We start from the raw sequence: 141895 nt of genomic DNA on the forward strand, positions 1-141895 counted from the left end.
AAGCTTAGGAGCAACAGCCTGGAAGGATTTCTTTCCTCTGGTCCTGAACCGTGTGTGTGGAACCATCAGTAGATTCTGATCCACAGACCACAGAGCCTGAGCTGGGGTGTAAGGCTGGATCAGATCAGTGATGTAAGGATGAGCCTGACCATGAATAGCTCTGAAAGTAAGAACCAGAATTTTAAAGTTGATCCTGAAAGAAACTGGAAGCCAGTGAAGAGTTTTAAGGATCGGAGAAATGTGAGTTCTTCTACTTGAGCGGGTCAGAATTCTCGCTGCAGAGTTCTGAATCAACTGCAGGCGAGACAGCTCCTTCTTGTTAAGACATGCAAATAAACTGTTGCTATAGTCCAGGCGAGAAGACACAAAACGCATGGATTCCATTGCTTGTTATAGCATGTTTCTCCACTATACATTTGGGTATCCAAAGGGATTATGGTGTTCTCTGCACACTTAAATAACTAAAATATGTCTTGACGTGTGACCTTCTATTGTTCTGCACCTTTAAAGACCTTGAGGAGGCTATCACAGTTTTCATTCCAGATTTCGTTTCAAGTTTCATTGCTGTGTTCTTCTGTGCAATGACAATAAAAGAAAGTCTAAAGTCTAAATCTCTTCAAACTCCAATTAGAGTTGTGTCCGAGTACATACACAGTCACACAGATTCATCCACAGTGGGGGTCTGACCTCTTCTTCTGATGAAGAAATGAAAAATATAGTCTACGCTATGTTTTGGCCATCGCTTGTTTCATTATGAGTCAAACGTACTTTACATTCTTCTTATAATAACATCCTTGTTAATATAGCAGGAAAAAACTTGTTGGTAGATGTTTGCAAAATGTTATCAAAATATCATAAAAAAAACAATGACTGCGAGAAGTTCAAAAAAGTGTAGTTGTATGCTGGTGTGCCTTTATTTGTATGCCACTGCAGAATAAAAGATGACGTACAGTATTTCTAAAGCCCAGAGCCAATACTGTGAGATACAAAGTTATTTACTCTTTTGTGGTTAATAGTCAGTATTTCCATATCCAACAGTAGCAGTTGTAGGCACTATTTGTTTCAGTTTTCAGTTTGTGTTCGAATTAGTCAGTATTTTTTTTAAAATACAGTCAGTATTTAAAAAATGTTTGGCAAACAGACATATTCAAAGTGACAAAACCAGTTCTAAGACAGCTACAAAAAGTGTAGAATGTAGGCTAGAGGTGAAGGAAGAAGGGGTGAAAACACTCGAATGCATCCCTTCAACCTCACAGAGAAAAGTCCAAAACAGGTCCAATAATAACAATGGAGATAATTATCCAAAGATGCAGCAGGTCTCAGAGCAAGAAAGAGCTTCTCAGAGCTATATCGTACATTTATTCTACTTATGTATTCATTTTTTAACTTTGTTAAGACGTCCTCCAGTAAGAAATCAAGCAAGGTTAAGGCTATATGATATACCAGTTGTGCCCACAAGATTCAGCTTTGAAACCTTTTAAAATGTTATTATCCTCCTTAAAGGTGTGACACCATTTAAAAGGGGAATAAACAAGTTTTACAACAATATAAATATGTAATTGCACTTCCAGTCATTATGTTTTCCAGTGATTTCAGTAAGAAGAGCAGTACTGGATTAAGTTCTTGAACTGTCAACTACAATAAAAGTATAGCCTATTTCTAGATTATTTTGCTCATGCTAATTCTTCTTTTACTTTAACTTGCATTTTGCATTTTTTTAGGGGTAGGGTTTCACTGTAAGGAATCTTTCTTTCATGTGTACAGTACACGTTTGTTCAGATACCCATTTACTGAAACCCACAAAGACCACATTCATTGTGATTTTTGCACTTGTTTCTAATCTTCAAACACAAAGTTCAAACGGCCCAAATAGAAACAGTCTCTCTATTTAGCGGTTGATTTTTTTATGTCTTGCAAAGCGTTCCAACTGTTGATCTGACATCATTCGTACAACCAGACATCCCCAGTTGGCACAAAGAATTGTATTCATTCATAAAATTACAGTAATTTGTAGATCTAGCTGCAAATATGTTTGACATTATGTCGGACCTCAATGACCCTCGGGTCAACAAATTGAAGCCTTTCAATGTCTGTATCAAGTCAAGGGGAAGAAATAATGACTATAAACTTCTTTTCCTGGTGCGCACAATAAAAACCACCCTTAGAGATTCAGTCCAGTCCCTCCCTTGGATGAGATTACATGAGAAGAGACAACGACCATTCATTAAACAGACCACAAAAAACCCCTCGAGGGAAGTTTCTCAGAAAGGCTTTCAGGTCATCAGATAAAAAGATGAACTTTTATTGTTCATGGGTTTGCTCCACCCTGTCATCTGTTGCTGCTGGTCAAAACTACTTCCTTTTGTTTTTAACTAGATTCAAACATATCAGGTACCTGCGGAAACACTGATTTACATGTTGCTAGTTCAATTTATGTTCTTTAGTGATTTAACTAACAGATTGAATGTTGGTTGTGCTACAGATTGGCATTTGGATCCAGAAAAACTTTTGAAATACTTTTCTCACTATTGAGAGAACTGCGTCGTCGTTCAGGAGAGGACAGAAATAATGACTTAATAAAACACTGTATTCTACCAATTTAATAAAACAACCTTTGTCTGGATGTGTAGTTCTTCAACGGTGTTTAGTGATGCTTTTGTTTTGAAAAAAACCAAACAGCTTATTATATTATATGGTATATTATATCTTCATGTTTATTGGATATTTTATACAACCACAGGTTCTCGTTAAAGTTAATGATAAGAGCTGAGAGTCATGTCTACTCTTACTCAAACATGTCTATTGAATTCCATGCCAACACAATTAATAAGCTAAACTACACAAATTTAAGAAATACTTAATTGCTTGTCCCTACACTGATTTGTTAACGATGTTCATTAAATATAATGTTTTAAACATTTAATTTAAACATTAATCTGCAGTGTTAAACATGCTCTTGGTTTGTAATAATTTAGCGCCATCTATCAATATTTGCTTTAGGAAATCAGAACAGTCTCAAAGAACAGACTTTCTCTGCCATCACTCTAACTTTGTTACCGCCAAAGACAAAAGGTCAGGGGTCAACTCCTACTAGCAATGGTCAGCAGGCATGTTCACAGGAACTGATGGATCCTGAACATGATTGTGCTGCATTTGTGGAATAAATCCCCCAACATAATTATTTATAATTATTCAACAGGCATTCTTTTGGGGTACCATGCAAAAGCCATATATTAGATTAGTTTAGAAATATGATATATGTAAATATGTATATGAAAAAATATGGTTTGATCTGAAGGGCTTCATTATTAGGTGACTACAGTGAGTCTTTACAGAGTTGAGTTGAGTCAATTCTGTAATATGTGCTCTTAGCAGTACTACATTAAACATTCAGTCCGACCTCTGGATTAGGTTAGGTTAGGTAGAACTTTATTGATCCCTCAGGAGGTCGCCTTCGGGAAATTGTTTAATTTGATCACTGACAAATGTCAAAATGAGGTCATAGAAACTAGAATTAGATAATAGAAATAGTTTTCAGTGTTTTCTTTATGTTTTGTATACTATTTAAATTACGTTTTGTTTTATTGTTTAAATGCTGTAAAATGACAACGAAGACTCTTGAATCTTTACATTGACTCATTGAAGTGACGAGAAGATTAAAAATAAACATAAAGTGTCGTGAAAACCTAGCATCAAAACTACTGTGCTTCTTGACCCTTCCTCAATTACTTGTACATGTCTAATGTAAATATTAAGGTTAGTTTATTGAAATGTCTCAATAATCTACTGTTGAGTTCTATAGGTCTGTTTTAGAGCTTTGCAGAACCTCAGCTTTCTTTCAAAGACACTGAGGACCATTGAGTTAATCGGGGATGAGCTCAGCACACTGGACTTCTCGAGCAATCAAGGTAAAGCCTCACGTCTCACCGGATGACTTAATGTTGTGTTTATTCTAGGAGAACTCTGGGAAATACACAGTGTTTAACGACAATGTAAATGTGGCCGATGAGAAGGTTCTGAAACCCGGTGTGTTTACTTCCTACTGTTGATTTAAGTGATGGGAACCGGCTGCTCGGCCTTCACGTCTGCTTTGAACTTCTGCTCACCATTCAGGCGTCTTGGCAGCATGGAGCTGGTCCTGGAGATTGACTGTCATTAACGGCGTCCCTGTGCGGCTCTCTGCATACCAGCAGTGAAACAAGCAACTGCAGCCTCTCCACTGAAGGAGGCTTCAGACCCATGCAGGTCCACTCATCCAACCAGAGTGTAAGAGCAACTAAGAGGACTCTTAAGGTCCTTTTTAGGAGTGAAGAGCTCCGATATGTTCAGTGCTGTAAGCCTCCATCACCACACATAAAATGAAAACAGGTTCTATTTTGGGCGAGACGGGTCATAGATCAGCTTAATAAAGAGATGAGAGTACTTCTACTTCAACCCTGTAGTACTAATGAGCAGTCATTCACACAGACCCGTGGAGAGTTACAAGATGCCAATGTCCGACTGCCCCATGTTACAGGCTTGTTCTTACTGGCACACCAACCAGTTACTAAAATCTTATTGTGACAATGTTATTGGTAAAGCGTAATTCATCTAAATGTTTAACTAACCCTAAATAAATGATTATGATGATGCTTATTAAGTGTGTGACAATCAATTCTATATTTAATTCAAAGACCGTTTTTTCTGGACACTGCAGGAATTGAGGTATTTTGCTTTAAAGCATTGGAAGATTTCTCTTCATCAGACGTATGCATTATAATCATTTTGATCATTTTTCCTGAAGTCGTGGCTGATCTCAGTCCTCTTCCCTGGATTGGATCGGGAGTAAATGAAGCCCAAATTCTGCCTCACAAACATGGTGATTTTTCAAAGTTCAGTATTGGCTTTCCCTGAATACAAAGCGGTTTGCTGGTTACTCCGAACACAACAGAACCACCTGATGAAGCCGGCGGCTAGAGGAACTTCACTTTAAAGCAAAAGAAAGCTGCTTTTTGTGAGACGGAGGGAGGAGTGCCCAGAAAGGACTTTGAGAAAAGTTGTAACTCTGAGTTCCCTAGCAACTTGATCTGTGAAGAGAATCCCGATTTATTCAGTTTCTTCTCCCTGCAACAAAGATAGCCTCCATCAGGATTCTTCCTCATTTTGCAGTTTGGGTTTGTAATCCTCGAAATCTCTTTCACAAACATTTAAAGCCAGATATTTTGTCTTGAATGAATGTTTCAATAACAGCATGAGTGGGTTTTCCCCTTCACTGTAATCTCCCACTCTGTTCCAGACCTCAAACATTGTAGCGCCCCCTCTAAAAAAAGACAAAAGTTTGAATGCATAATTTATATTGAGAAGCTTGGTTTTTAATTGTTCAAGGTCTTCGAAGTCGCCCATTTGCATTGTCTCCCAGGTTGGGGTGGCTGTCTCAATTGGTGAAGTCTATTTAGTGCCCAAGTGCTGCAGAAGCACCAGCAGACAACAGATCCAAGCCTCGCCTCTTTTCTAAGGATGATCACACAATGGACTTCCTTAGTCTGCACACAAAAGAAACCCGTCTATGAAAAAACACCCAGATTCAACCGCATTCCACAGTACAATGTGAATATATTCTACTCCATTGTATGTCTTCATATGTGATACAAAATGCTTTAAATCACACAAAAAACATGTAAAAGTGGGTTGTTTCAGTCACTGCAATGTCCCAATACATAAAGTAATCAAATTGTGTAACAACCTCATGCATAATGAAGAACCAAACCGATCAGAGCGTGTGAGATGTTTAAAGTTGCCCCAACATTTCTAAAGGGGGGCATCAAAAGTTCTCAATGCACCTGTAGACTGTATTTTGATATTACCTCGTCCCTTCCATAACATCTGCAAGGATTGAATCTATGTTTCCAGGATCGAGAGACAATCAACACGTGTTTGTTTTACTGGCTCATAGTTTCAACAGATAACCTACAGGAAAAAGGTTAATAAATTCATCGAGCAACATGATAAAACTGATTCAAGAAAACAACAATTTACTGCATTAATATAGTGTTGAACATCCATGGATTTTGTATGACACTATTAGAAGTGTTACTTTTATCCAGCCCTAGACAGTCAGATTCAAAAACATCTTCCAAACACCCTTGAATGCCAGCCTTGGCAGCCAATTGAGTCCAAGTTAGTGTTCATCCCGTACTAAGCCTTTTCACTCCCTGGAATCAACCTTTCCCTCTTTGAAACTGCAGCTGACTTGACTAGAGGAAATGGTGAGAATGATAGAGGGGCCTGGTCTCAGTGTAATACGATGTACTAACACAACTTTGTGTTATTAGGAGAGGGGTTGTGGAGGTATAAATGATCTTTTGAAAGTAGCCATGTCTCTTGTTCCATGTGGAATAACATGCAGACAGATGGTGACGGTAGAAATATAAAACTAAACATCAATCAACGTCAATCACCCTGCCACTGATGGACTGAAAGCCCACTGGGGAGGAATGGCTTCTTGATGGCACCTCTATCAGGCTGCATGATGGTCGACTATGGCAACATCTGTGTGGTTTCATTTACATGACATGGCTGCTGGTTCTCTGCCTCACGCTGCTTTGGAGACTGTTGCAGTCAAGTACCTCCTCTATTGCAGAGAGTTCAGGTGAGATCTGGTTATTATTTCTTGTGATCGGAATAAAGATCTCTCACCGGGTTTACTTTTTCCTAATGCCTTCCCTCTAGTTAAAAATAAACTATAACTAAGCCTGTTGGAGAGTGAAGCATGTATGAAATAAAAAGTAGTTTGATTCTATGAGTACATGAAAAGCCCTTGTATTGTTTCCTCAGCTGGGTCTTCTCAACGTTGCTCAGCTTCAAAAGACAGATGATTGAGCAGTTGGCTTATAAAGGACGTGTTAAGTTACATCCAGGTAACTAATCCAGGTTATTCTCTGTAGCCGGACTTGATTAAAAACGAAACAAATATAAAAACAAACATGTCATTAGAGATTTGTCAGCATTTACTGTACCTAAACAATCATGGATTTGCATATAAAAATACATTTCAACTTTTAATGGTTTTTCTTCTTAATTTTCACCAAAGAATAAATGGAAAACTATGAATCAAGGTGACATTATTGAAGGAAGACATTATTGAACGTGAAGAGGCAACTTATTCTCTTTCTGGTACCTCCACAGTTATTATTGCAGTACAATATGTCAAGAAGCGCTGCTTCTGCTTTAGTACATTTTAAAGATGCTTTTCAGTTATAAAAGTCACCATCATTTGGTGTATGGTGGGGAACTCTTGTGGTCACTATGAAGAACTGCAGAAGGGAAAGACTAGAATACCAAAAAGGAATAGTAGACAAGTAGAGTTGTTGGATATAGTCATGTAACAATACAATTCTCATTACTTACTTATATCATTTATAATAGTTGTCACTTGATGTGCTAAATACAACTTGATTGATTAAGTTGTTATTTTTCCGCGTTATTCACTATAACATAATCTTAATTAATATTAATGGGAAATACAATAAAAATGTGTATTTTTGTTGCCGTTGGCTTGAATGTAAAAAAAAGGTAAAAAAAAAAAAAAAAGGTAAAAAAAATTAATGTTGTAGTTTTGAAGAGGAAAAAAAAAATTAACGTCTGAGTTTTGAAGAGGTAAAAAATATTTATATTTTAATGTTGTAGTTTTGAAGAGATACAAAATATTTATATTTTAATGTTGTAGTTTTGAAGAGGTTAAACATATTTCTATTTTAATGTTGTAGTTTTGAAGAGGTAAACAATATTTATATTTTATGTTGTAGTTTTGAAGAGGTAAAAAAAAAAAAGAAAATTATTTCAATGTTGTAGTTTTGAAGAGGTAAAATAAAAAAAAATGTGACATCTGAGATTTGAAGAGGTAAAAAACACTTGCTTAACGCTGTGCTAAATACAACTTGATTGATTACGATCGTTATTTTCCCGCGATATTCGCTATAACCTAATCTTAATTAAGATTAATGGGAAATAAAATAAAAAGGTGTATTTTGATTACCGTAGGCTTGAATGTAAGAAAAGAGTAACAACACTGGAAGCATGTTACAGTTCCTTCTCTGTTATACTAATAAAATAAATAATAGCGAAAAAATGTTTTAGGAAAATTGGAGCTACGTCGGCTTTAATTGTGATGACGTCACATTTGAGCGACACAGTCGTGCGCACTGACAGAGTCCTTGGCTGCACGGCCTGTTGGAGGTGAACTGAGCAGCGAAGGGACGAGACAAAGATGCAGAGCTGGACACCATTATATCGTTCTCTGGCCTCGGTGAGAACATGGTTCACTTACTCACATTTACAGGAGGGTTTGTGTCGTGGTGTGACGTTCATGGTGGCGGCTGTCTCAGAGTGTTTAGACTTTAGCTGCAGGCCTAGCTAGTTCTGCTACGTATCCGCTGACATGGAACATAACACAAACAATACAAGACACCGTTTGTAAAATGAACGACTATAGAAGACATAAAAAGGAATTAACTTATTTTATTAGGTGTTGTTATGTCTGGTATTCAACTATTTAAGGCAGCAATAAAGCCGTCACCCTGTTCTGTCCTCTAGCATGTTTGGTAAACCTCACCCCCAAGATGTTTACTGTCAGATCATTTAGAACCAGTTTGTTGCTTTAAATCCACTTTATAATCATGACATGTCTCTCGTCCAGCAGCTACATAAAGGGAAACACGACAGTCAAACCACACCTCACACTAGGCTAATGCTACTTTGCATTGTTTCATAATCGTCAACAATAAAGTTGTTTCTAGATATAAATGTAGATCCAGAACTCAAAACAGTTTCATGACATCACTGCAAATAATATGTTGCAGAGTGTGTCGCAGATAAAAATAGAGAAGATATAGGTCACGTTTTAAATTAAAACTTAAACGTTAAGTCGTGTGTAGTGACATTAAAAAGTCGCTGGATGAAAGTTTATGTACTTTCCAAGCTCTTGCTGATGAATTGACGTTAGCATGCTAGCTGTTAGCATGTGTTATGTAACGTGTTTTATTGTTGCCGACGTAGATTGGTTACCGTTCTATGAAACTAGTCATAGACTTTTTAATTTGACAATAATCCTAATAATAATAATAAGTATTTTATCAAAGAACATAGCGCTCAGAAGTTGGGTGTTTCGTAATATCAGGAATATCGGATTTAAAAACAAACGAACTGTGAATCTGTTATATATATATATATATATATATATATATATATATATATTAAAATAAGAACATAAAGGGAAAGAACAAGATGACACAATCTAAGTCTAAAGATACAGACAAAGAACATAGATCAAACATATATGTATATACCCTGTATATGATATTACAGGCTGAAAACTTTTTCTCTTCAAATTTGAAACCGTTTGACTATAAAATGCTTGTGTATATATTAAAAAACATTTTAATATTAATTTCTCTGCACTGTCGTCATCTGTATAAACCACAATATATTTGACTCTGTTTTTCTTTTTCAGCGGAGCCACCAGCTCCCTTGCAAACTCCATGGACCTGCTTCTGTGTCTGTGCGCAGCTACGCCGATAAAGCAGCAAGTAAGATGAGAAATAAGATTTTTGGTGAAATGTTATCAGTTTTCTTCATTGTTAACCTTCTTTTGAACTTCAACCAGCTCTCTGATAAGATTAATTTGTTGTATAAGGAGCATCATAAAACATACTTAGATTAGCTTTATTTATTATCATGTTCATTTTCAACGCACTATTAATGTTTGTTTCCAAGGGCCTTGATAAGTAACTTGAACACCATTTGTTAAATACAATGCTGTGCTCTATTAAAGCCTACAGCTTATCGTTTTACAAGATCCTATTAAATCATCTTATATCAATATGTGGTATAACGAGCAATATTTTTGGTGTGCTTTTTTTGCAGTCGAAGCAGATGTTACAGTGGTGGGCTCTGGGCCAGGGGGCTATGTGGCAGCCATCAAGGCAGCACAGCTTGGATTCAAGGTAAATTGTGTCAGTTATTAATGTAGCTAAATCTATGAATCTATAAAAAAAAAAGCATAAACATCCTAGATGGATTGATATATCAATTTGATTAATCTCTCCGGAGATCTCGTTCGGGAAATTGGTTCTATAGATACTATAAACATTCAATAATGCCGATCAAATAAACACAGATGTGTATAAAACCTTATCTTAAGGATATAGTGTAGGTAAATGACAGGGTCTCCCGTACCTGAAGCTGCTGATGATATGATGCATGTGATGTTTATGACCTTTTATGATGGAATGGTTTTCAGACACGCACCTTTAAGGCATTTTGTCAAAATCCTTGGTCGTTCCTTCAAATCTGAATCAATTGTTGATTTACAGGATATGCTGAGCAAATTCATGCCGTAGTGAGTGTACTTTTCTGTCAGCTGATACATGAGCTTTAATCTAAACAAGCGGTTAACTTCTGTTTTAGTAAAGAAATATTGAAGGTATAATGCCTCATTCCTAAAAGATCCCAATTTTTTTTAATGTGTAGGAAGGTAAGAGAACCAGGGACAAACAACATATAAAGCTATTGTTTTTCTTCATATGGAAGCATAGGTTGAGACAAAATACTTTGTAATCCTGTGTGTATATCATTTCTGTTATTTTACAGACGGTGTGTGTTGAGAAGAACGTAACACTAGGCGGAACCTGTCTGAATGTCGGCTGTATCCCGTCAAAGGTTAATGTTTATTTTTGATTTAAGTAATAATAACCAAGCCCAATCAATGATTGAATCTGAAATTCATTTTTTCTTCAGGCTCTGCTAAACAACTCATACTTTTATCACTTGGCTCACGGCAAAGACTTTGAAAGCAGGGGCATTGAAAGTAAGAAAGAAAACTGAGAATGCTCATTCATTACCAGTTGATAACAAGTGCTTCTTCTCTTCCACACTGATGAAAACAAACATTTTTTCACACTTTTCATTTACTTGGTAAAAAGGTTGTGTCCCTCTGTATAGTCTTATGGTTCTACTTAATGTGGCTGCTTAACTGGTAAAATTGTTAATTTAATAAAAATTCACAGTTCTGCTCAAAAGAAACTATTTTTTGAATATCGACAGAGTGACTGAAGCATGTGGATGCATTTGAAAACCATGATTTAATTTAACTTCAGTAGACATTTTGAGGGACCAATGTGTGTCTACACCAGGCTTCGCAAACGTGTGTTTTTAAATACAATTGGACTAAAATGGGCTAAATTGCACAAAAGAGCATAAAACATTTAACAACAAAGTATGAAATATTTTTAGTTTCAGACCAATGGTCAACACGTATCAAAACACAGCTCATCACTAACCTGAAAAACTAGTGTCATGATGCAAATTGGTTTTAATAGTTAACATTGAAGTTAAGGAGAATAGGTGCATTGTCCTTAACAAGTTTGTACTACTTGGACTTATTAATCCTTCTAGTAATAAGAGTGTTCTTGTTGATGTATTATCAATGTTTGATTACTTTTCAGTAGTGGATGACTAAATATTCAAATTGCACAACATGCAGATGTGGTATGATTCTAGAATTCTGTAATTAAAAAATAAACTAATTACTTAATAATCATATTTTACAACAATGTCTGTAATAAATCCACGCTAACTGAAGTTTCCCTTAGTTTCAGGCCTCTCATTGAACTTGGAAAAGATGATGGCGCAGAAGAGCGGAGCAGTAAAAGCACTAACAGGAGGAATTGCACATCTATTCAAACAGAACAAAGTCAGACTCTTGTTTTGCTGTTTTCCACTGCAAATGTTGATTGTTAACACTGATTATCATTTCTAAGGTAACGCACGTCAACGGGTTTGGAAGAGTAAGTGGAAAGAACCAGGTTACTGCTACAGCAGCAGATGGCAGCGAGCAAGTCATCAACACAAAGAACATTTTGATTGCTACAGGCTCTGAGGTCACACCATTCCCGGGTATTCAGGTAAATGTTTGAGGTCAAATGATTGTATTGATTTAAATGTGTGCATTTCCTGGTACACTTTCATTGCCATTGCTGGCGCTTAAGTAGAAAAAGAAATTATTGACTGTGGACCTTCAAAATGAATCTCTCTTGATTCATGGCGTACAAAACAATGAACCAGACTCTCTTTGTGGAGGGATGTGTTGGTGCACATGTGTCCATTATGAAGTCATTTTCGAGTCCTCTGAGTACTCATGTTGGTGTGAGTCTGGGATAAGGGAAAGACGGCTGGCCATGGCCAAGTACTACACTTCCTTCCACTGACAGTTTCCCCACAACATGGTCAGGAAATGTATGCTATTTCTGAATCTTTCAAAATGGCCAGAATGATGTCTAGTGTTAATGTTAAATGTACAAATCAAACCCTCACAACTGTGAGCCTGCTTTAATGGCTGTCTAAATGTTTTTTTTTTATAGATTGATGAAGAAAGCGTGGTATCGTCTACTGGAGCTCTGTCCTTGAAGAAGGTTCCTGAAGAGCTGATAGTGATTGGTGCAGGCGTCATCGGAGTTGAGCTGGTAAGTGCTTTTTGAAAGATGTGAGTTAAAATTGTATTGAGATGAAAATGAAGAAACATGCTCGGTATAATTCACAGGGGTCAGTGTGGCAGAGACTGGGATCTAAGGTCACAGCAGTCGAGTTTCTGGGCCATGTCGGTGGGATGGGCATTGATATGGAAATCTCCAAGAATTTCCAGCGTATTCTGCAGAAACAAGGGCTGAAGTTTAAACTTGGCACTAAAGTCCTAGGAGCCACCAAAAGGCCTGATGGGAAGATTGATGTGGCGTGAGTGAAGCTTCCATCACATTTATATCTTATTTAGAGATTTGATGCATTTGACGCTTTACTGTTTGTGTTCCAGGGTGGAGGCAGCAGCTGGAGGAAAAAATGACACCCTGACATGTGACGTGCTGCTCGTCTGTATCGGCAGACGACCTTTCACACAGAACCTGGGCCTGGACTCTGTTGGTATTGAGCTTGACAACAGAGGTCGCATCCCTGTTAACAATCGTTTCCAGACCAAAGTTCCCAGGTATTTAGTATGTCATTTACCACAACTCATGACTGAGGAGGATACATTTGATGATGTAGAGTTTAACAGAGACGACACGATGGATAAAACGATAATATTTGTTTTTGGGTCACCTTGACCCTAAGATAACGCAAGGGTTAAGAACTTTGTTGTTGGTTGAAGAAGCTGTGATAGCCTCTGATGAGGAAAGCTAAAAGATTATAAGATTCATGCACAAGAGTTGACTATAAATTGATTTTAGTGAGAATTAGTGAATATTTAGGCATCTTTGTTTATTAGATCTACATTGGTTTTGTTATGGAGGAAATGTTTCCTGTGTATTTTCAGCATCCATGCCATTGGTGACGTGGTGGCCGGTCCAATGTTGGCCCACAAGGCAGAGGATGAGGGCATCATTTGTGTGGAAGGCATGGCTGGTGGTGCCGTGCACATCGACTACAACTGTGTTCCCTCCGTCATCTACACACACCCTGAAGTAGCCTGGGTGGGTAAAACAGAGGAGCAGCTGAAAGAGGAGGTGAGAGGAGCAAATTTAATAGAAGCCGGGCTGCAATATCGAGGGATTTCCTTGAATCATGTTACGTTTCCTGGTTTCATCAGGGTGTCTCCTACAAAGTTGGCAAGTTCCCCTTTGCGGCTAACAGCCGGGCTAAAACCAACGCAGACACTGATGGTTTGGTGAAGATTCTGAGCCACAAGGAGACCGACAGAATGATGGGAGCGCACATCTTGGGAACCGTAAGTCCTTCCGTTCTCATGAGTCTTTTCCCTTTTATTTTTTAGTTGAACTGCCTTGTGTCATGAATAAGAGGATCGACTGAGATTTTGTGTATGACCTTGTGTAACTGCAGGGGTGAGCAAGTTAAAATGAGCACTTTGTTAAATTCTTTGGCCTTAAATCTCAATCAGTCCTCAGTAGCTGCATTTTTATGCCATGTGACATTTTGTCTGGACAAATGTTTGTAATTGTCCACCAGACAACTAAATTGATCTACAGCAGTGGATGAAGTTATAGAATTGTATAACAAGAAACTGACCAAAAAAGACTCTCTTGCCTAGTAAACAAATGATCATGCCTACTCTTCAACTTCGCAGAGGTTCCATGATATGGCATTTACTGTAGCTAACTCTGGGGAAGCTAGAAACCAATATATTCAATCTTGCATTGTAACATCATATTATAACGACTTATTTCACTAACAGGGGGCAGGAGAGATGATCAACGAAGCTGCCTTGGCAATGGAGTACGGTGCCTCCTGTGAGGACATTGCCAGAGTGTGCCACGCTCACCCTGTAAGTGCTGGGATGATGCTTGTCAACCCTGATGACGCTCGACTTGAATTCAGCCACTAACCTTTTTGTGGATCTTTCTTCAGACGGTGTCCGAGGCCTTCAGAGAAGCCAACCTGGCAGCCTCTTTCGGAAAAGCCATCAACTTCTAGAAATAGTTGCAACTCCATTGTACACGATGAAGAAAAAAACAGGAAGTTTGTCATCGTGGAAACCTTCAACCAATCATCCAAATCCAGATTTAGTTCATGTTATTTAAATGTCTCAATAAAGAATAAAAGTGGGTTTATGACTAAAGGATAACCAGTTATGTGGACTTGTGGCTTGATTCTTAGTCGACAAAAAAGTTGACCTGTATTATTTTACATAAGATGTTGATGATAACTGGATCTGGGAACCCCTTCCAACATATTGTAGAAAAGAAAATAAACATTTTGTATAACTCATTTGATTTCTGATTCATGAGTGACCTTCAACCTGTAAACAGTTGATGGAAATAACTTTAAAGGGGGACTGTTGTGTTTATTTAAGTCTCTTAAATTGATCTTAGACCTCTATTGTACTCATCAGTATGTGTCCGTTTGTAAAAAAAACTCTTTCATTGAAATATTAACATTAAAAAATGAGCTTAAGCCCCGCCCACTGAAAAGGCTTTATTTCTGGAGATAACATTTTTACTGTTTAGTATAACCATACCCACTCTGCAGTTATTGGTCAAACATCAAGGTTTGACTAAAGTTGGATAAAGGAGTGAATCACATTATAAAGTAATTATAGTCTTCGCTCTCGTAACCTCTTGTTCGCTGAGATTTCAGCTATGGGAGAACTTTATTAAGTAATAACTTCACAACATTGGCATGATATGACACTTACTGCATCTTAGAGAAGAAAACTTCAACATTTAAAATAAATAATAATACTTTTTTTTTTTTTACATCAGTTACCCTTCCACCACTGCGTGTTGAATGCGCACAAACAGACTTGGGTAACGGCCTCCAGCAGAACTGGAATGTTATTTAAGTGTAATCCAATATTGGAAAGTCCAAGGCTCCACCTCTGTTGGAATGTGTGTTCAGCAGGTGTGGCGCACCAGTGGAAAACGAGGAACTCGTCCTGCTACCAAAGACCTAACTTTTGACTTGTGTAGAAAACATGTAGTGAACATGTGATAACCAAGGCTTCTGGTGAAGAACGCTACACTAAGGTAATTCATTTCTGGCCTGCTTTTCTAAGTGTTTCCCTGATTTCACTGGAAAAAGCAAAACTGATAACATTTACATTAATAACAACCGTTTGCTTATTATTCTACTTCCTGTTTACCATGTGTTCTTTATTTGAGAATGTATTTACTTCAACACATAGTATTCTTAAAGGTTGCATGTTTTCAGTAAGGCAACAAAATTTCAATATAACAAGTTGGTCTAAAACTTTACTGTTTGCTAAAAATGTTCTGGAAAACCAACCTTTTTAATATCTTCATTTCAAGTTTTGTTCAAGCTAGAATTTATTATTACTGGAACCCAAACCTGTTTTTTATACTTCAAATATATGTAAAGCAAATAAGAACTTACTTGGGATGGGTTCTCTCGGCAAAGGATCTCACGTACTCGGATTTAGACAGATTTGAGAACAATAATAGAGATAAATGGGTCTTTTGTGGATGTAGAAAATACTTCTAGTCATAAAAATAGTAGCAAAAAAAAAGTGTTGTATTTATGGTTGGAAGGTGGAGCAGCTCTTCCCAACATGATTGATGAACTCACTTTTGTTGTTAAAATCACCTGATATACTGTAAACTGATGGTTTGTTCAGTATCTATTGTTTTTCTTCTTTTTAAAAATGATCTCATCAATTATTTATTTCAATTTACACTGAACTTCTGAACCTCATGCCTGAACATTTTGTGGCCCACTTCGTGTCCACAGCCTTTTGTTTGGAGTACAATCTTTTATACACACAGTGAATATACATTCAGAAATCATGTTAAAATCTAAAAACATCGTCAGAACTATGTTGGAGATATAGCAGGTGTTTTATGCTGCATTGCACTTCTTAATATCATTATTTCATTAACATTTATTTGAACATGAATTCTTTAAATACGCTGTAATTATTGTATATATATATCTACTGCTGAGATAAAAAAAAATAAGATCAACTTTATTTTCCTAGGTACGTCTATAATAAACATCTAAATGTACTTCAAAAATGTGCTTGTGGCGGACACATTGGCAAAACAAATGCCGATAGTACTAATAAGAAGCACCAAAGTGGAAGTGAATTGTGACTTCCTGGAGTTAGTGAAGACGTAATGTTCTTGTTCTAATCACACATTGATGTCTTTGATAGTTTTCATCATGTATAGATTTTTCAGCTGAGAAAAAAAACACATTTCTCTGTGGTCTGCCTGGCTTTACTATACGTCTTGGGCCAAACATGTTAGGATTAGCCTTCGTTAAGTGTATTAAAGGTCATCTGTCTCGTTCGTCTAGTGTGTAGTTTTGTGGGCAGATCTGTTTGTGTTACAATATAAACTTTGTTTGACCTAATGCTCCTGAATTGCAGCTGATGGGATTATGTAGTCTTTGTAGATGTAGTTTGTGGTGATGTAGAAGAAGGGAGGGTTGGTTTCCTCCCCATAATGAGCTTGTTGTAGGTAAAAGTCGTGCACTGCCACAGTTTCCTTCCTCATCAAAAGATTTCCTGTAAGAAGTTATGTCTGGGATTGAAGCAGAAGCTTGGACGGAGGACTTTTTGTAGCCGTTTGTTAGTGAGTATACGTTGTCTTTATTTTCTTTGGGTTGGCTTAAATACATAGAATTAAACCTTTCTTAAAGTGTTTTTGTTTTATAATACTTGATGCTGTTATCATTTATAAAAATAACAATTTGTATCTATGAATTCATCATTTAAACTATTCATATAAACTATTCACATTATTTGTCTATGGCTGGTTCTGAAGTTGTAAATTCTTTGTTATTTTAATTTTATCCGGTGTACATTATTTAATCAATGTAAGTCATGAACAGTCATTTATAAATACACATTTGAAATGCTTTCAAGACTATGTTTTAGTTTTGAACCCATAGTAGATTTATGTTAAAGTGTGAACTACTGTCGTTTATTTTCTAGATCTCGTAGAGTAACGCTTCTTACATTCTGGTGTTCAGTACACTGTGCTGACTGTTACAGTTTTCACTCTGTCGAGTCATCAGTTTTTGTTATAATAAATTTGATTACATGTAAGATCCTTATTCACAAATATGGTCATCCGCCCTCACAAGCGTCTAGGTCCTGTTAAAAGTAAAAATTGTCATGTTTGACAAACTGATGACCTACATCCACCTAAAAGGGCAGAAATGGGTTCTATTTTGTGTTTGTCTTGTGTCAGAATCAGAAAATCTTCATTTCCAGAAGTGCAAAAGAAAATCTAAAATAAAATTAATCAGATATTTTGTACTTGAAACAAAAGTTAGTAGTTTGCAGTCTAGTACAATTAGAGCGACCAAGATAAAACTGTACTCCTTTCTTCATCCTTTTTTCTGGTGTAACTTCAAATTGATTCTTGATTAATTTTGTCATTGACCAGCATTATTTTGTCTTCACAACTCCTTTAAAGTAACTTTGATGGACACTAAAATGAAGTCACTTATAAGGAACCTATTCATAGTGTTACTACACTCATTGGTCAAATTCCTCTATTTTACATTTTAAATGAATATTTTCATGCAATACCTAACAAATAGTTAAATACATTCATAGATAATCCCGAATTACAACTCCAATGGAAAGCGAATGTATGTAGAACTACTATAGTACTGTAGTAGTGAGTGTTAATTAGAGTGTTATTACTAGAACTTCTAGGGCGAAAGGGAGCGTTTCAGGCTGCCATGGTAAAAAGTAATCTGATTTAGTTACCTAAAATGTAGTAACCAGTAAAGTATTTTTCTCCCATGCATTTTTCATACATTAATGTTAACACCAATCTCTTTGAATAAAACAATAGTCTGCTTTCAACTGCGACGTTGATACGATTGGGATTCTGTCACTCAAGCCTTGTGTTATCTCTGGGTCAAGGTGACCCCCCTGGACCGAAAACAAATGTGTTTGAGTCCGCCTTTTCCCTCTTCGATTTATCGTGAACTCTAACTCCACACGCGCAATAAATACATAAGGAATACATGTTAAGTTTCTTCATCAGAAGCCGGAATGAAAATGTTCTATGTACATACATCAGAAGCGGTAAACTAAGAAGGTCGAGGGCGGAGGAATTTTTGGCATTGTTTGCTTTTTTAATCATGAGCTCTTTTAGCTGGGAGGACAGCAATCAAACATGCTTTGTTTTTTTAAATGTTGTCCATACACACTTTCGGTACACAGTGTCTTTATAGTAAAACTAATGCATCTCAGTCACGTACAATCTTATTATTAAAATAGTGGTTTAACTTAATTCTCAGGTTGGTTTTCTTTACTAAAGTTGTATTTTTTACCCCTGGTTTTGTAGATTATTTGAACTGTGACCTGCTTTAAGTGTCCAGTTTTCATTGAATGGTTTGCATTAGCAGCAGTGGTGGTAAAGAGTAAGTAAGTAAGTAAGTAAGTAAGCAAGTCATTATTTGTAGATAGCCTTTCTCAGACCAGGGTCACAAAGCGCTTAAACAATTGAAACAATACACAGTTAAAATACATACTTTAAAAGGTCAAGAAAACATAGATACAAACACAGCAGCCCCAAGAATTTAAGAGAAAGCCTGTACAAATAAAAAGATGTATCTTGAAGGAGTCAGTAGACTCCACCAAACGAAGTTGGAGAAGAAGATCGTTTCAAAGCTTAGGAGCAACAGCCTGGAAGGAAAAGCTCTGAAAGTAAAAGCAGATTTTTAAAATGGATCCTGAAAGAAACTGGCAGCCAATGAAGAGTTTTTAAGGAATTCGGAGTTCTTTTACTAGAGTGGCTCAGAATTATTCTACCGTCACCAGTATGAGTATTGTCCGAGTATTGTATTAACTGCAGGCGGGAATGCCTAAACCATATCTGAGATGCTTTTCTATTTGATCTGCCAACTTGTTTCCCAGTGTAAATCTAGGTCATGTAACTTATCAACACGTTCAAAACAATGTTTGTGCAAATACTAATATTCTTTTAACAGACATACAATGATACTTGTCACGTGCTTAACAGGTTAGTCCAGTAAATGCATGTAAACATGTTGTGTAGAATGAAAAGAAAACGGCCTAGTGTAATATATATAATATATATAATATATAGAAATATTTTGGTTTTTACATTGACATGCCTTCAATATCATCCCATAAATGTATCACAGCGTGTTAATCGTCTTATCTTATCTTTACACTTCAAACCGTCAATCCTACTGTAGCTGCAATTTTTTTCAATATCATGTCAGTGGTATCTTTTTTTTTTAAGGAAATATTTGAGGAGTAAAAACCTTACCTGATTGTATTTGCTCATACAATTAAATGAAACTATAAGTGTGTGTGTGTGCAGTTGTCTGTCTTTGTGTTGTGAGATAGACCTCTAGCAAGCAACGCATGTCTATTCCATTTTGATTTTCACACAGTCTTATTGTGCTTTATTTGATCTGTATGGACATCTGACATTAAATGGTAGTCCATATGCTCCAGACAAGATCTTGGGGAGTCATTTATTGTAACTAGGGATACTTTTTGATTTAAAGCATCATTAAGATGTCTTCTTTGAGAATGACAAATTATCTGAAACATATTTACAAGGTGAACATTTTAATTTGTTTCAAAGCAAAAATGAATGTCTACAAACAGCAGAGAGTATAATCGTGATTTTTGAATGGTTACAAGACAGACGGAGCATTGTTCTAATGCAATGCTTTTCATTTGAAATTCTGCGAGAACACTCCAGATTGTGCGGCTCATGACAGAAAAAACAGAGTGACGGATAGCTTGACCAGAGTACCATGTCAGCGCTTTTCCAAACAATAGCTATAGACAAAATCAAATGTTTGGACATCAAAAAAACAAAAACATTAAGTTAAAATAATAATGAGTTATAACATTAAAATCAAACGTTAAAAAACATGAGAAAATATAAAGTATGTGAGATTTGGTTCAGCACATAAAGGGTCAGGGTTATGGTGAACTCTAACCTGACAAGTAAGTGAAGACTTTCTTGTTCAGGTCGAGAGATAAAGTTGTTCTTGGCGGAGAGCAGCGCACACAGATCCCTCAGGCATGTCAGCAGAGTGTTGTTGCTCCCTGTGGTGCGTCATTATACACTATAGTCATCCTGACTCAGGAAGGATTGACTGAATATAATTTCTATCAAAAATGGTGTAGTTATTACACTGGTACTGTCTGGTACTGGTACTAGTGAGTTTTGTCATCCTGACATCACTCTCTAGACTGGGACACAAAAGCAAATGGTCCCCATTAATAAGGGATGGCTTTTGTTAACTGTCACAGATCATATTATCGTCAGTAATCTTCTCTATTGTGCTTCCAGATTTCTTTTTTCAGTTAATCCCCAAACTTCATCCAACTCATCTCATCCTACCATGAAACCACGAGCGGCCATGAAGGCTACCACCAAGAAGCCCCTAGCCATGAGGCGCACAACGGTTGCTACCTCCACCTCATCTTCCAACACAACCGGCAACCATTTTGCAGGGGCTGCTGTGGGCATTATTAATAATTTAATAGACGATCTCCCCTGTAAGTCATGTATCCATATTTCCTGCTAACAATACACAACCCAGGCCCTGTAATGACCTTTAAAACCATTTGGTAAAAAATCCCCCTGAATCTAACTGTTCAAATCTGGACATGTCTGAACCCTCAGTGCCACGCTGGGCTATCTACACCATCGCTGCAGTCGGTGGACTGCTGGTACTCATTGTCTGCATCTGTGTCTGCCGCAAATGCTGCTGCAAGAATGAGAGGAAGAGGAAGAAAACGGACTCAAATCTTGACCTCAAAGGATTGAACGCAAAGACCACCACAGCACTGGTGAGTGACAGTTCTTACAGCATGACTGACCACTGAGCTGAGAAATCACGAACCCACGCTCTTCTTGTCACTATACATTGATATCTGATACGATTAAGAATCAATTCATCATAAATGACAACAATTTCCCGAAGGAGACCTCCTGAGGGATCAATAAAGTTTTACCTTACCTTTCACCTTACCTTAAATGTCAAATTAATTTTGACATTGTTTTTATGGTATTGTAATTACCACTTGAGTCAAGGTAATTGAATTCATTATTTGGCTCATAAATCCTATTAAAATAATCTTCAAATAGTTCTAAAGAAGTTTACTTTGTCGCATCTCACTGAATCGGCGTAACAGAGTCAAATTTGTTAGCCGACTTGCCCCAACTAACCACATGTTCTTTTCTTTTGTATTCAAATGTAACAATGATCTTGATGTTTATTTCATCAGCCAACCGGATACTCTTCCGCCTTAGCCATGTTGAAACTGCACTTTCCAATAGTGGTTATGTGCATGTGCTGTCAAAAATATTCACAATATTAGTAATTCTACATGTTTAGATTAGATTGACTTTATTAATCCCTCTAGTCAAGGGCGGACTGGGACGGTGAAGTGGCCCGGGAGTCATTGACAGACCGGCCCACTTTATGGGTTGTGCGGGAGGCTATCAAGCCTGTACATTGATGAAAAGAATTTGACGTTGTTTTGTACCTAAATCATATAGTAAACATTAAACTGAACCATAAAGTAGCATGCACCTTAGGAAGTATGCCTCGGCAGAATTTCGGTGAATATCAATTTGCTCATCGACTCTAAGGTAAATGTGTGTTAAGTTGGTCATGCCAGTGATGAAGGAGCTGCTATCCCTAGGATTAGTATAAGCCATGCAAAAAAAACAAAAGAGTGCTCCTGTGTCCTTATCGTATGATAGCCATATCCTGTTTAAACGATCTTTGCGGAAAAATGCCCTTTGCACGTTTATGAAGCTTCTCTTCACTTGCTGAAGTAGCTATAAATGCACTAAAGCTGAATTGCTGAATTAAGATTTCCATTTCATTTGTACAAGTGTATGTGCCATTTCCCAGATAAGACCCCTGACGATTGCATTTTTGCATAGGCAGGTTGATAAAACAGGAAACATCCAGTCGGTAAGTGTTTAGATAAAACGTTATCCAAAGCTTAACTATGTTTGCTAATTTTCACCAAGTATCACCAAGTTCCAAAAACCCACCGGCCCACCGGGGAAATCCCTGATAGCCCCGTACGCCAGTCCGCCCCTGCCTCTAGTGCCTAAGTGCTTAAGTTCATTATATTTAACAGATATAGCCATCCTGATCATCTGAACATTGATTTCTTGTAAATGAATCCTACAATTTAAGAAAAACCAAAAAATTCCAACACAATCTCTGCCCGTCAACTTTCCCAAGGTGATATAAATTCTAAAAATATAAAAAATATAAAATATAAAAAATAAGTTTTTTGACTGATGGTTGTAGTTGCTTGTAATAATTTACCTGATTTGCAGTACTTAAATGTTGGGAGTTTTTGCAAATGAACATTTAATACAATTTACCTTAATTTAAGTTACCTTATTCATTCCTTTTTGGAATTTATCAACTATCCACAGAATATGTATTTTTTAAAATCCAAAATATTTTAAATTGGGATATTAAATTTATCACTTTTCACCTTCATGTTGAAACTCATAATTTGGTTGTAGCAAGTTTGTTAAAAAGTATTTTGTGGATTTATAAATAGTTTCAAAGGCATAACTTTACGCTCCCACATTAATTTATGAATAACACCATGTTCTTCCTTACAAGGTTCAACCAAATGTGTCAGATGTGGATTATGGTGCGACGAAGAAACACAGAGGAAAACTTCTCTACTCTCTGGATTATAATGCACCACAATCAGAGGTGAAGCAGTCTTTATCCAGGTGACAGAGTGGTAGACATGCAATCGTATTCTGACCTGCATTAAAAGCCACAAATGCGTTTATTTACTGACGGTGAACTATTCCTCCACGTTCCAGCTCATCGTAGGCATCAAACAGGCCGAGAGCCTGTTGGCCATGGACATGGGAGGAAGTTCTGACCCATACGTCAAAGTTTACATCATTCCTGATAAATGTAAAACCTACGAGACCAAGGTTCTCAGAAACACTCTGACGCCTGTCTTTAATGAAAAATTCAACTTTCAGGTAAAGATTTGATTCTGTTGCTGTTTGGGTAGTTTACTAATGGTTTGTCCCGATTTAGGTCCCGAAAGCGTCTCTGGCAAACTCATCCGTTGTGATGCAGGTTTATGACTTCAATAGGTTTTCCAAACATGAAATGATCGGAGAAATAAGGCTGCCGTTGGCCGAGAAAGACATGAACCATGTAAGCGAGGAGTGGCAGGATCTGTCTGAACCCGACAAGTTTGAGGTCAGTACCACCGTCTCTGTGACATCATCGCCAGTGAATAAAACCAACGACCTTCAGGAGTTTAGATATCGAAGGAAAGAGAAAGAGGAGATTTATTGGCAAAAAAGAGACCCGGAAAGAGTCTGATCATCACTAGCTAGTTCATCTGGCGGAGGAGGAATTGCCAGACGTCAAAAGGCCTGAAATACCTGAAGATTGTCACAGACAACAACTCAAGTGTCACACAAAAGCCCAATTTGAGCATAATTAAATGTAAACTCAGATATAACATATTTTTCATCTGCAAACATACGGTAATTCATACAGGTTCCCAAGTAAATATTATGTAGAAATGTGAGAGGGTGAAACGTATTGAAAAAGCTGGATTATCATGTTCATGTCTTGACTGCAATTTTAGATTTAGCCGTTTTTTTATTTTATTATAGTAAACATAGTTACAATGCAGCACTGGTGCAGGTGATGAACATTGTTGAAAGTGTTAATTTTTTCGTAACAGGAGGAGAACCTCGGTGAGATCTGCTTCTCTCTACGCTACGTTCCAGTCAACAGCAAACTGACGGTGGTGATCCTGGAGGCCAAGAACCTGAAGAGCATGGATATCGGAGGAACCTCAGGTGAGTGAAAGGAAAAACAAAGATGAGATTTTTTCCTAAAACACAACTACACAAAACACGGGAAACCAGTGAATGGTGAGAAAGTCATCTTCGAAAACATTAGTTTAGATGGTCAAATTGTGTTTAGCCTTTACATTGTTTTTGTGTGTGTTGTGCAATTTTCATGCCATGTTAGTTAAACCTACTGTATACAATATATCTTCACCAGTTTGTAAGGGTTTTATCTATCCATCAGCTAGTATATGTTCATTTGGTTTGATTTGTAAATCCTGACCACATTAATGTACATAGTTTAATTGAGCATGTCAAATCTTTGATATAGAATAAAGAAACTCGCAATGACGAGGAAATTATTAATGATGTACTGTACAACAACAACATTTCAAATAAATGCATTGACTTGTCTATGAACATTTGTCTAGATCCATATGTGAAAGTGCAGTTAGCGATGGACAAGAGGAAGTGGAAGAAACGGAAAACATCAATCAAAAAGAAAACGCTAAATCCCTATTACAACGAGTCGTTTACTTTCGACGTGAGCTTTGATATCATTCAGGTGAGTTTCAATTAATTTCCATTCAATTACCATGTCAATACTTTGAAAAATACTTTCAAATACCTTCCCATGTCAAATTCTTGACATAGGACTAAAGGTTTAATTATTGTTGGTTCCAGTGTTCTTACATTTAACAATGTTGTTTGTTCACTTCCTGACCTCAAGAGAGTCAACCTGGTCATCTCTGTCTGGGATCACGATGCCATGACCCGGAATGACACCATGGGGAAGATCTTCCTGGGCTCTGATGCCTCCGGTAACCAGCTGAGGCACTGGGCCGACATGTTGTCCAACCCTCGGCGGCCGGTGGCACAGTGGCACAGCCTGTTGACTCCAGAGCAATTCAACACCACAATCACGCTGAAGAAAAAAGTTCCTGGCAAAATCCGGCATTAGGACGCCGCAATAAAATTCATGAAGAACTTTCAATGAATCCTCAGATATCAGGCCATTTTAACTTAATTAACAAGTCAAGCAATTGATGTATATTTATTCTAAATATCTCACTTTTTACTATAAATAATACGCCGTGTCATCTAATCACTTAATTTTAGCCACAGATTCCCAGTATGCCAGGGCAGCAGGGGATTGAGTTTATCAGTAACAGGTCGCAGGCACACATGGATAATCATCACGTTTAAATCATGTCTCAATCTTAAACTGTTGTACCGTGTTTGGACCAGATGTGGGGTTGTAAATAGAATATGGTCCAACTCACTGACGGAGCAGTTGTTTTTCAGTACATGACTGTCATGTTTAGTGATTCTAGTCAAGCTCCAAGACTATGACAATTCCCTATTAATTGTTACACAATTTCAAACCATTTTACATCAATGCGTAGCGCAATACTGCGTTATATGAGAGATATGTTGTGACCCACCACTAATTTACCATGGTTTATGTAACAATTGAAAACAGAAGCAAAAAAAATGAAATAATAATCATCATTCTTACCCACCTTAAAGGAAGAAACAATGAAAATAAACGATGCTGTTAATAAATACGGGTCTACAGATCAGGACGAGTGTTCATCAGTGTGACGCACATCATCAGGAGAATTGAGTGTGGAGTCCAACAGGGATTAGTCCAAAATGACTCATAAAAAACATTGATGATCTGTGAAGTGTCAAAGTAAATAAACTGTTTATTTTATGGATGGCGCTTTTTTTCAATGTAGGGGTCACAAAAATGTTTGTAGTGTATTATGGATAAATAGGAACATGTTGTCATTGAACCTAAAGGAAACAGTATGTATTGCCAAATAAAAATAGATTAGAAATATATTTTTTTACAAATGAATGGAATTTGTAAAAGGGTAAAAAAGGAGATATTTCTGTGAGTTGTTCTAGACCGGGCATGAGCATGAGAAACTGTGGCGTGTTCCCACTGAACAGTTATTTTACAACTGTAGTTGTTTCATGAGAGGATATTACAATTATATGCATTATTGCCTGTTAAAGGCCAGTACCTTTTATATAATGGTTTTCACCATTATGATTTACATTAGTACAAATAGTCAAATTATAGGACTCTGGGTTCATTCTAAAATTTTGCCCACCCCTTATCTAATCGAATGACCTCACATATATCAGCTTATATCAGATGTCCAAAAGAAACAATGTAGACCACTAGTGTGCTCAGACCTCCTCAAGGTTTGGATCAGTAACACAAGTGTATATGTGGAACTCTCTAATTAACAAGTAAGATGAAAGAACGGACTAATAATTGTAATAACGGAGTATTCAAACATTTTTCTCAACTAGAAAATATCATCTCAGCTTACATGATTCTGAACTGTGAGACCTATTCTGCTACATTCCTAATAGCTGCAAGTCCAAACACACTGAAACCAGTCAAACTGTAGATCAGATCTGGAAAATGACTGGTTAGACATTTAAACCCGTCATTAAACAAACACCACACCTAAAGATAAGATAAGAGTTTACAGACCGGCACATCATTCTGTTCCTGACTTATCTTTGTTTGTTGGCACCTGAGAGACCAGATTTCCGTTCCGTTGCACAGACTGACCCTAAACAATCAAGCAGTGCTCAGCAGAAGTATCTTCCTGCCACGTATGGTCCCGAGAGGTACGACTCCACCTTATTACCACGAGAGCTCGATGTACTCATAATCATGTCAAGATTCTGCCAAAGTATAAAGTGTTCGATTCACAGTCCTACAATAACACAACAGGTTTTTAAGGTCATTTTTTGCCGACCCTATTGTTGTCTTGTTTATTAAACGTGTATCCTCCTGTTTTCAGACTTGCTCTGGATGATGGTGGTTTTCCCACTTTGGATTAAATAATCTATCCTGGTCAAAATGACCAACAACATGCTTAATATGCGTTAAAGGCATTCATGATTCATGGGAAATCATCACAAGCTTAAAATCAATCAACATTTCTATAACAAAAGGACATAGGTTAAGAAGATTTGGGAGAAATGTGGGCATTGACAGGATAATAATAACCACAGTTATTCCAGTTACTAGAAGAAAATTGTCAAAGTATTATCTACATTTTTTAGGGACCCAATGCATTCAGCAACACTTGATTGTAGTGAAAGCATTAAATTAGGTAGTTCTGATTAAAATAACCTTCTTGTGAAAACACATTTGACCAATTGCATAGAAGATTTAACTAGATTATGAGTAGCAACACTTAAAAAAATGTCAATTTGTAATTCACTGAGTAAAATGAGAATTTGATTCCCTTTACTCGGGTGGTTAGTAAATTGTTTAGCCGCTTCCTGTAGATGCTAACCAGAAAAAACTGGGAACAATTCTTCATTCGCTACGTTAAAATGAAATTTGGATTTTGGTTGAACTAACTATTTGACAGATTTTGTAGAAACTCCTTGGTTGTATGTTTTGGGTCATTGTCGTGCGAGAAGGTTGTCACCCAGGTTTTCTCGGTACAAGCCATGTTTCCCTTGATACAATCTTGTATCTGTTTGTGTGCAACTGATGTGTAAATATCTGGAAGGACTATGTTTTAAGTAATGGACAAACAATACTGTTCATGAAACTATGGTCTGGCAAACAGACGGGTCTTTGGACCGGGTAGGTTACACGCTGTTGCCTCTGTGTACTGACAAACGCAGCTGGATATAGTCACGCTTCATTATGAGTGGCAGTGACATCAGATCACAGTTGCCGGGAGACCCGGAGAGCGGCTTAGACACCCAATTAAAGACGAGGGAGAGGAAAGAAGACAACAATCTCTGCTCTGGGAGAAACGGCAGGATTAGGTCGATGCTGATTCAAGAGCCAGCCAACCCATTAACAGTAAGTCCACGAAATACAAAGGATCTTTCAGTTTTCAAAGGTATTACCAGCAATGTTTGTGTAATTCAGCTGTCATAAATTAGGGGGATTTTTTGGAGCTGCTCATTTATATAGTCCTGGTCAAATTTTACTCATCAGTTGTTGGAGTATATTTTGTGTTGCGAAAAATAATCATGTTAAATGAATAAGTTAAGTTAAGTGCATCTATGTGTTCGCTCCTATGGCCTCAAACTGCCAAAGATTACGGATAGGTTTCCTTAGACCGCTTCTTGAAAGGAGATCAGTCATCCACAGCACCAGACTGGGATGGAAATGGAATCATGCAATTCAGAAAATGGAAAAACTAGATTAAAGGTGAGGCAGGGGTGAAGCTTGCCTCACCAACTTTCAGATGAGTTTCAAGTGGTCAGCTCAGAGACATTTATTGCTATTGCAATTAAAAACACCCTGTTTGTGATGCCTGAAAGAAAGGAGAGAGCTAAAACAGAAACACAGCAGTAATGGCACGTGCATTCTGATTCATGACCTGTAGGAGGCAGCATTTTACAGCATTCATTCGGGTGTTCTCGTCGTGCTTCGGCCGCCGCTCGGGTCTATCTAGGGTTCGTGCTTACATGGCCGGTCTAGTGGTTGTGAACGTAAATCGAGCAACATTCTCTCCGAAATGGACTTTTTTCGCTGAGTTCCAGGCACAGGTCTCCACCCTCCGTGTTCGGACTAAGTTGCAAACACTGTAGAGCGGTAGGAGAAAGAGTCGTGGCGACTTGTGTTAGCTAATGCTAACGTGCAGAAGCTAGCAGTGTTCCAGTGATGCTGCGGGTTCAATGGCGGAGGTGATGCTACATGTTCCTTCAAACATAGCAAGTCGCCAGTAAAAAGCACGATGGCGGTGAGCTCGGACAGTTAGCTGGCTCAAACGGCGAGCGGCGGCGGAAGGATGTGTGTCCGCGGGAGGTGAAGCGTCGCTCGGCGTGAAAACAATGACGCACAGTGAGAGCCGGGCGCTTGTGATCCTGTCCCCAGGAGGGACACCATGGACGTGGAGGAGGACTGGAGCAAGGAGCTGAGTGCCATCCAACAACTGGACCTCTGCAGGCAGCATGGACGAGGAGGCGAGTAACTGTTAACCATTGACCTCGTATGCCCTAGTGCGGATTTCTTTTTAGTGCCATTCATTTGTGGACCGTATAAATAAATGGTTTTAAAAATGAAAAATCACTTGTAATGCTCCTATTGAACGAATAAACAAAATGTTTTTTAATAATTTGAAAGAGTTGGGGCCAAAACTTGCTATATATCATTTAACTCTAATGGTAACGGACGTAAATGGTACAAAATATTTTCTAAGAATGATCCAATGGAGTAATGTTTAAAGATTAGACTGTATATAGTAAAGTCGATTCTTCACTTTAGGACTTTTTAGAGACTCAACCTCCCTGTTCTACCATCACTCTCACCTCCGCTTGCACACCTGTGCCTTAACTTTGTTGGTTGTGTTGATATTCTGTTTATAAGTTGATTATTTAAATACTATTGATTATTTAGTTAATTTTGTTGATATTTATTTATTTATTTTCTTAATTTTTTTAAAAAGTATTTTCAACTGTAAGTAAGTAAGTAAGTAATTTTTATTATTATTATTAGTTGTGGCTGACTATTGATTTAACAGAGGACACAATCAATTAACTGACAGGATGTGAAACAGTTGATGTGCATGTTTGAATCTGTCGACGATCAATTTGACCCTTTTGAAGCAGACAGAGAAACATGAATATATAACTGAGCATTAGAATAAGTTAGGATATGGATGAAATCTATTATCTTCTTCTTGTAAAAGGTAAGTAAGTAAGTCATTTTTATAGCGCTTTTCCAGACCAGGGTCACACGCTTAAACAATCAAAACAATATTCAATAAAGTGTATATACTTTAAAGGTCAAGATAAAACTGATAACACAACAGGAGTTCCAGAAAATCAAGGAAAAGCAACAAATAAAAGCGTCTTAATATGTTTCTTGAAGGAGTCAGTAGATCCATCATGCGAGGAACCATCAGTAGATTCTGATGCACAGACCTCAGAGCCCGAGCTGGGGTGTAAGGCTGGAGATCAGATCATGTTTTGCATCGTGGGTCTGAGGACTACAATTTCATCCATGCTTTATGTCTTGACAAAAAAAAGAACTTGAACTTTTCTTTCCCTCAGGTATTGTGAGAACTCTTCAGACCCTGTTTAAAAAACAAAACACTCTGCAGATTCATTCCATCACCCGCTCAGAATGTGCAGGTAAGTTTGTTCTATGCCACTCACTTATAATTGTCATGTAATTTTTAATACGTGGCACTTATTAAGTGCTTCATCATGAGGCTGCTTTTTAAAGTTATGAGGATATTCATTGATTTGCTACTCTTGTGAATGTTTTCTCTTTCTCTTCTGCTTGTCCTTCCATCTTTACACACCTGCAGCAAGCCTTACTCACTGACCAATCACAGTACAGCTTCTCATCTTGGATGTTCTTTCTGTGTTATCCAGGTTCCTGCCCAGATCTAACCATGAGTAGAAGTGACCACGCCGATATGCGGCCAATACCTGTGGCCCTCACGCCACAGCTTCTCCCCAGAGCCCACCGGCCTCTCTGCATGTCGGTGTCGTCCGACAGCAGCGGGCGCTTTAAAGCGCTTGAGACTCAGGAGTGGAAGAACAACTTGAAAGCTCAGGTATTACACACATGCACATACATTTCCAAAGGTGGAGGTTTCCCATTAAATGAGCTTTGGAACACAGAGTCTAACAGGATATCTTTTATCATTAGAGCCCCACATGATGTCCTGACTTATACAACCAGTCATCATCTTTGGTTTGTAGAGGACCCGGTGTAGGTACAATTTCGGTCCCCCCTACAAAATCGGTTCCCCCACTTCCTACGTGATGACGTCACATGCTGCATATGCGAAAGTCTCTTTAAAATATTTTTTATGGGTTAAAGAGACGTCAACAGAACGTTAACATTATACTTTTTACAACATAAAACATTTATATTGACAAAAAGACGATCTTCGTCAACATAATCACTTTCCGTTCTTTCATTTCCTGGTCTGACGACACACGTGACTTTGACACCAACGGGAGTGTCCGCGCTACATGTGACAAAGACGCTGTTTGGCTGAAGCGGTTTTACTAATAATAACGCACAACTGTACAATGCAATATAAACATTCGAGTTCCGAAATAATTCGCTTATGTACATTTAATAATTGATTTAAATAGAGAAAAAAAAATCCAAATGAAAACTAAATAATTACTGACTCCTTTATGATCCGAACTACAGACAGTTACAATGAGTTATAGAAAGGGGAATATTCTACAGTTTTTGTTATTTGAAAAGCAAATTATTTCGGAACTCGAATGTTTGTATTTCATTTTACAGTTGTGTGTTATTAGTAAAACAGCTTTAGCCAATCAGCGGCTTCGTCACATGTAGCGCGAACACTTTTGTTGGTCTCAATGTATCGTCAGACCAGGAAATGAAAGAACGGAAAGTGATTAGGTTGACGAAGATCATCTTTTTGTTAATATAAATGTTTTATGTGGCAAAAAGTATCATGTAAACGTTCTGTTGACGTTTCTTTAACCCATAAAAAATATTTGAAAGAGACTTTCGCATATGCAGCGTGTGACGTCATCACGTAGGAAGTGGGGGGACCGATTTTGTAGGGGGGACCGAAATTGTACATACACCGGCCTGTCTCCAGTGCGCAGCCCCGGCAAATCTCACACACGTCCTGGAGCCTTACTCAAGGACGATGCACCTGGTGCTATGCTGCTGAACTGGTGAACAAGAGGGTTGCCACCATTTTCTTGCCTCTGCATGCCCCATATACCTTCACATGTATAACAACCTTCATCCAGGAGAGGTGACACGGTGAACCAAACCATCCCCTCTTAATTGAGGCCCACTTGGCACAGTCCAAGATTGGGAAATGTGGGTGGATCTTGGTCAGGGACTCTTTTTCCCCCCACAAAAAATACAGCAACGAATCTGCGCCCAGATCTGGTTCTCTGGTCGAAGTCCTGCCTCCATGTCTTCATTGTCAAATTGGAGGGTTTTTTTGTGATAAGTTTCCAAAACGACCAATGACGTTGGGAGAAGATAACTGAGGACGTGTCTTGCCTATGGCACTGCATGAGCCCAGTGCCTCTTCCACCCCGCCTAAGAGAAAAGCTGCACACTCAACTGTTGTGCTGCTTTACTTTACAAATAAATGATCAACCAGTCCTAATGAAAATTATATAATAACGTATGGGTTCCTTAATGAAAATAAACACACAAAAAAAGACAACAACAGATAATGTTAAAAGTAATGATGATTGACATACATTTTGTGTTTGAGTTGAGATCAAATGTTTGGTGTTAGGATGTCAGCAAATAAAAATATATTTAATCAATAATAAAAATTCCCATCATGAGATCAATCATTTTAGTCTGTGTAAAGGTTTGGATCTAAACTATGTTTCTTTAAGTCTAAATAAATTTGATTATACATTAATATATTGCTATTATCTATTTATTATCCATACATTTCCCCCCTTCTGTCCTGCAGATGGAGCAGGCCCACAGTGCTGGAGTGGCCAGCAGTACCGGCTCACTGGAACGGGCGTCCTTGTTCTGCGCCTCTTCGTCGACCACCTCCAGCTCTGGTCTGTCCAGCCCGGTCGAGCTTCTCAATAAGAGCAAGTCCTCCAGTCGCTTCTCACTCTTCTCTCCACCCTGGAACAGCAGTTCCGAGTCTGATTCCAACCCACCATCTCGCTCCGGATCCAAGAAGCTGCGAAACTACAGCAGGCGAGCAGCCACTGGGCCTGCTGGGGCCCGGGGTCCAGACACACCGGAGCTCAAACCTAGTGGTCCACAACATTTCCAGTTCTCTGAACCTATCATCTCCAAGGTGACAGACTATATCTTCGTTGGTAACCTTAACGCAGCGTACAATGGCCGTACGTTGTGTCGCAACAACATTGACAGCATCATTGACATGAGCAGCATTCCAGGAGAGGTGGGACCCATTCTTAGTCTGATACCATGCACCTGCTCCCGTGGCGCCCGCCACAGCTGGTCCCGTCTCAAAGTGGACATTGGTGCTGTGCCGGATGCTCTGGGAGAAGGCCCTGCCCTGAAGCAGCACTGCTTCGAGGACATCAACGAATGCATTGATGCCTCGACGGAGAAGAGGAAGCGGGTCTTGGTTCACTGTCGAGATGGGTTTTCACTGGCCCCGACCTGCATCATCCAATATCTGATGATCAAACAAAACATGCGACTGATCGCGGCATACGAGCTGCTGAGGGCCAAGTACCCCGTCAACATCAAGGAGTGCCACCAGAACGTCCTGGTGAGCCTGGAGAGGGCCCTGCGGCCGCGTGGCAACATTGATCCTGAATGCTTCAAACAGGCGATCTCACGCAAAGTAGCTTGGACCTGACCCATGGTTCCCATCATACCTGGCCACTTTAAAACTCTTTGACTGGATCTGTTGTATTGAGTGTGATAGTGTTGGTGTGCCCTCTTCCTCGGACCAAGAAATGTGATCCCTAGAACCAGGGGTCTCATGTACTAATAATAACGTAAATTTTCTACTGAAACCTGGCGTACCCACAAAAATATTAAAATGTATGAATCTGTGCATCTGAATTAAGTTTTTGCGCCACTTATTGTACAGTGGTTAAATGAAAGTGTAAATTGTTTTCAAACATACACGTCATATGGTGGCACATCCCAACATTTCCACCAAGTGCCGCCAAAGAGCAGCACAAACATTAGCTGGTGGGAGGAATCTCATCCCTTTCTGTGGGAAAAGTAACTCACCCATTGAACATGAGGCCCCTGGTGACCCACACATTCATGAATTCTTGATATTACAATATTGTCGGCTGTATCGTTGACCAGTTTCGTTTCAGTTCTGTGCACTGATGACATTGTGGTGTTTTCTATAATTTATAATGGGAGATCTCAGGATGTAACTGATGTCATGTCTGTTTTTTACCTCATCTTTTAAAAAGATGATTAGGACGGAAGATTGTTTTGAATTCTAACTAATTTTTTTTATACCAAATCTTAGTTTAAAAAAGAAAAGTTCCCACATGATTTAATGGAAGGTTAACATATCAACATTAAGAAACTATTCACAGCAATTTATAATGTATAGTAATAACATTTCATAGTGTGTATTATTGTCTAGTCTCACTCATATGTACACGTGATAAACATTTTTACTTTTGTGTTTTTCAAAGTTCAATTCCCACAGTGTTTCAATAGACAAAATATTAACTATTTGGTGAATATGGGGTGTAAAATGGGTTTAGCTTTATTTTAAATGAAAACATTACTGCGACACATAAGTGAAGTTAGGTAACCCTTTGCAAGACTGAATTGGAGTCATCTCCCTCAGAGGAAAGTACTAACATCCACCATATTATGGCATTTCCTATTGTCATTTTCTCAATGAGCATTTCATTTGTCCTCTGTGAGGAAAGAACTGAAAATCCTGTCTCTGTTTCTGTGCCAGAGCTGCAGTTGGATGTCATTTAAGTCTGATGCATCTTAATACGTCATGTGAAACCTTACAGAATCCCATCATTGCACTATATATTTTTTCAATGTTGTCATCAATGGGATAAAACCACTACAAGTACATTTCACTGGCATAAGTGATTAAATGAGGGTTTGGAAATGTATCTTCTTTAATGAAAGGTTCCCTATACTCGCAGGGTAAAGACGTGCTAATTTTCTTCTTTTTCACCAAAACCGATGGTTTATTTTCTAAAAACAAAACGACTCTTGTTCTGTTTCACACGTTAGCAAAGCATTAGCCATTTCTGCCAGTAATGTAGGTGTGCTTACTTAATCATCTTTGTTATGAAACTATTTTCTTTTCAACATTTATATCATCTATCAATATTGCAAAAATGCAGTGTTGTATAGATAATCTAAAAAGTAATTTTTTTGCTCGTTAAAACCTTTTATTTTTTTGTACATCATTAACGCTTGAATACAGAACTTGAAGCTTGTGAAACGACATTTTGCAAATGCATTCACAAAATGTTTCATATTCTAGTTGTTGAATTGGGCACCATTTATTTATATCAGTTTTAAAACACTGTATATGCAAATACTTCAACTTGTTTGCTATGTCTGGTGAATCTGTCTGATGTATCTGACCCTCTGTTCTACTAGTTTTGATTTTGACGGATATCTGAACGGAATCATCAACAGTAAGTGTTGGTGCTCTTCGTGAAATAGAAGAGAAACAATATGGTGCCTTCATTATGACTCGTCTTGTGGCCGTACGATGACATTTGCACAGTTTCTATGAATTGAACTTTCTATGTTGTAAAATGTTGAATATTTTTGGACGTATTCTTTTGAAAACGTTGTGTACAGTGTTGGCTGTAACATATTTCCTGGCTATTAGTGCTCAGTGATAGTGGTGATAAATTATGGATTATAAACTGTTTGCTAATCAACATGAATATATTTTCTAACTGGTTCTCAGGTGATTTCTCCAAATGTCCTCAGTGAATATGATGGATGTTCTGACATGTGAAGCGATGTTACTCTCATGCGAATGTCCTCAATTGTTTATTTTTACTGTTAAAATTAAACATCAATATGGAAAAACTTCTTTATTTGTCATATAATCGATGCTCACAGCTGATAGAAACGTGATTGCAGGAGAACCCTAGGCAGGAATCGCACCATAGACCCAGAGATGCAATCCCCCAAGAGCACATAAGGAGAAACTCAAATGCCAGCCCAGCCGGCAAGGTAAAGACTCAAGTGGCCGAAGACGTGTGAGACCAAAGAGTGGTCTAGTTTGAGGAAGATCTGGACAAGGTGCTGGAAGCGGAACAAGTAGGATGAGCAGGAAGACAAAAAAAGACAAGACAATTAAGGAAGGAGATTAATGCCCTGAGGAAGCAATTCAAATTGGCAAGGCATAAGAAATCAGAGGAATAAAAGCTGACAGCCAGCCATCGTGAACATCTGATAAGAGCAAAAAGGGCGGTTAAAAAAGAGAGGTTAAGGCAGAGGTTGAGAAAAGGGGAAGCTGCAAGAGCCCAGTTTAAAAATGACCCCTACCGCTTCACCAAAGCACTTTTGGGAGAGGCAAGGTCTGGGACTCCAACAAGCTCCAAAAAGGAGGTGGAGGAGTTTGTAGAAGAGGCTTTCAGTGACCCGTCAAGAAATGTCGCCTTAGCAGAAGACCACGGGCTCGGTCCCATCAATCCACCAACGACATCCCTGAACATAGATTTTGAATCATGGAGAGGTTGTCAAGCATGCTAGATCATCTTCTTCTCCAACGATATATACACTTGATATTGATGCTTTGTGCAAAAAGAGCAGGGATCCTCGCAGATGAGCCAGTTTTGAACCGTTTCCCTGCTCAGTGTGGAGGGAAAAATCTTATTTTCCGTGCTTGCCAGAAGAATATACACTTTAACACCTCAATCCAGAAGGGTGCGATCGAGGTGTTCTCTGTGTGCTTGCATCAGCCAACTATTCCCCATAACTTGATCCGAGAGGCTATGGACCATTACCACATCCAGGGTGTGATCACAGATTACAAAGTGGCAACCAGTGGAGAAGGGAATAGAAACCGCATGTACCATCGCTCCCATCTTGTTTGCCGTGGCAATGAACCTGATCATAGCAGCAGCGAGAACAAATTCAAGACGACCCAGAACTGCTGCAGGGGGCCAACAGCCAGTAATCAGGGCTTTCATGGAAGACCTAAAGGTCATAACAACACCCCATGTGCAGCCAAGATGGGACCTGGCAGAGCTGGATCGTATGGCCACATGGACGAAAATGAGTTTCAAGCCCAAGAAAACAAGATTTCTGGTGATTCAAAAGGGAAAACCAGTTGAGAGGTTCAAGCTGCTTTTTCAAGGGGAGGGGGTCCCGAACATCCAGGGGAACCCTATGAAGTGCCTTGGGAAATGGTAATATGATCCCCTGACAGACAAAAACAGCATCTCCAGCACCAAAAAACAAATTGAAAAATGGTTAAATGGGATTGACAAGTCTGGCCTGCCTGGGAAAGTGCTGGATCTACCAACATGGCCTACTCCAAAGACTTATGTGTCTGCACAATACCTACGAAGTAATGTTAACATCAGTTGAAGGGATGGAGAGAAAGTTCAACAAGCACCTTCGGAGATCAGTGGGGCTCTACATACAGTATGCAGTGGCGGGCCGTGCATTTCACACATAGGCCTTCAGTGGTGTACGTTTGAATGAATCCACCTCTCAATAACTAATTTAAGGTTCTTTCTACACCACAGGGATCTGAGCGTGAACTGTTATAGGTCAATAAGATGTTTATCATCAAATAAACATCAGTGCATTATATCAAAATATCACTCACACTACAGTCTGTGTGGTTTCCATGGCCACGACACACACGCTCTGCATCATTTCCCCCCACATACACACACTACACGCTTCAGCGACAAACACACACACACACACACTAAAGCGACACACACACACACACAAGCACCACTATTGATCTCATAAAGCGCAACATTATTTATTTAAAAAAATGATTTACTCACGTTCATGGAGGAAATAAATAAATAATTTGAAGCTTGTGAAAGACTCGTCTCGGAGTTAGCCTAACTTTCTTAACGACGTCCAGCTTTTCTTGAAAAATTCTTCTTGAAAATGGCTTCGCAAGTAAAGGAATAATTGAATACATATTTATGAAAAATAAACAATAAAAGTAATAATAAAAATTAAAAAATTAAATTTATTTTCTTTTGATTATGTTTAGGCCAGCAGAGAAGGCCTTGCTGGCCCTGACGGCCCGCCACTGTACATAAGAGTCGGCCCATTTTCAGCTCCCCCTTCCTCAGTGGTTGAGGACTTTAAAGTTGCCAAGTGCGGACTTTCCCTCACATATAGGGACTCCGAAGACCAACTCACTAGGGAAGCAGGAATTAGAACAGGGGGGCAGCGACTTGGCCAAGCACTGCTGACCCGGGGGGGTGTTGTGGTTAAGGGACTCTAAGACCCTGTTCATACTAGAGTATCGTAACCGGTCGAATAGACCAGGGTTGCTTGAAGTTCTTAAATAGAATAAGTTGATGATTAAAAAATGTCATCACAAGTTTCATATACATGGAACAGTTTCCTTTCACAAGGGAGCGCAAAAAAAATAATTTGTAGTCGGGCGCTGTGTTCAGCCGACAGTTACCAGTGTGATTGGAATTATCTGTGTCTTAGTAAAACAAGTTAAACAAAAAAGTCTTTCTCTTCAATAGTTCTATGATTTGTTTCTTTTCTTTATTTCACAATATGCGCTTTTTCTCAGCTCTCAGGCCACTAGTATTACCCCTCCAGTTCCACACACAAGTGGTGTTAACATTCATCAAATGATGTGGCGTACACACACACACACACACACACACACACCCCCACACACACACACACACACACACACACACACACACAATGTCCACCTGCTGCTCCTTCTACTTTCATCGCTGCAATTCCCACTACTCCATCAAAAGTCATTTCACAAGCAGGAATTTGATGAATATAACTGAAATATGGCTACTTGTCAATTTATCAATGCTCACCTTGTTGTCTTAAACTAACATCTTCATTTTAATGAGTCACAATTGAACCAGTTTAACCGTGAATCTTGAGGGTTATTAATAATCGTAGATGAGGGCCGAGATAATGTGTCAGAAGATGCTGAGCTGATTGGTCTGTAAGAAAACCAACTTCCTAAAACAGATGGATTGTTTATTCGTCTGCGGTGGGAATTGGAATATATACACGACAACTTTGCGATCCAAATCAGACGCTCAGTCCTTCCCTCCTCTGCTTAAGAAAGGTAAGGCCATTTTTTCATTTGATCTAAGTTGTTTGATTTGACAAATAAAAACATTTTAAAATGTAATTGAATGTTTCTTTTTGCATTACACATATTTGTGTGAATCTATTTTATGAATTTGTGTATATCTGCATATTTTTTGAAGTCCATGCTCATTATATTTTCTTTCTGAGAGTAGCAAATTTTAAGTTTATTGTGTCCACAGAAGAACCTTATTTAATGCAAATTACTTTATTCTTTTTTTAATCTTATTTGTTTTGTGAAAACACAATTTCTTTGTTTTAAAGACTGTAATTCGTTGATGTATTGCAGTATATAAATATTAATAAATAGGGTAATTAGAAAGGCTTCCAGAACCTTTTTTCAACCTGCATTTTGCTGTATTGGTAAAACTGGTAAAAGAGCATGAACTATAGTATTCAGCAGTATTTTTGCTGAAATTAATAATTTAGGAACAAAGTCATCCTTACGTTCTACCATAGATTGCCATGGTTACACCACTGGAATGCGCCTACAAACGGAGAAAGCATCAGTAATTCCTTGATAATCTTCTTGAAGACAGATCCGTCATGACTGGGATGTCTGTGGAGGATAACGTGGTTCAAATTTAGATAGGGGGTCTTCCCTCCAGCACAGTTTCATGTTTCTCTTAAGTGGACTTCCATGCATGACATCCAAAGTTTGACACACATTATGTTTCCATGGTAACTCCTCCATCCGTATTGATATTGATGTATATCATATATTTGTGATTTACGTTTTCTGTAGCACGACGACAAAAGCGTGCAAAGATGTCGGAGTAAGTATTTTTTTTTAATTAAAAAACAATTATGAAAAGTTATTATGGCTGCTATGATGGCTCTGTAATGAATCACTTATCATAATGATTAATACAAGTTTATTCGAGATTAAATACTGTGGTTTGTATTTATTTCTTTTAGAAAAAAGATGTCATCCAGCCGCAAACATCAGTTGAAGGTATGTTAACATTTTGTAAAATCCTCTAAAATGTACTCTTGACTTTGTTTTCTTTAGTTAAGATGAGGATCAGCTCCTCCATATCTACAAGCAGACTTAAAGTGCAACTAATGTATTAAGTCTTATCCTCCAAGGGACTCATTGTATAAACAAGTAGGGGGTGATTACAGCTGACTTGAGGAGGAGTAAAGACCAATATTACGTCATAATGGACTCCGCGCTTTTAATCTCTTATTCGCTGAGATTTATATTATATAGTAATAAACACAACCTAGTCATGATGAGGGACTTACTGCATCTTGGAGAGAAACACTTCAACATTTGAAACATGTGAGTCAGGAGAGTTGGGTTTAGACGTTAGTTGCCCTTTAACTTTGGCAGGAGGTCTAGACGAGACAGAAATAATTGTTTTCTGTACTCTTAGCTGGCAACACCTCAGATCCCATGATACAGTTTCCAAACTGAAAATGGCTGATTTGTACTGCTTCTGCATTCTAGAGTCTGATGCTGTCTATTGCCAAAGGTCTGCTGGATGAGGAGGACAGGGAGCGAGAAGAAGAGAGGAGCAGATACATGCTTGAAAACTGTCCTCCTCCATCCATGCCCAGGAACATGCAGGATCTGCAGGTAGAGATGAAGAGATGTAATGATTCAAATAGTGAGCTGATGATGTTCTATTGCTCAGGAACTCGCCAGGGAGATCAACCGCAAGATCGATGTCATTGATGAGGAGAGATATGATCTGGAGATAAAAGTCAACAAATCTGACAAGGAGGTAGAAATCTGGTCCCAATATAGTCTCATCTATCAACTCTTTAATGTCTGGTATTGTCTAGATTGATGACCTCAAGATTAAAGTACAGGACCTGATGGGGAAATTCAAGAAACCCTCCCTAAGAAAGGTCCGTATGTCAGCTGACGCCATGTTGAAGGCTCTGCTGGGCTCCAAACACACAGTGAACATGGACCTAAGGGCCAACCTGAAGCAGGTCAAGAAGGAGGTGAAGGAGGAGGTGAGAAGCAAAGTGTTATAAAATACTTTCCATCAGAATCATCATTGAAGACAATTATGAGTAAACGGATGTTAAAAGTACTTACATCATCAAAAATGTTGTGAAAATAAAACTGAATGCACACAGTCATAAAGTAATAAATGAAATATCTGAAATTGTCGCATTAAACACTTGAGGAATAAAAGCTTTTATGATTCACTCTGCTTCTTTTTAGGATAAGGAGCTGCGTGATGTTGGCGACTGGCGCAAAAACATTGAGGACAAATCTGGCATGGATGGCAGGAAGAAGATGTTCGAAGGAGAATCTTGAATGTGTCTGTTTAACAGCAACTTCAACATTTAAAAAAAGTCAATGCTGTCCTCTTTCATGTTTTTATTACATTGATGTAATAAAATGTTGCTTTTGGTTTTTAACAGAAGACAAGTATTCATTTGTTTGCTGTCTGGACTTTTGAACTGACAAACATCACATGCAATACAATTCAACCTCAAACTCCCAAAATACCTTTCAAACCTTCATTAAAGTTCAGAGATTCATTTGTTTGTGCTGCATTATCCTTGTTTACTGTGTTTTATTTCTGTGCAAAACTCACAATTAACCCTAAAGCCTCCAGTTATTTAACAGCAATTAAAATAGTAGGCTTTATTTTGAAACGACAATCTTTCGAATAAAAAGCGAATTTCATATGCCTGTTTTAGTTCGTGATCAGGGTGTGATATTCTCAATGGATCCACTCAGATTTTATGTTGCTTTAGTGTTAACCCCTAAACTCCAACTTCTTTTATCTCCTCCTTGCAAGGGTTTTAAGACTCATGTATAATGCGTATATATTGTGTTGTCTGTGATTAATTTGGTGAGGTTAGTAGTAATTATTAACTGAATGCTTAAAAATTCAATAGTAATTTTCTGCTATTTGTCAAGTGGATCTGAAAGCCTTTCAATACATGGGTAGGTTAAAGTTGGCTTTATCTACCAATTTCTACCTCTAAATTCGCCCTGCTGCATACCATTAAACACACACATGAGAAGTTGGTCATCACTTTATTTATTTACATAATCAATGTTAATATTATTCTTATATTATTCCTCTTATAATTTAATATTATTCCAAAAAAACACAAGAGAAAAATAACAAGGAATAAAATATGACTATAATTTAGGTAGAAAGACAAAATACAGGATTCTTGCTATGACTTTGTGTTAATATCCCATGATGATCAGCTCAGTAGTAATGATGGAGATGTTCTCTGGGTGGGGTTGGATTTAAAGATTGGGGAATTAACCGCCTTGTTCCACCAGTCCGACACATCATCAGCGGTGTACCACAGTCTCTTAGGGTGTTTTGGCCTTTTCTCACAAGACACCCTCCTCCGTCGAATACACGTCGACAGGATTTGGACCAGAGGACCAGGTCTGGGCGCAGGTTGGTCACTGCAATTTCCGGTGTGAAGGTGAGCCTCTGACCTAGGTCAACACCCATTTCCCAATCCCGGGCTGCGTCCAGCGGGCTTGAGTTGTGCAGAGAATCGATCAGTTGCTTCTCTCCCTCCCGAACAAAAGGTTTTAGCAAAAGTAGTCCGGGATTTCAGGGGCATGGTGTTGGTGGATATCCTCTTCTTTTCAAGATCAGCTGCCAAGCATTTCAACACCTGATTGTGGCGTCAGGTATGTCTGCCTTGGTTGAGGCTGGTTTTGCAATCCACCAGGAGGTGTTTAAGGGTTGCTGGTGCGGCACACTGGGGTACAGGTTAGGTCCTCCCCATACCAGAAATGTAAGTTAGTTGTTGTTCCCCAGTCCTAGGCCCTGTCTTCCTTGTTGGACTTTCCCCACTATGTCTCGGTGTCTAAGTGCCGCTTTCAACAGCACCTCTGACAACCCATTTGGCTGGTATCTTTAAAATTTGCGTTATACCAGCCTCCAAGGCTTTTGAAGAATTTCTCTTGTATTGTTGCTATCGGCTCATCGTTGATGTGGAACCTCTCATTGGACAGTTGGCCTTTGATCAAGGAGATACTTCTGGACTGGTTTAATCTCCATTCGTGCTCATCTAATGTTTGTCTGGAGTTTTTCCAGCAGGCGCCTGGAGCATGACTTTTTGTTGTTGTTACTGTCGTCATGTCATCCATATACGCCCTGATTTGAGGATGCTGCAGCCCACTTTTCAGATGTTCACCTCCGACCACCTATCGAGATGCTCGAATAATGAGTTCATTGGCCATGGTGAAAGCCAGTGGAGAAATTGTGCTGTTGTAGTTGTAACAGCCTGAGTTGTAACACAGAACTGGAGATCCTGGAAATAGGTTCTGATCAGCCTTGTGATGTCTTCTGGAATTTGGAAGAAGTCAAAAGCTGCCCACAACACTTCATGAGGCTCTGACTCGAAGGCATTTGCAAGGTCTAAGAAGACCACATGTAGATATTTTTTCTCCTTCTTTGCTGTTTGTACCTAGTGCCAGATTATGTTGGCATGCTCCAGACACCAATGCCTGCCTTCTGCACTGAGTTGTCAACAAAGTTGTTGGACTACAGTAATACTGAAAGCCTTTTGGCCACAAAACTAAAGAATATCTTTCCCTCCACATTGAGAAGATTGCTCTGGCGGAATTGGTCTATTGCTGAGGAGTCCTTTTCCTTTGGAATAAGGGTCCCTCCTGCCCTTCGCCAAGCCTTAGGTATGATACATTTTTCCCATGCCACTTTCATTAGCTTCCAGAGATACTTCCTGACGCCCGGCGTGTTCTTATAAAGCCTATATAGGTGGGGTTGGGCCCGGGGGCTGATGATGTACTTGCCCGCTTTATTGCACTCTCAACCTCACTCCATGTAAGGGGCCTTGAGTCTATCTGGTGCTTAAGTGGTTGGATTGGTGGCATATCATGGGGAATTATGACAGGTTCATGGCCTCTGGTTGTCAGAATAGGTTTTCTTCAATTGCTCCTCTAATTCTCTAACTGGGACTTTGTGTGTCCTGGTTTTCTCTTTGGAAAAGATGTCTTTACGAACTTCAAGGGATCTCTATAGAAGGCCGTCCTTGTTCGCTCTTTCTTCTTGCGTTGCTTTTTCAGGCATTCTGCTCTCCTCAGTGTTGCAAGGTGATGCTTGCCTGTAATTCCTCCAGTCCTTTTCTTTCGGCTCCTGTGGCCTTCTTCCAATGTTTCCTTAGGCATCTACTTTCTTTCACCAGCCGCTCTATTTCTTTCTGGACATGAGCTTGGCTGACTGTTCTTTCTCTGTGCTACTTTTAACCCCAAATCTCTGCTGCATAGGTATATATGATCTCTTCCACCCTGTCCAGCTTCCTTTGAAACACCACGTTTCAGACCTTCCAGAAGATGGACTAGGTATTTATCCACTCTTTTCCTGGCAGGATTTAGGCCACAAAATCAGAGGCTTCCTCCATTTTCCTTTCTACTGCTAGCTGTGGCTGGGTGGGCTCAGTACTCAATTCCATCGGAGGATTTGTTACTGGCTGTGCTTCCTCTTGGGTTCTGATACCCTGTGGGCTGTGGTGAGCATCCTGCCACTGGGTTTCAATCAAATGATTTGCCCTACCTCTGAGGAAGTAGTGGTCAATGCGAGGCCCCTTCTGGAGCTTTTTCTCCCCTGGTGAATCTTTAGACCCTTTTCTGATGTTATCCCGAACAATAGAAAGACAAAATAAATAATACAATAATAGAAAAGTTAATTGATGGGAAAATGGGAGAAAAGTAGAAGACATCACCTGCTCTCTAATCGTAATGATGTTAAAAATTGAGAGAACCTTTGAGGTCCATCTATCTAAACTTACCCAAATCAATTTAGGGATTAAAATAAATAAAACCACATTCAACCAGCATGTGCAAGAAAATAAACCTTAGACTAACCATGTATACAGTGACATGGCAGCATGACTTTCTGTCCTGGGCAATCCATTACCTCTTAGAAGCCCCTAGATGAAAAGATATATACGTATTGAAAAAGCCCAAAAATGTATTCAGTTCTTCTTTCACAGAGAAAGAAGGGGGAGAAAAAGGATTTTGTAGTTTCTAGTGGTATTTCCTGTTGAGTCATGAATCATTTATGAGGTGCCACCTGTAAAGTTAAGATTGATCTGTCTCACTGGGTTCATCATTGATAAATATGCTCCAGTATTAAATTATGTAAAGACACAATTTGATGAATTATTAAATCATCACATCAATTGTGGTAATGGGAGATTATAAAAAAACATGGAAAATGATTTCCTTACATAAAGACTGACAAATATAGGTAGTGAAAGTACATGATTATAATCCTTGAATTGTTAAGTTGCATTATATTGAAATTAAAGTCAAATATAAGTTAGAAAGAGCAATTTATTGCAAAAGAAAACTGAAAAAAATCAAAACATGGCTAAATATCTTCCTGGTCAGTTTAAGAAAACCAACCTTCCCCGACATGTGATTCTGTTATGTGATGTCCATCAGCAGCAGGGCAGGAGATAATACAAATAAGAATCCTAAAGGGCGGGTTATTTATATGAGACGGGCTGGTCTGGGGGAGGTGAGTGGGTGACAAAACTAGACTGTATTTCATGACCTTGACACCTGATTGGTTTGACACTGATCCACTTCCATACTGAGAAACTGGAGGATTTAGTGTTCGTGTTTGACTTTGAATATTTATATATAAAGCTTCTTTACGCTTCAGCCAGTCTGGGACTCAAACCGCCAACCCAACGGTGCTTCTGCTCCTGTGAGGTAATCTGATTTGGATTGTTTTTGCATGACTTGCATGGTCTCATATTGACTTAAATTTCTTCGTAAAACCACTTTGATTATCAACCTTTCTTTACTTTTCTGATGCCTCTGATATATCTGTACTGTATAGATGTAATTTTGAATTTGTAAGGATAGGTTGTCATGGTGTTAACTGTTTTGTTTTTTATAGTGTGTCTATTTAATAGATGAGCTGTTTATTTGCTGTTATTCTTCACACCAGGGTAAAGCATCTTTTACTCATAAATGCTGCTGTCTGCCATGTGTTTTCTGTGGCGACTCAGTGATAAACGATTTGGCCAAATGTGTCTTAGTAATCTGACACAGCTGCCAGACTTCAACTTGAACTCGATATGTTAGTGTTTATCCTCCTGTCAACGCTGAGGAGGCTTCGTCTGAACCTCCTAATCTGCTATGATAGGTCAACCTTGGTCTTGGCATTTACTTGGAAAGTGAAGTCATACTCACTGAGAACTCGGTTGTTATTTCAAAACAATTTGATGATATTATTATTAGAAGAGAGTATCCTGAAGTTGTGGTCAGTTAGAGTGAGTTTATGCTTCGATGTCTCAGCCAGTATTGGGTGTTCAGTTATGTTGAATCTTCTGTTCCCCTCCTAAAACAACCCCACACTGAAGACCTAAATCAGGTCCAAAATGTAACCCTGCATATAATTGTTCATCTGTTGTCAAGTCCTCCCTGTTATTAAGTTTCTGTAAATAGATCGCAGACACGTCCTCTGGGCTCTTATTGGTTTATGTTCGTTCTGGGGTCAGCCGTTTGTTCTAGGATTCCAGCAGTGGTTGTCGGACATCTTTTCTCTTTAAGAGGAGAGCGCCGTCGCTGTCAGGAACAGCTGAGTATCCAGGAATAGAGTCCTAATCCATCGCTCCATCTCTATAACATGACGAGTAGCTCAGGAAGGTGTCTGCGTACTTCCAAAACATTCCTAAGAGGTTTCATTAGCACTAAAAGAATACATTTAAGATGGTGTTTTTATCCAAGCAGGAAAAAAAAACAAGAAAACAAAGACCTTCAGATGACATCTAAAATGAGGGCAGAGGACTTTGGTATGTCCTCATATAAAAGGTGTAATCTAACTTTAAAAAAGAATTGTATCATCCGATAACGATGATCTAAAAGTATTAATTGAACATGTGTTCCTAATGTTCAGCAGAGATTCCTTTTTCAAGAACGATACAATGAATTCCAAGGTTCAAGCTTTTCTCATCTCTGTTTAGAGCTCACTGCATTGCAGTTGACCAAAATACCAAGACTGAGCACATGGGTACTTTTGAAGAAGCAATTAAAGAAATAAGCTCAGCCTGATGAGTATTTTTTATCTTAAAGGGCAACTTATGAATTCTGCTGACTTACTCGCATGTTTTAAATGTTGAAGTCTCCCTCTCCAATATGCAGTAAGTCCCTCATAATGACCATGTTTTGAAGTTATTACTTAATAAAGTTCTCCCCCATCAGAAATATCAGCAAATGAGAGGTTACGAAAACAAAGTCCATCTTGTCGTAATAATGTTCTTCACTCCTTCTCCAGCCAGTTGTAATCACACCCTGCTTTGTTATACAACAAGTCCATATAGTCCATAGCGACTACTGGGATTGATGACCATGGTAACAAACTTGATGCTTCACCAGGTTCACTTGTGAGAGGAGAATATTAAAAGCAGAAATATTTCCCATTTGTTTTATATTGCCTTATATGGTTGTATAAATGCTCATCTTTAATGCATGGATTAAATCTAATCAAGGCCAAATGTTAAATTATTTTGCAACTAAAAAGACTCAAAGGTCTCTTGCTGCACATGATTTGTTTTCTTTTAAATGCATTTATTTTTTTATTTTGCTAAGGAAAAGGAAAGTTGACGCATATGAAGTTAAAACCAAATTTAAACTGTTTTAATGCCAGGGGAAGAATGGAATGGAAGCAATGCTTTAGGTTAATCTGTTGAGAGTAACTCTAGATGGGATGGATCAGTGTTGACAACCTCCATCATAATAGTAATGTGCTGAGTTCTAACATCTGCTCCATCTAATGCTGCTCAATGGACTTTCTGAAGGTTAGCTAGAAGACCAGAGGGGGTTGGCTAGTTACTGGTCCCACAATCGACATTAGCATTCAATGCTTGGTGGTCCTCTCGTAACACTGCCTGGTGTTGCATGAATCATATCCATGAGTTGTTGTGGCGACTGAAGATAAATTTAGCTTGGTAAAAATAAGAAAGATGATACCAGCAGAAGGAAAGCAGTGTGAATAGACATACGCTTACAGGTTTATAGGTTTAAAATTCCCTAGTGTTTGAAATTGATCAGGATTAATTGTGGAAAAGAAAGAATGCTTTGCATACCTATGTCAAGTAGCTCATTTGAAACACAACATTATTTCAAACAAACTTTTTCCAAATTTTTATAATTTTAGAATCTCGTTGACTAAGAGCAAACTCAACAGGACTTAAACCCAGAACCTTCCAACTGACGCAACAATGAGAGACAAAAGTCTTTCCTTCTTTATGTACTGTGGGTTCTGCTTTGCTATGTCTTTGTTTGTTTTATTAACTGATCCTAATCTGCGATTTACCATTTTGGTATTAAGCAAGTAAATATATCCCAGTACAACCTCTTTAGCAAAGGTAACAAAACAAAAAAGTACTCTTTTTTTTATCTTTTTGCCGTCTCATTCAAAACACGTTAAGGAGAGTAAAAGTTTTGATGATTGGAGCTCTTAACTTCAAAGCTCTTTTGTAAACCACAGTTGTGGAAATGGCAGCTGCAAAGCTCATGAACTTCATTATATATATTATATAACTTAATATTTATTTAATTCTGTTCTTTCTCAAGCGAAGGCTTTGAGACCAGACTGCGATGGACAGAAGGCTAAAGTTAATTTAGGTTACTCAAGGTAGAAATGCATCCACTTTGATTTTGGGAAAAATATTTCGTTTCTTAAATTAAAACTCTGCCTTTTGGGTCTGTTTTCCAGCAGATATAGCAATATTTTTAGTCTCTTAATAAAAAAGAATTAGCTTACTTTTGCATGGAACAAATGGTGTCTATCAGTTCTAAAAAGAAAAACGTCACTCATTTTGAAAGTGCTTAATACAGTATTTACACTTATGGCTAACTCTGTAACATTGAATTTCAATCCTGTGCCAAAAAATGTTAGTTTCTCTGTGTATGTATTTTTAAAGACTTTAATAATAGCAAGTATTAGACACAATACATAATGTCAATTTTCTTCCCTATTTCTGCCCCTAGATAAAATCCAGAGTCTGCAGCCAACATGACTGAGTAAGTACATTTTATATTCTTGTCAAAATAATCATATCATCTTTGTCCATCTTCAGTAACAAAATTCAAATTATTCTTGAAACAAGTCATGAATTAACAATATAACACATAGATTCTTTATCTCCACAGTGTTCCAAGGTAGAGCCACAGATCTCTGTCCGATGTGTCCTATTTTCAGTAAAATCATGAATGCAAAATTTAATTTCAGATTAAACTTTTCTTATTATTATTGCTCTCGATAGTAAATTTACATTTTCTACATTTGTTTTCTTCCCCCCTCTTCTGCAAACAAAATGTGTAAGTCATGAAGAATGCGCTCTTTCATCTATAGCTCTCAAATGAGTTGCTATAGTGGCTATAGATGTTCAATGAATGCATGAGATAATGCATGGATAGCGTACTGTTTTTTTTCCGACCTCTACTTTTTCCTTCTTTGTTAGTGTTTCTTATTTGTGTTTGTGATTCACAGAAAAAGACTTTCAGCGAGACGCAAGCATACACTGAAGGTAAAACGAGTATCAACAAACCTCTGCTGTACAGTACATGTCTCTCTAATATACTACTGTTGTACAGAGTTGTATGCTGGTGGTGGCGAACAACCTACTGGAAGCCGAAGCTTCAACCAAAGCTGATGAGAGGGAACGATTTCTGGCAGATAAATGTCCTCCTCTTGAGCTTCCCTACTCCAACGATGAGCTGAAGGTTGGTTGAAAACAGTTCGATACATTTTGGGTTTTTTTCTGTAAATAGGCTTCAGAACTTCACCTTAAAGAAAGGCTTACAAAATGGAAGGATGTTTTGATAAAATGTATTATATGAGTTAAAATAATTTAGATGTTGCCACTTTCTGCAGAAAAAGATGGCTGGAAACAGCCAGAGTTATAGGTTAAAAAGTGAAGCTTGTGAGAGGTAAAAACACAGACCGTGACCATGACTGATTATCTTGTGTGGGTTACCTGCCTTCCATAATGTCAAGACCTATCAATACCAGAAAATATCAAGTTTTGGTTGTTTAGGTTTTAAAAGAGATAAAATACTGTATAAAAGCAAAAGTGTGAGCAGATATTGTTACAATGGAAACTCAATTTATTTGTGCAACTCAGAACAGAGAAAGGTGTCAAGGAACAATGATGCCGTTGCTGATCATAATCTTCTTTTCTCCACATAATGACTTCATAAATATTCACAAGAAAGCAAGTGTGATTGTTGTTTAAACAAAGCTCAGAGATTAAAATGCTTTCCTAATAATTTTTGCCTTTGAAAATATCTTTTGTTTAAGTAGAGAAATAGAGTTAAATAAACAATAAATTAATAACATTAATAATGAGTACTTCATACACAAAGAATACATATTAAATAATGCATTATTATTATTTGTTACTGTCAAATCTGGCCTTCATTTTTTTCCACTTTTCTTTCGCACTTGAGTCAAAGACAAAATCTTTATATTAATTGATTTCTCTTTTTTCATCAACAGGAACTTTGCCTGAAACTCCATGAGCAGCTGGACATGAGTGAGGAGGAGAGATACAGCATAGAGTTCAAGCTCAACATGGTTCTAAATGAGGTGAGACTTTTGTTCACATGACCGTAGAATTGAGGCAGTAGTCAGCTTGAAGTTCAGGAAAATTCACACTGGAAATGTGCCAACATTTTAAAGCTATTCCATTTTTTGGGGGGGAAAGGTGAGGGACCTCAACATCAAGATTGTGGACCTGAGAGGGAAATTCAAGAGACCCCGTCTGAAGAAGGTCCGTATGTCAGCTGACGCCATGTTGAAGGCTCTGCTGGGCTCCAAACACACGGTCAACATGGACCTGAGGGCCAACCTGAAGCAGGTCAAGAAGGAGGTGAAAGAGGAGGTGAGTCAATAATAGTCTGCAAATACACTCACATGGAAATATTTACTAACTCATGTTTAAAAGCTGCGAGCAGAAGCTAACTCAGCCACTGCTCAATACCTGTCGATACAAACAATGCTCTGGGCTATTGATGGCATCATGATTGAACATCCACTGCTTGATGGTGCATCATAATGCAGTGTCTTCATTTTGAAAGGCCACTAGATGGCATTCTCAGTTTGAAAATTATGTCAGGTTTCATTGATTTAGTAGATCAGAACCAAATATTATATTGCAGAGAGTGCCATCTAGTGGTCTTTCAAATGTGTGATGTTGTCTCATGAGGCCTCATCAACACATCACTACTCTGATCTAAAGAAGACAGAAGAAGCAATAGGACTTTCTTGATGCACACCTTAATGAAGGGTATTAACCTGATGAGAAACTTTAATGTTTTGTGTTTAAGTAAGTTGACATCAGTGCTTTAATGTTGACAAATGAATTCAAGGATTTTTTTAATTTGTTTATTTTATTTTAGCTTTTGAGTGAAGGGGGGAGAGGGAGAGAGAGGAAGCGCAAGAGAGAGGAGGGTTATTGACGTTACATGTCGATCCTACCACGCTCTCTTCAGTCGCAAGAGATCCTGGTCCGGCTGTTGCTGAGCACAGCCTGGCTGGTGTCAAAGAGGCTTAATACAATGCCTGCCTTACAGTTGCTGAAGTATTTGAATGTTCAGGGTTCTGTCTAGCTTTGCCACCTTAAAATTGGTGAAGTGAGCTGACATTGTGTAAATCTCCAGAACTCTAGTAGGTAATGCATATGGTTAACATTGAATTTTCATGGGGGTCTCCTTCCCCATGACAACATACACAACATAGACAGACACAACTACTATTATATATATATATATTAACATAAATCAAAAAATGAATAGATGTTTATAATCATCATGGACTGATAACAACAAGTATGTGGAAATTTGTATGACTTTTCTTACCACAAACTGTTGTGTGTGTTTCAGGACAAGCAGCTTCGCGATGTGGGTGACTGGCGTAAGAACATTGAAGACAAGTCTGATAGAAAGAAGATGTTTGACAGTTAAACAAGATTTGGTATTTCATTTAAGCATGAGGAGACATTTCAAACAGAACATAGGTCTTGGTAATTTAGGAGTTTTTTTTTCACCAAAGATGAAATATTCATCCCCAGATTTGCTAGTTACTGGCTAAATGTGGTTAATCTATTGGTGGGAAATGATGTATTGCATGTAATGAGAAGAAAGGTTTGGTTTTTAAAAGATTGTCCTTTATTTAACCCGCACAAATTGATGTTTGACGCAAGTGATGTTTTGGGTTGAGTAGGAATGGTACATTCATGTAATACTGCATATGCAAGAGGAATACACACATATTAAGCTGGAAACAAATGTTAACAATCTGACTGTGTTAATAAGTGTTTTCTGTATTAAGAGGATTAGAAATTTCACTTTGGAAAAAAAAACTCCAGATAAATCAGACTGCATGTTCTAAATCTGTATTGTGACATTTTAGAGCTGACTGTGCTGATATCAGAGCTGTGATCAACCATCCATGAGCAGAATAGAAACCATAGACGCTGTTTCCTTATCAAGTACTTCACCTGTTGTCTATTGGGGATATACTTGACTGATGAAACAGATACTACTCCGATTGATTTAATAGTTAATTATTAGACTTAGTTCTGCAGTATTGATGCATTATTTTAAATCCAATCTGATCACATTATCACTGTACGTAGTTGAGCCTGAGCTTGAATGATGTTTATTTTGCTAGTGCCAGCACTGAGACACATTTCAGCTACAGTCCGCTCTAAATAAAGATCACAACATAATTTCTTAATTGTTCACTTCAAATTGTGATGTACCTTTTGTCTTGATCATTCACATTAAATCCAAAATCTTCATGCTGTTCTTTGTGTGTTTGCTCTCTTTTTCTCTCATGTGTGCTCGCAGAAAGGGAAATGTGATATGTTATGACAGCAGTGTTCATTTTATTGCTGAAAGAATGTGTTTACAAAAAAGATAAATTATAATAAGGTTTTTATCAAATAAAAGATAATGATGTAATTTAAATTAAGCATAACACAAATACCTATATTTATATAATTGGTTTGGATAATTGATATGAAATGTGGAACTAACAGGCAAAGTTCAAGTATTAATTTAACAAATAATATTTGCTCTGTATAATGCTGTTTCCTGCCATTTAAAAATCTGGAAAAAGAAAATGTACATCATGCCATGGTGAGTTGTTAGTAAATCTCTTCATTAGCCAACCTCATCGTTTGCATTCACGCTATTTTCTTCCATTTCTTTCAGATTTGAACACAGTTTGACTGCTTCAGTAGGTAAGAATCTTTAGATTTGTAAACATTGTAAGACATATTTATAAACCATTAAATGCTTATAGATGCACTTAATAAAACTTAAATGAGTTTATTCCATTTTTATTTATGTTAATATGCTCTTCATCGTCTGTCCCTCTGCAATATTTACTCACTCCATGACATACATTCTCCCTTTTTTCGGATTTACCTTCCAACCAGACAGAAACTTCTCGCTGGCCTCACTCACCTCCTTCCTGTACCTGTATCTGTCACTATTGTTGATTGTCATGAGTTTGACAACAATTTTGTCTACAATGAAACAAGAGAATATAATATAACATAATATAATTACAGAACATAAGTCTCTTTATAAACTTAAACAATGTTTAAGCAGCTCACATTGAATGAATATGTTTCAAGTTCTTACAATCCATCGGTAGTTTTCTAAATAAAGAACCAAGTGCAAAGCTGACATGAGAAAGCAGCAGTGACCATTATATTCCGCTTCTTGTCGACTCAACGGCAACAACAATGTCTTGTGTGTTTGCTATCTCACCGTGGTGACTTAAGGCTAAATTTGACCCGCTGGATCAGATCCTCTGATAACAGCTGCACCTTCAGCCAGGCTGCTAGCTGCCGGAATTAGAAACAGGGAGCAGAGGAGGAGAAAGACCTTGATACCGCTCAGGACACAGGAGGTTTTCAAAGGTCAGCTCTGTGACTGTCTACAAGGATTAAAAAAGCACCAAAGGGAACATTGGGTGCAAACTTACATCATAAAAAAAATAATTTACGTTTAAATGTTACTCTAAATCTACACAAAGCAAACTGTTTAAGTAGATGCGTGTATGCTAATAAAAACTGTTTCCAAAATCAATTGCTTTATTGATGTCACTGAATATGCTATTCATATTCCATAATAATACCATTTTTGGCCCGGCAAGTGCTCTAATGGAATTCACAATTTGCATTTGTCGACTGAGAAGAACCCTGGACCTCTAATCACATGTCCGTGTATTTTCAAAATAAGTTTGTTTGAAAATACTCTATGACTATGGGAAGAATGGAGTGTCGGATCGGCAGGTGGATTGGGGCCGCATAACTGCAAAAAAAAACTGCAAAAAAATGTAAAAGCTCAAACATTAAGACATGTAGGGACAGCGTTTGGTTTGCAGAAAATAAAAGGTCCTAATTGTCCTTTTCTGGTTGTAGTAAAAATTATAAAAACATTATTTTTTACATTTCTCTAACATTTTATTTGTTCAGGCTTTTCCTTGATTTTCTGGAACTCCTGTTGTGTTATTAGTTTTATCTTGCCCTTTATAGTATTCTTTATTGAATATTGTTTTGATTGTTTAAGTGCTTTGTGACCCTGGTCTAGAAAAGCGCTATACAAATAAATTACTTACTTACTTATTTTACATAAGTGCAATTTGCTTCTTAGATATTTTCAGGTTCTTTTTTATTTTTGTGGGAATTTCTACTTATGGATATAAGTGACATACTACTGGATATCTGTCACTAGTATGTCTTCCTGTTATGACGTCCTTTTTTGTATTTTTCTTGTCATCTAGTTCGGTCAGTTGGCCACTAGAGGCTGCTGTTAAACCACAATATAGACTGTAGTTGTTTTATCTGATTTAAATGTGTTTCAAACCAGGCAATGTTGATGCATGAAAATAGCACTTCGGACAATAATAATAATAACTACATTTTAGTACTTTTTTTTTAAATGTAATATTTTTGTTTATTACTCGTGAAAAAGTATTTAGTAGAGTCTGCACAAACATATTTCCTTGAGTTACAGAGCCTGTAGATATTAAATAAATATATTAAAAAACAATGGTATAAAACTTTAAAGGTCTATTCTGGTCGTCACTCATGAACTATGCACTATGAATAATGCTCTATGTAAACGCACACACATAGTTCCCACAAAGTGAGGAAGGCCTCACGCTCTTACCAACCCAGACCTGCTGCACAGAACATTCCAGAGCTTTGAGTTGTATAATGAACACTGCCATATCTTTGAACCTGACCCCTGAATCATCCCGGAAGATGCATTCCCAGCATATCACAGGGTAGATCTTCCTGGCCGCATGCGTGTCTGTCATCACTATCAGATGCCACCCCTGCTGTCCATCCTGCTAGATACTCCTAACTACAACTCTGCAGAAGGAACTAGTTTACAAGTTGGGATTTTGACATTACTCCATTGCTCAAGCAACTCAAGTCAAAATGGACAACATATATTAAATATCTCATAGACACAGCCAGCTAGGGTCTGGCACACTTCGCAGTACATTTACGGCTTTAAAGTGGTGCATCTTAGCCTGCAGTTGCTGGAGTCTGTTGTACTCAACCCATCATTCATCACTCTACGGAGACAGCTTTATTGAAAGTGTCCAGTGACATCATGATGTCGGCTGACTCTGGTAAATTCACTGTTCTGGTTCTCTTGGATCTGTCGTCAGCCTTTGACACAGTTGATCACCAGATCCTGCTGAGAAGACTAAGGGATGAAGTGGGATTGTCTGGGTCTGTGTTAGAATGGTTCTCATCTTACCTTTCTGGGCGCAGTTTTAGTGTATCTGCCAATCAAATGAGGTCTGAATCGGCAGATCTGTTGTGTGGAGTCCCTCAAGGTTCTGTTCTGGGTCCTTTATTGTTTTTGCTGTACTTGATTCCCCTTGGTAAAATCATTCAGAGATTTCCAGATGTTTCTTATCACATTTTTGCTGATGACATCCAGCTCTACTGCTCTTTTGATCCAACTGAGCCCCAAAGACTGAACAGCTTAGTCAATTGTTTGCTAGAAATCAAACAATGGCTGAGTGAAAACACTTTACAGCTTAATGTGGACAAAACTGAAACTCTGGTGATTGCTCCTGATGATAAGATTCCAGGGTTGAGTCAGTACTTGGGTGACTTAGGTCAGTCTGTCAAACTGAGCCTGAGAAACCTGGGTGTTGTATTTGATAAAGACATGTCTCTTGTTCAACACTGCAGAAAACTGACCAGAAACTGTTTCCTTCAACTGAGAAAAATCTCTAAACTTAGGAAAATGTTGTCACAACATGATCTGGAGCTTGTAATCCATGCGTTTGTTTCTTCTCGTCTGGACTATTGTAACAGTTTGTTTTCATGTCTTAACAAGAAGGATGTGTCTCGTCTGCAGTTGATTCAGAACTCTGCAGCGAGAATTCTGACCCGCTCAAGTAGGAGAACTCACATTTCTCCGATCCTTAAAACTCTTCACTGGCTTCCAGTTTCTTTCAGGATCAACTTTAAAATTCTGGTTCTTACTTTCAGAGCTATTCATGGTCAGGCTCCTCCTTACATCACTGATCTGATCCAGCCTTACACCCCAGCTCGGTCTCTGAGGTCTGTGGATCAGAATCTACTTATGGTTCCACGCACACGGCTCAGGACCAGAGGAGAGAAATCTTTTCAGGCTGTTGCTCCTAAGCTTTGGAACAATCTTCCTCTCTCTTTGCGCTTGATGGAGTCTACTGACTCCTTTAAGAAACATCTTAAGACGTTTCTATTTGTTCAGGCTTTTCCTTGAATTTCTCGAACTCCTGTGTTGTTCTCGGTGTTGTCTTGATCTTTGAAGTATGTACTGTTTTGAGTATTGTTTTGATTGTTAAAGCGCTTTGTGACCCTGGTCTCGAAAAGCGCTATATAAATAAATATTACTTACTTACTTACTTACTCACTGTACCTGGGGAGGGCTGTCTCAAGACACAAGGGTCTATTTCTTCCACTGCTACGAAAAAGTGCATTCAAAGATGATATTACAGGTGAGAAATGCTTGAAATTAGCCTAGCCTCCCCTTAGAAATACAGAAAGTACTTCATTGTTGTGTAAGTCTAATGCTCTTCATGATGCCACGGAGGAGAGTTACATGATGATATGATAACTTCTCCTTAGTCGGAATGAAGGAGCATGATTTTAACTTAAAAACAGGTCTGGAATGTTTTCTTAATGTGGGTACTAACTGATATGTACCAGTTAAGATTAAGGCCGTTCCCTGGGAAGAAAAGTGGTTCTGTGAGAAAAATAGATTAAATAAAGTTTTCCAAAAATTGAAGACAGAACACTTTTTATGACTTTAGCTCGAATTGGCTGCAAACGATGAAGATCAATGGTGAAATATTGGTGTTTTTTTTAGTAGAGGTTGGAAGTATATGTACTGTATGTGTTTGACCTTATCTGTTAGATTGTTAAAGGTTGATAAGCCGACATAATAAGAATCAAGGTAGTATATTAGGCGCAGAACACGTCTCAATTTTTTTTATGAAGAGTCAAACTCTCCCCATTATCGCATACATGACAGTGGTAAATAAGGACACTGATATAGGAATGAGTGGAAGAGAAAGTGCTTGTTTAGTGGAATATGCAAGGAGAAACAACTTTCATGATCATGGGGACGAAGCAAAAGCAGACGTCTATCGTAGAGACGTCCTTAAGTGCTGAGGGCAAATTTTAAATCAAATTGCAGATTTTTCATATTATGACTTATCAGTTAAACACCCCTGTTCAGTCCTGTGTGTACTATAGCGCCTCCAAGCTTTTCAGATGGACATCCATTTGATGAAAATGACAGAAAACCCTTGTCTTTCCCAGACGTGTGACGTGTGAACGTCGAAAATAACATTAGAGGCCAGACTTCTCTTGCCAGCCAATATATGTTTTGTTTTAGCAACATGCAGGACTGACCTAAAGCAAGTCAGACTAAGAACCCTGTCAGAATCTCATTAGAGCTTTTTTAATGCAAAGTTGAATATTAAACATAAAACGTAAATAAAGTGGTTATTTGTAACTAAATGATTGATTGCAATAAAATTAATTTTCCCGATGTGGGGTAATCTCTTCTTTAAATCTGACACCTTTTGACTTAAAATGTCAATTTAATTCATTTTCTTTTATTCTCCTATTGATGCATCTGTGACACTGTTGGACACAGACATTATTGCGTCCCTCGTACTTCCTGACGGAGCTTATGTACTGTACTGTATGTCCTCTTGTTGCTGAGCTATCGCAATCTTCCATGATCTCATGTTTGGTTCAATCTGGTGAGTAGGTGTGGCAGAAGTCATTACACTAATATTAAAAAGCTCAACACTAACTCAATATGAATGAGTATATAAGACAGTTAATTGCAGTGAAAAAAATGTGGAACACCCTAAAGATATCTGTCTGAAGCCAACATAAGAGCAGCTGATTTGACTTCAGCTATGCTAAAGTCACTTCCAGCCATTGCACTGTTACACCTGGGAGCACAGGGAGGTATTTCTGGTTCCAGTGTCGCCAGTAATTGATAATTGATAGCATGCGGCTTTCTTATACTGCAAGATATCACATTTGGTGACAAGAATGAAGAAGGGATTGCATAGAACATCTTCGACTTCTTGGAGGCAGAGTTCTGTTGATTTGGAGTTTCCTATTATATGTCATTGTGGCTGTGACTCAAATTGAAACTAGTTCATAACCAATGTAGGATTTTCAGTCAAGTTTGTCATTGCAAACTTCATTGATCATAAGGCTAAGCAGCAGGCAATCCTTTGGGGCACATACAGCACATATGGGGCACATAAAGAGGGGGTGAAGCCACAGAAATAGATATTTGGTTTGTATTTAGCCTGTAATTAGCAGACAGGTGGTTTCTCCTGTTGGTCTGAAGGATGCAAAGGATCTAGTTTTCTTTACACATGTTGATGTCAGAATATCCTTTTTTTATTTGCTCCTACTAAATATTCAAGACACTTCAATCAAAATAACAGAATAGATCTCATGATCACAAAGTGTTTCCAGAGCCAGAGCCCCCCCCCTCCCAAAGTGATGAGTCCCTTCTCAAGTTAGAGATTGCTGGTGATCTGTTATGTTAGAGATCTGGTTCTACTACACACTTCTATATTAACATTCTCTTGTTGCCGACCAATGTTGAAAATACAACTACAGACTTGTATCATTTGATGCAACTCTAGACACTCGAGTTTTCCGTCTGCGTAAGATATCAAGTCACTCTCCCTCCAGAAAGATATGAACTAATTAAGTAAGAATGTCTTTATGATTCACAAGGTAATGTGAAACGCACTGAAACTTGAGATCCCAGCATTCAACAAATCACAGTGTATATTTTTTTAGCCCAAGTGTTAAGATGAGAGCCTGCATCTGCCGCCAGGGAAGTCTTTCTGAGGGCAGATCCACGACTTAAGAGGGAAATCCAAGACGGCACAGCCGGTGATTACTTTTTATTTATAGTGGGCAGAGATGCTGGCGCTTTATTTGGTGCAATAGTTACAGTCATATCAAAACAGATTCTGTTTTTTTGCCGACGTCAAACTCATATCATCACCTCTGTATTTAGACTAATCTTTACACCGATGGATGTAGATGTATGTTCTTGTTTATTGATTATGTTTACAAGAGAAACCAAATGTTGCTTTCTCAAAAGTGAAAATGTATTATTCAATTAAATTTCATCGTGTCAAATAATAAGACGTTTTACAGTTCAAATAAAACTATATAAGAACCAAAAGAGAGGAAGAAGATTAATAGAAGTGTACGTGTGTGAGCGAGAGATCTGTGTTGAAAACTCCTCCATTAATCTAAACCTATAGCAGCAAATAAAGACCATAAGACCTGGTCCTGACTGAAGGCTTTATAAAAAAGTAAAGGTTTCAGGATTACGTGGCTGGTTTTATTTACATTTCAACAGTTGTCTTAAAATAAATCAGCAGACAGAGGCTACAAGCCAGCAACAAGTGAGGTATGTAGAATCTTCAAACCTTTAAAACCGACCAATTTGCCTATTTGACTTATCAGTGCGCGTCTTCTATCACAAGAATTCTACCATAATGTCCTAACCTAAAAAATCCTTTCGCGTTAAACCTCTTAGAAAAAAACCCTGTAGAAAGAGCCTTAACCACCGTGTCTTTGGGTCAAGGTGACCCGAGGTCCTGAAAACCCAGCAAAACAACACAAGGGTTAACAACGCTTTATTTAACAGATATGATATAAATGAATGAACTTTATCACATTAGGAGGGCTTCATGTAGCCCACGGGGGTCACTTTGCCCCAAAGCAAGGGGTAAACATACGTGAAATTGTCATTTTTGGAAGAAATGCATAAATATAGTAGAAAACCCTCACACTTCTTTGTGAAAGACCAAATAAAGTGTACCTTAGTTGAGTAGGAATCACTTGACAGAGGAAGAGATTAGCAATAAATCGCTTTATTTCCTGCATTTTTTACCAGTGAAAATTGCTTTGAGCATGTTTAAATCTACATCTCAAATATTCTAAGAGTTAGCCGTCATCTGTTTTTTGCATTTTCTGACACTGGCGCTCCATCATTTTTCTCCCTTTTATAGAGTCTTGAAGGTCAAACCCAACTTCTGATACGATCCGAGACTCCTCCTTTAAGATTTACAGGCTGGAGTTGGCAGTTGATGAAGATATTTCCAGAACTTGTTGGCCGATTGGTCTGAGGACTGGGCCTTTCCTTAAGCAGGACATCCATCTCCATGTGGGACTGCTTGTGAGTATATATACAGCCTGAAGTGGACTTCTTACCACTGCCACTGCTGTCCTCCTGCTTTTCCTCCTCATCCTGCTCCCTGTTCTTCTCTTCAAAGGTGAGAGCAGCTCTGTCCTCCTCCTCTTCCTCGCATGCCGCCTTTTAAATGGATCCAGTGTAGAGGATTCTTGGTAAAGTGTGAAGGTGCTGAAAGTCCTGACCTCTGGCTCTGTTAATCACAGGAAGGAAACTTGAGATATAAGGAGATTAATTCAATAATTTGAGCGTCTTTTCGGTGCGTGTGGACTATATTTATTTGAGATTGCTGCTTCAAATGGATGGTTGAGAAAGTTGGCAGTGGAGTGGAATTTATTTGAAGATAACAAGATTGATTTATGAGATATGGAACAATTTAAATAAAGAGAACGTCTGGAATGTTTTTACTCAGACTTAACTTATAATCTTTACATCCACTATTTTTGCTCTTTAATAAATATATATATTTTGCTCTTTAATATATATAAATATATATGTATTGAAGAGCATATATGAAGAGCATATATGAATTTAATATATATAATATATATATGTATATATATATAAATAAAAATGTGAAAAAACAAGTTGAAAAGCTTGAATCTATTAAATTCAAATGTTGTCTGTCAATATTGTTGTCCTGAATAATGTATCATTTATTTTTCTTTAGTGCTTCATAATAACATACATACATTTTTTGGGTATTTTAATTTGAAATGTAAAATCTATTGGTTAAATTAACAAAAAGTTTAATCCTTTAGACATTGGATTAATAAACGTTGACTTAACTCAATACTGGGAGAAAAATAATAAATCTTTATAAATAACTTACTATATCATTTACAGTCAAATGCCTTACAAGGTAACTTTTAATTGTCGTTCCCGAGAGATCCTGACTTCATTTGAGAGAAATCTTTTTAAATGTATTTTTAGTCAATTTGACATGCGATTCTGGCTGTTGATGGATTTGTCGTCTAGTCTGGAGCTGGCTTCAAATGTGCAGCGACAGACTTTTTCTGTTGCTGACGTCCTTCTCCCTGAAAGGAATTGAAGTGTAATCTCCCCGAGGATATTTGGTTCTAAACACCTGTAAGGAAGCTTATCGCTGGGGTCAGTGTTGACATCTGACCCTGCAGCTGTAACAACCAAACTTAGCTGCTCACTGAAGCTCCCAGATATTAAAACTCTCTCCCATTTATTCCCCAATCTGCCTGTGGTTCCCTCCTCACAGGGTGAAGACAAGAGACTGCAGTCATGTCTGAGTGAGTATTGACCAATGTTGGACTTGTGTGTTGATTCTTAAACAATAATAATAATAATCATAATGATGTATTCAAGATCTTACTTCAATATTGGTTAATGAATACTTCTCGACTTCTAATACAATCTAAAAATAAGAATACACTGTTGAACAACATGACATATTGTGTGTTGGGAATCATTATTTCTTCTTTTGCTTACAGCAAAAAGATGACTTCGAGCCGCAGGCATCATCTGAAGGTAGTAATCGATTAATATTTTAATGTAAATTAACTCTCTTTCAACTTAATCACCGGTTTATTGTGTGCATCTGTGGACAGTTTAGGTGTCTTAGTGTAGTTCAAATACTGTTCTTGTCCCCCTATCATTCTTGTATGGCTTGTACTGCTCTCTGCTGGAAGACATAACACAACACAACAAACACAACAAACATTTTTGTAATCATCGATTTTCTTAGCTGTGATGACAAAATAATAAAATTAAAAAATATCACTTCATTTAGAAATACATTCAAGATTTATCTTATCTTGCCCTTCAAAGTATATACTTTATTGAATATTCTTTTGATTGTTTAAGCGCTTTGTGACCCTGGTCTGGAAAAGCGCTATACAAATAAAAATTACTTACTTACTTAATCCAAGGATTAGTTTCCTGATGGGTTAAAAAAAATGAAAATGCTTGTGACTCTACGCATTGTAATATTGTTTATAATGTCAATCCTCTGTTACAGCAGCTTGATTGATATAACCTTTATTTCATAATGCAACACATGTCAAGGTACAATGATAGTCGGGGTGCACATGCTGTTAAAATAACATCTTAGAAAACTTAATTTTCCATGTTTGCATTTAACTGGACTTTTCTTTCTTCCTCAGAGTTTGATGCTGCAGATTGCTGCCAACTGGATTGTTCAAGAGAAAAAGGAACTGGCCGCGGCCAAGCAGGCCTACATGGCAGAGAATTGTCCAGCTCCCAGTCTAAGTGGAGACCACAATACTCTCATGGTGAAAATGGATCTTTTACTATTGCATTTGTTTCATATTTGGCAGATTAACAACAACAAATGCATGCATGGTTTTTCCTGTATCTTTTCTGTAATACATCCCAACCAAACAATATATAACAATTTTGGATTTCATCTATGAATGTTTGAATGCAGACCAAAAAAGGCATTGACTTAATAAAGATAAGGAAGAGAATCAAAGGAAGAAAAATAAGGAGAGGATAAGAAGGGTGTGGAAGTTGTAAAATCTGTGATGATTTTTGGCTAATGTATCAAATAAATCAGGAATGGGGAAGATACAAATAGTAGCGGGTCAATTTGCTATATACCGTATTTCTTACCATATCAGTGCTGTGTCCTGGTTTTGTGTGAAACAGTGTTTACTGCGAAAGTTGTCTCAACATGGCCTCATAGCATTGATTCAACAACTGAACACAGCATGTGCAGCCAGTGTGTTGTCAGTTATTTTGACCAAACGTTGCAATAAATCTTCATTCTCATCAAATATCTTGTTCTATTTTGTGGATAATCATCTACCATACAAAAACAAGATAATTTAATTTTGTATTGAGTAGTTTTTCTGAAAAAAAAAACGAATCAGAAAAGAGTGTTGATGACAATGTTGTTTTTAGGAAACATGCAAAAAGCTGCACGCTCTCATCGACAAGGTGGACGAAGAGAGGTACGACATGGAGTCCAAAGTTGGAAAAGCTGAGAAAGAGGTGAGTCTAACATCTTGGATTGATGATTTTGTGTTTACAGTCATGGAAATAAATACACTGTTTTCGTCAAACATATCTTCTGCAGTAGTACTGACTGTTGTGTGTCTTAATAGCTATTGATGTAAGGACTGAAGTGGTTATTATCAAGAAAACATGGAAGCTGTCTGTCAGTATATCAATATATCAGTATAACATAGTCTACTACTACTTATAATAATGATCAATTGTAAATTATTTTTAAAAAAAAGAGTTCTTCGAGTGTAATAACATTATAGGGGGTCATAGGTGCCCATCAGAGTTGTAATTAATGAGTTATTAGAAAATGCTTATAAAATATTGCATAGAGTATTAAGCTTTGGAACAATCTTCCTCTCCCTCTGTGTTTGATGGATCTACTGACTTTTTATTAGTGCAGGCTTTTCCTTGATTCTCTGAGACTCCTGTGTTTGTCTTATGTGTCTTGATCTTTTATAGTATATATTGTAACTGTGTATTGTTTTTGATTGTTAAAGTGCTTTGGGACCCTGGCCTAGAAAGGCACTCTAGAAATAAACATTACTTACTTACTAACTTACTTACATTAAAAAGATTACAAGAAAAAGTTTGAAAAGTGTAGTAACGTTATGGAGGGGGGGGGGGGGGGTTTAGGTGTCATAAAGTTGGTGACCATCAGAGTTGTTATTGAGGAGTTATTAAAAAATGTTTATTTAAAAATATGTGTTATACATTGCCTGAAAATTGTGATTAAAAGAATTCAGAGGAAGATTTGAAATAGTAATGAGTGTAGTAACACGATATGAAGGCCATTTTTAAGTGACATTAATATAGAATAGAATAGAATAGAAAATGTTTATTCATCCCCAGAGGGGAAACACACTTTTACAACAGCAGCACAATTGAAAATAAAGTGCAAGGAAAAAAAGAAATAATAAAAGAGATAATAAAATAAAATAAAACGATCTTAAAAATATACAAATTATTTACAATATGAGAAAATTAACACTATTAACAAAATAAAATAGAATAAAATAAAAATAAAATAGAATAAAATAAAATAAAATAAAATAAAATAAAATAAAATAAAATAAAATAAAATAAAATAAAATAAAATAAAATAAAATAAAATAAAAAAATAAATACACGAGAAGAAAAACACACTACGGATTAACATCAGGATATTTAAAGTAGAGAGTTAAATATCCTGACACCAGTTGGGATGGTGCCCATCAGACTTCATGAGAGTAGTTATTACAAAATGTCCATGGAATATTGCTTGAGAATTCTTATTGAAAAGATTTCAAAGGGAAGTTTGAAAACGAATTAGTATGGTAACATATGGATGTCCTTCATAAGTGAACTAAAGTCAATACGGCATCTAGCTGTGAGTAGGAAGAGTTTCGATTTTTAATCCAACATGTTATCGTTTATCGAATTATTAATGAGCAAAGAACGAATCAGCCAATATCAGGTCAACTTTACTGAAGTGCGATTTTACTAATTGCGACGTGTAAAAATTAAAATTCACACAAGTCTTATCTTTCCACATTTATTTCGACGAGAGCAGTACAATGTTATTTTCCACAAGGAATTAACGTGACAAGCTGGAAATTGACTCTTTAGAATTCAATCCAACAGCTTGATGAGTTCAATGACAATTTAAAGGCCGAAAATAACACAGACAATGAAAAATACAAACTATATAATGTTGTTATTTACCAAAACTTTAAATAAGGTCTTGACTATTTAGTTCTAAATATTATATTCGTCTCGACAAAAAGTATTTAAGCAAGGATTTAAATGAAGAAAGAATTTGAAGAAAACAAGGTTGGTTGACTGAATTCCTTTTACTTTATGCTTGTTTGTACGTATCCTCACTGTAATTTAAATTAACTAAATTGATTAATTGCAGATCGACGACTTGAAAATCAAGGTGATCGACTTGGCTGGAGTGAAGAAACCTGCCCTGAAGAAGGTCCGTATGTCAGCAGACGCCATGTTGAAGGCTCTGCTGGGCTCCAAACACACGGTCAACCTGGATCTGAGGGCCAACCTGAAGCAGGTGAAGAAGGAGGTGAAGGAGGAGGTAAGTGCGGCTCAGGGTAGGCAACATGAGTCTGTGAAACAGCTGCTGACAGTGTGTTTGCTGCAGCCTGCAGAGGCGGTGGGTGACTGGCGCAAAAACATTGAGGACAAAGCGGACAGGAAGAAGATGTTCGAGACTTCTTAAAATTCTTACTCTGCTGGCACTTTTTAAGAAATGTATAGATGTTTTCATCTGATGGAAATTGCTTGTATTTCATTAAATCTGTAAGCTGTATTCTGAGTCTCTCAATATTTGTGAACCAAAACAAGAATCATTAGAAATATGTTTTTAACATTTAATCTTTAAAGGGGCACAGTAGAAAACACACACAAATTACTTACTTACATAATATATATCTATCTATATATATACATACTGTATATATACTGTGTATATACTGTATATATACTGTATATATAAACAGTTGCAAGCAGGGCCGGGTCTAGGCAGGGGCAAGAGGGGGCCTGGCCCCCTCAAATAAATGTTGTGCCCCCTCAAACTAAACTGTCAATTAGACATGGTAAAAGGTGCTGGAGCACAATGCCCCCTCAAGATTTGTGGCTGCCCCCTCATACATGCCTGTCTAGACCCGGCCCTGGTTGCAAGTAAAGTGAGGTAAAAGCATAAAAACAAGAGACAATTATGTCTGTTCACCTTTAGGGGGCAGCAGGGGACTTGAAGTCAGCTGATCGGGAAGAGAGTCTCAATTGGGAATGTCCAGGGACCAAAATAATTTTATGATTGACAGTTGCACACATTCCCTTCACAGCAGTAAAGTAGAATTATTACCAATGTGCATTTTTACGTAAGCAGGGTATTGATGTCGTTATCAACAACCATCAATGCCAAAGATCTTTATTTGTTGCTCTCAGAAATATAATGAATCTGAACATTTGTCATAGGAAGTTTGCTTCACAATAACTTGTATCTGAAACATATCGACACTTGTCAATTTATCCAGAAATTTGGATAAATAGATGGACATGTTCAAATGGAGAAGTGAGGTAAGTAACCTGAGATGAGTACATTACATACATGCATGTCTGTTTGAAATATATTTATTTTTTGTCTGTTTTTCAGCTTCATTGAGTTGAATGGCATCACCATATCACAAAGAACCTCAATAGAACAGTAAGATTTTTCTTATTATTTATTCTTATTATTATTCAACTTTGATACGTTTAAAACAATATAAATCTCTACTCATGATTGGGTTTACAAACTTGATGATATGTCTGCAAAAATAGTGAGTTAAAAATTAAAATTTGTATAGTTATATTCTAAGTATTAAGGAAAATGTTAACTGCCATCTTATTTCTCTTTGTTTCATTTTTCAAAATGTATAAAAAAGGATGAAATCCATCATAATGGACCTCACAGTTGGGAAGTCAGCTTTATATTATTTTATTGACTGGACATAAGTTACATATTTTAATTTTCAATAATTTTCAATAGTAATCATTTATTTAAAAGCTTTTTAAATATCTCATTTCACTGTTTACTTGACTGTATACAGCCTTTATTTATATATTTATATATATATATATGTATTAACCATGATTGGTTGTAATTACCAATGTGTTGGATAAATATTGTGTTCCAAATTGTTACTGCCCATTATTTGATGTTTCCTGTCTTGAAAGTTTAAATCCAAAATGCTGAAGAGAATCTTCCTTCTTCTGTCTTCAGTCCTGCGGTGGAGCTTCCCTCATAGGTCCGTGAAGACTGCTGACAATCTGCGAAAGGGTCACAAAGCGCTGATGGGAGATTTATGAGGCCTGTGGTCAAAAGAAGAAGGTATTTCAAGAGCTCATTGGTCTGCTCATTGGTTTGTCCCAAATACTTTGTGCCCATAAGGAGGAAGGCTCCAAGTCCATATATACCCCCCCAAATTTCACTTTTTAGTCTTTGACTCCCTCACTGTCTCTGTTGGTCAGGGTCTATCGCCTCCTCGTCGATTGTAGGTGAGAAGCAACTTTCTTTGATCACACAACCCTTGAAATACACGCGAAGGCATTAGTTATGAAAGGCTAAATGTCTGTGTTTAAATAAGAAACTTGAGAATGGTATTGATATATATAATTTCCCAATAATGTAACACACATTTCCATGTTAATGTTGTTTTATTATTCAATATGTAAATCTCCGAATCAAGTTTCTTTGTGAGAAAAAAGGCTTTGTGATATTTAGTTTGGAAAAAAAAACATGTCCCAAAATCTGTGTGGTCAAAGGGTCTCACTAACTCCTCTAGTTACTGGTGTGTTAAAGATAACCCTAGTATCAAGTTACGGTCGGCAGGTGAGACTGAAATCACTCATTTTCAAAATCATAGTAAGCTATAAGAAAACACTGATTATTCATTTAAATTTACATCGTATTGGTAGTTAAGTTAACTATAAATTAAGAATATTAATTTGAGAATATAAAAAACATTTATAACATTTTTTTCTTTTAATGCGACTAACACAGCCATCAAAGTTAGATTGTTAAAGCTTGTTTAATGTTGCTGATGTTTACAAGAATCCGATGCCTAAGTTGTTGACAAGTTCTTGCTGAAAAAGTAGTTGTTAACCTTTTGACCCTAAGACAGAATTAGATTTGAGCTGGGGAGCTGAAGTTTGCATTTTTGAACACGAGCATGGTGACGAGTCTTAACTGATGGCAAGAGTGTCAGAGGTGTTTGATAGTGAGCATTATATTTAGCTTGAAGTGTTTTTACATTGATGGTCAGAAAATGTTTAAAGGTATTCTCTTCATTGTTTTAACAAGGGTGAACACAAAAAGAAGTCAACATGTCTGAGTAAGTGTTACATTTTTCTAAATTGTACTTTTATGTGTTCTTTTTTGTTAAAATTGAACTTTTAAAAATGTTGTTTTAAAGGGGAAAGAAAATGACATCCAGCCGCAGGCATCACTTGAAGGTATTTTATTGCTTTTATCTTTGGTTTTTGAAGAAAGAAATTATTTTTTGATCACGTGGATTGTCCTCTTCTGCAGAGCCTGGTCCTGCAGATCGCTGCCCAGTGGCTGGAGCAGGAGACCGCTGAAACTGTGGCTGCCAAGGAGGCGTACTTGGCAGAGACCTGTCCTGCCCCAGACCTGAGTGGAGACCTGGCAGCACTCCAGGTAAACAGGGCGTGGGACTGTACAACCGACCCGAGAGTGGATCCCTCTTTCAATCCCTTTTTTTTTACAGGATTTCGCCAAAAAACTCGCCCAGGCCGTAGACAAGATTGATGAGGAGAGATATGACACCGAGGCCAAGGTGGTCAAGGCTGACAAAGAGGTACAAAAAGAAAAATCATCTTGTTATCATGTTTGTAATTATCAACACGTTTGTATTTCTTCAGATTGATGACCTGAAACTGAAGGTGGTGGAGCTGGGTGGAGTGAAGAAGCCCGCCCTAAAGAAGGTCCGCATGTCAGCCGACGCCATGCTGCAGGCTCTGCTGGGAGGCAAACACAAGGTGACCATGGATCTGAGGTCCAACCTGAAGCAGGTCAAGAAGGAGGTCAAAGAAGAGGTGAGACCATTATTCTATTTAATGTCGAGGGCCAGACCTGCTTCACAGAGCGACTGTATGTCCTGCAGGGCGCCGAGGCGGTGGGTGACTGGCGTAAGAACATTGAGGACAAAGCTGACAGGAAGAAGATGTTCGAGACTTCCTAAAGACTGGTTCACTTACCGCTTGAAGCTCTGCTCATTGTTCAATCTGACACTTTGGATGGTACCTGTGCCATTAAATTATGTTTTGGAATAAGGAAAAATCTTTTACGCTGCCTTTTGTTCAAGATCAATGATCACAGTCAATAAATGTTTTATTATTTAAGTAGAGATTCTGATCTAATAATTATTTGGCTGAAAGCACTACTAAAACTCAACACTAGATGGAAGCAGAGACGTCTGGTGTTTCGTTTTGGTACATTTTGAGATGTCTTAAAAAAAAACCCTGAGTGTCACCACCACGATTCTTTACAACAAATATGGTGAGTATTATTTTCTTACGACATATTCTGTATGCTTTTATTCTTATTGGTAACACATCAGCTCCATGTTTCGACAATGCGTCACATATTTTGACTCTTATTTGCCCATTTATTTATTTCCCATTTAAAATTTAAATTTGAAGTCATTATTATTGCAACTGCTATTGTCATTATTATGTACGACACAGTCCTCTGCTGTCAGACTTAATCTTTATTCACATTTAGAACAATCCTTAAATTCTAATAACCTTAACCCTATGTCTTCAGGCACATTCAATTGCTTCTTGAACTAACAGAAATAAGTTATACTACTGTTTTTTTAATAGATGCAACCATAAGCGCAAGCTGCTATTACAGATAATAGCACTTATGTTATTTTAGACATTTTTTTCTTCAAATAATCACTTCTGTGACACTTGAATATTCACCCTGCAACTCAAACTTTACACCTTTTTTGTAGCGTAATTTGACTGTGAGCATGAACATGTAACTATCACTTGAACATCTAATGAATCTTCAATTACTTTCACACCTTTCTACCATCACCATTTACTGTCTGACACTTCGCTCTCTGCTTGGATTCTTTTGATCTGTCTTCAGGGGGGGTTGGTGCTGTTAAGTTACAGAGAAGGAGATCGATTATTAAATAATGTGTTATTTGTTTCACAGAATTTAACATCACCCTCCGGGTTTGATAGTTGTCGTGTGACCACAATGTCAATGTTATACTTGTTTAATCCTGTCTGGTTCTATCTGACCAGTTAGCCTGCTGTAAGGTTGAGGCGGGTAGAAGAGACTCATGATGTATAGAAGCACAGTCGGTGGATATGTCACGGTCAACTTACTCCATCACTTTTATCAAAGCGTGGACGGGGGTGGAACCCGATAGCATCTGTTCGGCAGCCGAGGTCCACTTCTTGTGCTTGAAATTTATGAGGTTCCAGTGGAGAGTTAGATGGTATTTCTGGAGCCTGTGGAGCGATTGGTTTAAACTGGCAGTGTACCCATAAAGAGGGCGGTCTTTTTTGCTGAGTTTGCACATCACACCCTATATACCCTGTTAAATTTTACAGTTATAGACTTGTCAGACTTGTCTCCCCCTTCCTTCGTCCTCGTCCTCATCCTCTCTGTGGCTTAAGTCACTCTCCAAACAATCGTCCTGTTGCTGCTTACCAGGTTCTGCTTCTCTTTCTTCCTATCCTGGTGCTTTAGTATGTTTTTTACTGCTGTGTGTTTAAACTTGACCGTGTTTACATTGACACTTGTTGGAACTATTTTTGAAATATTAATAAGCTAAGATATCAATTCAGTTATTAGGCTCAACGGTGAAAATAAGTGCACGTGATAGATTTATGCTCTGATTTGATGGTTACGACACGACTAACAGCCATTCAGAATAGAATTGTAAGGATATAGAAACATGTTGCATTCATTAATTGCAGTCATTGTGTTCTCTAAGCAATACTGGGCATTTGCAAATCAAGGTGAAAAATAGACATTGTTCAATTAGCATTAGCAATAATAATAATGTGTTGCGGTGTTTTTATAATACAAAGAAAGCATGGTTTTATCATTGAAATCCATATAGTTTTATTGTAAATTAAACCTTGATTAACTGTATTAATGTAACATTTGGATATTTATTCCAGTGCTGGTAGAAACCATAGTATTGAGTCTTGATCTAAGTTTCCTTGAACTCTGCTCCAGTCAGATTGTGTTCTTCTGGGCACACCTCAGTGTCAGTCATATGCCTGCATGCCTGCAGGTTGTTGCGATTGGTGTTAACGGCTGCCAGTGTGAGCCAGACGCCACATTTGGATCCTTTGGTGGTGACAAATCAGATCGGGATTCCAGTGAGAAAAGTCTGGAGAGAGGAGGAGGCAACTGTTCAGGTCCTGACCCTGGCATTTCAACTCTCCAAAATTAGCTGCTTTGCCATCACAGTGAAGGGTGTCGTCTTTCTCCTGAGGGGGTGAAAGCGTTACAGATCGATAACTTTGGTTTGAGTCAAAGCGGCTGATGTTTGAGTGACAAGTGTGTTCTTTCTCTGTACAGGGTGTGAGGAGATCAAACTGCCATCATGTCTGAGTAAGTTAAAACTCAAGCTAATAGATTTTGTTTTATGCAATTTTGATTTGACGATGGTCTGCAATAATAAAAAAAAGTTAAATGTAGCTTTGTGAATTATCTATCGCTATTAAAGTAGCCAGCGTAAGCATGGAGTCCTACTAAAAGTCATTAATTTCCTTTAGAAAATGTAACAATTATAAATCATCTTAAGTAGTTGAATGTTGTTATATGAATAGCTTAGCTTTATATTTAAACAGGATTCTTAACTTCTGGATTCTTGTTCAGATATAAGATGTTCTTTAAAACTTTTGTTTTCAACGCTCACTTAAATTCAAGACTTTTCTATTGACCAATGTTAATATATTCTTGCCTGACAGCGGAAAGAAAATGACCTCCAGCCGCAGGCATCATCTGAAGGTGAGGACAACATCTCACTTGTACTAAACAAAAACTAAGAATTTGAGTTGATTTTTCACAAATCCTCCTGTAGAGTTTGATGCTGCAAATCGCTGCCAACTTGATCGAGCAGGAGAAGAAAGAGATCGAGGCAGCGAAGGCAGCTTACATGGCTGAGAACTGCCCAGGTCCTGAACTTGGTGGAGACCAGGCCACTCTAATGGTGAGGTTACAACACCCCCTCCCTATGGTTGCAGGACAAATACAGAGAGAAGAATATGGCTTAACAAAAAAAAAAACAGATGTGAAGTGTGGATATATAATATCTGTCTTTCCAAAGCAGGATTTACTTTATTGTTCAGGAAAATGTTTATTCAATTCAACTTTCTGCAATTGTGCAATATTATTTGAGACACATTTGAAAAACATGTTTTGTTCTAGTGAGTAAAAAGTAGGACTACACAATTAGTTAGAATGTACAACTGCCCACTGTAGCATGAAGCACTTGTGATCAATACTTCTCTTTCCTGAAAATAATTGTATTAATTACATGCTGATGTTTCACAGATTCTTGTGAGAGCTGCTAGATATGATGCCATTAGTGACATTGGGTACACTCTTAACTTGTATACTAATAAACCTATAATTAACATATATAATTGTATTATTATTTGTCAGCATTATGAGGCAATCAATTATGGTCAGTTAGCCTTTCATGTTGAAAAAGTTACAGGGAAAACTACTTTCACAACTTTATTGGGGATTCGGTTTCAGTCCGGTCCCCACTGCATTCTTTTACCCCCCAAAAATATAAACATTCAGAACTATACCCAGTATTGAAGATTTGTACTCACAGGAACTCTGCAAGAAACTTCACGCTGCCATTGACAAGATCGACGAGGCAAGATACGATTCAGAGGCCAAAGTTCAGAAGTCTGACAAAGAGGTGAGGGATTCAAGTTATTCACTAACATATTGGAAACAGTTTGGTTATTTCACAACCATCAGTTTCTCTACTGCACAAAAACCATTGATAACTTTCTTTAGATTGAGGAGCTGAAGATGAAGGTGGTGGAGCTGGCCGGAGTGAAGAAGCCCGCTCTGAAGAAGGTCCGCATGTCAGCTGACGCCATGCTGCAGGCTCTGCTGGGAGGCAAACACAAGGTGACCATGGATCTGAGGTCCAACCTGAAGCAGGTCAAGAAGGAGGTCAAAGAAGAGGTGAGTCACCACGATGTTTGTGTCGGGTAGATGCACGGTAGAAATAAAACTCATGCAAACAGTTGCAATCTGTGGACTGGAAATATTGTTTTCTACTCTACAGATTTAAGAAAGAAAAATCATCGTTGTCAGTTTTATATCAATAGGAAAGGTGCAGCCAAGTCTTTGTATAATCGTTTAAATCTCAGATGAAAGACACGTATGCGCATTTTGTGACTTTGTCCACAATTGTTGTCCAACATGTAAAGCATGAAAGTAAACTTAACAATTTACGAGATGAATGGACACCTCGGTCATTAGTTTATATCAAGATACTTTTACAGATACTGCATGTAAGTAAGTAAGTAAGTAAGTAATATTTATCTATATAGCGCTTTTCGAGACCAGGGTCACAAAGCGCTTAAACAATCAAAACAATACTCAAAAAAGTACATACTTTAAAGATCAAGATAATACTGAGAACAACACAGGAGTTCCAGAAAATTCAAGGAAAAGCCTGAACAAATAGAAACGTCTTAAGATGTTTCTTAAAGGAGTCAGTAGACTCCATCAAGCGCAAATACATTAGCTGAAGATGAAGACAACTAATATAACATTAATGATAATGAGGCATCATGATACAGCATCAGAGCATCAGTGGCTTGATGCTGTATCATGATGCATTTTCTTAATTTTGAAAGGCCACTAGATGGCAGTCTATGCATTACAACATTTGGCTTTGATCATTTTAAAACTTCAAAAATAAAGACACTGCATCACGGAGCTGATGCTGTGTCATGAGGCCTCGTCAACCCATCACTACATAACATTGTTGGGATCAGAGGTTTATGAAACTTGACACGTTCCTATCCTCTCAGAGCACTGAGGCGGTGGGTGACTGGCGTAAGAACATCGAGGACAAAGCAGACAGGAAGAAGATGTTCGAGACTTCCTAATTTCCAGTAGGCGAGGAGCCATTTCCGTCTGCGGTCAGTGTCCTGGCTGGACACTCATGGACATTTTATTATGTTTCCTTTTACGATTGTGTCTAGAGAGAGACTGGAGAGCCGCTTCATGTACAACACTTTTCACAGTCTGACAAATCATCTAACTGTACAGGTACAAATAAATCGGTTGGAATAATCTTCACTTGTTTGATACTTGAAGCTTCTTGCAGTACTTTGAACTATTTGTCACAAGAAACTAAAGGCCTGTAGTTAAACATTTAAACATCTATTTGCACTTTGATTAAAAAAAAAACAATGATCTGACTTAACAAGATCATTATAGCTTCTCCTGTTATCCTTGTTCTATTCATTTTATTAATTAATTTTAAGAAAGCTGATCTCATATCAGTGGTGTTTTTAACATGTTTATTTTCTGTCCCTAAACTATACGATACTATACTTCTGTCTTTAAATATACTAAATATGTGAGCTGGAGCAATAATTCAGTGTACATTCATTTTCAATTAGAAGAAAGGCAGCTTGTGTAGCAGCCAGCTCCCACTTTGTGCTCTTATATACCCTGTTAAAGACACCAGCCTGGTCTGAGGTGGTCTAGTTGAGGGAGGGGGGGGTCCGGGTATATTTACGGAGCTCGATCCTTCATTGGTCTATCCAGGAATCCATTTCCTTAAAGAGGATCTGAGCATTTTGCTGAGGCATCGTTACTCACCGTATATACCCTATTTCATTTTTCACGTCCCACGGCTTTGGCAGTGTCGTCTTCTTCCACAGTGTCTTGGTCCTCGTCTTCTTCTGCGTATAGGTGAGACACCTGCATCCCCTTTCATTTTCAGATGTTCTTCGGAGATTAACAGCACAACATTCTGTTCACTGGAGAGCAAAATAAAGAAAAAAAAAAGGATGAACGATTATTTTCTCTCTAGATTGGTCTTTCACATTTGACCCGTCTTGACAGCCTGGACTCACTGTGGAATATCTTCTGAAGTTGGTTGACCTGTTTTCTGTCGCATTCATGCGGTCCAGAGTGATTTATGGTCCCGAAGCTGAGAAAGTTTAAAGTTGTGGAATTTTAAAATAGAAAAAAGTTTTTCCATTTGTGTGTTTTTCAGCTGGGGCTTAGGTTTGGTAGAACTTTATTATACATTTATCATTTATTAGCAGTGTGCATTTCTATGAACTGCATTTTGTTTCAAATTTGACTCAATTAAATATAATCTCAAATTGAATTACTGCACAAATGTTCTTCATCTAGTTCTAGTTCTAAAACTAATTCTAAAATCCGTTCTAGTATCTGTAATTAATGTTATAGTGTGCTTTCTTGCTAGCACAGTAGATGTTTGATATATATTTAGATTGACATCTTATTGAATTTGTTAGCTACATTTCTTTCAAGTCTTAACTTCATTGCAAATACAATTAAAATACCTATTTGCTGTTAGTTTGTTAGTTGTATTGCTTTCACATAGCTGCTTTTGAAACACTTAAAATTTGAAAAAAAAAACAACTGAAAATTAAAATATTCAATGAAAAGAATCATTCCTTTAATTGTATTAAAATAGTAGGGTTTTTTTTGTTCAGTCCACATTAGTTGTTTTTGCATGCGCTTAACAACTTTTGAATAACCGTTATTCATTTGCTTTACCTCTAAAGTGACAGTTTGACTGTCTAAAATGATTTAAAGAAGTCATTCAGACCACATTGCAGTTGATATTTGGCCATTAGAAACTGTCTGAGCTTCAGTTATTAATAATCCATCTCAGGATTTTAGGTGGTAAACTGATCAGGACGGACACCTGATCGTGCCGCTCCCAGTTTAGTTAGTGGCGGCTCCTCAGCTGTGGCCTCGGATCGTCTTACGGAGCAGACCTGCTGGTCTCAGTGAAACATCTACGCAGTCTCACCCAGGAGAGACATGTTGGAATGTTGATGATAATCCTTGCTTTTGTTTACGCAGGTTGTGAACCTCAAAAACCGCCATCATGTCTGAGTAAGTGTGAAAACCATTTCAATCTTAATCAATGGATTAAAATGACCAAAACATAAGGATGATGTGCTTATAGGGTCGTTCACATAGAAGCAGATATAAAAAGAAACATTTATATATTGCGATTGTTTTTTGAGTGAAAAATAGGCTGTATATATCCATATTCATATATTTAACAACTATACCACACATATGATTAAAGTGGGATGGAATATAATAAATAACTAAATTCATATACTTGAAGAGTATATCGTAAACACAAATGTGTCAAATCAATATTTTATTGTCATATTGAAAAATGAACAATGAACCAAATGCTTTAAAGATTATCCAATCACAACACAAGTACTTTAAAATCAATGTATTCCCAATGATGAAATTGATAGACAACTCTATTCCTGACAGGAAAAAGATGACCTCCAGCCGCAGGCATCACCTGAAGGTAAATGAACACACACACACACACACCCCCCCCCCCCACACACACACACACACATACACACACAACCGCTCAACAAATTTCTTAAACATTAGCATGTAGAATTTTGACCTCTCAGTGGAGGTTTCAGAGGGAACTCATCAGTTCAAGGGAAAGGAGGCACATGTAACAGAAAACCCAATGAAAAGTTTGATACGTCCAATTTTAGTTACATTTTAACCACGTGTTTTTTTAGTGGATTTAAAAGGAGGCAGAAGATCCTCATAGAGGTTCAAAAACATTCACATTTTGATGAAGAAAGAATTGCTTGAAAATTAGCTTGTAAAGGATAGAGAGTGTGCATGAACGCCTAGATAGATCTGGATTATAAATTGTCTTAGTTTCAGCGGCAGAGTTTGACAGTTAGTTTGCTCTGCAGAGTCTGATCCTCCAGATCGCCAACAACTGGATTGAGCAGGAGAAGAAGGAGAATGTCGCAGCAAAGGCGGCCTACCTGGCCGAGCACTGCCCCCCTCCAGAGCTGAGCGGAGACCAGGCCACCCTCATGGTAAGACTGTAAAGACTACGCCTGACCTCATCGGCTCAGTTAACCATACAACACAAAGAATTTATGAAGACAATTTCACTGAACAATTGAACGATTGTATAAATGAGTCAAATATCTCAAGCTGAAACATTAAGGTTCATAAAGGATGCACCATGAGACGTGAATGAGACTTGAATTCTTCTAAAATAATAACTTGGATTATTATTTAGGTTCCTCTGTGAAATATAAACTTGTGTTTGTTGCAGGAATACTGCAAGAAGCTTCAAGCTATTATTGACAAGATAGATGAGGAAAGGTACGATGCTGAGGCCAAAGTTCAGAAGGCCGACAAGGAGGTGAGCCTCACACTGAAGGCCCTCAGCTTAGCTTCACACCCACCCTCTTTGATTGTCTCCTAGATTGAGGACTTAAACATCAAGGTGGTGGACCTGAGAGGAGTGAAGAAACCTGCCCTGAAGAAGGTCCGTATGTCTGCAGATTCCATGCTGGCGGCTCTGCTGGGCTCCAAACACAAGGTGACCATGGATCTGAGGTCTAACCTGAAGCAGGTCAAGAAGGAGGTCAAAGAGGAGGTGAGTTCTTGGTGTTTCCACTCTTGTAGCAGTATAACTGCTTATATAGTACCTAGACCTGCATATTTAATACTCATAGTGAGTATTTTGCCATTTCAAATTAAGACATGATTGTGTCTTTCGTTCCTTTTGTCAATTAGACATTGTTAAATTAAAGCTACTATGTTGAGTTTACAGTGATAGTTTGGTATATTTGCATGATTCGCAATTCTTCTATACATCTAATTCTTGGTTGTGTTAATGATTATTTAAAGACCTGCCTTCACATTTCCTAAAGATACAAAACTGACATTGTTGATTTGTCTTTCATGAAACTGTGAGTAACAAATGTGATTTCTTTGCTGTCTGCAGACCACAGAGGCGGTGGGTGACTGGCGTAAGAATATTGAGGATAAGGCTGACAGGAAGAAGATGTTCGAGACTTCCTAAACTGTTGCCTGCCGTTTTTCTTCTGTTTTTATGAACTCCAGCTGTCTTTATTGTGTAAATGGAACCGGAGGAAGTTGGTTCTCGAGCAGCAGGTTAGCGTGAGGCTTTGAGAGGATGTTTAGTTTTACGTCAATGTCTGGAGGGAGGTGGAGCAGCATCACAGGTTCACACCTTAAACAGTCTTAAACTCCACAAACATTCACACAGATTGAACCAAGATGGAGCAATAAAGTTATATGTGGAAGTAAAGTGTGTTTCTCTCTTGTTTTCCTCCTGTGAAAAGTTTTATTTATTCATCACAAACAGCATCAGAACTGTTTACAGACCGACACCCAATTCTTCCTTGTGAAATTCACACAGTTCGAATACAAATAATAAAAATAAACATTGTAATGGTTATCATAACAATAATAAAAAACAGCAACAATATTATTTTCATTTATAATGATATACATAGTAATAATACACAACAATAATAATAATAATAAGTACAATGTTTTATTATCGTATTTGCATTATTATATTATTGTTATAATTACAAGCTATTATTAACATAGGTATTATAACTGTTATTATTATTCTTTTGTGTCATATTATTAAAATTATTTTGTGGTTGTGTTGTTAAATAAGCCAAATGTCAGGATCGAGAAAAAAAAAATGAAATTAAAGAGAAAAGTTAATTTTCAATTATGACATTCTTTGATTTCTCTCTAATGAAAATACAGCCAACAGTTTCTTTTATGTCTTTATTGATAACATAAACGTATTATATGGAAGTGTATTAATTTCATGAAAAAACTTTTTATCAATGTATATGACTTAATGAGAGATAGAGAGAGAGCGAGAGAGAGAGAGAGAGAGAGAGAGAGATAGAGAATATCAATTAAAACATCATCAAAGTAGTAGTTTCTGAAATTAAATACAATTTTATTTACATTACATCAAGTCATGCTAAATAATTTACAATTTGAATCACATGATGACGTATTATTTTGTGTTTGGATATCGGAACTTGTGTCATCATGGTCAACAAAATCTTTCCGGCTTTTCCTTGATTTTCTGGAACTCCTGTTGTGTTATCAGTTTTATCTTGATCTTTAAATTATATACTTTTGAATTTTGTTTTGATTGTTTAAGCGCGTTGTGACCCTGGTCTGGAAAAGCGCTATACAAATAAAAATGACTACTTACTACTTACTGTTACAAAGTCCTCAATGTAAGCAATATAGCTCCCATGAACATATGTAATATAATAAGTAAGTAATTTATATTTGTAAAGCGCTTTTCCAGACCAGGGTCACAAAGCACTTCAATACAATCAAAACAATACTCAATAAAATATATGCTTAAAAGGTCAAGATAACACTGAGAACAACACAGGAGTCTCAGAAAATCAGAGAAAAGCCTGCACGAATAAAAACGTCTTAAGATGTTTCTTGAAGGAGTCAGTAGACTCCATGTACGACATGCTGTCATACTCCTTACATGGGTCCTCGAGGTGCTGGTGGCTCTAGGAAGAGAGACCTCTTAGGTTTCCTCTGCTAACTTTAACTTCTCTGCGGAAATTCTGAAGAGGTGGCTCAGTTATTTGGAGCTCCTGACCTCACAAGCTCTGCCTTAAAAACTATAAATAAAAATTTAAATACATGATAATGTGATATATTAACACTGGTTTGAGGCCTTGTATATAACCTGTACAGATCAGTTGGTCGATCTTGTCGATAACAAGTCTAGTTCCACTACAAAAATCTGTAATAAGAACTTGGTGACAATCGTTTGATAAAGCAACTACACTGTAAGTGATTATATTCACAGATATTCAAAGGCAGGCTACTTAGAGTGTAGGTGTGTATTAATTCCCCTTTTTTTTATATAATTGTAATTACAGTAATTGAAGTTGATATTGTAAAACACAGTGGTATAAAAGGGGTTTCCTTTCTGATATCTTGTGTTTTTCACACTTAAATGTTTCAGATCACCAAAATAAGCATTACATATTAGTCAGAGACAACAAGTGAACACATAATGCAGTTAAAATGAATAACATAAAATGTAGTTTTTCTCATGAAGGAGTTTTCAACCTCAACTTTTCATCGTAAGCATTATGTATAACATTAAAGTGAATATTGCCGCATGAATAAATCTCTTCTCTTCCTAGATTTGTTCTTAGTTTTTTTATAGTCTGTTTTGTCACTCAGTCAGAATTAGAAGACAGAAGCGAGCTAAACTGTTCATGCCCTGCTTTGACCAGTAGGAGGAGTTTTAGCTCCGCATATCCTCTCCCTGTATCAACACAGCGACACTTTACAGAGGAACTGATCTTGAATCAGCGATGGGCAAGAAGGAAATGTGACAGCAATTTTTAAATAAGTCTAAGTCGGACTACATTGAATTTGGTATATAAATTATCCTTTTTTTTCTTTGCATAGGCATTGCATTCAATATTGTCAGGTAAATTGTTGATATTTTCCATTTGCCGAAGACTGTCATTCGTGAGATCAATTGTGGGGGATCCAGTGTCACTCTCGAAATCTTTGTGATTGAAATTTAGCTTGTGATGGTCAGTGATGGGAAAGTTCCATTTCTATGCAAACTAGTTAGAAATTCAGTTCAAAGGTTTTAGAATGCACTAGTTCAGATTATATTTCAGTCATCATCAAGTTAAAGCTTTGGGTAGTTTAGGTACCTTAATATTTTTGTACTAAAATATTTTCATAAAACTTATGATGACACATCAAATTAAAACTAGTTGAATGACTCATATACCGTGACTTGAGGTGTTTTGTGTGATTTTTATTTTCACTGTGAAAGTTCTTGGGGATGGTGTGAACATGCTATATATCACGCTAGTTGTGGTGAATTACGGTACAAAAACAAGGTTAAAGTTATGTTATTTACAAAGCCGTCATAACAAATATTATATTTAATCATCCACAATCTGATTCATCCTTCATCCTTCATTCAGCTAATGGAAATTCGTCCTAACTGCTGCAAACCGGGACATGGTAACTTTTGCGACGTTTAGCGAGTGCTCATGGGAAATGTGGTCTTCTGTCGGGCTAAACACAACCACTTTAGTCCACTGGCGTCGCTCGACTTCAAATCACTTTAACTGCTCCAAAAATTAACAGGTTAAAAGTTATTTTTTTTCGATATGTTTTGAGCTTTTTTTGATTATTGCCACAGCCCGTATGAAACCACAGACAGCAATTATTTGCTCAGTTGTATACTCAATATAAGGGCCTGAATTGAATGAATGAATGAATGAATCGTTTATTTCGGCCATGACAGTCTGGTTCACATTTCATCATGGTTCACATATTACATGCATGTAACAGCGGGAGAAGCTTGAAGCTTATTTAGTCCCACCCCCATTAACTTCAAAGATAAAATTAAAAAAAAGACATAATTGTAATCACATAGTGAAAAGTAAAGAATCACAGATATAATCATATCTGAAGTTCGGAGAAAAACACAGATAAAGTTATTTCTTGATTTGTAAGAAAACACAGGTATAGTTTTATCATAATTTATAAAGGAAAGAAAAACACAGTTATAATAATTTCTTGATTGGTTAAGAAAACAACACAGTTATAATCATTTCTTACTTCGTAAAGAGAAAAAAAGAAAGTTATAATCATTTCTTAGTTCATCAAGAAAACAACAGCGTTATAATCATTTTTTAATTAAAAAACAAACAAAACAAAGTTGTAGTCATTTCTTGATTTCATCAACATATCAGAATCAGCAATAATTAATTGTCAGTTGGATAAAAATGACACTGGAATTGTATGCGATGTTAAATGCAGTGTAGAATAGAATGAATTAAGTAAATATAGATAAAAGGCTGTTTATAAAATACCATAAACAATTTAAATTGTACTTTACAATGGGTATATCACATTTAAATAACTAGAGTGTTCATGTTCCGGGCATCCAATTCTGAAGCCTAAAGAACCAGGGTTAGGGTTCTCTGTCTATTCAGTCTACAGTAGCAGTGATGCGTTCGTGGTCCTGACGTGCAGACAGCCCAGAATATCATGGATCAACCACACATTGCTGGAATAGCACTATATTCTATGATTCAAATAACAAGCAAAAATACAACCATATATAATCTAAATAAACCACACAGAATTCCAAATAAAACAATAATAGCCTATTTTGATACAAGAAGCTAAGTATTAGTTTTATTTGTTAATTTCCCCATTATTTAATATAATTAAATTTCAATAAAACACTTATTGACAGATTGACAGAAAGACCAAATAAATTCATGTTCTCAACTTTATTAACATTACGTTTTGGGGAATCGTTTATAGGGTGGATTAGAGCACTTAACACTTCACAACCGTATCTCTTTGCTCTTTTCTTTCAGGGAACACAAAATAATCCTTGATGCAGATGATGTGCTGATCTTCCTTAGGAAGCCAGAGTCATCTCTTAAATATGTTTTCAACAACATCCAAACATTTTCTAGTATCTCCGGCTACACTGTAAACTGGTCAAAATCAACTATTTTGCACCCGTAAAGGCCAAACAATGTGTCTCAACGTTAGTTTCTCCACAACGTCTACCAGTAGGCAACATTTAATATTTAGGAATCTACATCTCTCCTAATCTATTAGAATTGTTCTCCTTGAATTTCTCTCCACTACTTAAAAGGATACAGGATGACCAAATTGTTGGACAAAATTACCTTTATCACTTATAGAAAGAATAGAAACAGTCAAAATGTAAATTCTGCCAAAAATCAATTATCTATTCACAATGATTCCCATCAAGAACTGTTCTTGGTTCAAAGCTTTAAACTCTGCAGTTAACAAATTCTATTGGAAAAATAAATTTCCAAGAATAAAATTAACTACATTGCAAAAACCAAAGACACAAGGTGGACTTGAAGCTCCAACTTTTGAACTTTATCATCTATCCTACCAGCTAAAATATCTAACCCAGTGGCTAAAAGATACAAAGTCTGACTTTTCCTGGCTTGACTGGCGGCGGGGCGCTGGATGGTGGCAATGGGTCGAGGGGCTTGCGGGCTGACCGGTTGGGGGCGGCACGTGGACTGTGGGGGGGAGTAGTGGCTGTGTCTCTCTGGCTGCGGGGCGGTGCATAGTGGTCTGTCTTTTGGGGGCTGCCCGAGAGGTGGGGCTGCACAGTGGGCAGGGACATGGCGGGGGGCCGGTGGGTGCGGTGGGCGGACCCTTGGTGCCCATGACGAAAGGGTGGGCTGTGGCTGTTACATGAAGTCCACAGTAGAAATACTGGAGGTTGTTCTGGGACTGCCGCAGCCCCCCTGCTTCTCTGATACCAGGTTTATGGTTTCTCCGCCCACACGACCGTTACCTGGAGACACTCGCCGGAAGACCTGGACTAGTAAATGGCCGTGCTGCTTCTGGGGTGGTACTAGACCCAACTACTGGCTGTGGTTTTGCTATGGTGGCTTTCTGTCCCTCTGGCCTGTCTTCCTATGGTTCTCTGTTGTGGGCGGGGTGGCGGCCTGGTGGCCGGGGGGTCTTCTGGGGCACAGGCTTGCCCTGATGCACTGTCCTTTGACTGGTTTGCTGGCTGTCCGCCGCCAGTTGGCCCTCCGGCCCCTCTGTCCTAGTGCCTGCTCTATTTGCTTCCTCCGCCATCTCCTCACTGGTCCTTGCCTCTGTGCGCTGCCGGGGGCCTCCTGGGTGTGGTCGGTTTTTTCGCTGGTGTTCGGGGTCATGGCTGGTGCTGGTGGTTCTGTGTGCGCACACACACACACCTCACCTTCTCTCCCCCCTACATTCTCTGTATCTTCTCCCCCCACTTAATCCTGTTTACCTGTGTATTATATACATTTGTAATCGGCCTGATCAGTTGTGAAGGAGACTGCCTGCCGGGAGCCTGGTCCTTTCAAGGTTTCTGCCTCCCTTTTCGCGTTTTTCCTTGCCACAGTGATGTTGCTATCATAAACTCTTTTCAGGGAGCTAGAGCTGCACTGGTAGCATAGAGCAAGTTTAAACTAACAATGTAAATAATAAACCATGAATCTGTCAGGCCTTGATGCAGGAAACCCAAATGCAGAGGCGGGAAATCATAATGAAGAGTAAACTAATTTATTAACAAAAAGAGCAGGCAAAAAGGCGCTGACAAAATGCACAAAACAATGGCCAGGACTGAATACTTGACTCAAAAACACATACCACAAAGGTTAGACGTCACGTCAGAGACTAACAGACAAGGGAGGGTTTAAACACAACAATCAAGGTGAACTGTGATCAGGAGACGAAGACACAGGTGACACAAATCAGGGACAAGACAAGGATCAGGACTTCACAATAGGAACAGGAAGTGAGACAAAAGGGAAATATAAATGACAGAATCCACAGATTAAATCTTTGTAAATAATACAAAGATCACTTAAACAAATATAATACAAACAACAACTAAGCTTAAATTGGCTATTTATGAAAAACTGTTGGACAATGGAGACCTCACCACGGGATGAACACAATACTATTATACCCTGTGATTGTTGTTTTTCTTTCTTATCTTTTTGTAACTGGTGGTTATGCTAATAATAATTAAAAAAGAAAAAGAATGACAAACAATAACGTGTGGAGATATTTCACTTCAGCTCTTCTGAGAAATGGAATGACCCCTGAGAAGTTGGCTTGGATGGGGGCAAGTGAGCGAGGGCACATGAATCGAGTATTGAAACGCAGCCCTTGTTCCTTCAGTATGTTGACTACATGCTGCTGTAGCTTTCCCAGCTGCTGCTTTGTTTTGATGACGTAAGTGGTTGTGTTCAACTTGTGTTTATGAAGTGGCTGTTTTTCCACAAAGGCAGTGTAGAAATCTAGCAACCTCCTGGGCAAAGATCAACTGAGACACCAGACACCAGAATAAAGTTCATCAGGAAAAAATACACAACGTTTATCTTGTAATGATGGAAGAGTTAATTAATTTAGAAAATATTCAAAACATACATATATTTTTTCATTTTATTAAATTATTAAATAAAAACGAATTATCCTTTCAATACTCAATTGAATTAAATAATTTCAATAGTGAAATGATTTAAATCCCCCAAATAAATCAATATTTGAAAAAAGGTGACATTTAAAACATTTAAAATGAGTAAAAACTGATCTATGTCCAAACAGGAAGGACATGTCAAAGACGGGGTTCATTTCCTTTTGTCAGATCTTCCGTCTTGGTTTTGTAGGCTTGAAGAACCAAAGCCTATGCAGATAAATGCAGGAGTGCAGAATAAATTCATGCCATGTTCTTGAAGTCACATAAATTGGGACCTAAGTTAAGCTCAATTCCATTACTATCCTTCTGACTCCTCCTGGGTAACTCACACAGCAGGAACGATGCTTTTATGAACCCACATTCCTCCATCTGTGAGTGAATCACCGCCACCATCCGCTGGGTATGAACTCTAGTTCCAGAGAGGCTGTAAAGCTCCTGCTGGTGGTTGTAAAATTACTTCAACACCACTGCCATAAATAAACCACCCTGACCAGAACCTTTTAAAATCCCCGGAGGAACAACAGCGGCGATGACGGTGCTGGAATGCTATGTGGGGTCGCATTAGTAATGGTGCATCTCTAATGCAAGAGGAATATTTGAACAACGGTTTATTTACAATGAAATTACATTTAAAAAGGGTCATTTGTTTCTAAGGTAACAATAGTCATCGGCAGATTTTAAAATGATTGAAACGTCATAATTATCTGCTGTCAGCTGTGCCCAATAATTCAAGCTTGTGTCTTCCATGAAGATGATGAAGAGTACCATAAGGTTTGATGAGGTGAAGATACTTTCAGGCAAGACAGTGATAACTTTCTAGGGAGTCTTTTAAACCGACATCTGCTGTGAGTGGAGTTAGTTGGAGTGAAGCAGTAGCTGCTCCTTTATCGAATGACATGTCAGATCAATGTTATTTACATGTGTATACAGTTAAAATATTTCTAAAATATATATATAATATATATACATATATTTCAACAAATTAAACTAATTTCAAGTCCAATTTTTGTTTTAAAAAACTGAAAATGATGTTTCTGTAAAATGATGTTTCTTAACCTCGATTGCTGCCCCCTCGCTGTAAAAATACCATGAACAACTGAATGGTAAACCAAGCAAATGTTTGACTTGAAAAAAAAAAAAACTGATACATGTACAGTATTCTTGCTAATATTATTTTATTGTGTTCTGTATGATTAATAATGCAATTGCTAGATAATTATGTTATGTTAACTTAATAAAATGAATTAAATGTGTGATTTCTGAGCTTATTTTGCATTTATTGAAACCAAACTTAAACCAAAATTAAATAAAACGTTTGACATCTTGAAGGTTTTTAACTCATATCATCTAATTTAAACATAAAATAAATCAATTTAAATTAAAAGGGAACATATATTTGATTTGAATCAAAATATATTTACTTTTAAAAAAAATAAAATATCCCATGACTTAAAATAAGCCATTTCTCCAAACGTAATAAGTTATTTTTCCGAAACAATTGTCACTGAAATTTTTGAAACTCAAAAACATTTCACTGGTGTCTGGTCTTTGGTGTTCTTTTTTATGTTCAGCCAACCTTTATTTAATTATAGTATTTGAATTATATTATCATAAATGCAGTGAAACCAGAGGCCAAACAACTGACAAAGTCACACCACAAACAGTCTCAAAGCATCTGCTCTCTCATGCTCAAGAAACTGAGAATCAGAGGAAACATCTTGAAAAGGGATTCATTATGAGTCTTATGTCAGCAGATCTGTGTTGGCATGAAAACATTTCGCACATGAGAGATCTTGTTCTGGATGTTGTTCTGGCCACAAGAACGCCAGCAGCATGAAATCTGATGGCATTACCTGATGTTTGCTGTTCACAGTCCAGATCATCTTGCTCTCAACTACAAGTTAGATGCATTCCCTCGGATATTCTTTCCTCTCGTCAGCATTTCCTGAGGCAGATTCTGTGATTTAATAATCCAGAGAAACTTGATCAGAGATATTAAGACGTGTCTTTTGCTGGTTGCTCTTAGCTTAGTAAGTTAATAATCATCTGGGTGTTTGTTATGTTAAGAATTTACTGTGTGAAAATTTCAAGAGTCAATCCTTTGAAAAAAAATTAATAAACGGAACCACTTTGAAACATTTATTATGTGATAGTAAAAAAAAATGCTCTATTTTGATCCATTTGTATAACTTTTGTTCAAAAAGCTCATAGAATGCTCCAGACACGGTTGAATTGATCTATTGATTTGATGATGTTAAAGTGTGGGTAAAGTATCAATATAAATAAAACCCATAAATATTAAGTATATTGATTAGAATTAATAACACAAAATCCAGCATAAATCTGTGAGTCGACTGTATCAAGATTAGCGAAGATTTGTGGCGTCATTTTAGAAGAATGAAAGAAACACAAGGTCAAAGGGTTAATACTCCTTGAGTGCCAGGGTCCCCTTACATGCATCAGAGCACTTTGACCTTTGCACAAACAAGGATGAGATTTTAGGGGTTAGCTGCTCAAGTTAATCCTCAACTTGACATTTTAATCTCACTCTGACATGAAATATGCAGGACAGCACACTTGAGACTGGCTTCAAGTTATCTTTGAGCCAGATTTTTTTTTATCGAAACCTGCCGTCAGCTGATAACATGAGGCAGCAGAAACCAAACAAGAGCTGTTTGTTCTAAAAGAGAGAGAGAGAGAGAGAGAAAGACAGAGAGACAGAGATAGAGAGAGGCAGACAGACCGACAGACAGACAGACAGACAGACAGACAGACAGACAGACAGACAGACAGACAGACAGACAGACAGACAGAGAAAGAAAGTGTAAATCCAATCCAATGTCCTGAAAGTAGACACTCATTTTAAAGTAGAAACGTGTGAAATTACAGTTAGCTGCAGCTAGGAGTAACAGAAAAATAAATATGCCGGCACTGTAGTGCAATGGTTAAGACTTCTATCGTACTTTTCTAACATGCAACTGAACAATGTGCACTGTTGTTGCGAACTAAATCAAAGGGAATTTAACAAAGGACTATCTCAACAACAGTAGGGGAAGTTGTTGGATGCAGGTACCTAGGAGAAGGCTTTGGTCTAACACAAATATTTTTAAATTTAATAAAAACAAAACAAAACAAGATATATATTGTCTTGTTTAATGGTTAATAAAGAAAAGAGTATTTGGTCACAGGAGTGTCTATAAGTGGACCTAGAAGACACCCTTTATTCTTTAAATTCATCAACAGCTAACTGCTTGTTTGTTTCCTCGTATATCTAGGTCTTAATATGTGTTTGTGTCTGACTTAGGTAACTGTCTGGGTGTTAATGTTGTCTTCAGGTCACTCTCAGATTGTAGGAAACAGGTTTTTACAGCTAGGGGGGGTGGAAAGAGGGGTTTCCCATTTCCCAGAAAGACCATTTGTCAGATTTGACTGCAGACATGTGGGTAAGTGAGGATGACTAAAGTTTTGCTGAAGTCACTAGAAGCTTTGATGGCCAGTCAAGTTTTTGTTTTAAAGAATTTTGGTGTTGAAAAAAGTATAATGTGCAATGACAGATATGACAGAAATATCTACAAACATACTTTTCATGTTGAAGAGATACTGAAGAGATATATATATACTGTATATGGTAAAATCCACCCTACTTTATTTCGTGGTTTTAACCCCCAGTTCTATGAATATGTGCGAGGCACTCAAACTCCATTTGGTAATCCCTTTAAGCCTCTGCCTAGCCAGTTAGACAGATCAATGTAAATAGGCCTAGACCACCCTATTAAAGGACTTCACTTCCACCTTGCCCTACTCACATTTGTTGAACAGAGTCTACTATTTGTCCACAGCTCTCTAAAGATGGCTTAAATGTTTGCTAAAAACCAAGCAAAGGCTTGGGATGAATGTAATCCCTCCCTACAGTAAACAGACACATTCCGACATTCACAGTATATGACCTTAGTTTGTGTTAGACTAAAAACAAAGGGAGTTGCCACTCAAGTCTCAACACTGCAAGAGCCATAGATCCTTAAGTCCCAATAAGCAAAAATTGTGCAGTATCGTCCGCATGATCCCCGGCTGTGTCTCCAAAATGTGGCAGATTAAGTAAACTTTTGTCTTTGGCTGTCAATGACATCGCTCTAGTAGAAGAACTCACATTTCTCTGATCCTTAAAACTCTTCACTGGCTTCCAGTTTCTTTCAGGATCAATTTTTAATTTCTGGTTCTTACTTTCAGAGCTAATCATGGTCAGTATCCTCCTTACATCACTGATCTGATCCAGCATTACACCCCAGCTCGGGCTCTTAGGTCTGTGGATCAGAATCTACTGATGGTTCCACGCACACGGTTCAGGACCAGAGGAGAGAAATCCTTCCAGGCTGTTGCTCCTAAGCTTTGGAATCTTCCTCTCCCTCTGTGTTTGATGGAGTCTACTGACTCCTTCAAGAAACATCTTAAGACCTTTTTATTTTTGCAGGCTTTTTCCTAATTTTCTTTGTCACTATGTTGTCCTGGCCTTTTAAAGTATGTATTTTAACCAAATATTGTTTTGATTGTTGAAGCGCTTTGTGACTCTGCTTAGAGGAAGGTGCTTTACAAATAATAAGTAATTACTTACTTACTTACTATCCATGCCCAGGAGAGACAAGAAGTTGGTGTTCAAAACGCCAATATCCAAACATTGCCTGTTACTGAATCTGAGTTTTAAATCCATCTTCGCTTCATCGTCCCATTCTTCACCCCTCTCCTGAGGGCTGCCTCCATCTCAGAACATCAGAAAGAAAGCTCATGAATGGAGCTGATCAAAAGTCCCCTGCAGTTTATTATCCATGTGTGGTCATTTACTAATTTTCTGATTCTTTTCTGTGTGTTCCATCGATTTTGTATCTTGTCTTCCTGCATTCATTGTTGATTATTCCTGCAAGTGTTTTGACCTCTTTATTTTCTTTTCTGTTTTAGTTTTCCTGTTCCTGGTTTTCTTCCTTGTTAATACTTTTATTTGGTGGATGCTTTAACTTTGTAAGATTTTGGGCTCCTTGTTGTTGTGTTTTATGAGATATTGGATTGTAGTTAACTGGTGGTTAATTGTATTTTTGACGTCATTAAATCATTTACCATCGTATTTTATAATGTAATAATCTAATGTACTGATCACTTACACTGTAATGTTAATTTTGTAATAATTGCGAAGTGCTATGGAGAATGGACATAAATCTTTTATGAATTTGGCCCTGTTTTCTGCTGTGCTGGATCAGATTAAGATTTTGACGAGAAGGGGGACGGGGATGGTCGAGTGGAATACTACTTGTAGAATATTGGGTGTGTTAGAGGGGTCATCTTTCAATCCCCCTTAGGGAAGACCACATGACCCGGTATAACACCGAGAGCTAGCGAAAAAGGGGAGAGAAAGATCGTGGGCCCTGCTGCTATGAGCTCCTCAATGAAAACCACATGTAGGACCGAGGGAGGGGGTGAGGAGTGTGAGGGGGGTGACTGATTAAAATCCTCCCTCCTATGAGACAGAGAGGGGGAGTTGCCTTGCTGACATTCCCAACAAGCACTGCAGGGGAGGAAACTGAGGGTGTGATAAGCAACAAAAGGAGTGAGAGTGTGGGACACACTGATCATCTGCAGGACGGAACGCTAGCTTCTGGGAGCGGGAGACGAGCCAAAGAAAAGTAGACGCAAAGTAAAAAGAGTCTTTGTCTTATCTGGAAGGAAAGAAGAAGAGAAAGAATGTCTCTGCAGAGGAGGAACTCCAACAAACAGGGTTTACAGAACCTCATGAGGTACGTGCTGCTCAACTTTTCAGAAGCTTTTTGTTAGTAAAACACTAAGGACTAACTTTATTTGTAAACCTTTTGGTCAAATCCTGACTTACATTAGAGGATAAACAGACTTTGTTCCGGCTTTTTTGTCTTAATGGGGATGCTGGGATTACTGGGGGAGCTTTTAGGTCATGAGGGGTTTTGTGATGATTTACAGCAATCTGGACAAAACAATGACCAGAGTGAGGATGACTAATAACAAACAATGTCCGACTTTGACAAAACTCTTCTAGATTGACATAAAGAAAATGCTGATGATGAGAACTACAGAATATATTTTAATAGTGATCATATAGACAAAATAAGATTTAACTCTAGTTACATGTGGTACAGCTGTTGCCTCTCTGGGAGGTTTTTTGACAGTGTTCGTGAGATACTAGACACCCCTGGCTTTGCCTTTTCACTAAGACGGGAATTGGGGGCTTTTGTTTTCTGGGTCCCTAAGGGTGGTGACTGATCCCATCCTATAAAAGTGATGGAAATATTCACTGTGTATGTCACAAACCTGTGCAGACACGGAGAAATGTGACATTATTAGTCACAAACCTTGACGTCAACTATTGAAATGTATATCATCAGTGAAGTCACTGACAGATTTGTGGAGGATGACGGTTACTGTTGACTCACACGTCTGTTAGCCAATGACGAGTGCATTAATCACATCATTTCCTGTACAGGTAAGAACAGGTGACACTTGCATGTGTAATAAAATATAGCCTTTTTAATCCAACATGTCAGTAGGTTTTAGACCACAATAGTTGCTATTCGTTTTGGTCGCTTGAACTTAAATTTTGGTTTTGCTTTTGCTTTAAATTCTGGTGAGTAAGTAAAATAATAACAACAAAACTACCAAGTATTTAAAGGGCAACTCATTTCAAAACCCAGCTCTCTTGACTCACTCAAGTGTTCAAGATAGTAGTAAGATGTCTCCAAAATACAGTTAGTCTCTCATCATGACGATGTTTTGAAGGCATTACTTTATAACTGACATGATCGTTTCCCCGATAAATTTGAACACTCTTCAGATGGAGATGGCTTGAGGCAAAGCCTGCGTCTTGTCAGTGATGCTGTTGTCAGTTTACGAGGCAGATAACAGCTGGAGGAGGTTCTGAACCTGTCCAGCAGGCAGACAGCTTCTGTCTGGAGCAGCTGACAGATATGACGTCAACCGGGAAACAGACTCCAGCAAGACTGCTCTGTTCTAAACATCCATCGATGACTCATGTGACTCATTCATTTTTACCAGAGAAAATGATCGCTTGACTCAATGAATCTTAATTTAAAGAGAAAAAAACATTTCATTCTCTTCTTGGATGTTTACCCACAGGAATCAATAATAGCTTTGTCACTTTTTAGGTCAGTTATTATATTTTTTAATTTTCATTTAAACTGTTACTAGATTCATGATGAGATCCAGATTCTGCCAAAGTTTGATTAATTTAAAATTTCTATCTAAAAACCAACTATTTTCATGTAATATAATTTCATATAAACCTTAAAAAAGGAATAATTCAATGAATAATTCAATTTCAACCATTTCATTCTAGTTCAGACCTAGATTGACGATGGCAATGAAGGTGCTATCTTAGATTTTTATGTTTCAGGTTTTATGGGCTGCTTCAATACAAAGAGAAATGTTTAGTACGTGTGAAAGGTCAGAATTCTATTCCTGCAAAGTAGTTTGAAGATGCAAAGATACAACTGATTTACCTGCTGCAAGATCACGTGACAAAAAACTATACAGCCACATTATCATCGATAAATGCTGGGGCTCACTTGTAGGGTCACCCTCCATTATTGACATCCAGACCGAATACCTGCTGGAAAACAGACCTGTGACCTGTGACCCCTGAACCTGCCACACCAGGAGAGGAGAACTCACTGTTTACGATACTGGGTGATAACGGATGGCAGGAATTTTCGGTGGGGGGAGTCAGATTGAAGAGTGACAGGAGGGTGAACTCCCCCAGTTTCCTCCACTCACCAGGTTTTGTGCATTAAAAGAGAGAAGAGAAAGTAAACACAGCAGGGCTTTCTGTTTAAAGAGCAGATAACAGCTTTTTTTTAATTCTCTCTGCTTGTGTTGTGACCCTGACTTCTCTGTGAGCATAAAGTATATTCTCATTTGTACTCTGACCTTTTTAGATCCTTCTCTCTGACCAAAATTAATAATTAATAAATAACTAAATGTTAATGCTTTAATCTGGCTTTTATTTAGATTTTGCCTTCAAGAGCAAAGGAGACAAAAACACTGTTTGAATAGGGACATTTCCAAGAAGAACTACAATCTCTAACCCAAATGTCACAAGTGTTTAAAACAAGGCTCTTAAGAGGGATAAAATAGGGACGATTAATTTGCACAGAATCTGTAGATGGTGTTCTTTTTACATCTATCTTTCTATTCTATGAGGTTTGTTGAAATATTACAAAACCTTGATGAAAGAGTTTTGTCTGCCCTTTGTTGTGGCTAATCCTCAATTATTGTCTCTTTTACTTGTGTGGGGACTTTTGGTTATCCGAGTGAATCAGCTTCCTGCGTCACACAGGCATGTTCCAGCACAACAGTGACTTCATCTAACAAACGTCTTCTCACCACCGTCCTGGTCCGTCCCGCCGGGCTCAACAGTCTTTCAGCCCCTGAGCAAAGCGTGCTATTATTGTGACATCCAGATGATGACAGCATGTTTGCTGACAAAAGAGCAGCTGAGGGTTTAATGTTTTTACCTCTTTGCTAACGGCGCTGAATCCCTCTTTTTCCCGCTTTAAGACAGCTACACAGTAACTGAAGTCGCTGAGGAGAGCAGAAAGAAACGGTTGGTTGACATATAATCTGGATTATGTTCATGTTGACGGTCGCTCACATGACAGATCACATCTTTGATCAGTTTTCATCCGCAAGTCTGGTTCAGCCAGCTACAGAACATTTGCACTTTTAGTTAATAACGTCTTCATCCTATGTGACTTTGATCTGTGGAAATGGGTTTTGAATTGTTTGTACAGTTTATAATGTAACTGTAATATGTGATTATGTTGATGTTGTGGTTAGTAGTGGAAAAATCAAATGACCATCCACATCAATCCTGCTAACTTGATGATACAAACAAGGACAAAAAACATTTTTACTGGTTATAGTACAAAGTATTTTACTTTCAAAAACGTACAGAAAACAAAACCCCATGATCTTCCAACAGCTTCTCTACCTGTAAAGTGTTCTTTCTCACACAAAGTGTGTGTTGAAAAATCCTTTGAGGTTGTTGGCTCAGGTGATTGTTTTGTTTTACTCTGGGCCAATCTTGCATGTTGTCATCAGACGAAACATGCTCAGTCTTGTCTCTGGTTTTATATTACAAACCAACAAAACCCTCAAAAAGCCAGTTTGACTCCTGCTGAGGAAGAGAAAGTGCCGTAATTATCTTGTGAGGGTTGTGAGCCTCGCTGCTGTCCATTATCCTGCAAACAACGGCTCCAGTTTCAGTCCTGCTGTGACGGTTAAATAAACAAGGGAAAGAAAGAATTTCAGTTTTGGAGTAAAAACAACAAGACATGTAGTATAAATTGTTCATGGACGTCCTTGTACTTCAAAACTCTGATGGGGACTAGATTGTATGTAGGAGTTAGACACGACTGTATTAACTTCTGACAATAAAAAAAACTACAAACACACCAAAGAATTTAGAAGGAAGTCAACAAAGGAACATTTAACAATGTAGTTTATAAAAATAAAAATAAAACATTTTAAATGTGGCAATAATTCCTCACCACATTTACAGTATCTTTTTTATTAATTATATTTAGTTTTTTTTTCATACATTTATCATTGTTTTTGTCAAGTCAACTGCCTTTTCATAATTTCATCTGCTTCTGTAAAAATAGTTTTTTTACATAGAAACATAGAAATATTTAAACATGGATTGAATAATTTACACTTTATATTTCATTTATTCATTAGGGATGTTTTAAGAGTGCATCGACACTATGTAAAGTTACAACATTATGTCAAGTTGATGTAGAGTCAAACATCAATAATGATTTATCAAACAATATAAATCATTTCATAATTTTTAATTTGCCTCGCTGATGATGTCACATGGGTTTCAACCTCTGTTAGCTTCCTCGTGGTGCGTTCACAGGAAGGAAGAGGATGAATGTGCAGGAAGGATGTGATCAGGACCAGGAACTTACTCTGCAATATGACCAATTGTCTTTGAGTTTGCAGGTTAACAGATATCAGCAGCTGCGTTTCTGTGTCCGACTCACACGTGTTCAAGGACCTGCCGAATTAAAATGTAGATTATGTTGAATAAAGCTGATGTTATCGACTTTGATCTTTGTTGAGTGCAGAAGTCAAAGGTCACAGATCCCATAATTGAACAAACTTGAGGAAAGACTTATTAATTATTTATTAATTGATTTGTTATTTATAAAGGACGATGACATGTAAATCTCTCCCACCACACCCAGGTGGGAGATAAACAATATTAAAACATACAAGGGAAAACAAGATATTTTAAGTTTCAGTTTAATATTTTGTATCAATCCTTGACCAAATCTTAAATCGAGAAACAAACAAGATACAGTCGATACAAAACCTTCATTTAATTCTAGCTTCTTGAATAGTTTGCTCTCATGAGAGAGCAGAAATAAGGTTGTATAGATAGGGAACCCCACACATGTGCAGCACAGATGTGACACACCACACGACACCAAACAACCTGAGCAAATTCAATAGAAAAAAGCAACCGATAAAAATGTAAACTACTAGTGTGATGGTGCATGGTCTAAATAAAGTCACACATTTTTCCTACATTAAGATCAACTTGAAAAGTCTTTCAGTTCAGAAAGTTTCATAACAACGATCATGCCTTAATTATATCGTTGATTTATTTTTGCATCTGAATAATGGTTGTATTATTATTCCCACATTGTTTAATCCAGGGAATTTAATATGACTAACCTGGAATACACAGCATACTTCTTTGATATGGCTCACTGGACACCTGAGCTGAGCGTCTCTCTCTGCAGGTTGACAGCTCAGAGGAGCATGGAAGACGCCGAGGAGATTGAGAGGGAGCGTCGGCGGAGAGCTCGCGAATCTTTTTGCCGAAGAGGAAGTGGATCAGCACCTGAAGAGTCGTCGCCGGAGAGTGAGACGCCGATAGAGGAGTGAGTTTGTAGGAACAGTGTTGTGACATTTTTGTTGGCCATTGGATGTACTTGAAGCTTCAGCATGATTAATGCTCAGTGATTCAAAGTAATGAATGTATGTTTAGGTTTCCCAGGAGCGGGATGAAAGGAATTCCCCCTCAACATTCCCCCCATGATTAAGACAGGCCTCAGGGCATGGTGGGAACCTACAGCATGATCTCTTTGCAGCTATTCAAACTTCATAAGTGGAGACCCTCCAGCATTGTCACACAATTCTCTCCACCCAAACCTTTTATCCCTGAAAAATAACAATAATGAACATTTTATATACATATTATTTGGCAGCCCTTGATTCTGCAAGTTGTCTTACCTTCAAATATTAGAAGTTTGTATCAACTGTAAGAAACTGGATGTAGAGAAAAACCAGGAAATCCCATTGTTAATCATACAAAGAAATGTATTGGCATATTGTAAGTAAGTAAGTAACAGTTATTTGAAAAGCACCTTTTTAGACCAGGGTCACAAAGTGCTTGAACAATCAAAGGCAATACACATTTAAAAATAACTATTAAAACTCTGAATGGCCAAGACAAGATAGAGACAAACACAGGAATTGTGTAGCACCGACAAACAACATGAGGCTCACAGACCGGTTACTTCTTCATTAAGAAGATCTTCTATCCCCTACTTTATTCATGGAACCTGAACTGGTTATCTGTATAAAAGACACCTGTCCACACACCTAAACGGTCAGACTGCAACCTGTCCACCATGGCTGAGACCTAAGAGTGGTCTAAGGGCATCCTGGACAAGATTGTACACTTGCACTAAGAGGTCAACTATTGGAGCAATTCTTAGAAAATATAATTAATACAAGATTACTGGACCTGAGGCTCCATGCAAGATCTGTGGGTACGAATGATCTCAAGAATGTGGGGGGAACCAGTACACTGGTGAAACTATCCAATTCTATCCCATTCAGATTAGCATGCTAATGCATTCAGTTAAATAAAATCCTAATCACTCCGACATTGGCAGTCTTGTCAGAGTGAGCAATAATAATCTTAATCATAGAAGAGATGTTTCCACGCATCTCATCTTCTTATCTTTATCTTTATCCTCAGCCAATTGATGACCGTTACAATCCACCTCTCTTGATCTGAATGATTTTTAATTCTGGAACATGATTGATCAGAAAGTTTCATCCGAAAAAGCTGAGCTTTTGCGTAAAACATTTTTATTCAGATCAGGCTTTTATTCAGATTAGAACTGGAATAATGTAAATAAACCAAAAAATAATAATAATTTGGTTTGGAATTGTTGACAACACGAACATCTGTTGGTCTTTATCACTTGACTCCTGAAATCCCAGAAAGAAAGAACTTTCAAACACCAAGAATTCTTCATCCTCAAACCTCAATGACAGGCTACAGCCAACCAACATGGAGTCACAGTGGGGAGTGACGGAGGAGAAGGTGTCGCGACCAAACATTCGTTATGGGACTTAAATGAAGAGTCAGCTCAGGGACCACAAGTCCAGACATGGTGTTGTGCAGTGAACATTCTTGAGAGGACGAGTAATGAGAAGGCAGCTGTGTGCCCGTGACTACATCATCTTGAAGGGGAGCGAGGCTGTTTGCACCCTTCAGCGGGTGAAACATCTGCAGGGCTGTGTGCTGTCAAGGAGGTAAAGGAACATGTAAACCAGTGAGGCCACATGTTGAGTGCTTCTCTCTGGATGCTTATGAAGTCACATATTCCAGCAGCTGGAGAGGAAACAGTGGAGTAAGAGCAGAGCCTGTGAATGAAGTTGAACACTAAATCACTTCCGGGCATCTCAGACCAGAGGTGACATATTGGAAGTTGAGTTAGAGCAGCAACATATTCATGTTTTAACAAATGACCTCACCTCAGTCATACAAGAGTCAAATGAATGTTGACCGAAGATAATTTGAGACTGTTTTTTAAATATTTATTTTCTGGTCTTCTTATCTTAAGACAGCGACTAATGTTACTTTTGTTGCCGACAAAACATATCAGGGTGTTATTGAATACATCTGGCAGGCAAAGAGACTTTCAATCCATGAATTGGTAACTTTAGTGGTGAATATCAATTAAATAACAACACAATTATTTTGCAACACAGCCATACAAAGTCTTTACCATCAATACTATTTAGTGATCTGGTACTTTAACAAATTAAGAACATCATTTAAAAAATGATGGAGGTAGGGAGCTAGACACTTAGTTTATCTGTATACCCCAATAAAAAGTTTGAAAGTGTCTTTAGGTGGATGTAGATTTATTCATTTCAGATCAAGTACCTACAGTATCTTACAAACATTGTACCTGCTATTACTGCTACCTATTAGGACAGGGGTCTCAAACGTACTGCCGCAAGCTGTCCACATTAACAGGAGTTCGACACACATAGGATGGTACCTCTTTCTAATGGTTTAGGAAACAATATATCATTGAATCGTAATAGTTTATAATTCTACAGTCTCGTTCATAAATGGTTAACTATTATTAAGTAAACACCACTCATTTTTGGAGGAACGATTGATGCACATTCACAGGAGGATTTCTTCACTGATGTGGAAGCATAATTTAGCCAAAAGGTCTTTCTTTCGGTGATGAAGCATAGGATGATGCATAGTGCAACACAGATAGTATATTAGTGCCAAACGTTGTTGATATTAAGATGATTTTGCATCTATATTCCAACATCCTGTCACAGACCTTAAAACACAAGATGAAGATACCTCACTGATATTTGCAACGTTTGGTTGGGGTTTTCAGGAAGAGGTCAGTTAATATGAGAAGCATATTAAGCCCTTGTTTCAGATGAATATTCCAAAGATACCATATAAGTTTGATGTCAGTTAAACGTAGGCAGCCACTCTGACCACCACTCATTTATTCTTCCCTAGATACAACGGGAGCCTGAAGCCCAGAAGAAGCTCTCCGTCTCTTGATGAGGATGAAGGTTTCAGCGACTGGACTCAGCGACGAGAGAGAAGACGACAGCAGCGCTTGCAGGAGCTTGGTCACCGTGGTGAGGAAGAGGAGGATGAAGAGGATAGCAGTGGGATCGTCCCAGTTGCACAGGAGAGCAGCGCCCAGGCCTCAATCACATCCGCCAGCAGACTCATCAGCAGACAAGAGCTGGACCGAAGCAGAACGGAGAGGAGGCGGAGTGAAGAGGGCTCGGTTTGCTCAGAGAGGTTGCTGGAAGAGAATGGTGAAAAGAAGGATTTGATGACAGAGAGGAGAGAGGAGAGTCACAGACACAATCAAGAGGTGAGGCCAAGTAGTGAAAAATCCTCATCATAATGTCATTTTTATGAATATTTATTTATGTCTGAAAATAGAGGAAGTGTCTGTGGTCTGTAGTTTGGTGAATGAGTGCAATGAACAGCCAGAAAACAGTTTGTGAGTGAATGCAAAGAAAATGCTTTGAGAATACTTTTTACCTTCTAAAATAGAATAGATCTCAATTTGAAGATCCTCTAAAGGCTGGAGAAGCAAACTTGATCCCTTGGGCTGCTTGAGTTTGGAGAGTGATCCTCTCAGATTTCCTCTCAGGGAACCTTTGCAGTTTTTGTCGTTGCTATCAAGAATATTGTAAGATCTCCTTTCAAAATGGATGAGAAATTGGATCAAATTGGAAATATCTTTAATGGAATGGCATGAAATGAGCGACTCTCATTTATTTTTATTGAGAAAAATAACTCATAAACAAGGGACAATACCTTTCAGAGAAAGTTTAAGGAACATAAATGAATTTTGATTAGAGTTTGGATCCATAAGTCCTTTAGTGCATTTTCAGTCGTCTGGTCAAGATTGAGTTCTTTATATGTTCCAGATAATTTTTGATGGGCTTTTTAATTTTGGTATGAATCATGTTAAGGAACAGTAGATTAGCAGAAAGTAATGACAATATGTTTCTTTTTGAAGCCTGAGAAACAATCAAAAATAAAGGTCGCCTACACATCCAAGGTTTTTCTTCAACAAGAACCAAAACACAATGTGTCCAATGGAAACCTGGCTGATGAGGAGTTGACATCTCACCCAAACATTGTTCCGAAACGCTCCAATAGGTGAGTAATTGAGCGTAGATACACGACAATCTTCTTACTGCAGCGGGTTTTGAGTGTATATTCATGCATTAGTAGGTCGGCAGAGCAAGGTGAAGCGCAGGCCATCTTGGAGACTGAACAGCGTCTGGAAAAGATCCGGTGGGGCCTTCACCAGAAAGAGACTCAGGAGATGGAGCAGATGAAACACCGTCAGGCTGAAGCTGACCTAGAGCTGGAAGAGATAAAGAGGAAGAGAGAAGCCAGGCGCCGGATAAGAGAGGAAGAAGAGCACCAAAGAGAGGAAGAGGAGAAGCTACGACAACCTAAAGAAGAGGTTTTTTCACATCACATTTTACCCTTTTTTGGTAATGGCCTGGTTCCAGCAGGGATACCTCGACAATGATTAAGATACTGATCAGAATCAGAATCAGAAGCTTTATTTGCCAGTGTAGTAAACACAACATAGGAATGTTGTGTGGTGTCAGTACAGATAAAAGAAGGAATTAACACACAAAAGAAGATAATGATGTGTATATGCTTTTTTGATCTGATCAAATTGAATAAAATGAAAACGCTTACAATGTTACATTGTTTAGTGTTTACTTTATAAATGTTGTGTGACTGACATTGCAGGAGGAAAGAAGACAGATAAGGGAGGACATAGAAAGAAGGAGGATGGACACTGCTGACCGGATGAAGAGCTTGAGCGTTGATGGAGAGGAAACCTTTACTCCCTTGAGCCCAAAAACACCGACACACAAAGTAAATAATACCTTGAATAAACATGAATTGTCCTCATTTTGAGCCAAACGCATTAGGACTTCAGTTTTTCCTGAAGATGCAAACGTGATTGAAAATAGTTTGGTTTTGTGATTTCTATTCACAGCAGAGACATCCAGTCTGAGTTGTAAGTCGCATGTCTGTTTTTCAAGAATCCACGAATGGAAGGTGATCAATGAATGAGCGCCCATCAATGCTTCTTTGGGCACATTTTTTGAGGATTGTGTGTATTTGGATTGCATTTTTAGTTATAAACACGTTTCATTTTGAAGTCGGCATGACTTTGCATGTGAGTTCTGCACACCCCCACATTTTTGCTGCATAATTCCATGTAGCAGACACTTTTGATTTAACAAACAATACTTGTTGAAAACACTGAGTGACAGCACTGTTTTTGTGTTCTTTCAGAAATACAATTGCATTGAAAGCACAGAATGAACAGCATATAGATTTGCTTTTTAAGAAGTGATGAGAAATTTAGTGCTACAAGGCTAAACTAGAGAACAGAATAGCACGATCATGTGCTCAATGTTACGTGTGAAGGAATCATTAATGTGACTTCAGCTCAGAAGACTCACTAGTGTTTGTCTGGACTGTGGAAAACTGCGGTTTGTTAGGAGAGCAGAACTGTAATTATTTTGCTGCCATAGTGGAAATATGAACTCATGTTTTGACCTCGATGTGCTTCTCTCTTCCAGATCACGGAGAGAACCGAGTCTCTGAACCGCTCTGTGAAGAAAAGGTAAGCGTAGCAGCTTTATTGAGAATTGCATATGCTTTATTTCCACCGTTCAGAATTTTGAGAAAAGTAGAGAACAGATTATTTTCAAATATACAATCATAATGATGCGCACCAGGTCTGTTCTTCAAATGACCCATGTATTGACATCAAATGCTTTTATTTAATTTTTCATTTTCATTTAAGTAATTAAGGAATTCATTTGTTAGCTCAATAATTTTTTAGCTATTTGAAAAAAAAAAGGTGTTCAGAGTTTAAACCGAAAGTAACAATTAAAGGGCAACTAATCTGAAAACCCAACTTTCCTGACTCACTTACCTGTTTTAAATGTTCTTGTTGAAGTCTTCCTCTCCAAGATGCAGTAAGTCTCTCATCATGACAATGTTTTGAACTCATTACTTTATTATATTCGTATATAAGTTCTACCTGGTCTGAAATCTAAAATTATATGAAATGTTGGCAAACGAGAGGTTACGAGAGCAGAGCTAGATGTAATCACACCCAGCTTTGTTTATACAACAAGTCACTTCGAGGTGGAGACTTCGGGGATGGATGACGCATGTTGACAAACCTCGATGCTTGACTTATCCCAGCCGAGAGGGTTTGAGTATGGTGAACAAGATTTGAGTGGGCGAGGCTTGAGCCCATATTCTACAGTAATGTAAATATTTCAATCAAGAGATTTTCATTTTAATTTAAGAAACACTTAGATACTACATTTGCAGCCCTTTAACCAAAACCTATTATAAGATCTGTCAATTGGGAAGTTGCTTCTCCACCCAACAAGCTTAAAAGTACTATTTTGTTTGCAGTAGGTTTGTCCAATTGAATCAGTTAGTCTAAACAATAATGACATCATAGCCAACGGAGATTCTAGTAGATGTTTTTTTGTTTTGCATGAACGGCTGCAACTGGAAATAAGTTTTCTATGTGTTGTTTCAGTAACAGCTTCAAGAAGACACAGCCACTCGTCCCCTTGGCCAAGATAGACCACAAAATGGAGAAATATGCTCACGCTGTGGAGGTGACACTCACACACACACACACACACACACACACACACACACACACACACACACACACAGACACACACACATAAACCTACTTGATTACAAACACCTACTCACATACACAGACACACCTACCTTCAGACATGGATATACCTAAACACACACACATACACAAGCACACACCTAACCACACACACACCTACTTACATACACAGATCGACCTGACACACCTACACACAGAGAGACACACACACACATATGCACACGCACACTTATGAGGATGTGCAGGATTTGAGAAGGCTGACCAGGTCAGATGTCAGAGGTCAGTGTTCACAGCTGCGTGTCTAAATGAAACATCTGGGATACAGCAGAGTGAAACATGTGGCAGGATGGCCTGCTGTTCTTCTACTTAACTGCTGAACAAGCGAAAAAGCTATTTGACCTCTCATTGTTTAAAGCAGCTGAATAAGATTAAACTAAAACAATTGTGTTGAAATATTTTGACCACTAACATCCTGTCATTGTTGACTACCTCAAGTTGAACTAGATATGAAAGAAAATCGAGAATTTGGTTCAAAAGAATAGCAACCAAATGTTTTCTGAGCAGGGATGAAGTTATGAAGGCTGTTGCTGACATCATGTCGACGCTTCACAGAACTCTCAGGATGCCAAAGCAGCGAAGCCTTCTGTCAGTGATCTTCCGAACTCTCTGGAAGTTGTGACGTCCAAGAAGAGCCTGTTTGAGGGCGGAGAGACCTGGAACAGCAGCAGCCCCACCAGAGCAGGCTGCAGGGTGAGAAGGACCTCCTATCATTTCAAGCAGTTTCTTTCAAAATAAAAGAGATGGATGGATCATTAGTTTGAACTTTAAAGATTCCATTCAGTGCAATGTAACCAGGTGTGTAGATTAGCTCTCAGCTGTTAGACGTGTGTTGAGTTTGGTCACTCAAAATCAACGAAAACACTTGTCACAACAAAGTTAAGGCAAATAATAAACTTTATATTTAGGTTATGATTGTCAAATGGATGTTATTTTTCTCTGCTGCCCAAGTTAACCATACAGTCAAAAATCCAGTTGAATTATTTGGTTTTTACATTATATTATGAAGAAAAGTGTAATTTTGTAATCATTTAAAGCAATTTTAAATCTTTTTTTCACAGGAGACTGACGGGATGAAGGTGGGAGTGGCTAGTCTCATCACTCAGTGGGTTAAAGTTCCAAATGATGGAAGCAAACAGTCCTTGAGCAAACAAACAGTAAGTCAAAGAGACAACTTTGACTGCTGACAATTATTGTGTGCTAAATTGGCAGTTGTGTTATAGACATAGATATACAATAAGATATTATTTTAAAAATTCTTGAATGGATGCAAATTTCTGTGTAGGGTGTTATGTCATGTTAAAATATGTCACGTAAAGTTTCCACTGATAACTTATTGGTTGGTAGGATGTTAAGCCTGGAGATGTGATGCAGAAGAAAAACATGTGGGAGGTGATAGGAGATTCCTCAGGGAAGTCTGGACAAGGAACCAAGGTGAGGTCACACAGTGTCACATCGGCACACACACATTTGTTCTTGTAGTGTTGTGGAGCTCTCTTGGTTCTCCAATCTAATTTATCTTCATCGTATCTCGAATTTATTTCAACGGCAACTAATGTCTAAACCCAAATTTCCTAGTCACATTTTTCAAATGTTGAAGTTGTCTTCTCAAAGATTTCCCATCTGAAATCTTGGCGAACGAGAGGTTACGAGAGTGGCGCCCATTATGACAAAATAATGGCTTCACTCCTTCACCAGCCAGCTGTAATCACACCCCGCTTTGTTTATACAATGAGTGGCTTGGATGTGGAGACTTCCAGGATTAAGGACGTGTGGTGACCGACCTAGATGGTCTGAGCAGAGTGGGCGTGGTTATGGTAAAAGCTTTAATCTCCAGAAAAAGTGTGTTTTCAGTTGTCGGGGCTAGAGCATATTTTCTAATGTAATATTTAAATTAAGAGAGTTTTATACAAAAAAACACATTAGTTGCCCTTTAAAGCTGCTTGATGAGTTTTACACTGGTTGCTTATCAACCCAATATTACTGATATTCCACAGGTAATTACATGAGCAGTAACTCTGTATACACTTTTCTTGTCAAAGGTCAATTCATCAGGAAGCAAAAAGTACAAATTTGTGGTAACTGGTCATGGAAAATACGAGAAGATACCTGAGGACGGAAGAAACTTCATCAATGGAAAGTCTGGTAGGTGCATATCTAGTTAATGTACATTTAATACTAGGAGCAGGAGAAATCCAGAAGAGTGAACATATGCTAGATGTTAACAAACAGCAGAGCACTGATAAACTTTTTATTTAAGCTATTGTTTCTCATGAAAGAAGAATTGTAATAGCTAGCAGATTTGTATTGGAACATGGTGATAAGAATAATGTTTCATTTATTTAGTTGATGTTTACTTGTTTTAATAGAATACTTGAAACACAAATGTTATTATTTTTAGCTGACTAGCCAGCATTAATAAAAAAGGACAATTATGACAGATGAAGATACCAAACAAAGGGGAGATAAAATATGTTGATTGTATGTATTAATATTTAAATACCTCTGATATAATTCCTCACTCAAAATTGGGTCTTTTAGAGATACATCAGATATCAATTAAATGTGATTTTTTTTTTACTCAAAATAAATGGTGTTGTCTGTTTAAAAGTAAATGAATAATGACAAAATCTTCATTCAATTTCATATTTTTATACAAATTGAAACAAAGACACACTTTCACATTATGAGCATTGAGATATAAAGACACATCTGATGAAAAACCACGAGAAAGCTAACTATATAAAAGATCATGAAAAAAATGTGTTTCGTAATACATCAGTTAAAAAAAACAACACCCAAAGTTCCGTTTGACCTTCATCACAGTGACTGCTGTTTTCCTTTTTAAAAAAAACAATGGTCTTAATTCTGGGCCAGATGTTTCGATCAGCCATTTACCATCTGCCTAAATGTGTAGTATCTAAAGTATCTCTTTCCAAGTTGTGAAAGTTAACGGAACAGCATTTACTAAACACTACTGACCACTGCAGATATGTGGCAGATATTCATCAATTAATAGCTTATTTATGCACATTTAATTCTGACTGTTCATCCACAAGTCCTTCTATGCAACGCTCCACACTATAAAGACATATTACAAGATAAATAAGGTTTTATTTTCATTATGAATCATATTGTTTTGTTGCGAAAACAATTTAACATCACAGCCAAAAAATCCTTTTCATTTGTCCTTCAAACCACTGCAGCGGCGCGCCATCCCTCCCTGTTGTACATCACCTTCCTACTCTCAGAGCCTCCATGGCTTAAAAAAAAAGTTCTTTCTTTCTCATGTCGTGGTTTGAGATTCCCACATGACTGGTTAGTAATGGGCCATTTCAAGCTACAAGATATATTAACAACAGCTGCGTGACCTCCAGAGTACAAAAGCAAATGCATGCTGCAACACATTTCGTTCCAAGAATAAACATCAACCCCTGCTATATCCAGGACCGACAAACTATTGCTATTGTACTTTACCCCATTCAAGCTTCTGTTTAAAACAAAATTTGGGATGGATATGCTTCAGGTAGATTCTTGAAAAAACGCTCACTAGCCTATAAATTACTTTTACAGTAAACATACATCAGAAAAATAGAGACCAGGCCTACATTCAGCTGCTCGATCGAGTGAGTCTCACCCTCAGGCGAGTAGCACCATTGAAGAGATATATTGACAGACACATTTAATAAAGCAAAATACAAGTGTTTGCTCAGACTCATGTCACATATTACCGTAAGTCATATGTGACTGAATGAGCTCATAAGTGGTTAATTTTGTGAGGCTTGCTGATTAAGGTTGCATTAATACACAAAAACGAAGCTCTGTGTTGATTTAATACATAAATGCTTTAATCTAGGGTGAATGCAGACGTCTGAGACAAACGACAAACAAACCTACAAACACATACTACATTTGTCAAGTATGATGTTAACAGACTCTAAGACTTGTGACCTGGACATAGAAAAGATTGCACCTTTACATTTAACATACAGTAACATTTGACTCTTTGCTAATGATATGAACTTAAACCACAGTGAATCCTCTTGCTTTTCTGTTAAAATCTTTTGGCTCTTCTTCTTTGCCCTTCCGCCCTATCAGACCCATTTCAAACACAGTAGAGATTTTGGTGAGTGGTCTGGACGCCGCTTCTCTCAACTTTTTGGCGTCAAATTTTGGACTAAATAGCAACACAGGTAACCTGTGTGCAAAGGAAGGTATTTCTTTAACCTCCCCTTTCGACTCCTTCTCCTCCTCAGTCTTGTTTAACTCAATCTGTTGCATGATGTTCTCTTTTGTGGAGAACATCTGAAAGAGAACAGCGTCCCAAATCTTTGTTGCTTTGGGAGGCGTCTTGCTTTCATTGATGTCCTGAGGCTCGGGTTTTTCCTCTGCCTTCACAACCCTCTGCTCAGTGTTAGTTGAATCCTTCTGAATTCCGAGCTCTGGAAATTGGGGCTCATCCTGTTCTACCACAATGTGCTTCTTAAGCCTCGACCAACCACTCATTTTGGATTTACTTCCTTTAGTCTTCTGTAATACCTTTAAAAGGGGCTCTGCTTCAGGTAGGGACAGGTCTCCCGCTTTTTTCTCCTGATTCATTTGTACAATTGTTTCTGTTGTATTTAGTTTTTCTTCACTTCCTGATGCTTTATGACGAGGCACAACATCTGGCAATACTTTGTTTGATTCACTTGAGCCAATAGGTGTTGTTGATGCTTTGGTTTTCATCTGAACCTTTGACTCTGTGGACACAACCTTATCTTTACCAAACAGTTTCCTCACCGCCTTAAGTGGATCTTTAGTATCTGCCTTGGCTGAAGGTTGTTGAACTTCATCAGATTTAGCCCTCTCTGGTTCCTGATTTGGGGGTTCCACCTTTTGCTTTTTAAGACTTTTATCATCTACAGTGTCTTGAATAGCAACGTGTTCTTGTTTTGGCACTGTTACTGACACCGTTTCCGTAACAGTAGTTTCGTAAGTAGCTGAGGCCTGTGAAACAATGATGACAGGGATTGAAGGCGTAACCTGTGCACGTCCCACATTCATTTGATCAACAATAGATGGTTCAATTGTAATAGAAGAAGGTTGAGCATCGAGTTCTCTGCTCTTTGTGTCACTTTCAGTTATTACATCTTTTTGCTTGATGTCGTCTTGTGCCATCGTACCTGCAAGACCAAATGCTGGGGAAAATGTCTTGATGCCGCCATAAGCAGCATACTCAGCTGGGGTCAATCCACGATAGGTAGACTTTGATTTCTGTGTCGGCGTTTTTGGTCTCTTAAAAGCTACCGGAGATGCACCAGTTGGTGCCGAACCATACGTTGGTGTTCTCGGTCTTTTATAGCCAAGGGAGGAAGACAGGAGACGGGATGCCTCATAAGTTGGAGTCTTAGGCCTTGTCATTGTGGTTGGCTTTAAGTCAAAACCATACAATTGTGGCTCTTCACTGTCCTGTGTTTTTTCTACTCTAAGGTCAGGCACTGATTTTGACTTTGTTATTTTTGTCACTGCTTCTGATTTAATATCTCCATTTAGAATTGTCGCAGATGATTTAATCTCCAGGGTTTTCCCAGCTTTATTTTCTGTAGAAGTGCTTAAAAGGGATGACATGTTGGTAGCTTCTGAGTTTTCTGGCGATACAGTTAGAGGGGACACTGCAAACAACAGAGGGTTGGGTCTTGATATTTCAAAGACCGGGGTTATGGCCCTGTTCGTATGGTATGCAGGTGTCCTTGGCCGTCCTCCAGCAGTGAAAGATATCTGATCATAAGTTGGAATTTTTTGTCTTTCAGATGTTGCTCTTTTTAGTTCAGGAGTTTGTGTTGCTTTCTTGAATTCAGCAGTTGGTGTATCTCTTTTGACCTCCAACATTGGTGCTGCTTCCTTGAGTTCGGGTGTTGCTCTTTTGATATCTGCAGCTGGCGCCATCTTAACAGCTGTAATTGAGACCTTTTCTCCTGTTGATGTCCTACTTTTGATTTCCGTAGGTGTTTTCATTTGCTGATCTGAGCCAATTATAGAAAGCTGTGATACTTGTGTTAAACCTGCAAATGACTGACTTGATTCTTGGTAGTTCTCTGTGGTAGATCTACTTTGAGCTACCATACTTCCAATAGCTGTTAAACCTGCTGAGTCGTACACAGGTGGAGTCCTAGATGTCTCGTAGTATGAAGTACTTGCGGTGTACATTCTAATTTGAGGGACATCAAACATTGGTTTCGGTGATCTCGAGGTTTCAGTGGCTTTGAATGTTGGACGAGGACTTCTACATTTGGTTAGTGGCGTCAACACAGTGAGAGGCCGAATCAAAGTATGAACCCCAGATTCAGAAAAAGGAGTGGGACCCTGATTTTGGGGCTTAGAGCTGCCTGTCTCAACTGCAGCAGGTGTGAGGCCAACATGACTTTTAGGAGAAGGCTTTTCTACCTCAGGCGCTGGTGCCATCAAAGGTATTTCAGAGGGATCTGGCAGGGATATTGTGGGTATCACTGGCTGGTTGATTGGCCCAGGAGTGGTTGTAATTGTTGAGTGCTGCGTTGATGCAGAATGTAAATATGATCCATGCTGTGACAATGGGTATGATGGTGTGGAAACCGTCTGGGGAGAGAAACTGGTTGCTCTTCCGTAGGAAGCCCGCTGTGGGTAAGGCGATGACACATGTTGATACAGAGGTCTCGCCACAAACCGAGTGGACTGGTGGAAGCTATAGAAATTAGAAGGCGTCTCAGGAGTCCTAGGAGGGGTGGAGTGGTCACTATGCTCAAGGTCAGGGCTTGCTTCGTTTACAGGTGATAGGTTGGAGCGGAAAGGGACCGCTGACTGCGACGCTTGTGTTGAGGCCTTTTTCTTAGCACTTCTTTTTAAAAGCTTTTGGAGACGAACATTGTCTTTTCCGGGCTTAGGCAGCAGTGGAGGAGGGTACTGCTGGCAGAGCAGGCCGGGCTGGCTGAGCGCACCGTAGACGACCGCCATGAGCACCTTAGCACTCTGAAGAAGGAAAGGCCGGAGTCAAAAGTTAAAAATATCCACTAACTTTAAGTGAACATTTCCAGGCAATTCCCCAGGGACCACATTTTGTACAATGGCTGTTGTCATGGGCCATCAATCAAAAATAGAGTGAAAAGTATAAAATAAAGAAATAACTTTTATAAAATTCTGATATAAATAGACATTCACTTTAACCTTTTTGATGGACGATAAATACAAAAACCCTAAATTCATATTCCAAGCGTATTTATGGATACTAGAAATAAATATGAATAAAACTGTTTCTGTTTCTACATGATCTTTGATCTTATTAGGGCCACATAATCAAAGTCAAGGGGCCGCATCTGGCATTTATTAAAATAATGTAACTTTGGAAAAATGTATAAAACATTTTAATGTTTTCTGTAATTAAGGTTTCCACACTATACTTTATTGAAATCCAGTTTAAAATGTTTAATAAGAAATTAGATTAATTAATTAACGGAGCTGCACATGGAAGAGACTATATTATTTACTACTATTGATGTTCAATGAAATAGCTTGTTTAAGACATATTTTGCTGGATAATTAATTCAATGTTTCAATCGAATTTTGAATATTTTGTAGTTTAGCTATGCTGCATAAAGTTGCAAGTTTCTGGGACAACTATGTTGTGATGCTAAACTTCACCAACCTTTTCTTTTGTTTCCTCTTACTTTAATATGTACTGAATATGTCTTCTTTTGATTCATTTGCAGATCTGAGCCACGGTGATTACTAAAGGTGCCTCTTCAGCAAGTTTATTATCATTTACAAACACACAAAAATGACAAGGTTATGTATACTATATATATATGTGGGCTTTATTTAATGTATTTCACATTTTGCTTCAACACATATAAGTTGCATTTTCATTACAAATTTTTGTACTCGTCATTATGTTGGCTTTATTGAGCTGTCACGTAAAAATGTGTATATCTGAACTGTGATCTTTTCTGTATGATATTATAAAAACTGCTGTTACCTGTTTTCATTGATGGTGTTGGGAAACATGTTATCAACTAGAATTAGATCTTGTTGACAATATAAACAATTTTTCATCTCATTACCACAGCTGTACAGTCGTTTTTGTCTTCGGTTTTGTCTCAACTTAACTCATTTCCATGTCTTAATAAATCAAAATACATTTTATAATTAAATCTGCCTTTTGTCCTGTCATTTATTCACACAAGCTAATTACCTCTGACATCCTGTTCCTTGTGTCTGAAGAACACATGTCAAAAATCCATATTCATCAGTTGAACTAATGAGGAGAAATCTACTATATCTACAAATGGACCTTTGACATAGAAATAACACGATCCAATTTAATACAATCTTCCCACGTAAGTTACACATGGATACAGCAGAGATTTTTCCCGAATGATAATAAATCATTGACTCATTTTATTGTGGAGGTAGTGCAGCAGGTGGCTATTCACCTTCACCCCTTTTTCTTTTTAAAGAAAGTGTGAGTTTGAATAATACAAATGTATTAAACAACAATCTAGTGTTGTTGAAATTTAATGTAAACAGTTGTAGTTAATAGGGAAACAAATGATTTGCGAGTTGTTGAAAGGTAGCTTGAATTATAATTACATATAATATATATTTTTTAATCATTTTACAACAAACTACCAGAATGTAAATACTGGTCTAAACTTAAAAGTGTTGGATTTAATCAAACACTGTTTAAATGAAAGATTTTAGGTGGTTAAAAAACAAACAAAATATACTCTGTTCTAATCAGAGTCTAATGTCGACATGAATCAAAGCTCCATATCATACATGACGATGATGATTTAGTCAGTCATTTATTTTTCTATATTGTCCCTAGTATGTGTGTCACCTTTGTGAAAGCAGGGCAAAGCTCCTCCTGCCTGACTGACATATGATTCCTTGTTCCTCCTTTTAAGGCTCTGGAGGTTTTGGTATTTGGAGCGCCTTCAGGATGCAAGTTCAAAAGAGGAAAGTGTAATTATAGCTGCGTAATAAAACACCTAAGGCTTGTCCACAATGCTCACGCTTTAAATGCATGAATCCATCCCCAAAAAAACTTTCAACGACACAGAAGTTGTTTGGCGTCACAGCAAACCATGTGAGAATATAGTGGAAGGACTTACAGAGTGAGAAGTTGTTCCTGGTGTTTAAAGTACTTCAGGCAGGTTCCCCTTGAAAGAACCGAGAGGAAATATGTCGCAGTGAGAACATGCAGGTTGTAAGTTTTTCCTTCTAAATAAAAATGGGCGAATTGTTTTACCTGTGTGTCTGCTGCTTTGGGGGCGGCCGGCCGGCTGCTGCCTGCTTGTCCCAGCCCGGAGTGTCAAAACGGCTGGTTCATGTGAAGCCCAACTCGACCCCCCTACTCTCCTACAAATGGAAGGATCAGGCGCCATGGCAGGCCAAAAATAAATTCGGAGCCGTGAGAGCTGCTCAGAGTTGCAGCGTCGTTGTCATGGCACCAAAGTGACTGGAAGCAGTAGCAAGCAGACCCTGGTAACTTGGGTTTCATCACCTGATTGTTCTTAATGTCAGGAGCAAAGGCTACCAGGAGGTCCTGGTCTTGAAAGGAGCATAGTGGTGTGGTGTGGAAGAAACCTCGGTAGGTTTAAAAAACATGCATTAGGTAGGAGCTGCAGAGGTGAGACGTTATTAGTAGGCCGACCAGTTGAGAGTGAGTTAAAGTAGTTGAAAAATGAGATTAAGATTAAGAGCCTTAACCAGTTTGAGCCACATGTTGGAAAATTCATTTTGATGTTGTGTGTCTTGAACTTTCAAAATTGCCATGTCCTGGTTTCCAGCAGTTAGACGAATTGTTCTGTTTCCAGACTTCCATTGGCTGAATAAAGGATGATTCCAATGAGGTAATGAATCAGAGATATATATATATATATATGTGGATAATGAAATATGATTTGTTTTATGACGGCTTTGTAAATAACATGACTTTAACTTTGTTTAGTACCATAATTCCTACACCAAAACCAGCGTGATATGTAGCATCATCCCCAAGAACTTTTACTGAGAAAACAAAATTCACACAAAACACCTCAAGTCACGGTATATGAGTAGTTTGAAGTTGATGTGTCATCACAGGTTATTTTAGAACAAAAATATTAAGGTACCCAAAACTACCCAGAGCTGCTTTATATATAGGTTAGATTAGGTTAGGTATAACTTTATTGATCCCTCAGGAGGTCAGGAGGTCTCCTTCGGGAACTTGTTTATATATATTATATATATATATATATATATATATATATATATATTATTTTAAAAAGAAGAATGAATATAGAGTTTTGAATCGTCCTTTTATCTAATTGAAGGCCTGCGACTCAAACCACCCTGTTCAAACTCACGGTGTCTGGTTTGTTGCTTTTCTATTTGTAAGTCAATGATACTTGACTCGAGTCAGCGATGAATAGTTTTGTCGTTGCCCTGTTACCTTGGCGCCCTCTGTAGGATTCTTTAGTCTAGTCTTTCACATTTTCCCATTACTTTTTACATCCAAAACGTCCAGAGTTTGAACATACCATATTATAATAAAAACTAATTTATTGACTGTGAGTGATTGAAGCAGTTCAGTCTGACTCTATTGACATAAGATTGCCAAGTAGAGTCCACCAGTTGTTATCTGTTTAAAGAGTTACCCACTGTTTTGGTGATAAGATTCTTTCAGATAATAGAGTAAATTCATGACTTCACAAAAATAAAGTTCATATATCAAACTAAGCTAGAATGACTTTTTGATCAGAATACATCGTTGGTTTTTGGAAATGTTTTATGATAAATTCAAAGACTTGCATCAATTTTCATTTGCATCACTCAAATCTTTATTTTTTTAAAGTTTTTTGTTTCCCCATGCTTGAACGGAATGTCATAATTTAGAGACAGTACCTTTGATGATGACAGCATAGTTAGAACAGATGGAGATTTTTCAAGATAGTAAACTTGCTGATGATGGCAATATGATGTGTAGTTGTTGTTCTAGCATCTGAATTCACTATTAGTGCTATGTAACAAAACAATAGCACAACAAATGTGTGATTTCCATGACTTGTTGCAATAAAATGTGTCTTGTTAAAATATGAGTGGACAGAAAGAGAAAAATTCCTAACAAACAGTAGCTTATTCTTGTCTAAAACCTGTCAAACAGTTATTGTTCCACCTGTGTTTCAGAGATGTCTCTCTTACACATAATACTCTCTCTCTCACCTACTCTCTCTCTCTCTCTTGCTCGCTGCTCTGCTCCCTCTCATTTTATCGGGTTTAAAAGTTTCTAGGAAAAATGTGTTATTTGCTATCTTTGCACTTTTGTGGTTTCTGACTGATGTTTACAACAATCTGTGTTGTTTTTTGCTCCATAAATAAACAGGTCTTGACGTAGATGATTTCAGTGGCATAAATCTAGTTAAATATAACTTGACACATGTGCCCACAGTTAAAAGGACCATCTGCATCAGTGACTGTCTCTCAGCTGTGACCAGAGGGGCTCTTTAAAAACTCCTCTGCAGCGACTCTTTCATTAGTCAATGAAAGGGGTTTGAGTGAATGAAACACACACATATCCTAAAGCAAAACTGAGAGCATACCACACTTAATTATACATTTGAGTGGATTATTCATAGAAGTGCAAGATTGTATATTTTTATAAATAGCTCTGCTTCAATTGATGTCTAATAAAAACAAAATATGTCAAAAGCATCACACAATGTATCAATTTAACATATGTTCTTATTGTGTTTTCATGACATTGAGTAAACTGCAAGAGGTATTGTAACACTGGAAACTTGAAAACCATCTTATAAATATAAATATGTGATATTGATCTTTGCCACTTACTTCATGAACTTTCATTCTAGTAGGAGTTGATGTTGGGTCCTTTTAGGAAAGAGTCCCAGTGTTATTGTAGCTAAAACCTTCCTTTTTATTTGTGTATATGTAAGACGCTTGCTTGTAGACATGGATTCATTGCTGCCAGTCGATCAAAAATACTAACTTAATGTTGCTGTAATCCTTTATTTATTTGATGCCTGTTTGGCCACTGTACAATCACATAATGAAAAGCGAGTTATGTTGTTAACACATTGTCGTGTCTCATTGGAGCTGGTCATGCTAGTGCCAGCTTTGCCACTATGGCAGGCGGGCATAGTTGCTGAGATTACACTGACAGTCCAGTCATTGCCTGGGATGCTGGGACTGCATTCTCCCTGGTCTAATCTTTAGTACAAGGCGGACACACACAATAGTGTCCTTACAGTACCTGAGTTTTTGTGACACTTGTCCCTCTCTCACGTGTAGAAAGGATGACCAGAGCACTGAGTTCTTTCTAAATAGAGTCATTAGTTATTTAACAATTGTGTATTTTATTTGAACGTCATTCTGCAGCTATTTCTAACCTAAACGTTGAATAACTGTTTGCTTGTTAAACTTCTTCACACCATCTTAATCTTTCATTTCATTTCAAAGAGGAAAGGGAAGAGAGGAAGGATCCCTTTTAACATAAGCAGAAAGACAATTCATATTGCTCTTTGTTTTGCTGTATACTTCTATAGCCTAGGGTAGGTTCATTCCACTGAACATTTGGATAGAACTCAAGTGAAGAGTGTTTCTCTGGGACAGGGTTTAAAACAGGAAGGGGTCTCTTGTGTAATTTGAGCCCAGTTGGGAATTCGTCCAGGGGAAATATCCTTCAAATGAACATGTGAAAGCAAAAAAGAAGAGGAAAGAGAAGTCATAGACTCTAGATGTGTCCTGGTTTAATCCATTTTTAATCGCAGAGTTTGGGACACGACGTGCCTTCATTGATTTCTACTTCTCATCTTATACGCAAAAGAAATTTGCTTGCCTAGTGCAGCTGCCCCAGAATAGCAACGTCTTGACTGCCCCGTCTCCAAACTTGAGCCCTTTCCTTAGCACTTAACCATTCCATCTCCTTATTGAGTGCCAGCAGAGGGAGGAAGGTGGGGCCGGGGGGCCAAAATCACGATCCCTTTGACGCCTCGGCCTCGCCTCCAATTCAGGTTTTCGTCCAATGGGCATGTCCAGCGGATCGAATATCACTATAACAGAAGGACATAATCAGCACGGTAAGTTTGCAGAACCTTAGAGCCAGTCTCGGCCAGCAGGGAGCTCACTTCTTTCAGCTTTTCTGAGGTAAGAATGGAGGTTAATAGTGGGGTGAGAATGAAAGCGTGGGTTGAGGTGAAGATCAGGTGTAATGCCCTTGAACATCACCCTGCATGACAACAGCCAAAGTGTTTCAAATATGTTGAAAATCCCAGTCACAGCGAGAGGTGAGAGGAAAGCGTCTTAATACCAAAGGATCCCTCTAAAGTCAGCGGATTATTGAGAGTTTAGAGTTTCTGAGGTGTGATTGTGTTCAAGTTTGAGTGATAATGACATCATTTGTGATTAGATACTTTACCTTAATGTGTCATATAATGTAAGATTGTTAGTTAAATTGATATCCAAACCATTTTCAAAAAAAAAAAGTTCTATGTTGCTGTTGTCATTGCTGTTGTATGCATTAGTCTTAGTGCAGTGACCCTGACATTGATTTCATTCCTGTGGGATTTACAGAAGGCTTAAAGCCTTTGTGGAAGCTTTCCGCTCGAGGAGATAATACTAAGTCATAACTTGAGAACAGTAGGGAGACATCCTGTTGTCATTCTCAAACAAGGTCAACAGATATTTCTCAATTTATTTGATAGTCTCTGTATGGACAAAAGTTGTTAAACACCTTAGTGGCATCTTAAAACTTGGCCACAATAATGACACTATAGTTAAAATCTCAGATTAACAGGACACTAGGAAGGGCCCCAAGCATTCACAAGTTCTTTTGAGGGGTTTATTTTAATTCCCCAGCAGAGTTACTTCTGTCAGCACGGGGATGATTGAAGGAGCCATGTGGAGGTGAGACTGCCACATAAGGAAATGAAGGAGGAATTATGTATGGCGGTCCAAGAGAAGGAACCCAATCATTGACATTGGATCGACTGAAACCGGATCCAGAGACCTGTGCAGCTGTCTGTTGGAAATATTTGGAATCACCTTCATGGTGGCCTAATTAGACCCGAGGATCATCTTATCATGTCTTTCTAACCCCAACTGGTTTCTTTTGATTTATTGGTACAGCTTCTATTAAACTCAATCTTCTACAGATTTATTTTAAGAAAATAACATACTTGGATGTGTCCTCATGAGGTCGAACCTTTCCTTGAACTTGAGAATTCCTCTTTTTATTCCCTTGCGTGTGTGTGTTACCACCTCCTGGCAGAGCAGATTCTTGACTTCTTCAAAAAGCTGACCCTGTTTCCCACTTGTATGACATTATAATGAGAAATCTGAAAGTTGAGATGCTCTGTTTGTGCTGAATACACTTAAGGATTATTTTAGAAGGGTCAGGAGGTCGAAGTATGTGCAAAGGAGCAGGGTGGGGTCTACCAGGGAGACTGGCTGCAGATATTTAAGATATTTGTAACCTAATCCTTTTGCTAAAAATAAGACACTGCTTTTATGATTGTTTATATATATATTTATAAGCAAGTTTTATTTTTTTCCAGGTTGAAAAGTCCACTATCACCATGTCTGACACAGAAGACGTGTAAGTACAATCTTGGATTTTTCTTTAAACTGTTTTCTTTAACAAACAAATTAATGAATTGTCCCTCTTTTTCTTGTTTTGCAGCGATGTTGGAGGTAAGTTATTTTTATTTGACTTTCATTTTCTGATACAAAGAAAACCTTCCCATAAAATGTAGGATCATGTACACGTGATAGTTTATTTCCATGCGAAAAAGTAATTATTCACAGAAATCCTTTCCTTTCATATGTTTCTCTTGTAACGGAGAAGGTTTGCAGGTTTGGCTTGACTCCTACAATGAGTTATGCTGCTATTTCAAACCAAATCAGCTCAAACATTGAAGTCTCGCCGTAGCATGGCTGCAGATACCAGCACTGGCAACAAGCACTGAAGAACAATTTCAAATACAGAGGAAAAAAAAAAGAAATTTCAACTGTTCTTCACTGACTTGCTGACAAGTGATGCAGCTGAGCATGACTGCAAGCAACCACGATCCTGCTTAGCTGGTGGGGAAAGATTGGAGGCATCTCTTAAGATGTCGTGTGTGTGACCAGTCAGCTCAGCACTATTGTGGTGCACATGCTTATCCTGGATCCCCAGTGTACCCACATTTTTGCAACTGTTTTGAAACAAAAATGGGTTACAGATGGGATCTTGTTGTTAAATGTTCTTTTGCTCCTTTTCTTTCTCGGATGAAGAGTACGATGGTAAGACACAAACCGCCGACTCCGGATCATAAGTCTCCCATCGTTGATACTAATGTATCGGTCATCTCTGATCAACACGTGTGCTCTGACCTTCAAACATTGCATGAGCGTGAGGACTAACATTTTTTTTTTAAACGTGTTCAACAAAAACAAAGTAGGGATGAGTCAACCAAAGGGTTATATTTGGACGCGTGTACTTCTCGAAGTCTATACCAACACTGATAATCATCCACTGACCTCTTATGCTTGCTTGTTCATCTTGCTACAAGTGGCGGTTCCCCCCATAAAAACCGCCCTTCTTTGTTCAACTCATGCCTCCACTTGTCACCCACTGATACACCCCCTCCCCTTCTTTCCATTCTCCCTCCATTAATCCCCACCCTGGTGACTGGCTGCATGTTGTTTAGCGGTAGAAGAGGAGGTAGTAGAGGAAGTAGAAGTTGCCCCAGAGGCGGCCCCTGAGCCAGAGGCTGAGCCTGAGCCAGAGCCAGAGCCAGAACCAGAGCCTGAGGTAGAACCAGATCCAGAACCAGAACCTGAGCCTGAGCCTGAGCCTGAAGGTATGTTGCATGGATGGGGGGCAGGGGGTATTCTATCATCCTTTCCTAGGTATCAGATGCGCTCTATTAGTTACAGTCCACCAATCAGACCCACTAATGTCCACATCTCTCCCACATCTGCTAAAGCTAACATCACCTTCCTCTTAACTCTGGCCCGGTCAGAGGTTACGCAGCACTAGTATCATTTTGATTTTCAAACATTATCATTTCCTTCTTCAAGGGCTCCCCAAAAATGAACTTTTTCTCCTCTCACATTAGCCTGCTGGCAAGCAAGAAGACGTGAATAGCCAAAATAGTTGCATGAGTATATGAAAACCTAAATAGTAGTTGTAAAACAAACATGAACCTTTTATACCGACATGTACCAAGTACAGCTGTCATTTATAACAATTCTCCCTGATATATATTATATGTAAATTATAATTTTGAAGTATGAGCCACTGTAGCGAACTCTTCTGGTCTAACATATAAATCAATATATCATTTAATAATAATCATTTTCAGAAATACGTATTCCATCACTATAGATATTTAATGATTCTCTAGCATAACAAGTGGTAGTTATTTGATAGTATTATAGGAAAGGACATGCCTGCTTGGGAAATTGTTCAATGGACTTATTGTCTATACCTTGCTAAGCTGTTCAAACACTTTGCATTTTTTCAACAATTCTCCATCTGTTATCGCAGCTTTAGAAAGTGTCTGTTTGTGCTAATATTATTGTCAAATAATATTAGCTTTCGAAGCTTTTGAGCTTTTTGAACAGTTCATTTGTACCATCTTGTTTATCTCTCATTAAGTTGTGGAGAGATGCAGGTGTAGGTGTCTTGTAGACTTGCTAGTATGTTCTGAGTAGTATTGGTGCGCCTGCTAACACTCTTGTTTATTCTGCTTCTGTTTTAAACGCTTGCTGCATGCAGACGCCGTTGAAGAGGAAGGTATGTTCATCTAAAAACTTTTGAGTCATTTGCAAGTCTGGTTTGGGGGGACCACAGGGTCCTGGTCATCAGACAGTGATGTCTGACTACAACTCAATTTCACAGAGAGCGCTGCAAAATCATTTTCCGTCAAGGTTAAACTGACAAATTTTCAAGGAAAAAGGGTGAAAGAATATGAAATGCTAATGTAGCCCCCCCCCTCCCAGTAATCTGCATGGCATGGAGCCGCCATTTCTGGAGCCACAGAAGAGAGAATATATTTTTACTTTGGGGTCAAGCCAATAAAACAACACATTTCACAGTGATTGTATTAGGAGAACAAACACAAAGGCTACTTTGTTGAATCTATGGATCACTTTTTTCTAAAGAAAAATTCTGTTAAAGAGTTGTATTAAGAGGTTTAATCTTTCCTAACTGACTATTGTATCAATCTTGTCACATGTAACCATTTAATCCATCTGATGCTTGATATTAATCAGACTTGTTTCTAACACCATGAATTGTACTTGTCCCCTTTCATCCCTAACCTGCAGAGGAGAAGCCAAAGTTCAAGTGAGTTTAATATCAAATATTTGAGTCAGTTTTGCTTAACTATTTCATTGCATGGGTTGAGAAGTGTTGAACTGAGAATCAAATTGTGTCTCACAGGCCCAGTGCTCCCAAGATCCCTGATGGTGAAAAAGTGGACTTTGATGTAAGGTTCAAACTTAATGAAGAATTAAAAAACAAACGTCTATAAATGTTGTTTTATGTCGTGCTTTTCCACAGGACATCCAGAAGAAACGTCAGAACAAGGATCTGGTCGAGCTGCAGGGTCTGATCGACGCTCACTTTGAGTGCAGGAAGAAGGAGGAGGAGGAGCTGATCGCACTCAAGGAGAGAATCGTGAGTACTTGAAAACATGGTAGTGGATTCTGTGGAAAGAACCTCTTAACTGTGTCTGCAGGAGAAGCGTCGTGCTGAGAGAGCCGAGCAGCAGAGGGTCCGTGCTGAAAAGGACAAGGAGCGACAGGCCAGGCGTGAGGTCCGTTAACCCTTTTGTCCACCCAAGTGTTCTGCTGACTCAGCTTTTACATGATCTGATCCACTTTATATTGTAATTTAAAGCTAAACAGACGTGATGCAGATGATTCGTCAATGAGTATTCTGATGAATATTCGTTGCTCTTCCAGGAGGAGAGGCGGATCAAGGAGGAGGCTGATCAGAAGAGGAAGGCAGATGATGACGCCAAGAAGAAGTCGGCTCTGTCCAACATGGGCTCCAACTACAGCAGCCACCTGCAGAGAGTCAGTCCACACACCACCACTGTTGCTGCAAATGTTTCGTATGTAATGTGTTATTCTAATAGAATTTTATGACTCCAGGCCGACCAGAAGAGAGGAGGCAAGAAAGAGACTGAGAGAGAGAAGAAGAAGAAGATCCTCGCCGCTAGACGCAAGCAGCTGAACATTGACCATCTGAACGAAGATAAGCTGAAGTATGACACACAGACGGGCACTGCAATGGTTGCGCACGCACACACACACACACACTCATCTAATGATGTGATGAAATCCTGTTTCTGCAGAGACAAGATCAATGAGCTGCATGAATGGATGAGCCAGCTGGAATCTGAGAAGTTTGACCACATGGAGAGACTGAAGAGGCAAAAGTATGAGGTGAGGGAAAACTTAAAAAAGCACCTTTAAACCTTGGCTTCAGCCACATTTTAAAAAGACAAGATGAAGTTGGATTTAAGTTATAATGTGATCATCTTATCAATGTGGTCAACAACAATGTGACTTGAAAAGGCTTGACTTGGGAGGATCTCAAGCCATTCAGTTCAAGAACAAGATCACAGATATAAGGGGTTCTTCTGAGAGCTAATGTAAGGAGCTCAGTCATTCTGGAGAATCCAGCTGAGGGGGACTTCAGCACCTTCTCCTGAATGCCTCCCTCAAAGGGTTCTTAGGGTAGACCTCTGGCCAGACCCAGGACACTATGTCTCCACCTTGATGGATGGACGGAATGAAGGGGTTGGAGGGATGCTTGGATGGATCTATGAAAAAATCCAAACTTGTATTTCGAGCAGCGCAACAGTTTGGTTGGTCCACTGGCATCCGGAGGCACCCTCTGGTATCGGTTCTGTTCCGGTCAGAATTTGAACCCCTGACAAACTTTGATTTCCTGCAGGTTACAACTCTGCGTAAGAGAGTGGAGGAGCTCAGTAAATTGTAAGTAGAGATGAAAGGATTCAGAATCCAAAGGGCTCGCTGCATGTTGGCATGGAGGAGACACAGCGCCCCCACATGGCTGAGCTTGGAGACTGTTGTCTGAAAAGTGATCCGTTTCGAAATGAACAGGGAAAATCCAAGTTAATTCAGTTGTGATAAAAACCAATTCAAACTCTACCTAAAAAGTCAAAACAAAAATATGATTTTGAAAACATCGTTAACCGAGTCTTGAATACAGACTCAAGCCATCTTTTTTAATTCTATTGATGAGATATTTTAAGATTTTTTTAAATTATTTTATTACTTTACGTAATGATTTAACAATTTGAATAATAACTGATTATTACATATACTATTCCATTTTAAATATATGTTCTCCATATGGAATCAACCTCTTCTGCTTAAAATCAATCCCGAGGACTTTAAGGTTCTTAAAAACTTTACAGGTAAGGGTCAAGGTCACATAGAAGAATTTAATTGTCAATAAAAACCATGACGTGTTTAGACTTGTCAGTTCATCTTTTTTTTGGTGTCACATAAAAACACATTCTGTGTAATCTACAATATGAATGATGCTGATAATGTGCACAACCTCGTCGTGGTTTCCCATGATACCTCAGTCCGCCGATCTCACCATGGACCAGGTGAAATCTTGTTGGTCATGAGTGTAACTAGTGCTTGATTCAGCTGCTGCTGTCGCTTTTCAGGTTCTCATGGTCAGGAAACGAATTGATATGTTGCAGAAGCAGTAAGTACAGAGTCCCCTGACAACCAGTAATTCAGTGTTTAACTTCCTCTGGGTGAGTTGTCTGTCAACCCACAACTGTCCTCTCTTCGGGACAGTTTTTGGTCAGTTTATGGCAGATTAATATTTGTTTATACAATTAGTGATAATCTCATGGTTAGGTTGTCAGTTGCCCACGACAACATTTGTTTTATACAACTGCAACAGTTTCAAGTACCATGGAGCCATAAACGTATTTCATCTTTACTAACCATCACCAGAAGGTGAGAAAATAACCAAGATAACCAGAAGATAACCAGGCTACTCTTGTAGCTGTTTCAACATGACTGTCTGGTTCAGTCACAGACCTCAGTGATAATCATTAATAATTTCAGTTTTACAACAAGTTTAACCCATAAATATTAGCTCGGGATTAGAGTCAAATATAACAGTATTTAGCTGAACATATATTTAGTAAACTTAACTTCTGTTGATGTTATCATGAGAAATCAGACGGTTTTCTCCGATGATTGTCAGTTTGCAGAACCAGGTACGGTGGCATGAGTGTGGTTTTGGCTTTTGCTTCAAAAGAAAAAAGTGTTCTGGGTTGAGAGTTTGTGTGCTTTTTGTGTTTCTCTTTATTTTAATATTGGGTTTTTTTTCACATGACTTATGAAGTCAGTTGTCAGCATTGAGATTTTTTACACAGCTAAATATGCTTTATAAATTTGACCTATTTTATGACTTGTCCTTATGTTTTTGCTATTTAACATATATTTCCAGGAACTATTAGTAATCTTAATTCTACATGTTCCAGTCAGAGTCAGGATTTATAAGTTAGCTTTCATATTTTCTCATGAATTTAAGAAATGTTTGTAACAATCCAAAATAGTGTTGTAGTTGAACATCCAATAAGAAAAATGTAAATGCACAGAGCAACTGAATCTGTTTTTGTTTTCATGACACTATAGCAGCAAGAAGGGAGCCGCCGCCCGCCGCAGAAAGTAGAGCGTGTGCTCGGACACCAAACTGCCATTTACTTGGAGAAACAGCGGATGAAGCAACACACACTTTGGCGAAGTTTGTATCTCAGAAGAAGTTGGTAAACCAGAGGATCACGCAGCGGATGCATCACCACTTCCGGTCACATGGCTCCAGGAGCGTTTAGCAGATGTTCAATAGGAATAAAAAACATCCAACCTGATTGGCCGTCATGCTTCCTCAACCCTTGACTGTTTGGTTCTCAGTATTTTTGTAAATAAAATGTCACTCTTCAAGCCATGACTGCAGAGCTGTTGTCATTCAGAAAATAATATTGTTCCATATTATTAGCTGCTTTATAGTCATTTGGTTCAAATTGAAATCCCTGATAAAATTGCTCAACTAGGTGTTCTATGCCGAGACAGTCAAATGGTGTCATCCTCGTATTTAAACAGTATATGCAGTGAAACAAGCTAACCTTTCAAATCAAAAAATGCAAAAATAAAAATTTTGTTTTCTTTTAAAAAGAATATATAAGAGTTTCAACATAATACGACTTAGAAAAGGAAAACTTTCTTCAACTGAGAAAAATATCTAAATTAAGTAAAATTATGTCACGATCTGGAGTTTATGATCCATGCGTTTGTGTCTTCTCGTCTGGACTATTGTAACAGTTTATTTCCGTGTCCAAACAAGAAGGAGCTGTCTCGCCTGCAGTTATGTTGAAGTTAATACAAAACTCTGCAGCGAGAATTCTGACCCACTCTAGTAGAAGACAGCATCATTTCCTTAAAACTTTTAACTGGCTACCAGTTTCTTTCAAGGTCAATTTTAAAACTGGTTCTAACTTTCAGAGCTATTCATGGTCAGGCTCCTCCTTACATCACTGATCTGATCCAGCCTTACACCCCAGCTCGGGCTCTGAGGTCTGTGGATCAGAATCTACTGATGGTTCCTCACACATGGTTCAGGACCAGAGGAGAGAAATCCTTCCAGGCTGTTGCTCCTAAGCTTTGGAACGATCTTCCTCTCTCTTTGCGCTTGATGGAGTCTACTCACTCCTTTAAGAAACATCTTAAGACATTTTTATTTCTGCAGGTTTTTCCTTGATTTTCTGGGACTCCTTTGTTTGTCTTATGTGTCTTTATCCTTTAAGTATATATTTTAACTGTGTATTGTTTTTGATTGTTAGTGTTTTGTGACCCTGGTCTGGAAAAGCGTTTTATAAATAACCTTTACTTACTTACTAACTTAGAGCTACAAATGAAAGTAACACTATATTCAGTGTAATTTTTATTTAGTTGAAATATTTGTAAATGAATCAAAACACAATGAAGTACAGGGGTCTGCTGACATGATGTAAGATTGTATCTGCCCATTTAGCAGTTAAAAAGTCTGGTCCAATCAGAGCAAGCTTCCTTTCCTTTGTATCACATGTCAAATTTGAAAGATGATGCTGAGTGGTTGGTTCATGTGGACTAACAAAAAGCAGCAGCTGGACTTGTAAAAACAAGTCTGTAAAGAGCCGCCATACAAACGTAAGAAGAGCACATAGTATATCACCATGAGTTATCCATCAGCTGACAATGACGTCTGGAAATGTATTTATACACTCAAAATCACTCTTTGATCTATTTTACAGATACATGTGGATAAAACACTAGTGACACTAGTGAGAGGAAACACTTCTCTACATCCTCATAAACAGTAATAGCTTCAGGGGCTGATGAATAACGTGAAATAATTCAATGTCAAATACATTGTGACAAGAATGTACAATGAAAGCCTCATAAACCGCTCACTTTTCTACCTTTTTAGACCAGGCCACAACTATGACCTCAGTGCTTGTTCAATATCATGTCAAATGTCTAAAAAAGGGTTAAAGGAATTACAGACAGCCCGCTCTGTTCGGGCCCGCCAGAGACACTTCACCTCTGTGAATAAGATGGAGGTTATTCTGAGCACGTCAGAAAAACTCATTTTATCTTGTTTCTCAAACACAGAAACACCACTGGATGTCACACGTGAACATGGATGTTTCAACACATGAAAGTGTAAACTGCCGTTAGAGAAAATCATGAGTCAATGCAAGGGATAAAAACATTTATTAAAGAAAAATTACATAACTATTTAACGTTATTTATAACTTTATACAACCATAACAAATGTGAAAACAACTTCAACTGCAATGTTTTCATTTAATGACGTGAACATTTACAAGCACGATCAACTGTATGCAGCGTTGAACACATGCCTCAGTACCAAGCAGCACCAACTGAGTCCAAGTTCTGGCTCAGAACTCCAAAGTAGTTGGCTTGTTCTAGGCAACGATGTTTTGTCCGCATTCGAGTCCTTTTGCTCTGCATGTTTGCGCGCCAAAAAAATTCAGAGCAGGGTCCTTGCGACGTATTGAAGGAGGCCTCCGTGTTGGTAAAGGATCAGCTCTTTCTCACTGTCAATTTCTGCCGTAACTAAGAAAGATTCTCCTTCGCTAGTCTGAAAAAAAAACAAAAAACACTTGATGAACAACATTCTGAGACGGAACCGATTTTTCTATTGAGTGCTAATCTTGGGCTTGAAACTTTAATTGAATGGAAGCAGAGCACAGTTAATTTCATTCACTGGCCAAATTCTATTGTATTCCAATGATTATTGAGATACAACCTTAGTTAGAATGAATGCTGCCAAAAGCAGCCAGTCATTATCATATCATTCATGATTCTTTTTCATGATGGGGTGGTGTGAAAGAGTGTTCAACCCTTCCTGATTTGTTATTTCTTTCTTGCATGTTAATTATCAGTCAAAGACAACACAAGTGAACACAAAATGCAGTTTTAATTTAGTCCGTTTTTTTTTTTAAATAAAGGGAGAAAAAACATTTAAGCCAGGATAACTACTCACAACCACTGCTAAGGCTTAATTTAGTTTTTCTTCAGCCATTCAGGAGTGGACTTTATGGTGTGTGTTGGGATCATCGCGTCATCATAAGCGATGTAATGGGACACACACCATCAGCATTGGCTTTTGTTTCTGTTCAGTGTCTTGCTCGTAGTGGTTTCAGGAACTCTTACCTGAACTGTAGCACTTGATGCCTGGAGTTCCCTTGGATGCCAGACTTATATATAGAACTCAATTGCTTTTTTTCCCCCTTATCTGTTCTTGAATATCTTTAGATTTTAGCAGGATTTCTAGGATTTAAATGACTTCTCGATTGAGAACAGGTGTTGAAGTAATCCGACCTCAGTGCTAAAGAAATTGAACCGGGGCGTTTTAAACCACGACTGTACACAAGGATACGCTTCCTTTAAAAACACTGTTCACTTGGGTTGTCTTTGACTAATATATATATATATATAAAAAGAGAACCAACATCATCATTGTGATCATCTACCTTGACGGTGAGCTTCTGTTTGGGACTCAGGTTTGTTGGCACATCGATAGTGAACCTTTCCTTCCCACTGATCTCAAGCGAGTCGGGATTTTCTCCAGGCAGAAACTGGAGCGGCAGGATGCCCATACCTACAAGCTGGCTCTTGTGCAGCTTCTCAAAGCTCTCCGCGATGACTGCTCGCACTCCCTGTCAGCAGAAGAGATAGCAAAACATTCATCTTTTAAATGAGCCAGTGAGGTTGAGTCAATTCTAGTTTACCAAAAGGTAGGGTCCCTTGGCCACCCAGTCTCTGGAGCTCCCTGAGCCATAGTCTTTTCCTGCCAGAATGATGAGACTAATGTCATCTTTTTGGTAACGCTCAGCTGCCTCGAAGACATCCAACTGTGAGAGACAAAGTAGAAACATGAGTGTCTAACATCTCAGATACATGTGTGTTACAATTTAGAGATGCCCGTCTCACCGTCTGGCCTGAAGGAAAATGAACAGTCTTAGGTCCTGGTTTCCCATTGAATCGATTCCGTAGTTTAATGCTGGCAAAGGTTCCTCTGGTCATGACAGCATCATTTCCTCTTCGAGCACCATATGAATTGAACTCTCGAGGCGTCAGCCTGAGGAAAAGTGACATGTATAACTTTGACTGAATCCTGTGTTTGTATATATATATATATATATATATATATATATATATATATATATATATATATATATATATGTATGTGTTATTTGCATTAACTCAGTATAACACAGTTTAGTTTATTTTAAAGCTTTGTTTTACAGGTAAATTAAATGAAATATGTAAAATTCCCTAAGGAAGCTGGTTTATACAAAACAAACCTTTTGCTGAGCAGGTACTTTGCTGCGGCGCTGACTCTGGCAATGCTGCCAGCCGGGGATATATGGTCAGTGGTGACTTTGTCCCCAAGGAAGAGGAGGACATGAGCGTTTTCTATGGATTGATGAGGTGGAACTTCTTTGCTCTGTGGAGGAAGTATGCAGGTGTTTTTAATGAAATATACAATGTTTGTACAACACAGTCTAATGTAGGAAATAGATTGGTGGTCTTACGAGTTTACTGAAGAAAGAAGGTGACTTAATGTAGGTGGACTTAGGATCCCAGGGGAAAACTACAGAGTCCAGACACTCAATGTTGTTCCAAAAAGAGTTTCCTTTCTGAGAAAAGGAAATGACGAGATGATAAAGGAATCAGTGGACATTGGAGCTTGTGACCGTTGTGTACCTACCTCCATCCTCAACCTAAGATTTTGAAATATAGAGGCTATGACGGTCTCTTCTTCCATCTGCTGGACCTCCTCTCTGGATGGCCAGATGTCTCTGAGATACACATCCTTTCCCTCCGAGGTCAATCCTGATCAAAGAGAAATCCATAATCCATAACGAGATCCATAAAACACATTTGTATAGAATTTATATTTAAACTAAACTGCAATACCCCTTCTGACACATGGCATTATATGAAGCCATCTAAAACAAAAAACTGCACCAACCATCACCAGATTGTTTCACATGTACAATATGTTCTTACAACACAGGGAGATGTGTCAGCATGTACACCTTCAGTCAAGGGTGGGCTATTACACTTTCTTGAGGGCCAGATTATGAAGAACAAAGATCTTTAATAAGTTACATGTATAGTTCAACTAGTAATATAATTCTTAGATAGCCATCATACACATTTCTAAATGTTTAGTTGTATAGTATTATGTTTACCTTATGCAGGCTGCAAAGACAGAGTTAGAGATGTGGCCCAGGGCCATACTTCGCCCAGTTCTGCCATAAGTTGTTGTAGTGCTGATGCACTACTGGAGACTTGATTATAGTTGCTAAACTCTTTGCCATTTTTTCTGCAAGTAACAATTAACTTTAAACACAATAGCATGCAGCAGAGTAGAAAGACAAACTCATGTGCTGCTTGGAGCTAGTGACTTCTTTAAGGAAAAGTTTGATGAGATATTGTTGTCACCTTAAATATAATTTAAATAAAGAGAGAGACAAATACATCTCGACTATAAACTAGAGAAAGAATGAACTTTGGACTGTTGTTCCTTAAATCTTTGGATTAATGTAATAAAACGGATGAAAGATGAAATAACAAATTTACAACACTGTCTGCAAGATATTCAGATATAAAATGCAGTTGTTTTTTACTCTTCTTTGTTTTTTTTAACTATAAATCACTTGCTGAGTTTTCTATTTACCTAAAGGCTCTTTTTCAAAGTCGATTCCAACGGTGCCTGCTATGGCATAAGCCACCACTAGAGGGGGTGAAGCCAGATAGTTGGCGCGCACGGAGTCACAGAGGCGGCCTTCGAAGTGACGGTTGCCCGATAAAATCCCACATGCCACCAGATCACCCTGGAAAAAGTAGACGGAATCCGAATTTCAAGCATAGTGTCAAGCTTTTCAATAAAGGAGGAATATTTTACCTGTTTGATGGCATCAACAACAACAGCTGGCAGTGGGGAGCTGTTTCCCACACAAGTAGCACAACCATAACCTATGACCTCAAATCTAAGATGGAACAGAAAAGGTATTTAAAGTCATACAGAGTGTCTGACTTAAAGCGACTCTTAAGAGCGTAGCAACGTTTAATATAGAAAGATGTTGGATGGTGCATGAACTCACCCCAACTGATTAAAATAAGGCAGGACTCCACTGGTATTGAGGTAGTGAGTGACCATGCCGCTCCCAGGAGCCAAGCTGGTCTGGATGTAGGGCTTGACGACAAGTCCCACTTCCACAGCCTTTTTCGCAAGCAGTCCTGCCAATGTATAAACATTTTATATATTAGCATGAATACAGAATGAGGGAAAAAAGATGTTATGCATTTATTTATTCACAAGTTATTATCATTATCAGCTTTTATACAAATTTACTATGCATATGATCATACATCATTTTTACAGAGATCATACACAAGAATAGAGTTTAGAAAATAAGCAGAGAAGAACATAAATTCTGCCCCTTATTTTCATTTCCATGCTTCTTACCTGCAGTCAGCATGACCGACGGGTTGCAATTATTGGTGCAGCTGATCACAGCAGCGATGACTACAGACCCATGAACAAGCTGGTATTTCTCACCACAGTGAAGGAAAGGAACAAGGGTTTGCTGATTTTCCTTAGAAACATTGAATCCTTTAAACCCCACCTTTGACAAGCAAACCAGTTGTTTAGTAAAATCTTGAACAAAACATCACATCAATGGACTCAAACTGATTTTATAAGTGAGAAGATTAAGTACCTTTTCATTCAGACAACTCTGGAAGTCTTCTTTCATATTGCAGACTGCAACTCTGTCCTGAGGCCTCTTGGGTCCACTCACACATGGTACCATTGTGCTCAGATTGATTTCAATAACCTTGATTGAGAGGAACGATGTTGGTAAATGTAGCACACAATTGTATTGTCGCAGTAAGTGGGGTGAGAGGAAGTACCTGAGAAAAATCTGGATCATCTGCAGGGTTTTCATAAACTCTGAAAAGTTTAACGGCCTTCAAATAAGATGCTATAAATTCAAGTCTTTCATCTGTAAAGTCTGAGGAGAAAATTCAAGATTGTTAGGCAAAATATTAACAAATATACCTTGAATAGTGGACTTACTTGTCTTTTTAAAGTGCTCAAGTGTAACTTGATCGACAGGAAAGAAGCTACTGGTGGCGTTGTACTCGGGGCACATGTTGGCAATGGTGGTTCTGTCAGGAACTGACAGTTGCGAGACAGCAGGTCCATAAAACTCTACAAATCTCCCAGCAATTGCAGCTTGCCTTAAATGCTTCAAGACAGAACCACTACTTTAGACATTCATTGAATTATACAAGGATAGTATGATGCAAATACTCTTGTAAAGTAGTTGAAATATAACTAGAATTCAAGTTACCTTGGTTATGCCAAGGACAATGTCTATGGAGGTGGCAAGAGGGTTAACGGATCCCACCAGTTTACAGCCCACAACCTGAGGGAGCGTCATAGACACTGGCTGTCCCAGCATCACTGACTCTGCCTCAATTCCACCAACACCTAGAAGAAAAATAATAATAGCCATTAACAGATGATGCAGTGATAAAGCCTACATCGAAGTGTGCACAGTACACATTAGGTAAGCCATTAGCTACAGTCACATTACTTTGTTATTTTTGGGACGGTTATCCTTCCCTGCAGTAAAGTCACAGATTTTTTATCAATATTTTGACAACATTACATTTTTAGTATTTTAGTATTTTATATACAGCATATTTTATGATGGGCCGTTGGACGACACCCCATTAAATGCAAGCTCCTAAATCGAATCAAAATGGACAAAAAACCTTGATATGATATTGTAACGTGAAGTTGTGATTAACACCGGTATTATCCATCTATCCATGATGAGAGCACAGAGTTAAACAACTGCAGCAGCAGGATGGTTTTTCATCTATAGTTAAGCTCTATTTTATGTTCCACAGCCAAAATTCACATATTTCAGCAACATGCAAACAAGAATACAAAAACAATAGCATTGACAAATTGATCTTATTGATCTAATTGAAATTATATCTATATAATATATATAGTAAGTAAGTAAGTAATAATATATATATATATATATATATATATAATAACAAGTCATTGTTCTTTGTATTTTTACCAAATTTTCCAATAAAATAAAAGCCAATTACCTTACCAACACTTATTTGACATCATTTTATTTTCCAAATACGGGGACACCCTGTCACGCCCATACCAAACATTACTCCATAGAATGGCAAAGGAACAACCTTAAACTTGATTTTTGACAACCATCACCTCTTAGACACACTGACACTCATGCAACATTCTCTGTTGCTTAAATCAAGCGCCTCCATTTTTTAACCAGAACACTGTATCAAAAAGTCTGCACCTTATATCTAAAAAACACTGTTTATGTCCATTATAGCAGCATGAAGGTTGCTGAAAAGGCTTTTGGTGCGAGTCCTTTAAGGGATGTACTTTAGTTATATTGTCCACACTGCAAAATTAACTGCTGTAATGCTTTTGGTGGGAGCAATTGTCCCTGTTGTGTAATAATGACTTTCAGGTGAAAAGAATCAAGATAAAGGGATTGTGCCATCATAATCTGGGAATTCTTACATCTACAAACAAGCTGGCTTCTGTCCAAAGAATAAGAATAAACATTGCAAAACAATAAGCAACAAGAGTTGAGTTATCAAATTGCAAACAACCTGAGAAAATTGGTTATGATACGGTTTTCAGTGGCATTGCTGTACATTTGTGAAGAATGGATTCTTTCGAACCAAGAGGCGTTTGCCCGATGGGAAATTTGTGTTTTAATATGAAATTTTAGAATATCTGTTTTAATAGAAAACTTTTGTGATTTCATATTTACATTCAACAAAGTTAGATTGCTGTCATTTTACTTTCACAGGAGGGTTCAACCCTGTATCACAAAATGAAAGCTAAGCCATTATTTTTACTAACATATATTTTGTAGCAAATGTATGGAAAAATCTAAGAATGATCAAATATTGTAAAATGGAATAAAAAGGATAATTTCAGAATGATTTACCCCAGCCTAAAATGCCAAGTCCATTGACCATGGTGGTGTGTGAATCTGTTCCCACCACACTGTCGGGGTAGATGAATCCGTCGCTGACCTGGATCACTCTGGAAAGATATTCCAGATTCACTTGGTGGACTGTGCCAACATCGGGGGGGACGATGTTCACATTCTTGAACGCTTTGGAGCACCACTGTTGGAAGTTGAAAATAATTAGATGAATGTGAAAAACACCGTTATTCTTCCTTGATGTAATATTTTCTACCTTAAAGAAATGAAGCCTTTCTTTATTTCTGAGCAGTTCCATCTCCTGATACTTCATAGTAACGTCAGTCCTGGAAGTAACGCGGAGATTTTCTATCATTAGGCACACAGAAACAAAGGCCAAACAGTTGCATAAACATAAACTTCCACAAAATGTGTGGACTAAATATTTTCAGGAAGACAATGAACACCAAGAGACTCTACGAGAGAGGTGTGCTTAGATCTGGTAAACAATGGAGGCCAGAACATTCAGCCACTCAAACTCTGGAACACTTAACCCATTCACCCGTGACAGTTGGACTCTTTGGACATATTCAAATCACAACTTAATTCACATCTCTTCAAACTGGCTTATTCTTTGTAATAATTTATATGCATTTGACTGTATATTTACTGTGTATTATAAATGTTTTTATTGTGCTGCTTTTATCCTCTGTAAGGCGTCCTTGGGTGTATTCAAAGGCGCCATCAAATAAAATAAATTAATAACTGTACTCCTGGTACTATTGTATTTATACATGGTTTTTAATTTAAATGTTTTTAAATTTTATATTTTCAAAAATTTCCAAAGTCTATAGCAGTGAGTGCATGGAATATGTCTTTCATCTTTTATCGAGGATAGATATATACTGTATTCAGTGCATGTTCATCCGTTTCCTGTGCCTTCATTGCTTCTGTAATCAGCTGCTCTTTAAATTGTGAATGTATCTAATATTTAACTGCATAAACCACACAAATAAAAAGATGGGTTAACAAGATTAAAAATGTCAGAGTGTCAATTGTTAAAAATCTTTTGAGATAAAATGTGTCCAGTACTCACTCAGAAACAGGCTTCAGGTGGAAAGGGCACAGTAAAGGTGTATTCTCGATCTGCTGGACTTGTGGCCCAGGTTGACCCGGGGTGGACGACGCATCACTGCATGAAGATTTACCACAAGGGCCGCGTTGGCTGCCACACTGGGAGCCTCCTCGGACTTGAGGCCGGGGCAGTGCTGGGCGGGAACTGCCGCACCCGCCACCTGGGTTTGGGGAGTTCTGTGTGGCACTAAAGAACAGTAGGGAAGGTAAACTTTAAAGTGTTTTTATAACATTGGAGTGCAGACAGATGGGAATAGTCTTTAGTCTAGTTTACATAGGGGTTGTGCATTAAGTAGCTAACATAAAAGAAATGTGTTCGTTATGACATCTGAACACAATGAAATAAACAATCATATAAAACTGAGTCAACAGTCACCATGTAATGAGAAGTTGTGCAGTTTGATAGCTTATATTTTTCAAGCATTTATTTAAAATTTTAATTACCAATATCAAACAAAAAAAATTGCTATGATAGGGCATAAATAAACAATAAATATCTTATATGCGATTGATGCGAACTTCTAAGGCCACAATCCAACCACTCTGTTGCCCCATCACTGACCAAAGTTAAAAATGATAAGATTGTACACGAATGATGAACAAACAGAAAAATATTCAGTATGATACAAATTATATGATTGTTGAAAACCGAATACAATTGAAAATGTTTGATTATTGATGAACATGCTACATTGCATGCAACCAAAATGTGTATGAAATGGTGTAAAATGTGTAAAATGGTTAAAAATAAATAAATAATAAAGTTGTGTAGAGGTCTAGATTAGATTAAGATGAACATAAATACATTTAAATCAACATTTTGTTAAACTGATGCAATTGCTGCCACCACAGTGAGTTGTATTGGAGTGGAAAAACAGCACACACAACTACACTCGTGTTCTTAAAGTAACCGAAGTCTTCAGAATTAACTTTTTTGCAGACTTACCATTTGCTGTAATCAATCTGAAGCGAGTGGTCTACAATTAGGTCTGTCGGGCATTTGGGGTTAACAAGGTTAGGATCAACACCAAGTTCCACCAGGGCGTCCCTCATTGCAGCCAGATCCACCATTGCAGGAATTCCACTACAGAAGAAAAAATACAACAAGTATAAAGGCATTGTTTTCTACATAAACAAATACATGAGTCAGTTTCACCAAGTTCAGATGAATTTAATCGATTGATTTAATTTTATACATCATGCTGTTGTGTATCCTGTTGCAATTAGTCAGCATCTGAAACTTCTATTTACAAATTCCAAAAAGACAAACAATGTCATATTACAGTATGGATTTTGCCGACACCTTCAAACACGAGAGATGATTAGCTGAGATCGGATATTCAATCGTGAGAGTATTGTGCGATAGACAAATATTGATGTGGGAAGGTGATCCATGGTGGTGATCATTTAACTTTTGACTTTTTTTTTTGTTGGCAAAATGGTGAAATGCATTTTATTGAACAAACTTGTTAAAACTCAGATACTACACTACAGCGACCAGTCGCCCGCCACTAAGAAAAGCAACATTGGAGTTCAACGTTGTGTTGTTGCCACCATAGTGATTGATATTTATGTCTTGCCACCATGTTGTTATTAAAATAAAGTAAAAGAAGGGGACCAAATGTCAACCAAGAGACTGCAGTGTGCCAACACTGCCTTGTCATTATTGCTCTATCAAATGTTTTTGTTCCCATGTCTGACACTACAATGAATTTACTCAAATGTCAAGTGATGTCCATCTTGTCTGATGTTACCCCCTCTTGGTAAATGCTGTCTGTAAAAGGCTAGTCGACTGTAAGGCCAGAGTGGCACCACGTGTCAACATGCAGCAACTGCACTACTTCACTTGGGTGAAACATGGAAAAGCCCACAACCGGAGAACTGATGAGTTTTAGTGAAGAGGGTGATAAGGATTCTCCATACTTATTTAAGTGGAATTTTAATAAAGCGTGTATGATGATTTAAAAATCAGAGAACAAAATAATATACAGATTCATTTTGGAAAAGTAAAACACACAGTTATTCATTCTTAAATTTGCACAGTATTTTTGTGGAACCAGTAGAACCAGGTTTACTGAAATTGACTTTATCTGACGTTAATAAGCCAAACAACTTTGGCCTCCTGACTTTTTCTGCTTTTGAAAATTGTCATATTTGCTTCTCCCAAAATTAAGTTAAGTAGTTGGATTTAATTTCTCTCCCCCTCCCCTTTGAATAGTTTAATTTAGTACACAAGAAATATGGTGAAATCAATATAAATCGATAAATATAACCTCATGCGTCACAAAAGGGACACATTTTTGAACTTCTGGTAGAAAACAGAAATACTAGCACTATGTAACATTTATTTGTTCCTTTTATGTTGTGTATTCACTGTGATGTTCTTTCGTAAAAAAAATCTTACAGTTAAAGAAACTACCCTTTTGCCCTCATGTACGATGCCTACTACGTGTGATCTTGGTTACAGCTTTTCTGTGATTTCCCAAAAATTATTATTTTTCACTGCAGTGTATTCTTTCAGATAAACTTAGTGGACCTTTCAGTCCACATAGACCCAAAAGAAACTTGAATTTTAAAATAAATTGTTTAATTGTGATCTGACTTGGTTTGACATCAATTCAATAGGTACCACGAGGAATGAACAGAAAAAAACAAGTTTATTGTATTGTATTTTACGTGTAATAACTGAACGAGGTTGAAAGTTATTGTGAACGCGTTTAATAAAGATTGATTAACTGACTTATCTGACTTTTTTGTTTCGCTTTATATGGGAAAAAGGTTTGAAAATAGTCCATTCATTGACAGCGCACTTTATAATCCATGGCGCTCTATAGTGTGCATAATACAATAAAACATTTCAATTTGTCTCTTTATCAGTTCTTTATTAGGAGACAGACTGATTGTAAAAACGAAATATATGTTTGGCTAGTGAAAAACAGATATGAAGTTAATGTTTGACTGACAGTCATAACCAAATGTGCCATTGACAAAAGGTTTATCTTGTTAAATCCATAACTACCACTCAAACCGAAAGGAACATCATACAGGTTTGAAACTCAAAAGTACATACTAGACACTAGAGACTTACGTGAAGTCCTGCAACAGTACTCGTGCTGGCGTGAAGGGCACCTCAGCTTTGGCCTGCTGGTTTTGCCAGTCCAATAAATTCTGGATATCTGAGGCTTTTGTGTAAAATCCATCACAGTTGCGAATTGCAGCCTCCAACAGGATACGGATGGTGAATGGAAGCTTGTCTAAGAGAAAAAAAAAAGCCAAATCAGACTTATATTTTACAATTCTATTGTAGAGAAACTCAGGAGATAAGCCAAAGGCAGACTGGGAAGCAGAAGAAAGAACAGGATGAAAGGATAAATGGGCAAACAGTTTAAAATGCAGTACTGCTAAAAAATAATATAACTAAATCATAGAACAGAGTTATCTTTCAAACTCTTTGCAAAAAAAAACGACCTTGGATTGTAGTATAATAATCATACATTTAAAAAATAATTATATTTTTATTTAATACATATACTGTTGTTAACTGCAAAAAAATGATCACAATTCACTGGATGAAAATAAACCTGCCAACATTGGATCAATGGAAACAGAAGCTAAAGCAATGTTTACCAGATGGAAAAAATGACTGCACAACTGCAACAAGATGGTCCCCTGTCATTCAATATTACAGCCAAGAACTGGTTGGTTGGTTAGCAATTACTGTAGTAATAGCATTGTAATACAATTGTGATTTGTTTTTATGAATTTGTTTTACTTCTCTTCCTCTTCACCCCTTCTTTTGTTCCAACTCTGAAGAAGTAAAAGTATACTTGAGATGCATAATCTGAATACAGAGACTGTCGAACTGAATGTTTAGCTCTATCTTAAATTGTCTCAAGGTAAAGGTTGTTGATGTTAATTTTTTTTTCTTTTTGATTTGCCTTTGCATTACTGCGTTTCTTGCATCTACCTGATGGGTGACTTGAATAGGAGTACCTTGTTGTATGTATACTACTTATTAGGGATATGTCATCTATGATTGATGTGAATTGACAATAAACAAGTTCAAAAAAAGTATTATATTTACAAATACAGATTATAGTATATAGAATTTAACATGAATGTGTTCTAAAACGTGTTTCTAATGGCACAGTAACAAACATTTATTCTCAGGGGGATCTATAAGGTGAATAAAGCCAAAAGAAAAAACAAGGCCAAAAGACACTCACCATATCGAGGATCATTTAGTTTCAGTGGATTAAAGAACTTTAAATCTTCTGATGTATTGATGAGATGACTATAAGGGTGACCTGCAAAAAAAAAAATAATATTTTTAATGAACAAGTTAGAAGTCATTTACAACCGAACAACCAAAATGAAAAATTGGAGTAGACATTTAAATATATATGAAATCCCATTAGATTACCGCCTCAGATCACGAAAGCTATATCCTCGAGGTCATAGGTCACCAAAGACTCAAATCTACTTGTAATGTTGTTCCTCCTGCTGTTATGGATGACACTTGGATAACTAGCTTGAAGCAGCTAGCATAGCTTCTTATCGTCCGGCACATTGACTCGCTACTTATCGTGCTAATGCAATCTGCCATGATAAATAAAACCAAGGAGCTAAATGTGAAATATAAATGATGGTAATAGTAGTCACTGAAGAAAAGGGGGATTTATTGCGGTATGAACAATATTCATTCGCTTTTCTACCGAGTCCGACACATTCTGTGTCACGTATCTAGTCGTATGCAGCGAAATAATTTTGGATAAACGATTGACTTACACAGTAAACGTGTATTTTAACGTCAATGATAGCGGTTTTCTAACGCGGCCCAAACGAACTAGTCTTTACCTTGGAGTGGAGGAGGAAGCGCCATGATGACTTCTGAGATCAACACGACCCGCTCTCACGAGAGCTGTGGCAACATGGAGCGACCAATCAGAAGGCCGCTCCTTCAAAAAAAACACCTCCCTCCTCGAACCTTGTGATGATCCGCTTTTAAAAAGACAGAGACCCTGATGCTGAGTCATGTCCACAGATATACCTCGCATATTACAACTTTGGATCTTGTGCAGCTGTGAGACTGCGCCACTTACTTTTGTCTTGGTCATTTCTTGGTCAAGTCGGACTAATACGGCTCTGCATTGGCAAGCACCTGGCGAGCATCCTGCCTACAACATTCTCACAACCCATGCCATTCATCAACTTGTTTTGTCGTCATTGTGAACCAAGATTAGCCCAGAAGACTACAACACACATGCAACATCATGAATCAAGGCTCACGAGCGCATCCAAGTTCAGAAGGTCTGAGTCTGTGAGTCCGATGCTGAACGGGTTTCTTTCAAGCGTTCTGAAAACACAATAAACGTATAAAATCTCTGGTCCTCTGGGGCTAATACATTCTGGACATGCAGGCCAGGGTAACCTAACAAGGGTTCATGCCAGTTTAATACCATATGTTGATTACAGTAGATGAGTTTCGCAAATAATGAGTCTTTATTCATAGCAATTTCCTTGTACGGATAATTGAAATCATAATCCTCGCTCAGTAAAAGTCTGAGCATTACTTCTGATATTGTCGACATGGTCCTCAGAACATCAAATACCAAACTTCTCTCTTTGTATCCTTTGTCTTTGTTATTTTTCTTTGATCTATGTTCTTTATCTTTAGACTTAGACTTAGATTGTATCATCGTTCTCTTTATTTCTCTTTGTTCTTGTTCTTATTTTATTTTGATTTATTTTTTGTGAAAAATTGCTGCATTTGCTGTGGCTATTGGAAAAAAACAATTTCCCGAAGGAGACCTCCTGAGGGATCAATACAGTTTTACCTTACCTTACCTTACCTTAATCCTACTAACTAAGCATCTACACACAAACACACAATTCCACAGATATTTCGGCCATGTATTTGACATCTGAGGCTTGATGTTGGAACTATGCATAAAAATGTAACATATTATCATATAACGTCCACAAAGTCCATTCTCTTGAATTTGAATGTAAAATTAGGGAAAAAATATTGAAAAAAAATAATCCTTTTTGTAAATGATATTATGAGCCTTAATGAGACTCCATTTAGAAGATATGTCGCCTGATTTATTCATTTGAAATGTGAACAAGCTGTGCAGCTTCCATATCAGTGAATAAATGCTTTCCCCCGTGAACATACAAGCCTGTTCTCATTTCTAAAAGATCCCATTTTGAGTAAGTCAATTTGACTACACTTACCAAATATTTTGCAATGGTATCCACGTTGTGTCAATGACGCTTCTCACATACACGGCCAAAATATCTATGGATAACCCCAATCTGTAAGTCCATTTGCAATATTGTTCCATCAGAAATTTGACCTTCCTTGTCTTTGTGTTCATAAACACTTGGTTGAGCAGATTTGTTGACAATATGTTTGTAATGTGTCTTCATCTCCCCCTCTCCCTAGATTGTAAATATACCAGAAACAAACTTTCAAATCTATTTATTGTAAGTAATTACAGTGTATATTTGTACTGTGGAAGACTTGCCTGTATAAGTTTAATTTCTAACCTAGAAGTGTGTTCTGATATCAATAGATTTCAACATAGTTGTAATGTCTGATTTTCACAGTTGCGGAGACTTCTTCAGGATGAAATATGATGACATTACCATCATCATCACAAGCAGAAGTGTTGCAGAATTCTATACAACAAGATACTTTGGTCGCATTCGAAAAATATACATTATATACTGTATTTATCAAGATTCTCACAATTTTACTCAGATAACCATGTAGTGGAAACATTTTTAAGGTCAAGCCTTCTCCTGATTACGGTAACATTTTAGACTGAAAAGTGTCAACAATAATATACCTTTAATTAATTGTAAAATGTACTCACATCTTTCATGTATTTTAAGGTTTGTAAATAACTTACTTTCCATCTTGCAAACCGGGGGAGGATGAACAACAGAGAATGAATGACATTCCGAAGAAAGCCGAGGAAAAATCTTCCAACCAACCACACTGGGTTTTATTGTTGTTAAATGTAAATGCTTTCATTTAACAATACGTTTTCCTTTTTTTTTTCAGGCTTGAGCCGCATCTCTTTCAGAAGTTATTGAAAACCTGACTCTCCAGATTGAACGACAACATGTCAGCTGATTAAAAGTTTGTCGCTCTGAAATCTGGGATGGAGCTTTTGACCTTCGTGTCAAGATCTCAGCTGGAAGGTCTGGACTGGTGGCCTGAAGAAAGAATTCCTCTCACTACTCATGAGAAGGCTGAACAAACGACCCATATTTAATGGACCTGCAGAGTCACTTTTAATTACAATTCAAGCTCCAACACAATCCTACAATCAAAAGCAAAAGATGTCAAAGAGGATGAAGTAAAAAAAAAACACTGCATGTTTACAGTTGTCAGCAATTCAGAACATGGCTGAGCAACTTTAGCTGATTTCTATTTTTATATGTATATAAAAAAAGAATATCAAGAGCATCTGAGGTTTTTTTTTGTTAATGATACTATTTCCTAACGGATTATAGAAGGTCATTTACAAACAACTTGGACTGAATTAGTCAGTTCTTTTCTCATTATGGCAATGTTTAAGTTTTTACATCCAAATGTTTCATCAAATTGCAGAGGAGGTTCTAAAGAATAACCAGGTTCTTCAGTGAGATGTACTTCTCTAAAGCACAATTCCATCACAGAGGACTTGTCAGACTTCTCTGTTGTTGCAGTGAATCAAAACTTGTCGCAGTTCAACTCCATTAGGTGATGCTGGTGTTGGTAGAAGACTGTTTACATGGTGAATGGTTTTTGAAGAGGTTGGTAAAATAGTTCCTTCCATGAAATCAGTAAGCATGGGAAAAAAGTTATTATAAACATTTGATGGTAATTCAAAG

The 141895-nt window shown here is 38.0% G+C and overlaps 13 protein-coding genes across 15 annotated transcripts; 11 read left to right on the forward strand and 2 right to left on the reverse strand.

Annotated features, from left to right (window-relative positions):
• Positions 1-8164: 8164 nt before the first annotated feature.
• dld (deltaD) lies at positions 8165-14748 on the forward strand. The gene is made up of 14 exons (XM_087797725.1): positions 8165-8284; positions 9488-9563; positions 9901-9980; positions 10627-10695; positions 10774-10843; positions 11628-11728; positions 11796-11939; positions 12396-12497; positions 12575-12765; positions 12842-13012; positions 13340-13529; positions 13613-13750; positions 14216-14305; positions 14389-14748. Exons 1-14 carry the CDS (start codon positions 8246-8248, stop codon positions 14452-14454), a joined length of 1527 nt encoding a protein of 508 aa, XP_087653851.1. The 5' UTR covers positions 8165-8245; the 3' UTR covers positions 14455-14748.
• A 635-nt stretch (positions 14749-15383) lies between these two features.
• Positions 15384-26043, forward strand: syt8 (synaptotagmin VIII). Of its 2 annotated transcripts, none has more exons than XM_087797776.1 (9): positions 15384-15506; positions 20802-21010; positions 21138-21304; positions 23116-23211; positions 23328-23495; positions 23554-23721; positions 24218-24335; positions 24758-24891; positions 25057-26043. In XM_087797776.1, exons 2-9 carry the CDS (start codon positions 20854-20856, stop codon positions 25285-25287), a joined length of 1239 nt encoding a protein of 412 aa, XP_087653902.1. In that variant the 5' UTR covers positions 15384-15506; positions 20802-20853; the 3' UTR covers positions 25288-26043. The 2 variants fall into 2 exon arrangements, with proteins under 2 accessions (XP_087653902.1, XP_087653903.1); XM_087797777.1 differs by lacking the exon at positions 15384-15506 and adding an exon at positions 16921-17072.
• Positions 26044-28804: 2761 nt separating this feature from the next.
• On the forward strand, positions 28805-35857 carry LOC148072628 (uncharacterized). The gene is made up of 4 exons (XM_087796936.1): positions 28805-29294; positions 30384-30464; positions 30711-30895; positions 32780-35857. The coding sequence occupies exons 1-4, from the start codon at positions 29216-29218 to the stop codon at positions 33656-33658; spliced, it is 1224 nt and encodes a 407-aa protein (XP_087653062.1). The 5' UTR covers positions 28805-29215; the 3' UTR covers positions 33659-35857.
• Positions 35858-38994: 3137 nt separating this feature from the next.
• Positions 38995-41610, forward strand: LOC148072629 (troponin I, fast skeletal muscle-like). The gene is made up of 7 exons (XM_087796937.1): positions 38995-39082; positions 39851-39881; positions 40024-40060; positions 40559-40687; positions 40746-40835; positions 40897-41073; positions 41288-41610. Exons 2-7 carry the CDS (start codon positions 39874-39876, stop codon positions 41381-41383), a joined length of 537 nt encoding a protein of 178 aa, XP_087653063.1. The 5' UTR covers positions 38995-39082; positions 39851-39873; the 3' UTR covers positions 41384-41610.
• A 4118-nt stretch (positions 41611-45728) lies between these two features.
• On the forward strand, positions 45729-52896 carry LOC148072630 (troponin I, fast skeletal muscle-like). The gene is made up of 7 exons (XM_087796938.1): positions 45729-45793; positions 49082-49114; positions 49584-49620; positions 49688-49816; positions 50592-50681; positions 50800-50976; positions 51977-52896. Exons 2-7 carry the CDS (start codon positions 49107-49109, stop codon positions 52055-52057), a joined length of 522 nt encoding a protein of 173 aa, XP_087653064.1. The 5' UTR covers positions 45729-45793; positions 49082-49106; the 3' UTR covers positions 52058-52896.
• A 7991-nt stretch (positions 52897-60887) lies between these two features.
• LOC148072631 (troponin I, fast skeletal muscle-like) lies at positions 60888-66182 on the forward strand. Its single transcript, XM_087796941.1, has 7 exons — positions 60888-60962; positions 62112-62142; positions 62344-62380; positions 63016-63144; positions 63776-63865; positions 65775-65948; positions 66015-66182. Exons 2-7 carry the CDS (start codon positions 62135-62137, stop codon positions 66090-66092), a joined length of 516 nt encoding a protein of 171 aa, XP_087653067.1. The 5' UTR covers positions 60888-60962; positions 62112-62134; the 3' UTR covers positions 66093-66182.
• Positions 66183-68829: 2647 nt separating this feature from the next.
• LOC148072632 (troponin I, fast skeletal muscle-like) lies at positions 68830-69644 on the forward strand. Its single transcript, XM_087796939.1, has 5 exons — positions 68830-68869; positions 68946-69074; positions 69145-69234; positions 69299-69472; positions 69541-69644. Exons 1-5 carry the CDS (start codon positions 68840-68842, stop codon positions 69616-69618), a joined length of 501 nt encoding a protein of 166 aa, XP_087653065.1. The 5' UTR covers positions 68830-68839; the 3' UTR covers positions 69619-69644.
• A 2733-nt stretch (positions 69645-72377) lies between these two features.
• LOC148072633 (troponin I, fast skeletal muscle-like) lies at positions 72378-74619 on the forward strand. Its single transcript, XM_087796942.1, has 5 exons — positions 72378-72422; positions 72496-72624; positions 73258-73347; positions 73449-73622; positions 74480-74619. Exons 1-5 carry the CDS (start codon positions 72393-72395, stop codon positions 74555-74557), a joined length of 501 nt encoding a protein of 166 aa, XP_087653068.1. The 5' UTR covers positions 72378-72392; the 3' UTR covers positions 74558-74619.
• Positions 74620-76533: 1914 nt separating this feature from the next.
• Positions 76534-102046, forward strand: LOC148072634 (troponin I, fast skeletal muscle-like). The gene is made up of 7 exons (XM_087796940.1): positions 76534-76556; positions 76959-76995; positions 77411-77539; positions 77785-77874; positions 77938-78111; positions 78463-78564; positions 102031-102046. Exons 1-6 carry the CDS (start codon positions 76549-76551, stop codon positions 78538-78540), a joined length of 516 nt encoding a protein of 171 aa, XP_087653066.1. The 5' UTR covers positions 76534-76548; the 3' UTR covers positions 78541-78564; positions 102031-102046.
• Positions 91092-111398, forward strand: lsp1a (lymphocyte specific protein 1 a). Of its 2 annotated transcripts, none has more exons than XM_087796934.1 (13): positions 91092-91334; positions 96396-96536; positions 99452-99821; positions 100479-100621; positions 100694-100934; positions 101234-101362; positions 102079-102122; positions 103062-103143; positions 103785-103922; positions 104291-104386; positions 104577-104663; positions 105272-105374; positions 110954-111398. In XM_087796934.1, the coding sequence occupies exons 1-13, from the start codon at positions 91282-91284 to the stop codon at positions 110974-110976; spliced, it is 1650 nt and encodes a 549-aa protein (XP_087653060.1). In that variant the 5' UTR covers positions 91092-91281; the 3' UTR covers positions 110977-111398. The 2 variants fall into 2 exon arrangements, with proteins under 2 accessions (XP_087653060.1, XP_087653061.1); XM_087796935.1 differs by having other exon boundaries at positions 100697-100934.
• On the reverse strand, positions 105393-112683 carry prr33 (proline rich 33). The gene is made up of 3 exons (XM_087796933.1): positions 112495-112683; positions 112358-112405; positions 105393-110216 (listed from the first exon to the last, which is right to left on the reverse strand). The coding sequence occupies exon 3, from the start codon at positions 110199-110201 to the stop codon at positions 107253-107255; it is 2949 nt and encodes a 982-aa protein (XP_087653059.1). The 5' UTR covers positions 110202-110216; positions 112358-112405; positions 112495-112683; the 3' UTR covers positions 105393-107252.
• Positions 112684-117926: 5243 nt separating this feature from the next.
• On the forward strand, positions 117927-124165 carry LOC148072637 (troponin T, fast skeletal muscle isoforms-like). The gene is made up of 11 exons (XM_087797665.1): positions 117927-117935; positions 118930-119086; positions 120558-120576; positions 120673-120718; positions 120793-120909; positions 120971-121048; positions 121197-121310; positions 121389-121501; positions 121592-121682; positions 122197-122237; positions 123933-124165. Exons 1-11 carry the CDS (start codon positions 117927-117929, stop codon positions 123967-123969), a joined length of 822 nt encoding a protein of 273 aa, XP_087653791.1. The 3' UTR covers positions 123970-124165.
• A 1865-nt stretch (positions 124166-126030) lies between these two features.
• Positions 126031-138949, reverse strand: ireb2 (iron-responsive element binding protein 2). Its single transcript, XM_087797051.1, has 22 exons — positions 138866-138949; positions 138235-138315; positions 137097-137262; positions 134955-135092; positions 133971-134195; positions 133152-133221; positions 132896-133079; positions 131231-131370; positions 130954-131125; positions 130788-130888; positions 130595-130711; positions 130342-130501; positions 129977-130112; positions 129778-129862; positions 129550-129706; positions 128575-128699; positions 128399-128503; positions 128168-128310; positions 127794-127941; positions 127592-127714; positions 127334-127519; positions 126031-126438 (listed from the first exon to the last, which is right to left on the reverse strand). Exons 1-22 carry the CDS (start codon positions 138888-138890, stop codon positions 126328-126330), a joined length of 2898 nt encoding a protein of 965 aa, XP_087653177.1. The 5' UTR covers positions 138891-138949; the 3' UTR covers positions 126031-126327.
• Positions 138950-141895: the final 2946 nt, after the last annotated feature.

Source organism: Callionymus lyra, chromosome 8 (genome assembly GCF_982586985.1).
Source record: "Callionymus lyra chromosome 8, fCalLyr1.hap1.1, whole genome shotgun sequence".
In the NCBI taxonomy this organism is placed as follows: Eukaryota; Metazoa; Chordata; class Actinopteri; order Syngnathiformes; family Callionymidae; genus Callionymus; species Callionymus lyra.

Excerpts from the sequence above, each read along its gene's own strand:
- LOC148072630 (XM_087796938.1), top strand. Across the intron at positions 50,682-50,799 it reads TCAACATGGTTCTAAATGAG|GTGAGGGACCTCAACATCAA; the intron begins GTGAGACTTTTG and ends TGGGGGGGAAAG. Across the intron at positions 50,977-51,976 it reads AGAAGGAGGTGAAAGAGGAG|GACAAGCAGCTTCGCGATGT; the intron begins GTGAGTCAATAA and ends TGTGTGTTTCAG.
- prr33 (XM_087796933.1), bottom strand. The coding sequence starts at position 110,201 with ATGGCGGTCGTCTACGGTGCGCTCAGCCAGCCCGGCCTGCTCTGCCAG.
- LOC148072637 (XM_087797665.1), top strand. Across the intron at positions 121,049-121,196 it reads AGCGACAGGCCAGGCGTGAG|GAGGAGAGGCGGATCAAGGA; the intron begins GTCCGTTAACCC and ends TTGCTCTTCCAG. Across the intron at positions 121,683-122,196 it reads TGAAGAGGCAAAAGTATGAG|GTTACAACTCTGCGTAAGAG; the intron begins GTGAGGGAAAAC and ends GATTTCCTGCAG.
- dld (XM_087797725.1), top strand. The coding sequence starts at position 8,246 with ATGCAGAGCTGGACACCATTATATCGTTCTCTGGCCTCG. Across the intron at positions 13,530-13,612 it reads AGGAGCAGCTGAAAGAGGAG|GGTGTCTCCTACAAAGTTGG; the intron begins GTGAGAGGAGCA and ends TGGTTTCATCAG. Across the intron at positions 14,306-14,388 it reads GAGTGTGCCACGCTCACCCT|ACGGTGTCCGAGGCCTTCAG; the intron begins GTAAGTGCTGGG and ends ATCTTTCTTCAG.
- syt8 (XM_087797776.1), top strand. The coding sequence starts at position 20,854 with ATGAAACCACGAGCGGCCATGAAGGCTACCACCAAGAAGCCCCTAGCC. Across the intron at positions 23,212-23,327 it reads ATAATGCACCACAATCAGAG|CTCATCGTAGGCATCAAACA; the intron begins GTGAAGCAGTCT and ends TCCACGTTCCAG. Across the intron at positions 24,336-24,757 it reads GGATATCGGAGGAACCTCAG|ATCCATATGTGAAAGTGCAG; the intron begins GTGAGTGAAAGG and ends ACATTTGTCTAG.
- LOC148072628 (XM_087796936.1), top strand. The coding sequence starts at position 29,216 with ATGGACGTGGAGGAGGACTGGAGCAAGGAGCTGAGTGCCATCCAACAA. Across the intron at positions 30,465-30,710 it reads CACCCGCTCAGAATGTGCAG|GTTCCTGCCCAGATCTAACC; the intron begins GTAAGTTTGTTC and ends TGTGTTATCCAG. Across the intron at positions 30,896-32,779 it reads AGAACAACTTGAAAGCTCAG|ATGGAGCAGGCCCACAGTGC; the intron begins GTATTACACACA and ends TCTGTCCTGCAG.
- LOC148072634 (XM_087796940.1), top strand. Across the intron at positions 76,996-77,410 it reads GCCGCAGGCATCACCTGAAG|AGTCTGATCCTCCAGATCGC; the intron begins GTAAATGAACAC and ends TTTGCTCTGCAG. Across the intron at positions 77,875-77,937 it reads TTCAGAAGGCCGACAAGGAG|ATTGAGGACTTAAACATCAA; the intron begins GTGAGCCTCACA and ends ATTGTCTCCTAG.
- lsp1a (XM_087796934.1), top strand. The coding sequence starts at position 91,282 with ATGTCTCTGCAGAGGAGGAACTCCAACAAACAGGGTTTACAGAACCTC. Across the intron at positions 96,537-99,451 it reads AGTGAGACGCCGATAGAGGA|ATACAACGGGAGCCTGAAGC; the intron begins GTGAGTTTGTAG and ends ATTCTTCCCTAG. Across the intron at positions 100,622-100,693 it reads GTTCCGAAACGCTCCAATAG|TAGGTCGGCAGAGCAAGGTG; the intron begins GTGAGTAATTGA and ends TTCATGCATTAG.
- LOC148072632 (XM_087796939.1), top strand. The coding sequence starts at position 68,840 with ATGACATCCAGCCGCAGGCATCACTTGAAG. Across the intron at positions 68,870-68,945 it reads GCCGCAGGCATCACTTGAAG|AGCCTGGTCCTGCAGATCGC; the intron begins GTATTTTATTGC and ends CCTCTTCTGCAG. Across the intron at positions 69,473-69,540 it reads AGAAGGAGGTCAAAGAAGAG|GGCGCCGAGGCGGTGGGTGA; the intron begins GTGAGACCATTA and ends TATGTCCTGCAG.
- LOC148072631 (XM_087796941.1), top strand. Across the intron at positions 62,381-63,015 it reads GCCGCAGGCATCATCTGAAG|AGTTTGATGCTGCAGATTGC; the intron begins GTAGTAATCGAT and ends TTTCTTCCTCAG. Across the intron at positions 63,145-63,775 it reads GAGACCACAATACTCTCATG|GAAACATGCAAAAAGCTGCA; the intron begins GTGAAAATGGAT and ends TGTTGTTTTTAG.
- LOC148072629 (XM_087796937.1), top strand. Across the intron at positions 40,061-40,558 it reads GCCGCAAACATCAGTTGAAG|AGTCTGATGCTGTCTATTGC; the intron begins GTATGTTAACAT and ends TCTGCATTCTAG. Across the intron at positions 40,688-40,745 it reads GGAACATGCAGGATCTGCAG|GAACTCGCCAGGGAGATCAA; the intron begins GTAGAGATGAAG and ends TCTATTGCTCAG.
- LOC148072633 (XM_087796942.1), top strand. The coding sequence starts at position 72,393 with ATGACCTCCAGCCGCAGGCATCATCTGAAG. Across the intron at positions 73,348-73,448 it reads TTCAGAAGTCTGACAAAGAG|ATTGAGGAGCTGAAGATGAA; the intron begins GTGAGGGATTCA and ends AACTTTCTTTAG. Across the intron at positions 73,623-74,479 it reads AGAAGGAGGTCAAAGAAGAG|AGCACTGAGGCGGTGGGTGA; the intron begins GTGAGTCACCAC and ends CTATCCTCTCAG.
- ireb2 (XM_087797051.1), bottom strand. The coding sequence starts at position 138,890 with ATGGCGCTTCCTCCTCCACTCCAAG. Across the intron at positions 135,093-137,096 it reads GTACTGTTGCAGGACTTCAC|TGGAATTCCTGCAATGGTGG; the intron begins GTAAGTCTCTAG and ends TTTCTTCTGTAG. Across the intron at positions 127,715-127,793 it reads ATTTTCCTTCAGGCCAGACG|TTGGATGTCTTCGAGGCAGC; the intron begins GTGAGACGGGCA and ends TGTCTCTCACAG.